The sequence below is a fragment of the Cyprinodon tularosa genome, unplaced genomic scaffold, assembly GCF_016077235.1.
Source record: "Cyprinodon tularosa strain WSP-4 unplaced genomic scaffold, ASM1607723v1 ctg425, whole genome shotgun sequence".
Lineage (NCBI taxonomy): Eukaryota > Metazoa > Chordata > Actinopteri > Cyprinodontiformes > Cyprinodontidae > Cyprinodon > Cyprinodon tularosa.
The window spans coordinates 86,371-230,549 of record NW_024039147.1 but is presented as its reverse complement, the minus strand read 5'-3'; the positions used below and the strand labels follow the sequence as shown (position 1 = coordinate 230,549).

At 37.1% G+C, this 144,179-nt stretch overlaps 1 protein-coding gene and 1 non-coding gene across 4 annotated transcripts; both read left to right on the top strand.

Annotated features, from left to right (window-relative positions):
- Positions 1 to 28,416: 28,416 nt before the first annotated feature.
- On the top strand, positions 28,417 to 103,135 carry LOC119792615 (splicing factor SWAP). 3 transcript variants are annotated; one of them, XM_038299337.1, is made up of 19 exons: positions 28,417 to 28,770; positions 30,839 to 31,002; positions 35,892 to 36,023; positions 42,902 to 42,978; positions 47,821 to 48,046; positions 48,760 to 48,860; positions 49,884 to 50,022; positions 54,229 to 54,490; positions 54,723 to 54,872; positions 55,010 to 55,103; positions 64,722 to 64,788; positions 67,742 to 67,845; positions 67,978 to 68,107; positions 72,115 to 72,311; positions 84,982 to 85,340; positions 88,979 to 89,104; positions 89,449 to 89,586; positions 93,148 to 93,220; positions 102,405 to 103,135. In XM_038299337.1, exons 1-19 carry the CDS (start codon positions 28,571 to 28,573, stop codon positions 102,468 to 102,470), a joined length of 2,805 nt encoding a protein of 934 aa, XP_038155265.1. In that variant the 5' UTR covers positions 28,417 to 28,570; the 3' UTR covers positions 102,471 to 103,135. The 3 variants fall into 3 exon arrangements, with proteins under 3 accessions (XP_038155265.1, XP_038155264.1, XP_038155266.1); XM_038299336.1 differs by having other exon boundaries at positions 54,720 to 54,872; XM_038299338.1 differs by lacking the exon at positions 89,449 to 89,586 and having other exon boundaries at positions 54,720 to 54,872.
- An 8,248-nt stretch (positions 103,136 to 111,383) lies between these two features.
- LOC119792625 lies at positions 111,384 to 111,496 on the top strand. The gene has a single exon (XR_005282014.1). It is a non-coding gene; the product is annotated as a U5 spliceosomal RNA (small nuclear RNA).
- Positions 111,497 to 144,179: the final 32,683 nt, after the last annotated feature.

Here is a 144,179-nt window from a genome sequence, read left to right as displayed (position 1 = left end):
AGCCACACTGTAGAAAAACTTTACTGTGTTTATCTAAGTCATATGCTCCATGGGGCTACCATGGATGAAGATGAATTAACGGATCAGACAGCCAACACCCTCTGAAGTGCTTTGGTAGCAAATTACATGACATGCGGTTCTTCCTGGTTTTCAGTTGTAACATTGGGTTCGGTTCTGTGCACACATGTTGAAAGGTTCCATATATAAGTATGCTTTTGCAAGCTTTTTTTTATATAAAGAAAAGTAATAGTAACATTAAAACCTTTTGATTAAATTGATGTTCAAATCATAAGCTATATTTGATTTCCACTTGATTGCTCATAACATGAGACTGTAAATGTACCAGGGTATCACATGAGAAGATAAGTTCCAACACTCTGTGAACTTTTTTTCAACATCATCCAAACTCACATTCAGATCTTAAAACTTTTTTCCTTTATTTCATCATAAATAAATTATTAATTAACCAACATATTATATATTCTGGTTCCCTTATTACTGAGTAACACAGCTGCTCCTCAGTAGTAAATTTTAGTCAAAGACACATTAACATTTTACCGCCTACAATTCATCACCGTATTACTAATTCAAAAACAGACTGTAATTGCCACTCTCTGAGGCAAACTTCTGACTGTCTAAGCAGTCTCACCAGAGGCTACTACAGGCCCAAAGCAGAGGAGGAACTCTACTTTAAAACATTGCTCTGTTAAATAAATGCTTTGTTTTTTGTCTTTAAGCCTCATGGGAAAATTAGCCTTGTGGTTACCTACTGCAACTCTGCCTCTAAGTTATAACATTCCTTCCTTGGGCATTGTGGGTAACTGTTTACATCTTAGCATTAAGTTTAGATTGGCAAGGCTTATGGGATTTAAAAGTTGCACAAAGGGAGTTAAGGGGTTTAAAAGTAGCACAAAATGTATTGCAGAGTTAGCAGTGCAGTATTATGTGAGCTAGCAAGTGACATGAATATTTAGGGATGTTTTCGTGAGCATCCATTTGTAAAAGGCATGGACGGGTGAGTCTGTATCCTAAAGGGGAGACTTTTGCTGTAAAACTATGCAAAATTCTGACACTTGAGTTTTTCTATTGTAAAAAAGAAAAGAGTGGTTCATTTCTTGAGCTGCTAGATCAGTTTAGATGCTTTTTATCCAGGAGAAGAGAAATTACTAATTATAGCTTTAAATTAAACCTTGAAATAAAAATACATTTCAAAAGACATTTAGTACTGACCATTCATTCATTCATTCATTTTTTCATACTTATCTTAAATAATTTTCAATAAACACTTTAACCATCAGAGATTTTCTATGATCTGTAGGTATTTTGGGTTTGTTTGTGCATTCTGGATCGCTGCCCTTACATATGTGTCAAACTCAAGATCCATGTCCTTAATCTGGCCTACCAGGGAAACTTTTCTGGCTTTCAAGGGCCAAATCATAGTGTCATAAAATAGAGACGCATGCTCTAGTTTATAAATGACTAAAACTGTTAAGTAAATGGCAGTAAATTTATAATTAAAAGCACTACACTCTTAAAGACCACATTTAAAGACTTTATAATGCTGAAATGGCCCGATATAAAAATTTGCTTGAGACTCTTGCTTACATGTTCCCAGCAGTTCCTTAATGTCTTCTGATCAGATCTACTGGTTGTCCTTCTTTAAGGACTAAAGGTGATGTAACCTAATCTCAGGTGGCTACCAGCTGTTTGTGAGGAAACCAATCTCAAAGTCGAAACCTTACCAGGCTTGATTACTACTTTCTCACTGGAATCTCAAATGAACAAGATGTGTGTATAATATGTTTTGCTTTATCAAAAGAGCACAGTACTCCTCATCTTCTGCTCCATGCGGGACCGGATCGCAGGGGGCAGCAGTCTCAGGAAAGATTCCCAGCCTTCCTTCTGTACACCTCCTTCAGCTCTGCTGGGGGAAGCCAGTGGTGCCCCCAGGCCAGCTGAGAGATATAGTCCCTCCAGCGTGTCCTGGGTTGTCTCCTGGTGGGACCGTGGGGATCCAAAAATGATGTTGGAGTTGCTCAACTGATTCGAGGTGGAGGAGAAGCGCCTCTACTCCGAGCCTCATCCTAATGACCGAGTTCCACACCCTATCTCTAAAGGAGAGCCCAGCCACTCTGTGGAGAAAGCTCACTTCAGCCACTTCTGTTGTTTCAGTCATGTTCCAGATTTCATGACCATATGTGAGGGTAGGAACGTAGACCAAGTAATTGTAATGATCTCAGAATGTAGGACCCAGAATTCGAGGCGAGACAGGCAGTGGGAAAGTTCAAAGCGTTTATTTAACCAAACAGGTGCGCGGGGCTGCTCGTCTGCTGCGGGGCGGCTCTCTGCAGAAATGGGAGAATACAGATCAGTGACTGGATATGGAGTTTAACACGACTTGGAGCAAAGTCACTGACCTGATTCAAAGTTCAGTCCGTTTGCTGAGGTTTGACCGCAGTAGCGGCGGGAGACGCCCCCAGAGTTCCTTGAGAGCGCGCAGCAAACGCCGAGCAGCAACAGAGTCCAGAGGGGAAATCCAAGGCCGAAGTCAGACGACAGTTCCAGGTTCAGAAGCCGGTAGGATCCAGGATCAGACAGGACAAACAGAGCAGACAGGGGCAAGGCAAAAAACTCGAAATCCTCAGGGCAGAAACTGGTCAATATCAGGGAAACAGGCAGACTACAGATTGCTGGGGAACGTATCTCAAAAACACAAGAATAACCCGGCGCTGATGGGAGGCAAACGCACAACTTAAATAGTAGGGGAACCAGGTGGAAATGATCGGCAATAATCAGCCGCAGAACCAATTAGACAGGAAAGCAAGGAGCAAAGGAAAAAACCAAACCATCAGCGCCGAGATCATGACAGAACCCCCCCTTCAAGGGCGGATTCCAGACGCCCCAACAGGCTGATCAGGGTGATCCCCGTAGTGGGGGTCCTGATCCCGGATCAACCGGGCCGGAATCCAGGACCTTTCCCTAGCTCCATAACCCTCCCAGTCAGGGCCGGCGATTGCTATAGGCGAGCTAGGCAATTGCCTAGGGCGACAAATGTGTTGGGGGCGCCCTCTATACTTAGCGTCGCCCTTAGGCTTACTTCCCATTAATCATAGAATTAGAAAAAAAAGCGAATTAAACCGGTTATGAAGCGTCCGTCAGTTTGACTTAAGCTTACGTATATATAAATATCAAAATATGAACAAATAAATATACCACCGTTTTTTTATTTATTTTTTCACATTTAAGAGAAAATCGGAAAAGATTCTGAGCTCTTTTCAAGCGCCCTCCAACCCGGAAGTCGTGACGTCAATCACTGCAGCATGTCCACCAATATTTTGGAATGAAATTGTAAGCAAACAGATATTAAAAGTAAAACAAGTGAATTCTGACACTTAACTTTGCTCGCGACTCGAGGATGGCTGAACGGAAAAGACTCCCCTCTCCTCCTCCAGCTGCTGCCGCAGTCGGCCCGTCTTAATCATCCACTCAGAGTACCACTGGTAAGCGCACACAGACTTTGTAGCTTGTCCGGTCAGTTAAAAATATTAATTGTGAAATCCGTCTTGTAATCGGAAGCATACAAGCTAGTTAGCTTGAAAAGTAAATAAAGTTTCAGACGTGCTGCGTGATGATGTGTTCAGATTGGCTCAGTAAAATGACAATTAGGTTATCATGATGCGTTCAAGTGTAACGTAAAGAAAACGGGAAATTTTGTTTTTGGCGAAAAACATGAGTAATACAGTTGTATATTGCTCTATATATAATTAAACTACTGATGCCAACATTTATTAAAAATTACATTTAATTTAAAATACAATTATTTATTTGTTAAATATTTTCCTAATCACTAAAAACATGATGAAAAGTGACAGTAGACAATACATTAACCAACAATTGTGAAAATATATTCTAGTTAGTTTTATGTCATTTCCAAGTGGCCTATTACATTAGCCATGTTTATTGAAGGCTAGAAACGTTTTTGTTATGCTCACTTGTTAAGCAATAGAAGCAATACCAGTTCTGTTAATAAAATTTTGTTGCATCGTCTTTCCACCAAATAACAGAAAAGTATCGATAGTGGTATCGATAAAGACTCGGATCGATAAGGAGTATCGATAAAGGTATCGATATCAATAAATATTAACGATCCCCATCCCTAATGTTGACATTTTTTTCTCAGAATTATGTGCTATATTATTAGCTTGAGAATGGGTAGAAGATACTAATATAAATAAAATATTTTGTAGTGATTATCTGCATTGAGTGTTCAAAAGGGATGTACAAATAATCATCAAAATATATGAAGTTATGGCTGTTCATCATAGAATATGTGAACAAAAAAAAAACAACAACTTCAAACTTTTAATTTTGTAATGGTATTCATAAAAGCACTTTTGTTTGTAGAGGGTTAATCCTTTCTTTAATCACTAATCAATGTCAGAAATCAGGGTAAATATACCTGATATATTTTATTTAGAGGAAAATTTTGTTTATCTCATTCCTATTTATGTTCAAATGATTTAATTGAACTGGAAAAGAAAATTTAATTTAATGTTTATCAATTACTTTTTTATGTAGTCCTTGGTTGAAGAATTTCTTAAATTTATTATTTTTTATTGTTATTTGGTAATTTCTGAAATTGATTTATTTAATATTTGTTTAATGTGTGTTAAATTTGTTAATTGTCTGAAATAAATTCATTCAATGATTCAATCCAGTTTTTTAGTTATACTTTACCTAAGTGTCCTTACAGATGGTTAAAAGTGTTTTTGCACAGTCCTAACTTTGAGTGTGTAATAAATTATTTAAAATAAGAGGTACTGAAACCTATTCTGGTATTTGTCTATGCATCACTCCATGCTAAGTTACAGTTTTTTCTGAATGCTTAAACACAACCTTGATTCTTATAGCACAATTTCTAAAACTATTAATACTTATAGCAAATCCACTCACTGAACTCAATGAAGCACTAAACAGATGCTGAAAACAGTATTCGTATTTAGCACGGCAAAAGTGAGCGGGGGGGGCGGGGGGGGGGGGGCGCAAAACTCAATCTCGCCTAGGGCAACCAAAGGGCTAGAACCGGCCCTGCTCCCAGTCAACCAAATACTGAAGCCCGCTGCCTAACCTCCTAGACCTGAGGAGGCGCCTGACAGTGAAGGCAGGGCCCCCCTCTCTGGATCTGGTGGGTGGAGGTGAACGGAAAGGATAAAGATCTTCTCTATCCCCATAATAAAAATCCACCAAACCAGACTCAGAAGAAGGGGGAGAAAAATAATCCGGACCAGGCTCCGGGGGTGCCGGGGCCGAGGCTACTGGAGGGTCTGGGGTTCTGAAAGAAACCAAACGAGTCTTAGGTAGCAGGAGAGCTGGGGAGGCAGCGAGTCTGGTGCGTCCCAGCCTAGTTTTTCCCCTGGAAGGACAGGAACTGAGGAAGTGTCCATCACTGCCACAGTACAGACAGAGGTGGCAGTTGATTCGACGTGCCCTCTCCTCCTTGGAGAGGCATGTGCGTCCCAGCTGCATCGGTTCGGGCTCCGGCATCCGAGCCGGACCAGGGGCTGATGCAGGAGCATAGGGTGCGGAGTGAACAACAGGTTGAGGGGAGGCCGTCGTCAGTGCTCTCCTCTCCCTGCGACGCCCAATGAGGCGAAGGTCGATCCGGTTGGCAAGGTCCTCCAGCTGCTTCAGAGTCCGGGGGTAGTCGCGGGTCGAAAGCTCATCCTTGATGCTTTCCCGCAGGCCAAAAAAAAACACATCCATGAGGGCATCCTCATTCCAGGAACAATCGGCAGACAGCAGATGGAAGTCAATGATGTACTCCATCACTGACCGATCTCCCTGTCTGAGAGTCAATAGTCCCCGGGAGGCTTCCCTACTTGGAAGAACTGGACAAAAAACTCGGATTAGTTCCAAAGAAAAATAATCATACGAGCTGCAGAGTTCAGGATTATTCAGCCACTCTGACGTTCCCCATAATTTGGCCTTTCCCGCTAAAAGAGATATTACATAGGCCACCTTGGCACGATCAGAAGGAAACGCAGAGGGCTGTAACTCAAAATGAATCTCGCACTGAGTCAGGAAAGCTCTGCATTGGTCAGGATCCCCTTTAAACACTTCAGGAGGGGACAGACGCGGTTCAAGAGAAGGTGGACTATCAGTAGAAGACGAGCGCGCGGCAGCTGTCAGGGGCGGGGCAGGTGGAGCCGCCGGGTTACGCAGGTAATTGAGGATCTCCTGCATGCCAGATTCTAGACGGGAAATGCTCTGATCAACGTCATTTCGCCACTGCCCGTCTGCCGATGGGTCCATGTTTTTGGCCGGGTTATTCTGTAATGATCTCAGAATGTAGGACCCAGAATTCGAGGCGAGACAGGCAGTGGGAAAGTTCAAAGCGTTTATTTAACCAAACAGGTGCGCGGGGCTGCTCGTCTGCTGCGGGGCGGCTCTCTGCAGAAATGGGAGAATACAGATCAGTGACTGGATATGGAGTTTAACACGACTTGGAGCAAAGTCACTGACCTGATTCAAAGTTCAGTCCGTTTGCTGAGGTTTGACCGCAGTAGCGGCGGGAGACGCCCCCAGAGTTCCTTGAGAGCGCGCAGCAAACGCCGAGCAGCAACAGAGTCCAGAGGGGAAATCCAAGGCCGAAGTCAGACGACAGTTCCAGGTTCAGAAGCCGGTAGGATCCAGGATCAGACAGGACAAACAGAGCAGACAGGGGCAAGGCAAAAAAACTCGAAATCCTCAGGGCAGAAACTGGTCAATATCAGGGAAACAGGCAGACTACAGATTGCTGGGGAACGTATCTCAAAAACACAAGAATAACCCGGCGCTGATGGGAGGCAAACGCACAACTTAAATAGTAGGGGAACCAGGTGGAAATGATCGGCAATAATCAGCCGCAGAACCAATTAGACAGGAAAGCAAGGAGCAAAGGAAAAAACCAAACCATCAGCGCCGAGATCATGACAGTAATTCAAGAGCGTTCCCTTTTTGCTCAGCCCTCTCCACACCAAAACAGTTCTACCAATCCATCTATCGATCTTATGATGTATTTTATTTTTCTACTTTTATTGAATTCAGTTTTTTTATTATTTTTAATCGCTGTGCAACCGAGAGCTCTGCTAAAACTTTAAAATGCCAGGAACATCAGACAAATATCTCTAAATTATACTTAATCAGATTCATCTTACATGATAAGAGCTTTACTATTTGATTAAATCCACTACAAAAACGCATTATATACAGTGTGTGCATATTGTTTTGGCAGGAATGTGATTGGAGCTTTTAGTTTATAATTATTATTCATTTGTTTTTGTGCTTTCACCTTGAGTTTAAGGCATAAATGTCACATTATAGACAGATATCATTTAAAATCATCAAAGTCTAATTTTAAAAAAATTACTAAACCTAGGTGTTTTCACAGTGATGTCTACAGTTGCTATTGTATGTGCTGTATGCTTTAATCTTTCACAATATGTTTGTTTGATATTACTTTTAATTGATCTTTTAGTTTTATACTTTTGATATGCCAGTATACTACTAACAAAGTGGATGTGAAAGAGTAATAAAACTAGAAAACAGCATTTCACTACATTTTAATATTAGAGTCAGCATTTGTTGCCTCGAGAGAAAAACAGACAACACTTTTCTCCTTATATTTTTTACAATCCCATTTTGTTTTTGTCTGGTGTCTCGACATAAAAATCAATCGCTCCTCTCAGCTGTTGTTCATTTTTAAGTTTGATTTTGCAGTTTGTTGACAAGCATCAAAAACGTGTCTGTTCAGTATGGCTACATGCTTCAGTTGTCAAGCCATTCCACATTCTCTTAAAATTGAGAAAATATGACTCCCTACTATCACCACCCAAATAAAAAGCTAAAGATTGTAATGGTCTGAAAGTAATGATGCAATGCAGGGAACTTTTTTCAAACTTGTCTTTTTAAAGACCTTCATTAAAAAAGATGTTTTGGAAGACGGGATGGGGCTATTTTTGACAGAGCTGGTTTTTGATGTCCTTTTGATGCCTCGCTGTTGGAGTGGTGCCGCTCTACCAGCAGGGTGCCAGGAGAGGCGTAAGTGTTTGAGTGGAAAGTACATGCAGGGCTCAGGAATGTGGCATGTATTCAGTGCAATCTGTGGGATGAGTACTTTCACTTTTACCTTCTGCCAACTCTTTGCTGATTTGTAGAAACCACTGAGTTATATATAAGCAGCCCTTCAAAAACCCAATGCTGGTAAAGTGAGATGTGGATCTCTAAAGTTCTTTGTTATTTTGTGTTCGTATGTGTTTTTGTTTTTCCATGTGAGTGTCATGTGTGTTTCTCAATTACTACTGTCCAGGGAAATGTTTTTGCCTTTGCACATAGACACAAAATTTAAGTCACAATGGAATACAATCTTATTAGCTTCATTTTCTATACAACTAAATATGTTCAAACGGATTTAATAAGTCCATCTTTGGTCTGTTTTCACCCTCAAGGCTATCCATAAGACAATGCTTTATTTGGTGTTATCATTTGTGGATGGTTGACCCATGAAAATCGCCACTGGCTTTGTTCTTTTCCCCATAATTTCCCTGCATATGCATAGACAAGCTAAAAACAAAGATATGCATTGTCTCTTCTCTGTGATTATTCATCTTTCAATCTCTCCTCTTAACAAACCCACCAAATAAGTTATTTCTCTTCATGAAAGTAGATTATTATTACTCTTAATATATCTCTCTGTCTTTTTTTGATGGAAATAGCTGTTACTGCCTTAACATTAGTTACAATTTACATTTTACTGGAGTATGTATACATCAGTAGTTGTAAAACTCAAAAAGTATGCTCAAAGTATGCACCATATTCCAGGCAATAGATTTCCCAAACTGCATTTCAGTTCTTTTGTTAGGAAATCCTTGTCTACACCAAAGCATATATGCATGATTGAGGATTGTCTTCAGCATTGCTATCATTCCAAAAAAAAAATGTACCTACACATTTAATACTTCCTGTAATCTAATAATCCCAGGGAAAATTCAGATCTTTCTTTAACTAAACCTTATTCTTTTATTTTCTAAACCCATATATTTCTTGCAGGATTGTATGAGTTGCCACCTATCCTTCATGAGCAGTAGATTAGTAGCAGGTTTCACATTAACATGTACCCAGAGCAAACACAAGATATAGTTTTTACTAATGAACTCAACAAAACCTAATACTACTATTGCAGTATTGTGTTTTAATCGTGTTTATTAATAGAAATAAATTAATCACCCTTCACAACTTAATCTATGCTTTTTGTTGATTCATATGCATTTAAAAGTATAGAAAACTGTATGTTATTTGCATTAAACTTTCCTATGATTTTATATTACTCAGCTGCTAAAATGTTCTAATTTTGGAGATTCAAGCTTCATGTAAAAACTAGTCGATGCATTTAATATGATTGCAAAAATAGTTTAATCATGACTTGAGATTAGGTAAAAGACTGCAGGATCTGTAGTAAAACTACAGCAGTGTAATGGATTCCTCAGATGTTACCGCAATGACCTGATAACTGCAGTATTTCATAATCTGCTTTGCTTTGCAGATGTTTGAGCTGCAAAACAACAACAGCAAAAAAGCTAGAAATTTGCTTTTGTTTTCAAGTGACTCAGGCTTATGGCAGCCAGACATACTCTCTAATTTTTGAACCCTTTGGAGGTACTTAGTATAGAGTTAACTTTCAAAACCAGATGGTGGTGTCCCTTAAATATAAAGGGGAAATATAAAAGTTGATGCATTACAATAAACGTAAAGATCCAAACTTTATTTACCTGCAGTGTCAAGGCTCAGAATTAAAGGCAGACAGATTTCTTAAAAAGTGTCTATTTAAAAAGAACAGATTGGCAGTGGGCAGTTGGGGAGTCTAATGCAGTGTTGTGCCAGCCTACCAGAAGATTATGAGTATACTAAATAACCAGAACTGGAAGTTATAGTTAATTAATAGGTCATTAAAATCAAAGGTAAAACTAATTAATTATTTTCAGTGGAATGATTATAACTGTAAAAGAATATGGGTTAAAATACAATGGTAGCTTTTTTAGCAACAATCACACAGTAGTATATCTAATATTTTGGTTCAGTGGATTGAAGGCCTTCGACTCGGTCCGGTTTCCTGCAAGCCCGTCTTCGGTCCAATTCTGTTCGTCCAACAGCAACTCAAAAGAGATTTGGATCTATTCGATGCAACAAGAGGCGATTTACAAGGGTGTTCATTTTATAACTCACGGTAGCACGGGACATCTTCCATTTAGCTAAGATGGTTAGCACATAGCACATAGTAATCCAGCCAGTCATTAGAGAACATGACAGGCAGTGCTTGTGATGTCAGCAAGAACTCCGACACTGGGTCCCCCCAGGTTTAGGCAGGCTGTACCAAAACAAAAATGTTGCCCTGTTCCAACAAATGAAGTAACCACTGATTAGCAAAAGTACTGGTGAATGCAGTATTTATCTCAGTAAAGATGCCCTTAAAAGTGGGGTGGGGGTGCATCAAAAGTGACACACATGTGACACAAATGTGTTCAATTATGTCATGGTAATTGAACTATTTTTTATTAATGGCAAGATAGGAAGAAATGTGATGATAATTCATGAGAGCTCCTATGTTTCTAAGTATTTGTGAGTGTTGTGTATGTAAAGGAAGAAAATATTCTAACATAGTTAACTTTGGAAAAAGATTGGCTTCTGATTCTTCCCTTCCCCAGGTCCACTCGGCGAGCTGCGTTTAGTAATAAAACCAACATTGCGTGTTGACGTCACAGAATTACAGAGTTTAATCCAATATAAGACAATGCATACACTTTAGAAATAAGACAATGCACAAACCTACACCAGAAACTGCAGAACAACAGAGACATACATTCCATTACCTGACATAGGAGGAAAGAAAGCAAAGAGTACAGAGACATCTTTGGAGAGTTGCAAGGGCAAATCTGATCTTTTTCTTCTATTTAGAAAGCTTTATCCTCTTGTATCTAATCCATTCAAAAAGGGGCTGGCCCTCGGTCCTCCAACCAAACGCCATCTCTGACACTGCTAGGGCTTCCCCTTATTTACTGCAAACATCTGGGGTCATTTGCTTCTTTGTTTTAACAAGAAAAGGCGGAAAGCTTGTCCTGGCATCTAGAATTCTTAGGGTCATAAAACACAAGATAAGCTTTCACAGACAGCTTGTGGAATGCGGGGGGCCTCACCATAAATTTTCAGGAACAAACTTAAATTTAGTAATCTGGTTCAAGGAAAGGTTATCTTCACAAACTTGTTCAAAATAAGAAATATGAGAAAAGGAGAGTATACAACATACCTTTTACACATGCCATAAGATTAACTGTATTAAAGTCTAAAAATAATCATTTTTCTTTAACAGTCCCCGTTTTGAGGTCTGAGACATACAGACCTCACAAATAAAATGATTAAGCCTTCTAATAGAGGAACCAAAAAATTATTTAGTATACTAAAAAACTAAAACATTAGCCCAATTTTATAACAGTCCCCTTTTTTAAACAGCACCTCCTAGGTCCCCTGCCAGGCCATGTGTCTAAAGCTGAACTCCATAATCTAAACTTATCAAATGTATCTTGCGCTATCCAACAATTTAATACTCACCTGATGAACCACAAAATTTTAACCAGTAAAAACTAAACTAAAAATACATTTCACTTATCAAATATGAAAAATCATAAAACTCAGTTATCTGAAAGAGAAGCAAACACACAATAGGAATATCAGCCCAGAATATGAAATAAAAAATAAAAAATAAAAGTAAGATATCTCAAAATTACTAAAAAATGCTCAGCAGACTTAAAAGACAATATTCACCACATAAACTACAATTTGTCAATAAAAAACAATAACAACATCAAGAAATACATCATAAACACATAAAAATTACAAAATAGCATAAACACATAAAAATTACAAAATAGTTTTTTTTTTTTTTTTTCACAATTCAATAATAAGAAGTTAGAGTTCGTCTCTATGCTCCTTCGATAGTCTTTCAAAAATGAATATGAATTCTTCGTCAGGAAACGATCCAAAAATACGCGCAAAAAGAAACGAATGTTCTTGAAGAGTTCGCAAAAACGAAAACACGCAATAAAAAGAAGATAAGTTAATGATGATCTTGTAGCTGGATCCTTCACGTGTTCCTCCTCGGTTGTAAACCTCAGGTTTTCCACCTGAGTGTCCGTTGCTCACTGAAAATTGGAGTATTATGCCAATTTAACAGTGAGTTTAAGGAGAGGGTGCAATCTCCTTTTCTCAATGGAAGGACACCAGAACAGGATTATTGTGCCTGTCTGGGCCTTTTAAGCCTTGTAATTCAGGAAAATGAAGTGGTTTTGGCAGACTTCTGCCCGGAAATGCAGATCCTCCTCCGCGCTGTGATGGCCCTCAGACACTCCTCGACCGCAGGTTGAGACTGTAGATTCTCCTGTATGCCCTGCAGCGTGCGCCGTGGCTCCTCAGCTGATGTGCACTGACTCCAATGGAACCACGTGTCTCCTTCTCTCTTGTAGACGGACAGCATGAGATGTACTCTCCACGACTCGGTATGGTCTGGCGAAGCGAGGTTCAGACCACTTTCTTTTGATGACCATCAGGCGCACCCAGTCGATTCCCCGAACTGATCCCGAGCCTGGACGTTCCTGTGACGTCTGGTATTTTGTAAATTCTGCTGCCAGGACCTGTAACTCATTGAAGAAATCTTTATGAGATAAATGTGCAAGCTTACCTTTCCATCCTGGAATGCGGGTAGCAGGTCCTGGAAACATCCGTCCTGTCTGGAGCTCATATGGAGAGAACCCTGTTGATTGGTTAATGATTGATCCTACACTTTATGACAGCTTCACTGTCTTCCTTTTGTATTATAAATCTGCTACTTTGGAGTTGTATTTTATCAATCCTTTGACCCTCTTTTTATATAAGGCCTACATGAGAAATGAAAGTTTCCTATCATGTTAAACCCAAAACTTAACTGTATTTTAGAAGCAGTTCCATAACTGTTAATTTGTAAATTTCCAATTTAGACCAATTTAATTTCAATCATCATATTTTCTATTTTTTAAAACCTTAAAGAATGATCAGCCTGCTTTACATGAGTCACTAAATATCAAAAATGACCTACTTTATTCCAATCTTATTTTAAATCCCAAAAATTTCAACCATTTTTACCTTTGATCCATTTATTCATTTGAAAACCTATTTATAAAATATCTAATTGAATAATGTATTACCCTTTTTATATTGTTTATCAATTATCAATGCCTTTTCAGTTTTGGAGAGAGGTTCAATACAGCTAAATTTATTAAATGATGTAAATCTTTAGTTTAGACCTTCCTGGATGTCTTAGTTAAACAACTTATTTTAAAACATATGAATAGAGATACAACAATCCAATGATCACCTTCCTTAGTTTAAGAACACTATTTTATGTAAATTATTTGATAGTCAATATTTTGTTTAGTATATTCAATTTATACATTTTACTTATTTCATATCCAAATAGTTAGCTCTTCTTTAATGCTGGTAATACACCGTAAAACATTTAATGTATTTTGATTTAACTTCAATAACCTCTTTTTCCGAAAAGTAAATGCAGAGATCCAAACTAAAAATTTGCCTATCAGATCAATTCCATTCATGTCCCCCTGTTTCTATAACAGAACAAATGTTCTGTCATATGTATTTTCTTATTAAATGTTTATCAAACTTTGTAAGTCAACATATAAACTTACACAATCTTTTAAGGGCAATAGAAAATAGGAAAAAGAACTGCTTTTCGTGCACTACTTAAAATAAATACTAACATTGATCTGCCAAATTGTAAATATCCATTCCTGGCAGACTGCTCTGTATGCTCGAGATGTTTCACAGCTTTAACAAAGCGGATTTCAATTGATGTCTGATAAACAGTGTTTACTGAACTGCAATCATTCAAATATGGTTTGTTCAAGCAGGGAAAACATCTAAGACGCAGGCTAGTGAGCCTGGAGAAGCAGGGATTAAAACCACTAATAACGGGCAGGGACAATATATACAATTATTGGCTGTTTTAATGAAGATTCAGTGGTATTGTTTACATTTAACTCAGTTATGAATAGCGGATCAATGGATTTACCTAGCATAATGTTGATTGGTGACCAGTGTTGATTTTAAAATTAATGACAAAATAACTCAGATAATTTAAAACCACCCAGCTGTATACATTTAGTTTGTTTGTCAAACAAGCAATTCAATGAAGACAAATTAGTCTATGGGCTCCTGTCAACCTTGGAAAGCAACCAATTAGGCATTACTATGTACAGCGATAGATGTTTACCAGACAAGATGGGTTAAAATGGCACTTTTTAAAATTTAGCAGACACAAAGCAATAATTTGCACTGCAAAAATAGAACAGAAGAAAGTGGAGGAAGTATGTGTTTGACACCGAGCAATTGCTTGTCTATTAACTTGCTCTAAACAGCAACCTCATTGCATCTCATATATAATCAATTTAGAGCCATTCAATACTTTTCTCCTAGAAGCTTTCATTTTGAGCTACAAAAGAGGCTCTTAGACCTGTCACAGGGAGCACAACCAGAGTGGTAAATTAGGCCTTCGGCTACATATTCCCTCTAGTAACAGCTTTGTAACGGCACCATATGCTCACTACATTATACAAACACCATAACAGATTGTGGGCGCAAGACAATAAATCATTTTTCACTCCCAACAGGTAGCTGCAGTGTCTAGAATTATTGGAGAGGGAGATTGCTATTCATTGTCTTTAGATTTCCTAATAAGAAATATCTGGCTGCTTTTGCAAGGTCTTACCACTTAACCTGTGTACATGGCTTTATCTCAGTTTTAGTACACCTTCATTATATAAGAAGGTCTGTCAAACACAGCAGGAAAAAACAATACATTTAAAGTGTAGATTTTAATCTGTGGCTCTGTGGGAAACACATTATCAAAGGAAAGCAGTGAATGTTGATAGGAATCGGCTGCTACACAGCTTGTGTTTTATCTCATAGACCAAATAGAAATGCTGGGCATGATCACTGTTTTTTTTTAACATAGTAAAAATAAAGCAGAGCCTCGGAAGTACCCCTGCAGTAGGACTGAAATGCAGAGAGACAGGTAACAGCATCTGAAAGGGTTGAAAAGTTGGATTAATGAAAAGGCAAAAACTTGCAGATGGGCATAAGGCAAAACAGACAGGCATGGACTTAGAAAAACATATAACTGCTCATAAATAAAGCAGTAAAATCCAACGAGGAGTAAAAAGAACTGAAGAAAATACAAAACTCTTTGAATAAGAGAAGGTGTGTCCAAACTTTTGGTCTGTACTGTATATAGATATTATATTTTTCGAAACCTGAATATCAGTTTTGATAAAGCTTGATAGGTGATGGAAAAAATATACTGAAACATATATAAATTTATGACACATGTGTGCAATACATTAGGTGTGTTGTAATATTGTATAATATATTATTTAACCAGAATACATCGGTATTATTTAATAATTACAAAAAAATATTATATGAATTAATAGAATTTGTTAGTGTACATCTTATATACATGAAAGAGTCCACACACTGTGATGTCAAGCTACTTACACATTTAATTAAGATGCATCCTCAATAAAATTGAGTTATTCTCTGCGATGTCCAGTTTTTGATATATGCCACCACTCAGCCCTGCAGTGCTCACTCTGTCAAAGGTTTTGTCACGTTGCCATACCATTAGACTCCACCCAGAGTAAACTGAAAAATTAGCTCTCTGCTATATTCTGACCACAGCCTGTTCTGAGCCACTGAAGGGTCCTATGTATAATTTCCTATGGCTAACAAAAAAGGCTTATAGCTCTATAGGATTTTTTTTTTTGAGAAATTTAAAAAGTGGATTTTAAACTATATGTATTAATAGACGTTCTAGTATTCACCCGAGTGATTATTATTAGCAGTTATGACTCTAAAGCACTTCTCTGTATTTTATATCTCAGACAATAAGGTAGTGGTTTTCATGCTGTACTGTATTTACAACTCACATTCAAATGAAAAAGAAAGTTTTGGTCAGAAAAGCAGAGAATTTTTCTACGTTTTTCTAAAGGCAAGGCTTGTTCTGTAACCTTGTGGACTTCAGGTAGATTATTGAAAATAATGATGAGGCGACTCTATTTGTAGATGTGTGGTAATAATTTTTGAGGTTTTTCACATTCAATTGCTTTTATTTTCTTTGATTATAACACATGAAAGCTGAACATAATGAATGAGAAGTTCAAAAGATGAAAATTCTTTAAAAAAATGAACAAAAACCTAAAAATGTTTGGGGTTATTCTCCCTACAAAGTTGAACATTTTTATAAAATGTCACTTTTAATATATTTAAATTATTATTTTCCAATTTTTCTAGGTTGTACTGTAATTTGTGATATACTTATTTTGTACTTTTATATTTCTGCCTTTGCTTGAGTCTGCATACTTTTTTAGAATTTCACATTGCTGTTCTCAGTCCTACTCACCCTCTGGTTTATCCCACTACCAGTGTCCAGGAAGATTTTTCTAATTCATTTCATAGGTTACTCATTTGATCGAATGTTGATTCACAGCAACAAAGTCTTCTGCCGGGGTCAGAGCACCAAAGAAAATATTGTATTTATTTCTTTATCTCCTTCTGTCTCCTCAAACCCCATTCGGCCTCGGCAGGTGTGCCACTCTCACTGAGCGTGGTTCTGGTGGAGGTTCTTCCTGTTAACAGGGAGTTTTCCTCTCCACTGTTGCTACATTCATGCTTGGAGTTAGGAATTGCAGAGAGTCGATGAGTCCATGGAATCATCCGGTTTTCCTTAGATAGAACATTTTTGACCAATCTGCCTATGTTACCTGTATGAATACATTTAATTGAATAAATATTTCTAATTGCAGCTTGTCTCTATGTGACTCTCTCAAGGTTAAATACTCTTTAAAATATTGAACTTTTCTGAATCACCACTGTGGCTCAGCATACCTCTATGTGTGAGAGCTGAATTAGTCATAGCAGATTATTTTATGCACACTGTAGCATAACCTCTATTTTTTCATTTAAAAATTAATTTCTATAGTAGAATTATGCCATCAAGTAAGTGAAAGGAAGACGGTGTTAATCTTAATGTTTATAAAATGTATATTTAAAGAAGAAGAAACTTTGTCTTCATTCATTAGGATACAAAATATCTTTTGTCAGCATCACTTTTTAGCAGCATCAGTGTCAGTGAGATAGATTACACATTCATCTAAGATTAACATTACTATCTGTTGAAGGATTTTCCACCATGTCTGATAATCACCTTTGTTCTCTAAATATTTCAAGTAACACCAGTTCAACCCTATGACCAAACCTACACTTAGTCTCTTGTCTTGTCACAGTATTTCTTGTGATCCAGATTAGGTATTTTTGTTCAGCAGCTGTTGGTGAGTCAAATGCCAAGTCTGAGCTTCATGAAAGCTGCTATATATTCAGAGACACTAGGCAGGATAAAATGCACTTTACTCCACAGTAATTTAATTCTGCTGAGAGCCCCTGTCACAGAGCATTTCAGTTCTACATTGAAAAAAGGGCAAAGGAGAAGGTCAATGCACTGGAAGCGAACTTCTATTGATTGAAATGATTCTGTGAAAAGGCAAATTGTTTAGACTAACTTGTAAACAAAGCTACAGAATATAGACCTATACTGCAAACTATTTGTTGTAAAGTTATTTGAAAAAAAAGACATAAATTATCTGGTAAGATTTACTATAAGCCAAAGTCAAAAGTTGTTTTAGTCAAACTACAGTCTATTTACTTTCTTGACTATGATATGTTATCCGATAAATATAAAATAAGATAAAGTTCAAAAAGCAAAATACAATACAGTACAGTGTCATTTTAGACTCTGAATTGGACATGAGAGACCAATGACACAATTATTTAAACTAATGGGAAATTAGAAGTCAGATTTCATTAAAAAAGAAAAAAAAAGGCCCATATTGTCCTTATTGTTCATGGATATGGCTTAATAAATAACAAAAAATAGTTTACATCAAATAAACGATTTTACTAAGAGAATAACTTTTTCATAACAGATAATTTATTGAATTGCTCTTCTATCTGTTGACTTAATAAAAAGTTTAAAATCTGTCATATAATTTGATATAAAGTATAGAACAAACAATGAAATTTTTGATATCATATCATCTTTCAATGTTTTTCATGTTGATTATCTATAGGCTGGAGGAGCACCCTCTTTTGTTTACTGTGTTTTTATACAGCCTGTGGTTTGAAGACCAATCATAAACACTTTGATGATAGACGGTGGTGGCTAATAGATGCAAAAAATCTGCCTGAGTAAAGATTTAATCGCATCATTAATCAGTTGGATAAGGTGAAGAAGCCAGGTAAACAGCCCAAGGTGCCAAAGTCAACCTATCTCATCTACATCATTTTCAGACAAAATCTTGATTAGAAAGGCCTCATTTGAGAGATCCATAAATAGTCTTAAATTAATTTCATACTTTGTTCAACCACACCTGGAAGTGTTGACGCTGCATAACATAATGATATGAGCTCAGGGGTTCTACTAAGCTTCTGATTCGTCCTAATAAATCCACTCACTGCTGCTGTAAAATCAAGCCTGGCTTATTTTGTTACACATGATGGCTGCAGCATTGAGATATTTGCCATTAATGGTTTATTTCCTGTCCAACTTGTCACTCATGAAGGTGATCAACTGAATTTACAGCATGAATTTAGGCATGAGCAGTGCATAAGACATGTCTGATCCATCTGACTATAGTACACATGAAGGGAATGATAAATAGAGTCAGAGGTTCATTTATAACAGCTGTCTGACAGATGCCATTCAAAGATGAAGAAAAGATGCCACTACTTTCTGCAGTACACCATGGTCATTGTATGCTTAGTTCAGAGTAATTGTCAATGCTATTTGCTGCAACAATGAATCCAATACCTTTTTTTTTTAGACATCGATGCAATTTTTTTTTTCTTCTTACTCTAGGGGATGATAACATGCTGTGGTAAGCATAACAAGAAAAAAAAGCAAAGTGTCTAACAGTGGGAAGATTTGCATTTTTCACTCATGCTGCCACACAGTGTCTTGTCACAAGAAGATAGGAATCTCACTGTGGGAAATTGGGAGATTTATGTTACTCTCCACGGAAACAAATCTATCTAACATGACAGTTTAATACTCTAAAGAAAAAAAAAATCCCTCAAGATCAAGAACAAGCATTTCAAAACTTTCTTTGTGTTTTTGCCTTTATGATTTGTTGGCACATAATAAAACAGAAATTCTGACAGCTGATTTAGAAAAGATACCTTCTTCAAGGTTATAGGATGTAAGCTGTTTTAGCATATTCTTTTTAAAAAAAAGTACCTTTCAAATCCTTCACCCATGGTTGCACAACAACTCAAATCATTAATTTAGAGGAAGACATTACCTACATACAATATAGATGTGTTTATTTATAATGTACAAAAATAAGGTTATCTTCTTTCAGTTGTTGCAACAATCGGCTTATTACCAGTTTAGGTCAGTAAGATTTACCAAAATCATTTCTTGTTGGTATATTTCTAAATAATAATAAGTCTTTTTTTAAGCTTTTTGTTGGTAAAAGTTTATATATCCTTACTAAGTGGAATTGTTAGCCTTTTATTTATACAGTAGCAGCCATTCAAAATCGCCCTTCCCAGTCAAACGCTTGCTTAATGGCAACATACTACCCTGTGACTTCCAGCCAAATCCCCTCCAACATCCAGCCACTGGCCTTCTCCTGGGCGTGCATTTTTTTTTTTTTTTACTTTGACTCCAACCTTTCACTGAATTACAGGGTCTGACCGGGAGATGACTTTTCTCTTTAAATCTTAATATCTATTTTTTTTATTATTATTTCTCTTGGGTCAAATCTTTTGGAAGTGATTCATTGAGGTTTCCAAAAATATTTGACAAACATGGAGGTGGCTTTGGTACTCAACACTGTGTCGTAGGTGGAAGTCTCTGTCTTTTAAGCTCCTTAGTTACATTTCCTAGCTGTCCTTTCACCTTCTGTAGAATTAACAGTAAGAACACTACCCAGGGTAGGAAATGAGCTCTTGATTACTACACTGTATCAAGAAAGCCTTCAAGCTTATGTACGTCATTGGTAGGCACATGAAAGGCGCTGGCCTTATTGGGAATGCAATCATGCAAAAAGGATTGTGGAAAACTGCAGACATCCCAAGTTCCAAAAACTTATTTCAGGGAGATGCTTAACCCCCCCTAACCTCTACCGTTTCACAGGATCCACAGCTTTGAGTGGTAACTAGGTGAGAGTAACCCGAAACTTATCGGACTGATCCAATTAGCTCTCTGACAATCAGTTGCCTGGAATGCTCGTTGAATAGAGCATCGCTTTGGACAGACACGCTGCACAGGCTTCACAAGTAACCTTCTCCCCAAACCCCACGCTCTCCTTTTGTATGTGCAATCTCAGTAGTTCTAATCCACACATGGTGCATGAATTATTGCCTGCCCGCTCTCACTCGCATTTAAAAAAAACACCACCTTGTGTAAAAGTGTAAAATCTGGGATAATTTATCTGACTCGTGGGCATCCGTGAACAACTATCTATATCAAGGAAAATCGTGGCACTTCCGGGAGACTTGGGATGTCTGTCAACTATAGACTTCCTAATGGCAGCTAGGGATATCGGGGGTCCCTATGCTAATTGAAATTGCGCTAGGAAAATACAGCTTCCTGGTCCTTTCTACTGTACTTCCTAACTGCCAGCACTATTCAGATAGTACTTATTATGGCGACCGCTGATGCCCTTACAGCGTGGCTTAAATTTGAAGTAGCTGGATCGAGCCCTTGCCTGCTGCTAGTGAGGTAGCTTAGCCATTTCAGGTGTGTAGGACAAGCGATGCAACTAAACGTTGCACAAAACAAGCCCTTGAGGATTTAAGCGCTAGACTCCTGTTATGGAGTAACTGCCTCTTCCTCCCTCATGTGGAATTTTAGCCTATGTTGATACAGAACTTTTAATAATGACACTTTCTTACCAGTCTAAGCTTCAATATTCACTGAGATATTTTCTTTGTTTTGGGGCTTACAAAAACAAAATTACATTTACCAATGTTGTGCAGAGACCGTCTTCATTCTAAACAGCATGCTGGTTGGACATTCCCATGATGCCTATAAATCCTTACAATTGTAGAAGAACAATTACAGATTTATAACAATTCCAAAAAGACCTTTAAAATCTTTTCATTCCAAGATCTCAGCAGGAACTCATATCAAAGCCTTATCGGCACAGTAATAGTAAGCAATCAGTTAGTCAGAAATATGGCTAGTATAAACCCTTGTGACCATTTAGCTATAGAGAATAGTTTGACCCAATGACTTTCTATTATATTTATATTTTTCTTTTTCTAATCTGGCAATACTTCAAAAGACCTATTACAACTGTTTATCTTGTCTTCTTTTTCATATAAAATGCCCACAAATAAAACAAGTATAGCTTTCCTCACTCATTTCATTCTATGATGGATAAAATTTTAGGGACTTGTGCTTAATTTGGATGTGCAAGCAAAGCAAATAATATAGCAGCTAACAAACTGATAGCACAGACTTTCAGTTTTCTCTCAGTCATCCTTGTTGTTTATGGTCACAGAGTTGTATTTTTGTAGCATTTTACGGAACTCGGCCTTTAATTCTTACAATTTAACTTTTGTCTGTGACAAGTGATGTTGGACTATTGAAGGTGTTCCCATAGTCAGTGCAAAAGAGCTACAGCACATCTGATTGCTGTTGATGGCTGACTGAGGCCATTGATGAACTGTCATTGTCTGACTCAGGGATGTGCCAAATGGAATTGTCCAAAACTTGCAGAAAACCAGTCCATGAGGACTTATTTTGGGCACCCCTTGACCAGATTCCATGAACAAAGCACACTTCAAGTAATTGTGTGTGAAATAAAATGCATTGAGATATAATTTAGGAACCACTTGTCTCTCTGACTACCCATGCAGCGGCCCACCTGCTCATATGATACCTGCTTGCTGCCTCAGGAGTCCCACAAGCCAGCCAGGCTCAATATGTCTCCTTCTTCAGCTTGACAGCATCCCTTACTGCCAGTGTCCACCACCGGGTTTGAGGATCTCCACTTTGACAGGCACTTCAGACCTTGCAGCTACAGCTAAGGGCAGTCCTGTTGACAATGGAGGGAGAGAAGATGATCCACTCTGACTCCATGTCCCCAGTCTCCCCAAAATCAGAGAGAAACTCTCCTTGAGGTGAGTTTGTCTCTGAATAAACACCTATGCTTGAACATGGTGTTTATTATGAGCAATCCATGACTTGCATATATCTCCAATCTTAAAACATCACTTAGGTTCAGAGATGGGGGTGTGTTCCTTCCGATCAGACGACCCCAGGTGTTACTCTTATTTACCGCATGGGTGTTGAGTTCCCCCAGCAGAATGATGCAATCCCCAGCAGAGGTGCTATCCAACACCCCTCTAGGAATGCTAAGAAGCTCTGATACCCCTTACTGCCACTCGGCCGAAATAGAGACACCCCTCACTACCCAACGGCAACGAGACGTGATCCTCTCTTCCACTGGAGATAACTCCAAAATCAAACAGCTAAGCTGTGGGGAGACTCCACCTCCCACAAAAGCTCAGGCTCCTTCCCCCTAGTAAGGTGAAATTCCAAGCCCTCAGAGTCAATTTAAGCATCCATGGATCAGGTTGTTGAGGCCTCTGCCTCTAGCTGCTGCACAATCTTCTTAGCACTGCTCTCTGATCGTTCCCCCTGCAGGTCGGGACCCACTATTTGATGGCCGTGTGTTACTCCTTCGGACTTGGCCTGCCCAAGGAATGAGTTTGTCATCATAAGGGCTTTTTGAACTGCTATTTGTCTGATCCTCCATCCAGAGCCTGTTAGCCTTGGGAGACCCTGCAAGGGGCATTCAAGCCCGTGGGATCATCTGGGCAAACCCCTGCACCATGTTAAGGCGGTGGTTCAACAATTTTCAGACTAAACGTTTTAAATTCAAAACGAATTCTATTTAGCCTCTAACTTGTATTACTTTCTCCATATTCAAAGTTTATAAACACAGTAACGCTACTTTTAAAGAATTCTGTGAAAGCTTAGATGAGGATGGCTTTGTAAGCTCCCAGCATATGAGTTAAATGAATACACACTTGTTGATGTGTTTAAAAAAGGAGTAATTGAAACCCAGTGGTACCTTGTCATATAACAGTGAAAAGTTTGTGGACCTTTACTTACTACTAAACTATCTCTCGGTGTAGTTGTCACACACCTGCCACCTTTATGTATTCAAATGATATACAACTATAACACAAAGTAAATGAGCAACCATGTATCATTTATTAAAATGATGGGGTTTATGTCCAAGAAGTGAACAGAAAGCTAGTTTTCAGATGCACAAAAAGAAAAAGACTTGTCCTTTGGTCAGATGAAACTAAGATGTATGACTTAATGACCACCGTGACATTTGGAGAAAAGAGAAAGTGGCTTGGAGATCTTAATAACTTCATCCTAACTGTGAAGTACAAAGGTATCAGCATCACTATGTGGGTGATTTGCAGTAGGAGGGACTTTTGCACTTTACAAAATAGATAATAGGGAAATGACATTATCTGGAAACATTAGAGCCAGATAGTTAGCAACAAATGGGTTTTCCAAATGGACAATGATGCTAACCATACTGCCAAATTAGTTTTAAATAATCAACATTTTTGAATCACATAGAAAATATGTAGGCAAAGCTTGAAGTTAGTCTTTCTGCAAATCTGACTCAATCACACCTGTCTGTTCAAAGGAATTGCCCCAAAAGATCCCCTAAACTACTCTGAAAACATATTTAAACCTAAGTTCATTCAAATATTTTATAATATTCCAAGAATAACAGATTAAATTTGGACCTATGAAGAACAGAAAAGATTTTTAAAAATCTATAAACATATGTTATCTCTCATCACTCCTGTATTTATGCTTTAGGTAAATTAAGATAATCTTGGAGTCCTACATTACAAAAAACAGGAAGATGGTGTTATTATTTTGGGATTATTTTCTCAGACCAAAATAAACAAATCCTTTTTTTGGCCTTTAAGATACTGTGTTTAAGCATTAGGCTCCAATTTTTGTAAATTAAAAATGGTGTCACCAGTCCTCTTTGCAAAAATTATATGCAGTGATTTTACATACTCTGTAATTGTAATGAGCACCAAATGGACCAAATTTAAAAAATTTTTTTGAATAATACACTATATTGCCAAAAGTATTTGCTCACCCATCCAAATTATTGGAATCAGGTGTTCCAATCACTTCCATGGCCACAGGTGTATAAATTCAAGCACCTAGGCATGCAGACTGTTTTTACAAACATTTGTGAAAGAATGGGTCGCTCTCAGGAGCTCAGTGAATTCCAGCGTGGAACTGTGATAGGATGCCACCTGTGCAACAAATCCAGTCGTGAAATTTCCTCGCTCCTAAATATTCCACAGTCAACTGTCAGCTGTATTATAAGAAAATGGAAGTGTTTGGGAACGACAGCAACTCAGCCACGAAGTGGTAGGCCACGTAAACTGACGGAGCGGGGTCAGCGGATGCTGACGCGCATAGTGCGAAGAGGTCGCCAACTTTCTGCAGAGTCAATCACTACAGACCTCCAAACTTCATGTGGCCTTCAGATTAGCTCAAGAACAGTGCGCAGAGAGCTTCATGGAATGGGTTTCCATGGTCGAGCAGCTGCATCCAAGCCATACATCACCAAGTGCAATGCAAAGCGTCGGATGCGGTGGTGTAAAGCACGCCGCCACTGGACTCTAGAGCAGTGGAGACGCGTTCTCTGGAGTGACGAATCGCGCTTCTCCATCTGGCAATCTGATGGACGGGTCTGGGTTTGGCGGTTGCCAGGAGAACGGTACTTGTCTGACTGCATTGTGCCAAGTGTAAAGTTTGGTGGAGGGGGGATTATGGTGTGAGGTTGTTTTTCAGGAGCTGGGCTTGGCCCCTTAGTTCCAGTGAAAGGAACTCTGAATGCTTCAGCATACCAAGACATTTTGGACAATTCCATGCTCCCAACTTTGTGGGAACAGTTTGGAGCTGGCCCCTTCCTCTTCCAACATGACTGTGCACCAGTGCACAAAGCAAGGTCCATAAAGACATGGATGACAGAGTCTGGTGTGGATGAACTTGACTGGCCTGCACAGAGTCCTGACCTCAACCCGATAGAACACCTTTGGGATGAATTAGAGCGGAGACTGAGAGCCAGGCCTTCTCGTCCAACATCAGTGTGCGACCTCACAAATGCGCTTCTGGAAGAATGGTCAAAAATTCCCATAAACACACTCCTAAACCTTGTGGACAGCCTTCCCAGAAGAGTTGAAGCTGTTCTAGCTGCAAAGGGTGGACCGACGTCATATTGAAACCTATGGATTAGGAACGGGATGTCACTTAAGCTCATATGTGAGTCAAGGCAGGTGAGCAAATACTTTTGGCAATATAGTGTATATATGGTCTACAAAATGCAGCAATGCACCTGAGTATATCAGCTGCATTGCAACAAAACATTGTCTAAACCCTTTAAGACTTTTCAGCCTTTTCATTTCAAACAACAAAGTTAAAGAGAACACAGCAAGAGGTTCTGAATAATAGAGTATAAGATGGAAACAAAGGAGCTACACTAGCACTATGATCTGTCTTCTTTATTTGGAATTACTCTCTGTAAACCTCTGTTGTGGACTTCATTAGTCTTTTCAGACTCCTTACAATTCCTGGGATTAATTATTCAGAGCTGCCTATGGGTAAGGACAAAGGGCTTATAACAATATAATAGTACAGTGCTTGTTACATATACATGGCCAATAAATCTCCTTAATGAAGGTTTCAATCTGATTATTTTAGCAGAGTGTTGCAACAAGTTGTGCTACATGGTCACTCGGACAAAGGGAAGGATTCTCAAACGTTGACCAATGTGGTTTATTAACATAAACAAGACCGCTGTTCTATCCTCCATCTATGAGATGTACAGGTCTAGAGGCAGAAAAAAAAACATCTTTGCTGACTCCACGCAATCTGGCCATACACTGTTTAGACTATTACTTTCAGGCTGGCTGTATAGAGCACTAACTTGTAAAGCAAGTTGATACAGAGACCATTTCTCTTCTCAGGCTATGAATTTGATAAACTCACAGCTCACAGCCAGGGTAGTCAGCTGCTTTGCTGGAAACAAATATTTTGTTTTACTATCGCAACCTCCCTTTTGTATTGTTATAAGAAAAAAGGCAAACAAACACACACGCTACCACACACACAACCCCATTTCCCTATCCCTGTGGGGAACCTCCATTGACTTCCACTCATTTCTAACCTATTTCTACAACCTTACTGTGACCCTTACCATTAAACCATTACAGGTTCATACCTGGCCCTAACCCCAGCCTTAACTCACTTCACACCATAATCCTGAATTTAACCCCTGCCCCTAAAACAGTAACTCACCTTGTGCGTTTCAGGCATAGGCCCCCACAAGGAGCAGTCGGTCATGACAACGTACTATATTCTTATTTCATCCTTCTAAAGTATTTTAAATGCATTATTTGTTGTTGTTTTTTTTTTTGTAATTCAGGAAGCCAAATTCCTTGCTTGTGCACACAAGGGTGACCAATAAAATGGTTAAAATAAGATATTAGAATTACATCTGTTTAACAAAATATTATCTGCAGTTATCACTGTCATTATTTTTTCTCTGGTTTAATGCTTCAAAGAAAATAATATTTACCAGGTTATGTTTAGCTGCAAAGACATCCAGCAGAGCTGAGCTATTGCTGCTTACTGTTACCTTCATGTTTTCCCTCTACAGATTATGTGTTTTACCCTTTGCTTCTGTGTTTGGTTATTGTCCAGAAATTACAGTTACTTGGCTGAATGAGCAATTTCTTACAGTGTTATGTACTCTGATTTTTCTTGCTATAGACTTTATGAATGGTTTGGAGCTGTTATCCATGTTTCTCTCTTTAGGATAAAACATAGTCCTACTGCTCCTGTGAGTATGTGTTTTATATGTTTTTTTTTTTTTTATTGAGCCAGGTTAACAATTGAATGCATAGTGTTGGTTTGGACTTGTTCGAGAGAAGGGATTGCATCCAGGTTAGTGCCTCAATGACTTCGACCGGCTTTGCATAAATATAATATGCATAATTTATCCATCTTGAAAAATTAAGTTAACTAAACTGTTGAGCAACTAGAATTTCATTGTAATTGACTTCATAGCTTTCTAAATGGTTGGCCAGAATTGACTCATATTATTATGCCATAATAAAAACTGTAAGCCAAAATTTAAAAAGGTATATGCTTAACTGTCTAAAACAGGTCCAAAATATTTTGTATATTTATGGAAATAAAAATCTTTTAATTTGAATTCTAATATGTTGAGATTGCCATGTACATAGGGATAAGAAATACCTGTGTCTATATAGGCTTAGTTATCAAAGCAGAGGGAAGAAGTTTTTTTTTTAGAATAGCTGAATCAAATTTCGTGGACCTGTTGTTTTCTGAGATTCAAGAAAGACATATGGATATATGTCCTAAATGGCATATGGAACCCATGCCATTTAGGACAGGTTCAACAACCAATAACAGAGAAAGCAAAAAATATTTCTGCTTACAACAAAGGACATTATAGAGGGTTTTCTAAGAAAGGAAAGCTAAGATAAAGATGTCATATTTTACCTACCAAACCTCAGTTCAACTTCTACTCTTCCTGGAAAAAATAAACTTGTATAAAATTGTATACTGATCTTAGCAAGGAGCTTGAAAGATATACCACCTCAATTAAAGGCATAAACAAATCTGAAGGCACCTGGGTCCTTGACAAACCCAATGTGAATTTTTGTATGAAATAAATATTTTATTTTTAAACTATCTATCAATGCTCCCTTTATGTATGTTAACTATAACACTGATTATAGAACGTAAAATTCTGCATATTTGATTTTGTGAGGTTTTTGACTTTTCTTCCTTATAATGTAAACATTCATCAAATTACTAATAATTGAACAAAGTATTTAAAAACGATAATAATAAAAATAAAAACAACATAAAACTACAAATTAAGCATCCTGTTTAGTAAAGCTGACGCTATGAACACAGTTTTAAAAAGCAGATTCGACATAGTATGGAAATTTAACATACAAAACAACATGAAATAATTCGAAATCAACATCTTTGGCGAAAAGGGCAATGAAAAATAGTAATAATAATTTTTCAACTGTTACTTTCAATCGGAGAATAAACAAATATTTTGTGGGAAGTTTTAACCGAAAGTGCTGACGAATTTAGTGACGCTTCAAAACTCAATTTCCAATATGGCGACACGCTGAGTAGAATTTGTGCAAAGCGTTGCTAGTTGCTAAATCATTTCGGCTATATTGAAGCTATTTTGTTTGCTTGGTGTTATTACTGTAAGACAGTTGTTCAGGTATACATATTTTCTTAAATAACTTCAAGATGTATCGTCGCGGAGCCGCAAAGAAGGACCCTAACAACAAACCTGTGAAGAAGGACGTGAGCGACAGCGATAAATACGCCGATATCTTGGTTTTCGGTTATGCCTGCAAACTGTTCCGAGACGACGAAAAGGCTCTTTACCACGAACATGGAAAACACCTAATCCCATGGATGGGAGACAAGAGCATCATGATTGATAGGTCGGTTGAAAAAACGTAGACTGAAACATTATGCTAACTGTTTCTGCTATTCGTTAGCCTGTTTCGAATTTCAAGGGACTACTCCAGAGTTTATGTTGCAGAAGCTCGTCAAGACCAGAAATAAACTACGAATACTTAACTTCCTCCTGCTAACTTGCTTTCAGATGTGTTAAACTAAAAAATGACATATAAAGTTGATATAGTAACATGCTAACATGCAAATGCCTGCGGTTATTGCTAACGTTAGCCACAACAGTCTGGGACCATCGCTCATTTCTATATGTCAAATATGGATGGGGAACTTTTAGCTGTTATTTTTGTTTGCTAGTTTAAGCTACAATCAACATTAGTTATGAATGAATACTTAGTATGCGATTTCATTATTTTTGTATTTAATTAGCTTATGTATTTTGGATTTTTGCTTTCTGGATTTAAGACAACACATGTCATGTTATTGATATCTCTGGTTAGAATAGAGATGCACCTTTCAGAGATTTTGTGGCTGTTAGCTAGTCGTCAATTTTTGTTTTCAGTCAGACTTTCTTTTAACAATCTTAATAATAACAAATTGCGTTTCCCTACTCTCTAGCTAAGTTGAAAAACTGGTCTATCTATCTATCTATCTATCTATCTATCTATCTATCTATCTATCTATCTATCTATCTATCTATCTATCTATCTATCTATCTATCTATCTATCTATCTATCTATCTATCTTAAAGTATAATAATGATTTTAACACACCCTAATATAACAAAACTTTGTCTTTTCCAATTTGAGAGAAATTTCGAGTGTACCAATTACTTTTTTGTTGAAGTGTAGAACAAATAATATCACAGGATGTCATTTTTCGTAAAAAGAAAAATCTGCTAAAAATTTGTATTTTTTCTAATTCAATATTTTCACTGTAGAAGTTCAAATTACCCAACAGCTTTGATGTAATAAAGTCATCAGCTTTTTATATGCTGATTTTGGAAGCATTAAAATATATAATAGATTATAAAAAAAAAAATTTCTCTTTCTTTTATTTTAATTCCCTCACAGACACCCAAAATGGCTAACTCAGAATTTTAAGTATATTTTTAATATCTAAGTGGCTGATTGGTGAAAAGATCAGGTCCAGCGTGTATTTTTTTTTTACAATCCCTGTTGCCAGAAGATCTGTTGGTGCATCTCTATCTCGAAAAATTTAAACTATTCCGTTCAGCTTTGCATATTGGCACGTTATTGGCATGTTATCAGATTGCTAAATAAATATATTAACTCTGTCAAACTGTTTCTCTCCTTTTCAAACTGTCTTTGATTTTAAATGATCAGTTTAAAATTTCTCTCTTTTTTGATTTGTTGATGGTCATCATCCCAGGGAAAATTCTAACCCTGACTACAGTCCCTGTGGCTAAGCTGATTCAAAAAATCCTGGTTTTAAAGAAGCACAAAAAAACATTGCTTTTTTGTGTGAATATATTGCTATCAAAATGTATTTGTTTGAAACATCTTGGTCCACAGTGGTCAAGCCTATACTTCATTTGTACAAAATTTGTATGTGTGTCTTTATCACATAACTCAGTTTTTCCACAGCAAGTTAGGCTTCGGGGTCCTTTCAAACCCTGAATGTCAACAACAGCACCCCATTTCTCTGTCTTCATGAAGAAACTACAGCAGAGAGATGCCCTAGAGGGACAAACCCTGGAATATATCGTCCATTTGGGTTCTTGCGGATAGGTATTTATGTGCTCGGGTTTGTGTGAATGTAACTTTCTTTGCAGATTTAGAAGTAATGATGAGTGTTACAGGGGGGAATTGAACCCTGTAAGGTAAGAGGCGAGTTGCTTTGTTTGTCTTCTTTCTCTTATTTGTTCTTCTTTAATTTTCCATTTAGGTTTGCTTGTAAAACAAAAAAAGAAATGTAAGCATTGTTATAATACTAGGTATTTTATGACAAAAGAATTAATCTAGTTGTTTTTTTTAACCACCATCACATTATCTTGGTAAGTAGGTCTAGGCTTTTGTAATAAATGTTCATTTATGTTTGGACTTCTTTTCTCTAATTCTGTTTCTCATCCAACAGATACGATGGGCGGGGTCACTTACATGACCTTTCAGACTATGACAGCGGGTCATGGAATACATCCTACCAGCTGTCAGAGGAAGAGGCGAGGATTGAGGCGCTGTGTGATGAAGAGCGGTACCTGGCTCTACACACCGACCTGCTGGAAGAAGAGGCAAGACAAGGTAAAAAGATGAATTTCATGGCATATTTCAATAATTTTCAATATGCATATTGAAAAAAAATGTATGTCTTTTTGGTAATTATTTTAAATGTTTTATCCTCTTTAATAAGCACTAATATGACACTAATATTTTTATTTTTATTTACAATAGTATTTCATTTTTTGTCATGGCTCAGTGTTTAAAAAGCTCTTTTATTAATGTAAAATTTGTACAGGTAAAGCACACATAATGATATATAAAAGCTGTTTCATGAATCTAAAGAAAATAAGCAAAATAGAGCTAAGGACTTTACACAATAGCACTGAACAACAGTAGACAGGGTCTGCCTTATTGGTGTCTTTATAATTAGCATGTTTCACAAAGGAGGCACATTTTATGGTCTTCCTTGTTAAACTATTGTGCTGTGCTTGGATTTCTCCCCCATAGTTATTGGAAAGCTATAACCCATGTTCAGCAGATCACATTTCAAAGACGGACAATAAGCTGAAGGGTCTAATACTTTCTCTCTTTTATTGCACAAATCACTGTAAAGGTTTAAAAACCCTCAGATTCTCCATGAAACAGATCTGTTAGGTCACAATTGCAAGTAGTAATGGAGATTAAATTAAAAGTTTTACATTTGTTTCTGTTTTATTTTTCTGTTCCATCTGCAATACAGAAAAATTAAATACAATGCTTAAAGCGTGTTTCTTATTTAGGGGGAAGAGGGAACGTGTTTTTCGAAGTGACAAGATCAAAGTTTGTCCTCTATTGATCAAGTCACTCTAACGTCAACACAACACCACCGCAATGACGGATGGGACATTTTTCGGATTGAAAGAGGAGACGAATGACAGGAATTTATGAGTTAGAAGACGTGTTATTCATATTTTAATCTTTCTCTCAGCCATAATGTCACACTTGCCATATTTTACTGTAAATAATTTTGCACCCTAAAAAAGGGAGAATTTATAATCTGCAAACAGAAGGGGAAAGTCATGTCTGCTTTTCATACTTAACAAGCATGACTCCCATTGATTGTAAAGCGCGTTCTGATAGAAATCACTCCAAAAATACAATGGCTATTTGGATCCCTTTAGGCTCCAACAGGGGCCCAACAAGTTTTGTTGTACTTGGCCCCTCCCTCAACAGAACTAACATAGACTTAAATTGATTGTAAATCTTGTTTAGTCCAAAATCAAACCAAAGTACAAAGGTTTGTTGAATCATGTGTGGTTATTCTAAGGGAGGAATATATGATTGAGGCACACTGCAGAACAGAAAGACCACAGGTAAAGAAGTGCTACACTAGCCTTTCATCCATGCATGATATTCAGAAAAAAAAAATAACCCGCAAAATGATTTAATAATCTGGTAAGGGATCAGCAGTGAAAAATGTTGGGTTCCACCTATTGCTCTTAATGTTGGACCGCTCTACTGAGGCATAAATATTTCAAGTTCAAACAGACACTGGATGCTCACAGTGAATGTCTCCTTAAAGCTGCAGGATGTATCTTACAAAAAATAGGTTTTAATTTATGTATTAAAATGTTTCCTGTGTCCTTACATGATGCAGATAATATGTGGAAAATATCAAGCTCCTTTGCTTCTTCCTTGTGTCATGGAAAAAGGGATCCAAGCTAGGAGGAAGGTTTTAGCGCCTCACTCACTCTTTGACATGGATTTGCTAACAGCAGAGTTAGCAAATCCATAAAATAATCACCCAGGTTTTCAGACAGATTTGATTTAGTAACTTATGGTTTTTTATTTAAATGCAACCTGCCTTTGACACCGATCTGTTGCACTAATTTTACATATCCTGCTGTAGTGTGCAAGTTTTTTTATTTTTTATTTTTTTTATTTTGTTTTAATAAGCTGATTTTGTGATTCAACATTGGCAGATTGCTGCCATTTGTAACATTTATACCTAAATCAAAAAACGTATCTGTGAAATCGTCTGTGATCAGTATCGGCCTTTTCCGGCCCTCTTGGTGATCAGTGGTAAAAATCTTGACCTAGTTAGGAAAGGACAGGGTGATGTCAAACAAGGTTATTTAAAATAAATCCTAGATTTTTGCATTTATTGTAATTATACTTCTTTAATAGTATAGGTAGCTAATTTTTTCATGGAAGATAAAATATAGGTGCATAAATTGGTTCTAGCAGACAGATTGTTTTTCCTCAGTAAAGAGGTACAGTAGTGTTGGAATTAAAAAAGCATTTCCTTTCCTGTTGTACCATAATGACTTTTCATTTTAAAATCTGTATTTATAGTACAATACTAGAATAACCACCATGGATTCATCTTTTTTCATCTTCATTAAAATACATTTATTTATTTCTATCTCTATTTCTCTGGAATTTGAAGGCTCATGCCATATTCTCTCACTGCACAATATAAATAAATAACTTCTATCAATAGTATGCTTTACTGACTGCATATCAGGCTGAATATATCAGCCTATTAGTTTCAGCAACCCTTTTCTAGGCATGTTCATTCTGCTGTTGATAAAATTGCACCAGCTCTGCCCGCACCTTAATAACTAATGTCTAAATCAGTTTTGACTTTAGGATGTCTAGGACACTCGCATCTTAGATGCTGTACATCATAGTTACACAGGTTCTTTGGGTGACAAAGTACTTTTGTGAATGGCTGACTTAATGGCTGCCATTGAATTAATATATGGGTGTTTTAGGTGAAAAATGGTGTCTTGTGCCCAAACTGACAGCAAGAAATGTGTCACTTAATGGTTTGAGTTACACACACGCCTTGTAGAAGGTTCATCCTGCAGAATGTTCTGCCCTTGAGTTTGGAGCCTTGACCCCATTCTATTACCCAGCTGACCACTGAAAGGACCGCAGGACACTAATAGATAGATTGCCATTAATTTTAATAGAAGAACTTTTTTTTCTGAAGTTTCAAAGAGCCTCATCTATAAATTTATATTAAAAGATAGCATAGAATATAGATAGCCTTTTCTTCCTACAGTGGGGAAATCCATGTCCTTACAGGAAAGTGAAACATAGACGCATATACAAGATGTTAATACACTTGTTATTGCTGTTAGTTTTATTCTAAACTACCATATGGTGGTACAATGGCAAAATAAGTTTTTTTGAAAATGAAGAGTTATTGAAAGTAATATCAGACCTTGTTCTAAAGCTTCAGTGAAATACAGTGGGAAAAAAAAAAGATACAAAGGTGGTCTAATCATTGCTATTTTTTTTATTTTATTTTCAAAAGACTGTTTTTCTTGGTCATATGTATCAGGGTTTGCCGGGTCATTAAAAATCATTAAGATTCATTAAACTATTTTTTTTTAAATTGATGCCTTAATTGGCATTGTGATTAACAATTTGGTCAGAAATTTTAGATTTAACCGGTTTCGTGTGTTTGCGTGAAACTGCTTCCGGTTGATCGTAAAGCTGTATGTTCGGAAGGCGGAAGAAAAGCTAGAGAATGGGAAAATGCAAATTCCAACTAAAGTGGCTGGAAAACAAGGAACTTGGGACATTGCTGCAGCCTGTCAACAGTAAAGATGACAAAGGCTTTTGCCATGTTTTATATATGTATATATGAGAGTCATGGGTACTTGTTTATGGCATTAAAATTATTTCTAAGAGCCTTACAAGACCATTAAATTAGAGTTACTCATTCCTGTATAAACCCTGTGTACATATCATAGCAATTAGAATATCCCTCTTGAAGAAAGAATTTTAACATAATTAAACACTATAAAGAACAGGAATATCTAAAGGATGACCAAGGAGCTGTTTTTATTCCGGCCATAAAAAAATAAAAATAAAAAAAACAGAAAAAAAACAACAGTTTTGTTTGTGTTGGTAACGCAATCTAACCCACCAGCAGGTTGCACTCTGCAAGACTAAACTAAATGGCTACAGCTGCAGGGTACAATTTTTACACTGAGATGTGAAGTAAATCAATATTTGCTTGCAGCTTGCTGGGCTGGTCAGGCTTCGGCTGCTAACATAGTATATTGTCAGCTTTATTTTCACACAGACTGCATATTTTCTCGTGTCTCCTTTGTGCTTGTCTAAAATATTTCTTTGCAATGAATAGCCTTCTTGGCCTTTTAGCAGTACAGTCAGATCCTGTTTTTTTTTTTTTTCTATGACTTGACAAATTGAATCGGGGGGAAAAAAGTGGTCAAACAGCTACAAAATATTTGTTTCAGCTAAAAAGAAAATGTTAAAAGTACTTTCCTTGTATTTTTTGATGTCACAAATAAGGTAGAGTATGCTTTGTTTGTGTAGCTTTTACCCTGTTAGTTCAGACCTATGTCTTTAATGGCTTCACTGCGCAACAGTTGATTTAGCAAATCTTCCATGTTTTTGCTTTATTTTATTATTCTTTTTTAGACAAGCCTGTCGGAGATATTAGAGACAAAATCCTCCTGTCATCCAAGGGCTTTATTCCACTTTAAAAAAAAGAAAATATTAAATACTTGATTTCTTCCTGTTCATCTTGCTGAAATTTAACACATCAAAACAAGGTGGAAAAGGTCAAAAATGATTTCAAAATATTTGGTCATTTGCTTCGATAGAAACCCTGCAGCTATTTGTCTTATTTTTATTTTTTTAATTGAATATTTCCTCTGCCTTTTATCAAACTGTGGAAAAAAGTCAAGGCCTTGCATTAAGGAAAGACTGGAGAGGAAGCATCTGAAAATGTCTTGTTTTTTTTTATTAATTAACAAAGCAAAGGTATAGAGTCGCCACATTTAACCTGTCTTAAACAGGCAGCTGCTTGTCCTTGGGTTACTGTGAATGTGTTCCAACATCTGAATTAAGTTTCATTTATGTCATAAATGTTCAGGAAAAACAAAAGCCTTTGTAAATAATAAAAAAAAAAGCTTATTTCTCTGTGCGTATGTCCTTCTTTTTCACAGAGGAAGAATACAAACGTTTAAGTGAGGCTCTGGCTGACGAAGGCACTTACAACGCAGTGGCTTTCAAATACAGCGCTGACTACTATGATCCCTCACAGCCCACAGAGGAAGAGGACGCCAAAAGGGAACATGGTAAGAACTTGTCACAAGTCTATGATTATGAGGAGAGAGACTCTCTGCTCTGGTTTCTACCTGGGGTTACAGAGTACTTTCAGATCGAGGTGATGTCCAAAGGCTGCTGGTCCTTTGATGTCATTGTTTTAGGTCCAACAGAATTGACTACAAGATACTTATTTATGCATTATTGCATACGGCCTTAAGGGCTGTAGCAAACAATTATTTTAATCATTTATTATTATATCGATTATTCTGATGTTTACTCCCGTAATCAGATAAAAAAGAAGTTTCATTCTGCAGATAGTTCACATGATTACTATAGTCTTTTTTTCTGAGCAGCAGAAATGGATGAAAAAATGAAAAGAATTACATTTCTCTTTTGATTAAAAAAACAAAAAGGATTATTCTGCAGTAAAAAAAAAAAAAGAAATTCCACCGTTAGTATATCAAAAGCTTGGCCCTTTTAGGTTGACTTTCAAGGGTCCACAATTGTTTGTAGCGATAGACTGAAGTTTTTTTTTTCAGACGAAATACAAAAGAGTAAAATTGCTTGTTTAAATAAAATATAGTGTCTCAAACGTCATCATGTTGGTTACGTTGCAATGCTTTCTGGGTAACTGACATATGCTAGGTCCTGTAGTGTTAGCTCCATCCTACCAATAAAGTAGTGAGTAATGTTAAACCTTTTCAGTTTAAATCACAGTGCGATGAAATTGATAAGTGTAGAAATCACAGGAGGTAAAGAAGTTTTGGAGGACCAAATGGAGAATGAGGGGAGAGTCTGTCAAAGAATCTGGTGTTTGTGCGGCTGCTACTAGGAGACGCCAACCCTGGTGGAGAGTTATGATACAAAGAGCTCCGGTTTCTTAACTAAAGTGTGAACTTTTGATGTCGATCATCAGGATTAAAACATTTTACCAGATTTATAAGAATGATGTGTTTCAACTGATAGATGTGTCTCTGTTACTTAAACAGTTCTTCTTCTTCTGATTAGATTGTGATTCCATGTAAGCTTCTACTAATGATGTTAGCTCTTGCTAATATAGTAAATAGTAGATGACAAGCCATGAACATTTGTTTATTTTAACAGTTCTCTCATGTGTAGTGGCTCATGAAAACCTTGAGGCAGTGAAACAGTGTTTCAAAGTCAAAATGTACACCAGTTAAATGCAGTAAGATTTTAAAAAACAGTTCTGGTAATGTTAGCCTCCCTGTTTTTACTCTGTAGGTTCTGGTCCAGTGAGACCTAACCGCTTCATCAAGCCAGCATGTATTGTGCAGTAGGTCAGCATGGAGCAGAGCTCAGAGCTAAACTGTTGCAACCGAAGCTCAGTCGATGCTAGCCGACTCACTGATACACTTTGGCTACGTTTACACTGCAGCCTGAAAAATCCGATTTTTTTTTTTGGCCCATTATCTGATCTTTCATGGCTGTCTGATCAACTCAGATCCGATTTTTTTCCAATGAGACCCAGGCCACTTGGCTCTGTGGTCCTGAATCCGATACAAATCTGATCTTTTCAAATGCAACATGTGTCTGGACGGCCAGGTCGCATTCATCCGACCTGAACGTCAATAATATCCGACATAGGTCACTATTCTGGTTCTTGCTATGAAGAAGTGGCAAGAAAAACAACAACTATGACAACGATGTGGAGAGCAGTATTTATGTTTTTTAACCATCTTAAAACGATTGTGTTTTTATGGTTGGGAAAGATTGTTAGATGCGCTCGGGCACTACCATCCATGTTTACTTCCGTAAACACAGAGTATGCTGGCCTCTGACGTCATTGCGTCCTCTACTGCGCATGCGGGACATTTGGATATTTGGAAATGTGAACGGCAACGCAAAGAAATCGGATTTCACAAAAGAATTGGAATTCAGCATCAAGGCCTTCAGTGTGAACGTAGCCTTTCTTTTCACAAAATTTTATCATGAACTTACACTTTTAAATCTTAATGTTTCTCTGCACTTCTTTTGCTCATTGCTGTCTTCCTCCATTGCTGATAACCGCACTTGATAGCCATGTATCAGTAGGGTAGGCTATCATTAGAGGTAGCCACCGTGCCGAAACATGAAAAGGATAAATATAAGATAAACAGGATTAAATGAAGCGTCAAGGCAAATGATTGGTCTCAAAATATGTTATTAGGTCTTTGAATAATTCGTTGAATCTTTACAGCCCTAATGGCTTTCATCTTTATCTGGATTTACTGTGCAAACTGTGAATAAATAACAAAAAACATTGTTCGTTGAAGAAATCATGTAATGATAGCACAAATACTAATTTGCTAAATCCATCACTTTCTTTATGTTCTTTTTCTGGGTTTTCAAACTTAACTCTTTATTTCTTTTTTTACACATTCAATCTACTTTCTCTAGTAGTTCCAAGAAGAACAACCAGAAAAAGGCCCATGGGATGTTCAGTTCCTGGAATGAATTCACAATATATACAGGACATACTGTGATATTATATAATTATTGATGAGTCATGGGAAGACCATTTTCCAGGCTCCCTATAATGCTTCATTTAGGAGCAGGAAAGAGTAAGTCATTTTGCTGTAATAGTCAAGTATGTTTAATGGTAGTAATAAAGAGACCAGGAGCAGGGAAGCTTTTTAAAGCCAGTGTTTAATAATGGCTTTCTCAGTTGCTGCCAGCATAACATTTAAAAGGTATTCATCATCTTTACTTAAATCTTAAGAGATCTGCAGATTCTATGGGATATATAAGCATATTGGCATATTTAACTAAATCTTCAAATTTTTAAAATTACTGAGGCAACATCCTTTCTGAAGTACTCTGTTTTAGGGGAAAGCCCAGTAAATGTGATCAATTGTTTCTGTTCCCTTGTGAAAAAGTGACAAAAGGCTTTTCAGGTTTAAAATTACCTTCTGAGCTTTCCCATTAATTTATAGTTGGTGATGCTTGGTAGCCTGATTTAAATTTTGCCTGAAAAGCATAAATGGATGACTTTGTATTCAGCAAACATTGCGCTGCAACCTGATTTTAGGAGATGACTTCCCTCTACTCCAGCCGGCTTTAGGTCCCCGACCACAATCTGATTTATTACTCTACTTATCTCTGTATAAAATATTCAAGGCCTGGTGCGAACTTTGAATGAACTTCTCAAGGTGTCTGAATATTTCTACAAACCTAAAGCTAAATTGTTTTACATGATCAAGCTTATTTGATATAAAAAAATTAAAAGGAAATAAAAAGAACATAACCATAGGTGTATATTAAGAAATTAGAAAATTGTTTAAGTTTAACATTCTTTTTTTCCCCTTTTCAGAAAATGGAACTTTTATATTGAAAAAATTCATTGAAGATAAAGTAAAATATTTCAGGCCTTTATTTCTTGTGATTTTTTTTACGGAGTCCCTAAAGGGACATGGAGGGGAAAAAAAGAACTTTTATGAGATCCCGCAATACTTTTGCGAGATCCCGCAATAGTTTTGCGGGATCTCGCAAAACTTTATTTTTTCCCTCCATGTCCCTTAAGGGGCAAAATAAACTTTAGCGAGATCCCGCAATACTTTTGCGAAAGTTGATTTAATGCGAGATCTCGCAAAACTTTTGCGGATCTCGCAAAACTTTATTTTTTCCCTCCATGTCCCTTTAGGGCAGTGGTTCTCAAACTTTTTCTGTCATTCCCCACTTTGGACAAGGGGGAATTTTCAAGCCCCGCCTGTCCCCATCGCCCCAACACAATGCTAATGAAATATGCAACAATCTTAAAATGTTCCAATTTTATTGAAGTAACAAGTAGTATCTAAATACAAACTATCTACATCAAATAACAGCAAGCTCAAAAATAAAGAAAATAAAAATGCAGCTGTGTCAAAATTTGTATCAAGCTCAAAGATAGAAAAAATTAAAGTGCCACTCTGCAATCTGTTAATAAAAGAAAAGAAGTGAAATCCATCTGGCAAGACAGGTCTATTTATCCCTGCATTAGTGGCTGCAATGAGCCTGTTTTGCATTGCACAGTTTCTCAAAACGGGGTTGCAGGCTTGATACTGCCACTCTCAAGTCATGCTCAATGTTCAGCTGAGATCTGTATTTTGTTTTCATTGAAGCAACAGCTGAAAAGCCCATCTCACAGAGACATGATGTGGCAAAGGGAAGAAGAATGCACACAGCTCTCTGCCCGATGAGTGGATACTCGCTCTCCACTCCTAACCAGAAACATGAACATGTGGCTGTGTGAATCAAACGCCGTTATTTATTTAAGATAAAATATTTCAAATTCAGTTATTTATGATCAACCTGCGCCGTCAATCCCGGCGCATGTGCGCTTTATTTGCAGTCTGGACGCTAAAGTTAAACATGCTGTGTGTCTGACTGCAGCGCTGAGAGGGACTCCTGCAATAGCGGGGGAGAATGGGGTTGGGACGGAGGAGGCGCCCCACGGCAGCATCTGCCGCTGGAGGACAAGAAAAGGAACGATACGTGCTTTCACGTAAGAGTCTCCAAAAGGCGCTAGATTTGTCGCTAGTCGCTTTTTTGAAAAAGAGTCGCTGAAGGGGTCTGAAATATAGCGACAAAGTCGCCGAGTTGGCAACACTGGGGCGCGAAAGTTTATTCTGTTACAAATAATATGCCGACGTCACGTCAATCATTATTTTGGCACTTCAGTTCCAGGTGAAATTTTTCTCATATCTAATGTTCTTTTAATTAGACTGCATGTAGGCTAGTAATGATTACTTTGTGGGTTTGATTGGTCTAAAAAGCGGCAACATACAGCTATAAGGACAGTTTGCTCTCACACGTTCTACATTTATAGTCACACAACACACACACACACACACACACACCGGAACTTGGCGCGCCCCACCTGTCACGTCTCAATTCCCCACCAGTGGGTCGCGCCACACACTTTGAGAACCGCGGCTTTAGGGGCTCCGTAATTTTTTACTTATGACTAAGAAATAATTAAAACCTCTAAGTAGTATTTTAGTATTTTATTTAATATTAAGATATTTAAAAAAAAGTTTAATCTTTTGAGTGGTGTTAAAGCATAATATGCTAATTAATGTTAAACACCTGCAAATGCTTGATAAGCCTGTAAATGGTCTGTTTGAATGAGTAAACCATACAATGGGGGATAATGTTTATTTGACGGATGTCCATAACTTTCATTAACACAAGGGTAAACAGGGTGAGAGTGCTTTATCCAAGCGCATTCAGAGAATGTTTTCTCAGAATGAAAAAGTGTTTTAAAAAAGTGCAGAGATAACCACAACCTTAGGTTCAACTAGTCCAGTCTGAGTTTACTGAGTCAGTAAACTCAGACTGGACTAGTTGAACCTAGAGTCACAATTTTTAGATGAAGACTGTATGTTGGCTTTAAGTGTTGGGTCTCACCTAAGAAGGAAAGATAACACTGGACTGTCCCTCAATAGTCCAAAATCTTGTTTTCAGATGAAAGTAAGGTTTGTATTTCGTATGAAACTGAAGCTCCCAGAGTCTGAAAGAAGAGTGGAAAGCAAAGAATCCACGTACCTTGAAATTCAGTGACTGAGTTGTACTTTTTGCTCCATTCAGTCAGGAAAAAAATCATTTCATTCTGGCGCTTCTTCCGACACCTAATCAAAACAATATTCATGTTGTAGAAACTGAGGGCTAGGGAAAATGTTCAAAGTTTCAACCCTTTGAAAACCTCAGATCACCCCCACACAACTTAAAAGAACTAAAATTAAATTTTGAACATCAAAAAGTTTTTAAAATTAGTATACATTGGAGCAACTCACCAACTTTACATATTTGATGTAGTAACTGCTAGAGGCGTTTCCAGTAGCCTGACAGGTAAGTGTTCATGGCTTGCATTCCCTTCAGGGGAGGTTTGTCGAACAGAGGTATTAAAAGGTCAGCTGAAAATTCTGATTTTAGATTTTCCTTTTGGGAAAAGATCTGTGCAGTTCAGGTGGCTGGTTAAAGAAATCTCTGACATTTATCAAAAACTCTGATGAATTCAAATAGGCTGAAAGGGAGGTGCCCTGGGCACCCTTGTTTGAGTTGACGGAAACGGATACAAATCAATGATGTTGTAAATCAGATCATTAGCTCTCTTTTTTCTCCCTGAGTGAAAGCCAAACTCAGCAGAAGGCTAATATCAGCTAATTTACATGCTCTGTCAAAACATGACTAATGTGTTACTGCAGGCATCACTGAAAAGTCTTACTTTGTTGCTAGCCAGTCATTTCATAGCACACTTGATTTCATTTCCTTTTAAAATTAGGATCTTTATGGGGTGGATGTAAATCTGGTCACCTTTTCTTGCTCAGTTGAGGTGACTGCTATCATCAGCATAAGAACTGTAGCTTTTCTAATTATCAGAAACTATGCTTTTAATATTCTTTTAAATCTTACACGTAAAACATGAATTAATATTCTTTAGAGTCACTATTTGAAAGATTTTTGTACTCTGTTCACAAAATCTGATATGAGATGGAATGAATAGAACTCCACCTTGTTATAAGCTTATTAAAAGATCATACCCATAGGCCATTACACGTTTCCAGCCAAATAAAATCCTAAAGTCGGGCAGAAAGTTTGAGTTTTTACTGGCCATTGTGGTTTTGTATTAAATTAAAGAGTGCCCTTTATCTTTCTACAAACTCCCTACAGTACGACATAAAAAATTTAATCTCACTTCAGTCTGACCTCTGTGTTGTGATCCAGATGAACGTAAAGGCTCAGATGGTATTTCACTGTGATGTATTCGTGGAGTAAAGGGAATGATAGGAGAAAAGTGTCTTTTTTCATTTAAAAAAATTTTTAATTTCCCTGTTCTAACCTTGTTAAAATCCGAGACATGATTTTTTGACTTTGTTTCGAAGGATAAATAGGACTCATTGTTTCTGTTCCATTTTCTTTTCACACACAGAGGAGGCAGAGCCTGAGGAAAGTGAAGAACCATTTGTTGCCCCCCCAGGACTTGCTATCCCACCAGATGTAGAGCTGGTGAGTGCAAAATATTGGCTGGCCCGTGGCTGTTGACAACCTATTGTGGTCCTATATAGTATTTATGAAGGCTCCATGTTTCTTTTGTATGGGTTGCTATAGGTAATAAAAGTTGTTCTTTGTCAGCTTTGCAATCGTGGTTACATGTTTAGTAAGAGTATAGGCAGTTAAACCTTTTTTTGTATATCTTTAATTTATGAGGAAAATGAATATTTCCAGTTAAAAGGAATTTAATTAGCTTAATGCAGCTTGGGATTGTTTAATTAGAGAGACATTTGTCTGTGCATCAAGCTGGGAAATTGTACGAACTGTCAGCAGGAAGGCCTTTTGTTAAAGCTAAGCATGCTAGAAAAGTCTAGACCAATGGTGTTTTCCTTTCTTTCTGTGAGTCAGGCTAGGTGCATTCAGAAAATCCACTTTACCCGAACATTTATACACAGTTTGGAGACTTTTGGAGTATAAACACTATCAAACAGTCTGAGATCTATGCTGCAAGAAATTAATTTCACTTTTTTTATTCAGTTAGAGCCTCTGCTATTGTCCTGCCACTCTGCCCAGAGGAGGACCTGCTTAGCATTAGAGGAATGTATTCCACAGTAGCAGCCTGGGTTTTAAGACCCCCACAGGAACGCATACAAAAAGCAGCCTGTTATATTTAAGGTCCTGGGGAAAACGTTCAGGAAGTAATAATGAGCTTTTAGTGATTTAGCTACTAGATTTGATGCAAAGACATACCTGGACTTCCTCCATGTTGTTTTGTCTTTTAATACGGATAAATGCCCCTCATTAATGAAGATTGGATGGGCCATACTGAAGTGTGTTGTTGGAGAGTAAACTGCTAGACTTAAGTTAAGTTTGGTCTCTACATCAGGAGTTAAATAAACAGAGGGCGCAGATCGATGATTAGTGGCAGAAAATAGAAAATAAAGTGTATTTTAATGCTCATCCCCCTCAAATGTGTTTAACCTGACTAAAGGGGAAAGCTAGAATCCATTTTTTTAAACTAGTAGGTCCACCTCATGCCTCTGGTTCCATGGATCAAGCTCATTTCATGAAAGCTTGCGTATGTAAACCACAAATGCTCCTCAGCTGGTGATTTATGAACAGCCAGAGGTTTTCTAAGGAGGTGTTCATCTTTGTGGCTGTGGGACAGAACCATTTTGTAAAGGAGATCATAAACATGATGAACATTGTTATGAGCTGGTAACATTAGCCACATTTCTAGCCGTCAGTGAAGAAATATGAGGGACTTGAATCCATCATTTATAATCTGGAGTCCAACACCGTTTTACCAAAAAGAAAAGTCAAACTGTGTGTTGTGCCTTGGATTTTATTCACTTCTAATAACCATTCACTGTGTTATACCCAAGCATTTATTTACATCAGAAGTTTATATTAGAGATGCGGTGATGTCAGGGTGTGTGTAACCAAGTTTTGATATTAGTTTTTCCTATAGATTTGCATAAAATAAAATAAAACGATTTTGGATATTTACACTTTTTCTTTAAGCCTCATTGAAATAACAAAGATTGCTTTAAACCCACATTTTAATGCTTTTTCTGCCTTTAGTGCTCAATAATCTTTCATATTTAGGGCAGAGGCAAAGTCGCACCTTGTGTGTCAGAGAGCAGTCACTAAAAATATGTTTTTTCTCTCTGTTATTTTCAAATAAAACATAGTTACTAAGGACATGACATTTGTAACAGGGTGCAGGACCTTTTATTATTGTTAACTTTGCTACCATTTCTAAAATAGTTGTTTCTATGTATTCCCTAGAAAACATAAATCCTTACAACCAGCAGGAAACCTCGTTGATTCTGGGGTTTACTGCTGGCTGTCAAGATTTTCAAATCCAGGATTTTCCAGAGCAGAATGTGGTTAAGAGCTCCAGCAAAAGAAGAAAAAAGGAGCAACTTTAGTGTAATACAGTCCGCCTTTTGAAAATCTATGTTGTTTTTTAAAATAGCATATTGTCAATGTTGTTCAATCAGCAATTTAATCCGCAGCAAGTGGGTTGTTGTCAACAAGAACTGGGGACACCAATTACTGTGTGATCACTGATGGGGAAGTCATTTGGTTTTAGACCTACCCATCATAAGTTGAAGTCATCTCTTATTTATTCATTACATTTATGTGAGATTCAATTCAGTTAGCTTAAATAGCGCCAATTCACAACACGTGTCATCTCAAGGCATTTTACAACTCAACAGGATCATACAGTCAAATCGATTTAAAGTTTTATATCTAAGGAAAACCATTTGATAGCATCAGTTAATTGAGTGGAAGGCAATCCTTCACAGTAAGAGACGGCAAAGAATGCATTTAAACTGACAGTAAAGATAAGAGACAAAGTTAGTTCCCAGACATCTAGTATTTGTTAGTTTTGTACAAACTGTACACAAACTTTAGTAATTAAATGTATTACAAATTTGGAGCCTAAATGTTGCTTTTTCTATTTGCTTTCACCGCTGAGGTTTATTTTTTTGTATTCAAATTAATTTAGATAAAAGTCAAATCAGTGGTTTTATCATTATTGATTAACTTATAACAGGAAAATAATTGTCTGTTTTTATGCTAAGTGAAAAGATTACTCTCATAATCCACTATATTACTTGTAGTGCACCTCACCACACTGACGTTTGTATTTCAGTGTTTGCTGCTCACAGCAGAACATGGCTTTATGCCCAAATAACATGTAAAGGGAAGTAGTACTACACAAGTGTTAAATATTTAAATGGATGTTTCTCTGTTGTATCTACAGATGAAACACAGTGACTCCTACTTTCTTATGCTTGATAGGAACGAACAAAACAGCAAATGTTTGTCATGGGGTGTGTTCATACCAAAGAGCCAAACTTTATGCAGCAACATACAAAAAAGTTCAGGGCAAAAGGGTATCAATGGAAGTAAATCACTAAAAGTAATCTTTTTTTTTTTTACTTAGCCTTTCCAGTGTCTTTACTGATGCTCATTTCTGATGTGCAATATTTTCTATCGTTGCATGCAGCTACAGCTCAAACTGTACGACGAAACCGCAGAGTTTAAAAGTTTACAGCTCACGATGCATGTTCTCACACTGTGCGGCCTGATGCGATTTTACAAAGGCCGACTGAATTTCAAACATTTTTGATTTTCTCCCGACCTTATGATATCTAATTGGTAGGTGGTCATGAGAGGCTGATCGCCCCTCGTTACCCCTGAACAATACACGACGCACAACTCACGATCAGGCTGAAAGTCGGCCCAAATGAAAAATCATACAGTGTATGCTGTAACTTTAAGCAATATTTACCTTAAACTAGTTAGTTTTAGTACCTTAATTGAAAGTTCATATAACACTAGATCTAAATGCCTAACAAATTCATGTTCTGATTGAGATAATATGATCTTCATTAGGTTTTTAGGTTCATTTTTTTTTAAAGCTAAGCAAATTAGCATTAGCCATTTCTGTTATTGTGATTTTCAGCTATAAAGATCTAATTTTATTTAGATCAGGTGAGTGGCAGCAGGGAAGGGGAGGGATGGGCTGATAGCATCTGTTTATGCAGCACATTTTCAGGGAAAAGTGTGACAATTTAGGTGAATATGAATTGGTCAGTTTTTATTGATTTAGCACAAACTTCATCTTTATATTCTCAAAATACCCTGATTACCCTAAAAAAATGATTATTCATAATTTATCTTTTTATTATCGATTATCAGTTACTTTGAAAACTCTGACAAATTTTTAATAATGATGATCGTAATGTTCGATAAATTGTTAAAGAACAAACTGAATATGATTATACTTTTACTTTTTTTCTACTGTTTGCTGCAAGAAAGAAGTAGCAAATATTATTAAAGCTCCATATTTTATGTTTTTGCAGCTTTATATATGACTTGCAATGAAAGCTTTAGAAAAAATAACAGAAACGAGACTGCAACATTTTAAAATATTTAATATCAACTATTCAACTGCAGGGTATTATTTTATTGGATATAACATATAAGCAGCAGGACTTTCTACACCCTTTCCGTGTATATATGTTGCATCCGAATCAGGTTCAGCAGATTTCATAACAGTTTCTTCCCCACTGCCATTAGACTTCAGAATGTTGCATAAAGTGGGTTATTTTATTTATATAAAAAAAAAAAGATGTAATGTTAGAACAGTAAATATGTAGTCATATATTAATATGACATTTTTTTTTATGTATTTAATTCATGTTTTTCCAGGCTGCACTTCAAAACATGGAATTGTCTAGATCTGTTTTAAAGGAAATTTCTTTTTGTGTACATTTGTGTATACAAAATAAATCTGTCTAAGTCTAAATGTAATTGCACAGTTTTATAAAAATAGGAAGGGTTCCCATTTATTTTTGGGGGACACTGGCACCTTTAACTTAATGCCCTAGTTAAAATTTATTGTGACTTTTATGCTTATAAGATATGTTTTCTTCTGAAAATATCTGCCCTTTTATCTCCTTTCTTGCTAATTACTATAATGAATCACTTATGTTGCAAAGTGTTACATGAATAGAAAATCGTTACTCTGTTCATAGATTTTCACCCTTTATCTACTTTCAGAAATAATATCTAAATTGACTTTGAGTTTTTGGCATGATAACGTTTCAAACCTCAAATGACTTTTGTCCTTGGGATGGATGAGTGTTTGTTACTGTATGCTGCATCGTAATGCTTGCCAATTCTCAACTGTAGTACTGATGGCCAAGTTTTACACTAGCTTACTTTTAGTTCAAATTTGTGCTTTTGCCAAATCAAAAATTTGGATTCCTACTTTGCAAGCAGATTGGTTTCATTTATTTTACTGCATTTATGCTAATTGATTTCTCCCCTCTGCAGCCAGCAACTATCAAGACTCACAACATCATCGAAAGGACGGCCAACTTTGTGTGTCAGCAGGGTGCTCAGTTTGAGATAGTGCTAAAAGCAAAGCAGGCTGGGAACTCCCAGTTTGACTTTCTCCGCTTTGACCACTATCTGAACCCATATTATAAACACATTCTGCGGGCCATGAAGGAAGGTCGATACAACCTTGTCTCTTCTAACAAGCCGGATCAGTCGCAGGGTGAGTTTTAGGAATCCTTCACTACGCTGTGAGGCCCCAAAAAAGCAGACAAAAAACCCTCCCAGAATAAATAAGTAAAAATTCATTTTTTTTTTACCCTGTTCTTTTTTTCTAGGAGAAAAGCTGATTCATCTTAGCAATGGATCTAAAATTATTCATATGCCCTTACATTTATTTATAAATACTTATTACACATCCATTACCAAGTTTCCCTTTAAAATGAACATAAGCTTTTGTAGGATTCTAGTGGCATATATGACCACTTGTGTGTACAACTTATTGGGTTTCTTTTAAATTAGCTGGTTTCCACATTCAGACCCTGGTTTTGAAAGTAATACACATTTTTTAAAGAAAATGGCTTTAGATATTCAAGAGGGAACCCAGGACTTCAGCCTACCACAAACAAGAAATTGCATTGTCAGAGTCAACAGTAAAGCCTCTATTATATGGGCTAATAGGATGTTGACTCTAAGCTCAAAGGAAATCTGCTGCTACCCACAATGTCAATCCCAACTCCTACTGTTATATGATTTGGGATCATAGAACATTTCGAATGCATTATTAAAAGGTCGAAAGTTCAAGATGCATGCCAGTGAAATATGTGTTTGGGATACGTCAGTAAATCCATTCCCAAAGCAATATGCATCAATATTTGATATCCATCACGCACTCAAAAAACAAAATGAGTTCAATGTTTTCTTTCTTAACAACAGAGTCAAGTTCAGAAGATTCTGATGATGATGGAGATGGCAACTACCTTCACCCTAGTCTTTTTGCTCCAAAGAAATGTTCTCGTCTAGAGGAGCTTACAAAGGTAAGCTCAACAAAGCAAGCTTTCAATGTCTGACTCATTGTATTCTGCAATTTTCCTTTTATCTACACACTAAGCATATTTGCATTTTAAAAAAACATTTTGTTATAAGCTCTGAAACTTTTAGATTATTTGAAAAAAATTTAAATATTTTTTCTTTGCCTAGTTTCATTTATTTCTCAGAGTGTATATAAAAGGGATATGGAGCTTTAGGCTACAATTTTAGTGTTCATTGACTCTAAGCTACTTTGTAAACATAAAATCTATGTTCTGTGTACTTTTATTTATATATATATATATATGTATATGTAAATGTGTATGCTCTAGTCTAGATTTATAGATTTATAGACGGATTCCAGCCCCGATTTTTTCAATGTTCTTCTTAAATCTGGGCTTAGTGAGCATTGACAATGGTAGCTTTTGAACCAAACCTTTATCTTGGCAAGAGTCGGCTTTGGAAAAACAAAAGAATTTAAATTCACACATCCTAAAATGTCAGAGAAAGCCTGTCTGACGGTGGTGACAAGCTTGCGCTCTCCCCTTATTTAAAGGCAGAGCTCAAAACTCTTCCACTCTGACTGCAACTTAAAGCTACGGGACCACCTTTTTACACAATGTGCCCCCCATCTTTTCCCTATTCGTCAGTCCCTAAACTCTCCCTTTTCTGGGACAGGTCATGCAAAACAGGCATGTTTGGTCACGTTGTCATTGACGTTCATTTTGTAGCATAAATTGACTGTATTGGAACTTAGCCGCTGAGAAGCACTGCCTACATGCAGTGCAGGTTTTCTGTCTGTGGTGAACGTCATAGCTCACATAGCCAATGAGCTTTGGCTCTTTCTGTTCAGTTTAAATCGAGAGCAACCGGAAACTTCGGTCAGTGACAAATACTGTAACCACAGACTAGTGTATGTAGATATATGTAGATGTATGTGTCTAATTGTTTGATCACTTATTGAATAAAATTATATTGAGAGTGATATTGAATAATTATCCAGCCTTAATAATGGTCTGGTTTGTCTACAGCCTCTTAAGGTCATGGACCCGGATCATCCCCTCGCAGCGATTGTACTAAAGGCTCAACAGGAAAGAAATGGAACAGCACCTGCAGTCGCCCCTCCTGAGGAACCAGCACCCGCTCCCCCAGTCCAGTACTCTGCTGACCGTAAGTCTGCGGACAGAAAAAACACAGTCCAACTGGCATGTATTTTTTTTTTTTTTTCTTTTGTTTTTTTTTTGTAATCTCTATTTTACTTAGCACTTTTAAATTTGGAAAGATTTAAGGACATCTGTGTCAGTTTTGTTTTACTTCTCTGTTCAAGTCTGGGTGAAACATATATGAAGCATTGTTTTTGTAAAAAAAATCTATTTGATCTCACAATATAGTTTTATAACCGTTGGACACACAAGCTACAATACATTTTTGGAGATCCACGTTTATTTCTTTGCCTGTGCAGTTTTGCATTACCAACTGGTAAACAGAACCCTTGAAAGTCTCCTATACTCTTAAGTTGATAAACACTACAAATTAAGATAAATAACACATGTAGATTCAAAGACCCTTAAAATGTAATTAGATGTTCCTCAGTGCATCAATTCTAAGGAAACAAACAATCACTGGACAAAATTGTCCACTGTATAAAACGTAAGAATAGGAAGCTTTTAAAAGTTCTTTGATTTAGTCCAATATTTTAACAGTAACTATATATTGTTTAAACAGTGTAAGAATATTTGTTGCATTTTTGGTTTCAAGTTAAGCAAATCATGTAACCCGTTTTGTACCTTTTTGTCTAAATATTTATCTAAAGGGTTTCCATACCATAAGAATCTCATACTTATACTTTTATAACCCTTTCCCAATCAATTAGCATATTTATATACATGATTTAAGTCTAGTTTCATATTAAAAATAAATTAAGATAAAGTATACAAGCTTCTGCATTTGAAGAAATGAAAGTTATAAATTATTTTACAGTTTAGTTAATGGAAATAATTTTGGTAATTTTAATTGTCCTAAGAAAAAATAAATGTCTTTTTTGTTTTTTGTTTTTTTCCCTAAGTAGCTGGTTTTCACCGTATAAACATATACCGTTTTAAGCTGGTCGGTTTGTTTTCATCTTCTTAACTTGAATCACCTTAGAGCTGTGAAAAGCCTTGCCTTGCCTTCCATTTTAACTTCCCTTGAAAAGGTAATAAGAACACAGCGACTAAGCCAACAATTATGGCATTTGTGTTATTTATAGTGCATTTCTCTTTCTATATCCACTAGTGGATGGATTTTCCCTGACTGGTTTATGCTCTTTAACAAGGTTAAGATGAAAAGCCTGCATAATGCAAGAGGCTGACATGATTCACTACGTTGTCAAATTATTGTCATAGACTCTTCTTGCATCCATTATTATGACTTGAACATCTGACAAACAAACAAAACACCACACAATCACAGCCTAAAGCAAATTTTTGAGTCATCGATGCCCATCTTGACAAAAACTGATAATTATTTTCCACTTAAAGCTATTATTTGGTTGTTTGGACAAGAAAATTAGGTGTATGATTTTTCCATTTAAAAGCATTCAAGCTATTTCTGTATTCAGTAGAGCAAATCTATTGAATGAGCTGACCCGTTTGTCCTTTAATGGGAGTATTTTGGGTTTTTCTAAGATCTATCTATTGAGAACTTAAAAATTATTTAACTGTTTTTTGAACTGTTTTTTTTTTTTGCATTCAATTCCATTCAAAAGTTGTTGGGTTTTTTTTATCCCCAAGGAAAAAATGTTGCAGTGACTTTTCTTTTTACCAATCTATAGATTTTGATATCTATAGACAGTAAGGATTTTTTGTAGTGGTCTGTCTTGCACTAGATCTGGTGAAACCTGTAACTGAAGACATTCTCTTGGTGTTTAATAGTCTACAGAAGAGGATGCTTACTGTTGTGCATAATATTCTTCACATTGTTAAAAACTGTTCTCTTTGAAATCATCTCCAGAGGTTCTAGAGGAGTTCCTTACAAAAACATATTTTCTTTAATCCAACTGTTTTTAATATTCCTTTTTTGTTTCTGCATTTTTTATTTTATTTTATTTATTTTTTATTTATTTTTTTATTTTATTTATTTTTTTCCTACTTGCTTTGATTCTGTTTTATCTTCCTGTATTTTAATCATGTAAAGCACTTTGCATTGTCTTTGTACTGAATTGTGCTATACAAATAAATTTGCCTTGCCTTGCCTTGCCTTAAGACAGAGCAGACATTCTTAATTAGCTTGTGGAGCTTTTTTAAGTCATTAGCTCTAGTACTGTTACCCCAGCAGAGGATAGAAGAAGAGATCGTACTCTCCACAACAGACTTGTAGATGATATGTAGCATCTTGCTGCAAACACTGAAGGACCTAAGCTTCCTTAAGAAGTACAGTCAGCTGAACCCCTTTTTGTATACAGCTGGCAGGTCCGTCTCAAGTCGAGTTTGTTGTCCACACTAACTTTAAGGTATTTATTCTCCACCATCACCTCCACTTCTTCTCCAATTATATTATTAGCATTGTACTTGTTCCTGTTTCTTCTGAAATCTACAGTTACCTCCCTCGCTTTGTTCACATTCAGGTTTAGATGATTGTCTCCACACCATGCTGCAAAGTGGTTCACCAGCTCCCTTTACTCAGCTTCTTGTCTATATCTGATACACTCACTGACTGCAGGGTAATTTTAGTATTTCTGCAGATGAATGGACTTGTGTCTGTGTACAGTTATAAAAATAGTAAGAGTACCGTCCCCTATGGTGCTCCTGTGCTGCTAGCTACTGGATTAGACAATTGACCCTTCAGCCTCACTAACAGTGGTCTGTTTGTCAGGTATTCTTTGATCCAGGCAATTGTCTAAGCCTCCAACTGAGTTTTCGGTAGTTTTTGACAAAGCAAATAAGACTGAATTGTCTCAAATGCACTGAAGAAATCGAAGAACATGATCATCACAATGCATCTTCAACTCCCAACTCTTCAACTACAGTGAAATAAGAATTACATTTGGTGCTTATAGCTGCTTGTTTAGTTGTTCAAATGGACCAACAGGAGTCTTTCTGGACTTTCATGATATAGGATATCAGGCAACATGTATATAGTTATGTAGTTAGCTTTGGTACTGGAACAAGCAGGTTTTCTTTCATACATTTGAACTGTCTCTTGGGTCCCTTTAAGGTTGGAGAGGTGCTGTAGAATCCCACAGAGCTGCTCTACATATGCCATCAGGACTCTGGGGCTAATATCATCTAGACCTTGTGCCTTATCGGGATTCGGTCTCTCCAGTTGCCTCCTCATTTGACTTTTAGAGACATTCACATAAAAGTTGAAGAGAGCAGCACCATCTTCTGATTTGGTTTAGAACAAATGAGGGTATATGGCAGAGGTGGAAGATAAAACGTTCAGGTCTGAGAGGGAAGCTTTGGGTCAAATGAGGTTGGGCTGTCCATTTGTCTCTGGCCATGAGAAAAGGGTGCAGAGCTTATTTCTGAACTGAACCTATTTAAGAATGTATTCAGTATATTTGCTTTGTCATCCATACTTCCATCAGTTTGACCATCCTTCTGCTGAAGGCTCTGATCTTCTTTACTCCCAACTACACACGTCTGACTATGTTTTGCTAGGGCTTCATGTTAATAATTCCCTGTCTACTTCCCTGAAGGTTCTTTTCTCTTGTTTAGCAGTTACTTAATATCACTTGTGATCCAGTGCTTATTAATGGGAAAGCTTCTCATTGTTCTGGTGGGTATAGCGTTATCTACACAGAAGTTTGTATAGTCAGTCCCACACTCAGACATTGCATTGATGTCCTCTCCATGTGGCTGACATAGTGCATCCCCGTCTGCAGCCTCTAAACAATCCCCCCAGACTTCTTCAGGCTCCTGTGACCATCTTTTTAAAAAGCTTTTTAATGCAGGTTTCCTGTTATAAAGGGGCTTATACTCTGAGCAGAGAAAAACAAGATTGCGGTCTCCCAATAGGAGGTCTTACTTTAGAGATTTACAAGTCCTTGACATTTGCATAAAGCAAGTCCTACTTTTTTTTTTTTTTGGTACAGCAGCTGACAAACTGTTGGAATATTAGCAGTTTAGCAGAGTGAGGCCTGATAAAAATCACCAGTTATTACCATAAATGCGTATAATTAACAGAACAATGTAATTGTTAAATGTTTGAAATAATTTTCTTAAAAGGGCATCAAAAAGTAGTGCATAATTATGAATTAAAATAATAAGGATTCATGGTTTTTAGTATTTTACACAAAAAGATTTCACAAAATATCATAGCCCTTTTTACTATAATACCTTTACTTTAATAGTAATGACTTGTCATATTCATAGCAGTTTTTCCTTTTCCATGCAGCTGTCTACTACGGGTATTACATGCTTCCAGATGGCTCATACTGCTTAGCTGCACCTCCACCAGGTGTAGAGGCCTCTTCATACTACAACAATATGACTTCAGCTGTCGCTTCTGCTCCTGCTTCTTCTGAGGCTTCGTCCCAGAGTGAGAGCACCTCAACACCTGCTGTAACTGTCACAGTGGCGCCGCAGGCGACGGCTCCCTCACAGGTTTTTACTCCAGCTGAAACTCCTGCTGTTGCCACTAACGTTCCAGAAATCAGGTAGAGGCGGAGTTTATAGACATCAGCTTTTTTTACTATAATGTTATTTGGCATAGGAATAAACCTGTGTTAGAAATCAGAAGAAAACGTTTTTTTTCAGCTTAAGATGTACTATTGAATAACCCGTTACAACCATACTGACATGGATATACTAAATTTGCTGTACCAGAAATTGTCTGTTGCGTTCGCTATAACTTTTCTGTTTATATATCTAAATTTTCATCCATAGTAACTCTAAAGTTGAAGCTCCAGTTTCAACACCCGCACCAGCCATCATTCCTCCACCACCAGACATCCAGCCAGTCATAGACAAGCTGGCTGAGTATGTGGCGAGGAACGGCCTGAAGTTTGAAGCCAGTGTCCGTGCTAAGAAAGATCCAAGGTAACTGCTTTTATGAGGTAGAAATGTGTCAAACTGATTGTTAATTTAAGGATTACATATTTTTTTGATTATATGGAATAAAAAACATCTTTATTATCCTTTAGTGTAATCTGTGCTTTTGTTTCTGTCTGCTATAGGTTTGATTTTCTTCAGTCTTGGCATCAGTATAACGCCTATTACGAGTTCAAGAAGAATTACTTCTTGCAAAAGGAAGGAAAAGCCTTACCAGAGGTATTATTTGAAAATGCATCTTTATATATTAATCTAATATCTAGAGAATGGGATGGAAAAGAGACCATATTGAAGGTCTCAATCTAAACTTGACAGATTTTTTTATGCAGCTACACTTACATTTCCAGGTTTATTTTTCAAACAAACCCACAAGAACTTGCATGTTTTTTTGCCTCTCTTTTTGGGGTTGTAACAGATTTTGCATGATCATGAAGAGGCATGTTTCTACAGTACAACCTGAACAGTTTTACAGGTTGAACAAATCGATATTATCTTTATCTGCTGCTACAAAGAGGATCACTTTCTCCTCTGGAAGAGGGATTACAGCTTAATCAGAATAAGAATGAAAAAAAGAAATGTAAGTTGATCAAATCAAAATTAATTCCAATTTATGTCTGACTAGTTAAAGTTTAAAACCAGTATCTATAAATAAGTGTGTGTATGTACTGTAGCCATGTTTTTGTTACCCTGTTGAGACAATTTTCCAGTAATATGCTACATCTTCGGGACATATATTTACTTGTGGAGAATAATGACTGGTCCTTCTCTTATTGGAGTGGTGGTTAGGTTAAGGACTAAGGTGTGAATTGAGTTTAGGTTAGGTTTAGGGTTAGGTATGTGTTGTATTGGTTAGGCTTAGGGTAAGGGTCTGGGTTAGACCATAAAAATGAGAGGGAAATGAATGGAAGTTAAAGGAAAGTCCCCACAAGGATAGTGTGACACAAAGTATGTGTGTGCATGTATGATTTTATATGAATTTCATAGTGGATTCTGGTTCCTTTGTAAGATTGAAAAAATAGTTGTCCAAATTAGGTCTGCAACTAATGTTTATTTATCAAATTGATTAATCTGTCGATTTTTTTCCGATTAATTGATTATTAATTGGACGTCTAAAGGTTCTTTAAAGAATTATTTTTACAAAAGTAAACCAGGTGAAACTAAAAGGTTTCCACTCGAGGAGTTCTGGATAGAGCATATTGACAGACAAAAACATTGTTTTAATCTTAAATGCAAAATGTCTATATATATTTTTTACAATTTCGATATAATTACTGCTCTAAGTGGGTTAATCTGTCAGCTAAAGGCATGTTTTACAGTCTGTATTCTCCAGTCAGCGATTAATGGATTACTAAATTAGTTGATTATTTCCATAATTAAGTAATTATTGAAATTAATCGATTTCAATAAATCGATTAATTGATTGTTTTACTGATTTCAACACTTCCATGCTGAAATCTCTTATTTCAGCATGTTATAACCCAAATTATTTGGGTACAGAAAGGAAAGATCCCACACTGTTTACATTAGATAACCGCTACACTTAAGCAGTAGAAATGTTATGAAAGCTGTACAAAATGAAATTTTGTTTTGTATACACTCTGTGTATACAAAATGATAATAAAAGTAGTCCAAGTAAAAATGGTGAGACAATGTATGAGATTATCTCTCAAGGATATATACAGATGACACTTTTAATTGAGATCAATAATCATCTTCCAGTCATATTTTCATCAAGATAATTGTGACAGTAAAATCTGATATTGTTTTTGAGATCTAGCTAAATTGAGTCTTAGACACACTTCCACACATTTTTGGACTGGCACTGTTGGAGCTTATTAAGCAGCCACTTCACCTTTGGTATTTCATACACTGACAGGGCTTTAAAAATATAATTTTAGTTTTGCAGAATCAGCTGTGTTGATGTGTGATGTTGTGTTTTGCTTTGCCAGCGCTCTTTTTGTTACTGCAAAACTGTCCCTGAGACACATCTGCGATTCTGCAGTTCACATATGCTGATGCCGCTGTGCAAAAGAAACAAAACAAATTCTATGCAGTTAAAAAAAAAGAAGGTAGCCTTCGGGGGCTTAACAGTGAGGAAAATTGTTTTAAGTGCAGTTTGTCTATTCTGACCAATAGATCCAGCGTTTGGATTTAGTGGTGATAAAAAAAAATTGGATCTAGTAGTTCTCATAAACATATTATTGTGAACAATGCGAACAGAGTATTCTTATTAAAAAGTTAGTATTTTCACATGAAGAAGTTATTTTGTAAACAAAAAGCCAGAAATGCAAAGAATTTGAACTAAAGTGCTGTACAGGTAGAAATGAATATAAATATTTTTGTTAAAAGATGGAACATAATTATAGAAAAAAAGCTGGAACAGCTGCGTTATACAGGGAGAATGAATGCCAGTGAGCAAATCAGATAATGTGCAAATGATCAAATCAGCTAAAAGGAAAGGCAGAAAGCTTGTTTAACTGATTTTTTATTTTTTTATTTTTTTTAGATTCTTTATATTGTTTGTTAGGTAGATATCAAATAAAAACTATAGGTCGCTCCAGAGCATTGCTATAGCGACATAAAAGGCTATTTCCCTTTGTTTGTAAATCTAGACCTAAGAATGTAAAAAAAAAAAACAAAAAAAATAAAACAGCTTGTTTGACAATCTCAAGGTTTTGGTAAAAGTGTATTTTTTGAAAAGATTTGATATGTGGTGCAGCTTTAGTGAAAAAGATTAAAACTAAGTGACATTTTAAAATTTGTGTAAAAAAAACATTGGAAAATAATCGAAACTAGAGTAATCTGGGCATGTTTTTGTTTTTTTCTTCAGCCCAGCACTAGCAGTTCTAAAATCCTCAGAGTACATTATTATAAAGCAGACATAATTTAGTAAATACCTAAGAATGATACATGTTGCTTCTGCACCTCCAAGTCTGAATGACTGGGCTGCTCGTTGACGTGCTTGCCCAGTTTCAGGTAGGACTTAAACTAATAATTTTTTTTTTTCTGAAAGACCCATTCTAGCTGATGTTTTAGTGGGTTTACAGGATGATAGATAATTTTACAGCAGTAAAAGATGTTCCTGCTAGGTCGGCAATGCAAGTGAATCATACGCTCCTCAACCTCTTCACTGAACAGAGCAATGACAGCCGCACAATGTCCCATTTTTTCCTGCAGCTGCAAACACTCCAAATCTAACCCCTTGACTTCAAGTACTCCTTTATTAAGGTGGATATAATGAATAAGGTGTATAAGGAACGAATTTGGCATGCAGCATCTGAAGTGACATTTTCTGCAAATGGCCAGGTAGAATTATGATGAACCAGGGATACACCTCTTCCATCTTTTCCACAGACGGGGAAAAGATGCTTGCAGACAGAATCTCAAATGTCTCACAAAGCCCAATGTTCATAAAATTACTAATCACACAGATATTTTTTCATCACACACACATCAGTCCATCAAAGTGTCTAGTGGCTTACCTATACATCCATTGCTTTATTCTTTATCTGACCTTCCAATTGTTCATTGGTTTACCAATAGCTCTATCTCCCCATTGATTTATCAATGTGTTTTTCAATCCCTACATCCTCCCAGTATTGATTTATCCATCAATCTTTTTAGTTTATCAATCTGTTCCTCACACTATCCGTTTACTGTTCAACATTTCATCCAGTGACTCTCAATCTTTCAATATCGTTGCTAGTCGTTCTGTCTATCAATTTTATAATTAATTCATCAGTTTATCCAATACGTATTGTTCATCTGTACAGTAGTACATTTAATGAGTTTTTAAAAGAACCCCCTCAAATGGTCTCTCTCTCTCCCTGTCCCTGGAAAGATGAAACTGGTTTGTGTTCAAACTTATTTCTAAAGGCCAAACTTAACTTTTATGAAAGTTTGCAAAGAAATGAATATTTAAGCAAAAGGAAGGCCTCTTTCATCAAACATGTTCTCATACTCTACCATTTGCCTCTGGTCTCGCTTCCCCTCTTAGTGAAATTCCCTGTGTTCCTTGACCTATGGCTCTGAATGTCCCATTCCTTAGCTTAATGGAGAGAGATTATATCTGCATATTTGTTTGAACTGGTCTCTGTGTCTCTGCCCGGTGACAAAAACATGACAGACATTTTAAAATTAAGGATTTATAAGTTGTTGAATAAAACAGCAACATTAAATTATTAAAAGAATGTTAATAAATCTGATATCCTTCAAAACCTTAGGCTAACTTTTCAAAAAGTTATAAAATCCATTACATGCTGGATAGGAACACTACTCTTGATATTCTTATGTCAGGTAAAAATGTTACTTTCTGTATTTGTATAGATTTTTTTAAGGGTTAATCCTTCGAGTTCTTACATCCTCTGATTAGTGAAGATTTGGAGGTTTTACCCTTAACTTGAAAAAAAAAAATCTAATTTTATCAAATACATTTAAGTTCTATTAATCAGTTTTAACATTGTTTTGAAAAAAAGTTCATATTTTTTGCTTGTTGGACAATACAATTCTTAGTTCAAGTTAATGTGACCTAAATATTTTTAGGGTCAGAATAAACTTCCACATATGAATTTGTCTGTGTAAAGCTTTTCGTGTATCTCAATGCTACTCTGCAGTAAACTAATGATTATATTTTTATTTATAAATAAAAAATATATATATTTTTTTATTTACATCTTATCAAGAAAAGTTGGAATTGTTTGATGTGTAAAAAACCTTGAATTCAACCATTTCTGTTTTTTGGTTTAGATTTGTACAATATTTCTACATTTTATTGCAGATACCGCTGCTTTTAGTCAGTGCTGGTATTTTTTATTTTATTATTTTCCCAAAGGTGAAGACCACCCAGCTAAGGAAAGCTAACCTTCTGGTCTGAGAGTTTACCCTCTGACCTGTTTGAGACAATCTTCAATTTTTGAATCAAGTCTCCCTAGAATGTTTCTGTTTCCTCCCACTCGTTTACCTCTGAGCTTTGAATTTACAGCTCTCTGAAAAGGTCATTTTCCAGGTCAAACTGATTTTATTCACTAACCATTGACAGCATAGATCACAAGCAACCAGTACTGCTTTCAAATGTGACTTAAACTTTCTGAAATGTATCTGAAGAGGCAGTGTCTTTTGGCCTTTATCATCTTTCTTTTCCTATCTCACCCCATTTACCACTAATAATGGCCAGATATTTAAGCTCATCATATTTAGTTGTATAGTGTGGCATGAAAAATGTTTCGACACATACAGTGCCTCACAGAAGCGGGTACACTCCTCACATTTATAAAATTTGATGTTACACCTTTTCATGAGACAACATCTAAATATTACACTTCAGTAAAATATAAAAAAGCCAATGCACAGCTTAAGTAGGAGTGTAAATCACATCTAAACTGTGCAGATGATAGTAGAACCTTAATATGGAATGTCTGAATTCTGTTAAACTAGCCTTTAGGATGTTATTTGACTAATCATTTTTTACTTTTGTGAATGAGAAACAGTTTTGTTGAATATGGTCTATGGCTTTAAAACAGTCACCTAAATTTAAAGAAGACCCCAGGAAAAAAGACGACCTAGGGTAAAAGAAATTTGCCAAAGCCCTGAAACTGAGCTTGGCGCAGTAGCCAATAGGAAAGTTTCCACTCAGAGTGGAGGAGGAATGCAAGGTCTTAAAGATCCACCATTTAGAAGGGTTCTCATTTTTGTTACTGATTTCTCTTATTTGACCTGACAGTTAAGTTTGACCTTGATACAAGCTGTACACTGACTGCTTCACACTATGTCAAATTGTCATAGCTCTAGTTTTCTCCCAAGAAAAAACCTTTTAGGAAACAAATTTTCAGAAAAATGCAATGGGTGTACCTAGGGCTGGGCGATATAGAAAAAAAGCTTATCGATAAAAAAAAATGCATATTGATCGATATCGATAATTATTGAAAAGATTTGAAACCATATTTTATGTGCAGCTCTGCCTGGACTTTTTATAATATTGCTAAATGATTTAATTTTAATAAAAAACACAAACACAGACTTCGAATTAAATCTTTATTTAACCAACTTTTTTAACCATAACAGAATTGTTTTAAAGAAAAATAACTTAAGAGACCTGAGTTATGTTATTAAATACTGACAAAGAATAAACTAAAGTGACCAAAATAAATATAACAAATAAATAAATGCCCCCCCACCGCCGCTGCCGCCCCCATTTCCTGCTTTAACCTGAGTTATTACTTTGAAGTTTCTGGCCCCTCAGCATTTTTATCTCAATTGTTAGAACTACGTGGGAAACTGCCCAGAACTGAAAATATATATATATTTTCAGAAGATTCCTCGGAGGAGACCCGCGTCGGGGCCTACACAGCTCGTACTCCTGCAGGTGTGAGCGGCTGAGATGATAAAAAAAAAAAAAAGTTGGTTGTGTTATCAGACTTCGTTTTCACTGGTTCCCGACACATTTTCCAGATGACTTTGGTTTGTTTTTGGTCCGACTTGCCATGACCGAAATATTGCCAGACTGCCGAACTACAAAAACCTTTCTTTGAAACAATTTCCTCCGCCTCTCCTTGCTGCGACATCTTCATGTGCTCTGTGTTGTGGTTTCAGAGGGCGGCGCTTGGTGACGGCGTGCCTGGGTCCGCGATTGTGATTGATTGGGAGGAAGCAGTGGCTAGCATAAACCTACATGCTAGGCTACAATGAGAAGGAAGGAAAACTGCGTTTCTTTTTTATCGAACTTTTATCGACCCTCTTTTTTTCTATTGCGCCACACGTCTATCGATCGATATATATCGTTATTGAATTATCGCCCAGCCCTAGGTGTACCTACGGTTCCTAGATGTTAGGTTAAGACATTAGGTATGATTATTGTTATGTTGACTGGTTGTTAAAATACCACTTCCTTGTTATATTACATTATATTGAATATAATTATACGCTTTAGGTAAAAAGATTACTGTGCTACAACATCCTCATTGTTAACTTAAAGTATTTTTTGTTAGATGGGCTGGTCATGTGTCTGTTGTGGGGAATGTGGGAAAAAATGGATTTGGCGATATGTTGTGATTTTCAGCTGCTCATTAAACTCGATCTTTCAGTACCTAATATAGATTTAAATCTTTTTTATTTTTTATTTAAAACAATGAGGAAAAAGGGCTGCCTCTGCACCCCCACTCTGATAGACGGCACCACGAGTCCCTTTTGCTGTGCGGCGCAGTACCATTACTGTAAGTTGAGGCAGTCACAGTGGAAGACGTGGATCAAACCCCAAATTACATGGCTTCTGATGAACATCTACAGAACTTGTCTTCTTACCTAAACATTTCTTTGTTGCTGGGTAAAATATTGCAATATATAGTGATATTGCAATATCGTGATAATACTGTATCGTGATCATATGATATCGCAACACACATGCAAAAAACTCACCCTTTGTCAGTTGACATGGTAAAGGCCCAGAAAATGCAGCCTCATCAACCATTGAGTAGCTAAAAAAGAACATTAGAGTTATACATTAGGCAAGCAAGACAGTAACCTTATTCCTATTGAACATGTCCATTGGGAGCTAGATCTTTAGTTTGCCAAATAGCAGCAAAGAAAATCATTGAAAGTGTGTAATTGGATAAGTGGGTCATAAACCTATCTGAGATGTTAGAACTCTTGATGAACTACAAGAAAAAGACTGCACCTTTCCTAACAGAAGTTTCCCTGTCCATTACTCTAAGTCATATTTGGCAAAATGATTAAATGCTTTTTTTATTCAGTTACATGCATTTAAATCGTAACTTGATTACAATTTGGAAATAGAGTTTTCAGAGATGCCTGACCAATTACTTCATCTTCAATTAAAATTTAATTACCTGAATAATGGGGATTTTTATTTCTTTAAATGTATGTACTCCTGACAGTTATTTTTTTTAGTTATTTTATAATAGTCAAGAAAAAAAGAAATACACTATATTGCCAAAAGTATTTGCTCACCTGCCTTGACTCACATATGAGCTTAAGTGACATCCCGTTCCTAATCCATAGGGTTCAATATGACGTCGGTCCACCCTTTGCAGCTAGAACAGCTTCAACTCTTCTGGGAAGGCTGTCCACAAGGTTTAGGAGTGTGTTTATGGGAATTTTTGACCATTCTTCCAGAAGCGCATTTGTGAGGTCGCACACTGATGTTGGACGAGAAGGCCTGGCTCTCAGTCTCCGCTCTAATTCATCCCAAAGGTGTTCTATCGGGTTGAGGTCAGGACTCTGTGCAGGCCAGTCAAGTTCATCCACACCAGACTCTGTCATCCATGTCTTTATGGACCTTGCTTTGTGCACTGGTGCACAGTCATGTTGGAAGAGGAAGGGGCCAGCTCCAAACTGTTCCCACAAAGTTGGGAGCATGGAATTGTCCAAAATGTCTTGGTATGCTGAAGCATTCAGAGTTCCTTTCACTGGAACTAAGGGGCCAAGCCCAGCTCCTGAAAAACAACCCCACACCATAATCCCCCCTCCACCAAACTTTACACTTGGCACAATGCAGTCAGACAAGTACCGTTCTCCTGGCAACCGCCAAACCCAGACCCGTCCATCAGATTGCCAGATGGAGAAGCGCGATTCGTCACTCCAGAGAACGCGTCTCCACTGCTCTAGAGTCCAGTGGCGGCGTGCTTTACACCACCGCATCCGACGCTTTGCATTGCACTTGGTGATGTATGGCTTGGATGCAGCTGCTCGACCATGGAAACCCATTCCATGAAGCTCTCTGCGCACTGTTCTATAGCTAATCTGAAGGCCACATGAAGTTTGGAGGTCTGTAGTGATTGACTCTGCAGAAAGTTGGCGACCTCTTCGCACTATGCGCGTCAGCATCCGCTGACCCCGCTCCGTCAGTTTACGTGGCCTACCACTTCGTGGCTGAGTTGCTGTCGTTCCCAAACACTTCCATTTTCTTATAATACAGCTGACAGTTGACTGTGGAATATTTAGGAGCGAGGAAATTTCACGACTGGATTTGTTGCACAGGTGGCATCCTATCACAGTTCCACGCTGGAATTCACTGAGCTCCTGAGAGCGACCCGTTCTTTCACAAATGTTTGTAAAAACAGTCTGCATGCCTAGGTGCTTGAATTTATACACCTGTGGCCATGGAAGTGATTGGAACACCTGATTCCAATAATTTGGATGGGTGAGCAAATACTTTTGGCAATATAGTGTATGTATGAATAAATAATTCTACCTCAAACTGTCAGATATTAGAATAGCATTCAACTTTTTGTTAATGATGCCCAGACTCTATTACAGAAATATCGCAGCACTGAGAATTCACTCAGAACTCTCCTTTTATGCTTTCCACATTGCCTCTTTCTTTTCCGGCAGACTTTTTAACCCTACATTTAAATGGAACCCTGCATATACATAATTATAATGATTAAATATAATGGCTGTAATTTTAGGGTACCAATGAAACGAAATTACCCATTTTAATATTTCATTGCCATCCATTTGTGATACTGCATAAGAGGGGAAGCATTGATGCATCCAAACCGTTGCAGGTGTCATTCTTAACTTTATACCAGTTGGTGATTGGCAGATTTTTTTGTTACAGATTCAGGGGTTTTAAAACCTTTTCCACTGAACATTTCTTCATACTACTGGTGCACGTCAAACAATGCATCACGTGAGAAATGAATGCAGGTTTTGTTGAAAGCCTCTTTTCCAAAGCTATCTGCCACTTGTTGGATCCATCATAAAAAAAGTGCATTAGGTTTTGATGGAGGTGTTTTGGCCTCTGCTGCATTTCACCAATCTGCATTTGAACAATTTAAACTGATGTAATTTTAATTCTGCTTTCACTTTCAATTCATCTAGTTTGAGTCTACAAATGAAGATGGGCTCCAATCAGACAGCTCGGCCAACGATGCCCAGCTCAATAAAGGTAATTTACTGTCACAAAACATACAAATGTATTGTTCTGCAGTGTCTTTTGGGTACATTTTGGCCTGTTACAGCCACCACTATATTTAATTCAAAACAAAGTTGTGCTGGAAGTAAAAACTATTTGGTGTATTCTAGGGCTGCAACAACGAATCGATAAAATCGATAAATATCGACTTTTAAAAGCGTTGGCAACGAATTTCATCATCGATTAGTTGTGTCGCGCGATTAATGCGTCATCTGCCGCCGTCGTCATTGCCGTGGGGCGCCTCCCCCATCCCAGCCCCGCTCCCGCAGGAGTCCCTCTCGCCGCTGCAGTCAGAGGATGTTTACCCTCAGCGTCCAGACTGCAAATGAAGCGCGCATGCGCCGGGATTGACAGCGCAAATTGATCACAATAATTAAAATAGCCTGCGCTTTGTAAAGGGAAAAAAGTCGTAACATGCAACTTTTGTAAAAACAAATTAACAAGGCGCGGAACCACCACTGTTATGATGCAGCACCTGAAAAGGAAACACGTTGGAGCCTTCAATGGCAGTGAAGAGAGCTGATCAGCAGGCTGAGAGACCATGTTTGTTTCGTTTTAAAGTGGGGAAACGTAACGTTAGTTTCTTAGGTAGCTCATTTGATGCTTTCCTTACCTTGTAAGTAGGTTACAGACAGTGATAAGGTTGGCTACTTATTTTACTTTTAATTTCATTTGAATTAGCTTAAGCAGCGTTTACATTTTATTTATAAATAAATTAACTTGCAAATTATGAGGGCAAGGCTTTTAAAGTTTAAATCTTCTGGCCAAGATAAAGTAAAGAAGATCCTGCAATTTATGGAAGTAAAGCAGAATAAAATCCAGCAAGATCAGTAATATGTCAATTAATTATATGCCACATTCCCATGTAAATATCTGTCTTTGGAGGATGTGTTTTTTAGCACCCCTAGTTCTCTCATTTTTATTCCAAATACAATTTATAATTTAAATCACAGGGCTATTTTTATCTCTATGGTTCAGTATTTTCTCAAGTAGCAACTTTAACTGCTATACTTTCCTGTCTTAAAAGGCAGAACTCTTCTAGTCTAAAAAAAACTCATTTGTTGAAATGGGGGGGCTATTGTTTGAACCCCTTAGGTGCTTTTAAAAACAAAAATGTCTTTTTTTGCGCTTTATGAAACAAAGTACCCTATATTTTGTGGATGTACTGCTACATTTCTCATGTAAGTTTGCGTAGTTTTAACACAAACATTTATTTTTCATATTGCACCAGTACAGTTAATGAGCAACCTGTACTTGTGTGCTAGTTTGTTCTGTCTAAAATGTTTGTTTTGGAAAAAAGAGGTTAATATAAAAAATATTTTTTGTCCGATTCATCGATTAATCGAAAAAATAATCGTCCGATTCATCGATTTTTAAAATAATCGTTAGTTGCAGCCCTAGTGTATTCATAAGCTTGGTGTCCGTATGTGTTATGCATCCATCAGAATAGTGGCAAACACAAAGAGAATAGACAAACTAAGATAATACTTTAGTTCTGCTAACTACATGAGTTTATAATGCTTCTCAATTAGTTTCAAGATCCCGGAGATTAAGTTTCAAATATCTGTCCAGTGCCTCATTCATCTCCAGTAGTTTTAAATCAGGAACCAATGAGAATTGTGGGTTTGGCAAGGGGATAAACTTGGTTAAAAAAAAACCCAAAAAAACAGCTCTTCAGTCTTAAGAAGTTTACACACACAAGTTTACAATCAGCATAATGTCATCTTTGACTATCTGATTAAACGACAAATAATACTAATAAAATGATCAACAGAAACTCATACAGGCAACAATATACTAAAGACGGCAAATAACTTTTTACTGAATATATTTGGATTGTTGAGTTTGGCATTTCCCTAACATAAAATTCCCACAGGTTTTGTTCTCCAACTTTAGCTCTATAATGTGAAACAACAGTGCTTTTACATTGCATTTTAATTTGGAAAATATGATCTAAACATTGGGATCCTCTCTTCTGCTGAATGTCTACAGAAGGCTGAATACAAACGCATTGCTTAGATTTTTATTGTTAAGAAATGTAAAAAAAAAAAACTATAATTTTCTTATGATCTACTTTGAGTTGGACTCTCAGAAAGTCCCAATAAAACCGATAGAGATTTGTGGCTGTAATGAAGCAAAATGGAAAACAGCTGTGAATATGTCTGCCATGCACTGTATACGTTATACACTTCGATAAAGCTTTTATTGTTTTAATAGTGTGCTTTTGCAAAACTAGATGCAAGGCCCTATAGCCTCTGTATATAACCGTGCTTATTTACTTTAATGTCTATAAGCTGACATTTATGCACAAGCACCTATGAATGTGGTTTTTTACATTGACAATTTTATTTGATGACGTTTGGGAAACAAATGTCTATGCAAGAGCAGCCTGCTTAGTTCTGTGTTGGCAGGAGCCATAAACATGCACAGGCGCTGTATGGAAATGAGGTATCCATGTAGACTGATTATTGGGATGCGACTGATCATGAAGCAGGCGAGAGGAAACTAATATCAAGGCAGAAAAAAAACACAAAGAAGTAAACTATCCAGCTCTCTACAATAAGGATCTGGGTCCTATATTAAGGATATTGCCTCAGGGAACAAGGCGCACAGTCTTCTTTCATCTTTGCTAGAGAAAACTTACTTGGTAATGAAATAGAAATACATCTCATCCTTCTGATTCAACGGCCTGATTTTTCTTTTTCTCTCTATGATTGGCTATTTATGTTTGTCTAATAAAGGCCAGAGTTCCTTTTTCTCATTCTCTCATTTTGAGTGCTCTCGGGATCTTTTATCCTTCACCTGATCTTTTACTTTACTTCTCTTAGATCTGCTTCACTGAATCATAGGCTTGGATCCTGAAATCTGCACCCTTTTGGGTCTTTCAAAATCACTGTTTAACCTTTGTTTTTTTTTGCCCGCACAGCCTCTTTTGCCCCCATCTCTTTTGCGATAAAACCAAAGGACACTGACATGCTTCCCTTCGAGAAGAACAGAGTACGGCTGGACGATGATTCAGACGAGGACAAGGTCTGATTTTTATTTACTTTTATATCCCATCCATAATTCAAATTAAGTGTATTTTAATATTAAATGAAACTAATCCTCTAAATTACAATTTAAACACATTTTGAATTGATTAATGTATTTTTTTTCTGGAAGTTGTTGGAAGAGCAGGGGCTGGATGCTTTGATGGTTGGAGCTGTAACGGTGGAAAAAGAACCTTCTCCTGCCATTGCACCTGAAGAAAAGAAACCTGCTCTTACTTTAGAAGAGCTGGAAGCAAAACAAGGTACCTGAAAAGCAAGCTGAAACTATTATACCATGCTTTACTATATTTCATCATTACTTCCAACATAGAAAGAATATGACTCATGTCCTGGATCTGCATGTCAGTTGTCTGTAGTTATCTATGTCACTTGTGCACATTTTTCCTAGTTTCCAAATTTTCCCCTTGATTCTGCATGGATACGACACTTCATTTGCTTGTAGTTGATTTATTTACCATCCTAAGTCACCTGAGGACTGTTGCATCCTTAATTTAATATACTAAATATATATAAACATTCCAGGTTTTTATTAGTTGGCCAGTTTTGATCACTGCATCTAATAAAACCAGAAGAGATGCATAGTCGGCTGTTCTTAAACTCATCACCTCAGGTATTATACAAATGTACAAAGAATGAAAAGGCAAGCTATCAACAAAGACATAAACTTCACCAATTTCCTGTGACTTGAATTCATGTCGTCCTTTTTTTGGTGCTGTAAATTGAAATGAAACTACATTTTTGTCTCCATGTATATCTGATTTTTCTGATTAAAATCTTGTAAGTACTTTCCCCAAATGCCCTTGTGTCTCTAAAGACACGAATATTTAGCATATTATTGTAGTTTAAGATTAGACTTAAACCATCATAATCTCTATTTGACTGGAAAGACAGATGTTAAAGTGAACCTTAAAAGACAGATGGACAGTCAAAGACAAATGTGCTACGTTTCAGCATCAATGAGGTTGTCAGGTTCCTTTAGGTTCACTGGAATCGTTTAAGAATCTAATGGCTTTTTTTGAAGCTGTCAGGCGGCCAGAGAAAGAGACTAGAGCAGCCTAATAAAAAGCTGACTGAATTGCTTTAGCTGTGCAGCAAAGTGGCTGTCAGTCAGTGGGCCTAACTTGATCAGATAGAATAGAGATCAGTAGCAGACAACAGACACTTATCTGTGGTGATGGCTTGAAAAAAGGCCACCCGCATTAAATGCGGTTTGTGATAAACAAACTAGAACGGCAAGCATTTCCCAGTAGATCTTGCTGTTTCGATTTTGTTAACAAATATTATCATGTATTGATTTCTGAGTTGAAGCAGGAATACAGCCTCATAGAATTTTAATTAAGTCGGCATTTTGGGGTTATTTTAAGTAGTTAACAGCTGACAATTTTGGATCTACTCGAAGTATCATCAAAATAGATGTTACAGTGACTTCAAGGGGCCTAATGTGGAGAGATTATTTTTTGCTACCTTTTATGTTTCCTTAAGTTGATGTTCCCATCTTGCAGAATGCTATTTGTTTAATATAAAATAAATACATACACACGTACCTGACAGATTAAAATCTGAAGTAATATTTCTATTTTACCCAAACACTTTTTTTTTAGTTTGTTTCAAATATTTTTTTTCCTTCCTAAAACATTGAACTTGATCAATGCAGCTATTTAGTAAACTCACGTGTTATTCTTGTTGATTATATTTAATGCACAGTAGTAAACTATGGTGCTAGGCTAATGCTAACTCTAGGGTTCATTGACAGTTTCATGCATTTATAGTAAATCATGCGGACAAAACATGCAGAGAGTTTTGCTCTCCTTCTTTATAAATACAGTGCTTTGATTAAAAAATATTGTATATGTATTAGGGCCAGGTTCTTGATTTTGACTAAATAAATTAGAAGGATTTAAAACCTTTAAAACTTAGACAAATCCCCTATCCAGTCCACATCAGACCAGATTTTGAGCTTTCCTACTTAAGGCTAATGAACTCATTAAACTTTTTTTTTTTAAGTCTTTTTTTAAACAGGTTTAATAAACAGACTTGAATTATTCTAACTTTTACCCAATCTGATGGTTAAGTAACCTAAAAACTTAGACTGAAGCTCTGATAACTATTTGTGTTGAGATTAAAACTGACCCTGCATTTAAAAGTTCTAAGCAAGTTGCACCTCTAATATTTAAAAAGAAGTGCTACAACTGTTCTCTACACATCTTTTCTACACCAATTGCTGTCTGGGGTTATCTGAGCACAGGTGATGGAACAGATCACATGACAAATACAGAGGAAACGGCAGCAACCATTGCAGTTTTTCTGGGACCCAAAAGATTTTCTAAATGCTTTAATGCAGCCTCTGTTCTTTCCCAAAGGCAAAAAAATGCAATCATAAAACAAGAAAACACCTCATTATCCACGAATTTCATCCACATCTCATGGAGGTCTGTTTCCATTGGATTCGTTTTTCAAAAACCGTTTATGGTCCCTTGGTAAAACTGATAGCTTTGTGGTGTGTGCTTATGTATTTTTTATTTATTTTTTATGAGTCGTGTTATAGCTCTATGCTTTGGGCTACGTTCACACTGCAGGCCTTAATGCTCAATTCCGATTTTTTTGCGAAATCCGATTTTTTTAAGTTGCCGTTCATATTTCCAAATATATGCGACTTGTAAGTGATCTCTTGTGTGAACTGCAGTCATACAATGCAAGTGTCCCGCAATGACGTCACAGGCCAGCGTGCTCTTTTTTTCCGGAAGTAAACATGGAAGGTAGCGCCGGCGCGCATCTAGCAGTCTTTTCCAACCATAAAAACACATTCTTTTCAATATGGTTGAACGTTAATACTGCTATCCGCATCATCATCTGCCATGGTTGTTGTTTTTCTTGCCGCTTCTGCGTAGCAAGACGCATAATGGTGACCTTTGTCGCGTATTAATGATGTTCAGGTCGGATGAATCCGACCTTGCTGTTCAGACACAGGTCACATTTGAAAAGATCAGATTCGGATCTGATTCAGGACCACATAGCCAAGTGGCCTGGGTCGCATTGGAAAAAATTGTATCTGTGTTGTTCAGACTGCCATGAAAATATCAGATCCAGGTCGCATATGGGCCACCAAGCTACAGCAGTTTCCAAGCCGCTTGGCACTAAGCAACAAGATTGTCAGACAGCTCAGCCTTTGATGCTCCTCGCTTGTCTACCAATTAGCCACCATGCTAAATAAAAAAAACTAGAAACATGGACTCTTAGGGGTCGACTTGATCAGTTAAAGCTATGTTCCCTATATTACTGCATCCATTGCACTAATATGGGATTGTTAAGAGTTGACCTGATAATTTACTGGGAATAATATGCATGTGAAAAGGGTGCAAAATCTTGTTAGACCTGTGAATGTGGTCGCAGTATATTACTGGGACGTGTGTGTGTGGAAGGGGCTTTAGATACTGAATTCTTCTCTCATTTTTCAACAGTCCATATATTATTATGCATGTATGTGGTAAAAATTCTGAAAATACAGTAGTGAGACAAATGTGGGCCAGCATTGTGTTGTCATTGTCTGTGGTGCAGATGGGTTTTGCTTGTCTTGGCTGTTGTTCGCGTGTGATTTGCTCAGCAGCTGGCTTATTTTTAGCTCTTAAGAGATTCCTGTATCCCCAGTGGTTGCATAACCTAAAAAAGCTACATTACGGTTAGCTTTTACTTCATATATTATTATTCTACATCAAGCGTTCTTCATTTTCATCTGCTTTCAGCTCCTTATTTTTTTGTTTTTGTTTTACTCTCTAATTCAAGCTTGCTACTTTCTGTTTTTCTCTTTCTCCCATCTACAAAAAAGTAGATATTTTTCCTTACATTCTGCCCAACATATCATGTCTCTTACGCCAACGCTTCCCTAACTTAAAATACCTTCTGTATAAATCCTGAACTGCAGAAAATGATGTATCACCCAAGATACAATTGAGTGTTGCAGTTTTTGTAGGAAGTGTGTCAATCTTTAGCTGTTGTAAACTTAGAAAATTGCCTGAAATTACTTGGCTTGTAGGTTTTACTAAAGGTGCTTTTGCTGCCTTTCTTTCCTCTTTCTTGTTTGCTTTGTCTAAATATTTTTCCTCCCCGCTTTCTTTCTCTTTCTTGACAAATGTATACTTTTTAAATAACCAAATGTATCTTTCACCCAATTTTAGAATATATCTGTGGTCGACACAAAATGGGGGAATGACCACAGTCTAAACATTTCTCCTGTTCATCTCATTGCCTTCAGCCAAGCAGAAACTGGAGGATCGTCTCGCAGCTGCAGCTAGGGAGAAGCTGGCCCAGGCATCCAAGGAGTCCAAGGAGAAACAGCTGCAGGCGGAGAGGAAGAGGAAAGCAGCGCTCTTCCTGCAGACGCTTCGCGGCCCAATCGCTGGGGAGCCTGAGGCCAAGAGAGCAGAGTTAGAGTCATATACACAACAAGAGGTAATAACACGTGTCTTCATGGTGTTTTTCATCTTAAAATCAGAATGGAAACCATCAACACTCACTTAGAGTTTATCTAAATTCAAGAAATAGTTAAATTGTAATTTTTTTGAATTTGACACCATACAGGAAATGTTTTCCCTTTTTTAACCTTGTTCCTTCCCACCTCTACCTTTTGTATCCTCAGAGAATATAATGCTCTTTTCCCACAAGATTAGTTCCATTACATCCATTTTTTACTATAATATCTGTATACATATCTCTACACAAACTTTGGGAAACCATTTTATAGTTATCCCACTCATTTACTATTTTGAAAGCCCACTGGATCCTCATCCAGCAGTTTCTTCATTATTTCTTCTTCTGTGTTTCAAACACCTGATTAATATTTATCTTAGACTCACAAAGATTGTGCCTAAAATTTTAATCATTTGCCAGCTGTGTACGGACAGTGTTCAATGAAGATTTCCTTTATTTTGAATAATGTTTGGTGCAAATTATTCCTTTGAACTCTTTTAGGCTTTTTTTTATGTTTAGTAAAGCAATTCTGCAATGTGAGAGTTTTTTGCACTTCCTGCACTGTGGGGTTTTTGCAGTCTTATTGCATGACACTGTGTGACATGGATTTGATCATCTTTGTCATGAGATCATATTCAGGTGTGCAAATTTAACTGTCACAGTTTACTAATAAGACTCTTATGACTTGATTGTCATCACTTACCTGGTGTCAGGAAGTGTTTGCCGTTCAGTAGAGCCCAGCTTATAGGCGGTGAAATTAAAAACACTCGGAGCAGCTTCAGGTTGTAGCCGGCTGTCCGTTGGACTGCTTGCTTGCCAAACTTAAGTCTTTTACTTTACATAGTTTCCAGAACGGTTGTTCTGTGAGGTAGAAGGGATGGTCAGAACCCCGGCTCTAAAACCACCTCTTCTCTCCTTCCTACGGCTCAAATCAGACGGGGAAAGGGCTCAAAGGCATTAGCAAAGTGATTTAGATTCTTAAGTGTTATTTCAGCTTCCTCTTACCAAATATATACCAAATATTTTAAATGTTTTTTAAACGTGATCTATCACCAGTATATCCAATGTAATCAATTGCTAGAGCTAGCATTAATCAACCCTGTGACATCACCGTTCGAAGGTACGGCAACATGGCCGCGCCCCTTACCAAAAAATTATAAAACAAAGCTTTGTTTTTTTCTTTTATGTTTATATTTTTAATATAGTTATTGAAAATAGTAAGACACAATGTTTAATTAAGTTAGCTTGGTAGAACGTTTCATTTCCCCTTTAAAGGTATTGTGGAGGATTTTTCGACTCGCCCTCTCCACTTTAAATAAAATGCACAACCCTGTACCCATTCTCGAGAGCGAACACCTATTAAACGCATGCAAGAGCAGCACAAGTCCATTTCTCCTCATGCACGTTCTTTAAAAGTTGCTGTGCCCACCTCCTCAACTGCGCGGTGCCTGAGCCATCTTTGTTATTAGTTGCCGCTGTCAGGTAGCAACAGAGGGTCGCTGGGACAGAGAATCCCATAATGCTTTGCAACGAGAGCGCTCTGCGCGAAGCATTCCCAGATGTATCTGCCTCTTGTGAGGTCTTTCTTTTCATCTCATACACTTAGTAGACAGTTTTTCTCTTATGACCCTCGGCCATTTTCAAAAAAAAAAAGTGAGAAAGGCGAGCCTCAATGACTGTAGCTTAACCCATATATGCCTGAAAGTGCGCATGCGCAGGAAAAGACATACTCATATCACCAGAATGATTGACAACTAGGAGGACCAATTATTTAGATGATTCACCTGTAAAAACAACATCCTCACCTAAACCTTTAAGTGCTATTCTGAAACAAGTCACATCCACACTATGAGACACAGTTTAGAGTTGTGTGGCAGGTGGTCAGTCTGCTGTTAAATTAAAAGCAGTCAAAGAAAACTTGAGCTCGATGTGATCAGCTTCAATGTAAAACAAATTCAGATTTCTGAAATTAGAACTAATTGAAAACCAATGACCTTTCATAAAATAAAGCTCTGTTCTGTTTCTGAAGCACTAATATTTTATACTTGACAGCAGGTAAAGCCAGAAGGCTAATGAGAAAATCTTAATCTAATTTGTTTTTAGGTAGTGGCCATGGATGCTTAAATCTAGGGGTAGTTTCTTAAGAAAGGCATTAATATTTCTCTTTCAAGTATACCGAATAAGACACTTTATACTTTTTTTCAACAAAATGCCTGAATATTCAGTTTAGGTTATATGTGCAGTAATATTATGGAAAACGTCTAATTTAATGATTCCCAACTAACAGAAAAACCTGTGCAGAATAAACTTTAATTATTATGGCTCAATACTGTGGAAACACTTTTTGGCAATCTGTAGGCAGTTTGGAGTTTTTACATTTGTAGGAGTATACGTATCTTTTGTCGTGTTTTTGATTTCCATTTATTAGAACTCATATTTTATTTCGTTAGTTGTTTATTACATTCCTTTTTGCTGTTCATATTTTTTCCTAAGGTTTGAAATTTTATATTTTTCTTTTATTTTCTGTTTTTCCCCCTATATTAACAGTTTTTTTCATAGTTTTCTTGTTTATTTTTTACACAGTAGTCCATCCTATTTTTAACCCGATCACAGAATAAAGGTATTGTGGAGGATATCCTACAATTTTTTAAAAGACCCTCCCTCTCCACTTTAAAAAGTGCATGCTTTCTCCTTGTGCAGGCTGTGTTTAAAAGTTGCCATTCTCATAGCTCATACAAGCTTACTGTGTCCAAACATTCACCCTAAATCCCTTAATCGCTATATAGAGCGGGAACTAAATAGTGGACTTTATAGCTAACTCAGTTAACTGACCATTTAGACAGATGATCACTGCTTCTTGCGGTGATCATTGCAAAAAGCAGTTGGTCTTGTAACTCCTCCTCAACTGCGCGGTGCCTGTGCCATCTTTGTTATTCGTCGTCGCTGTAGGGTAGCGGCAGCCTATGGCGATAGCGGGCCGTTGTGACGGCAAATCCCATAATGCTTTGTGACGAGAGCTTTCAGGGCAAAGCATTCCAGGATATATCTGCCTCTTGTGAGTCCTTTCTTTTCATCTCATACACTCCGTAGACACTTTTTCTCTTATGTTCCTCGGACAGTTTCAAAAAACCACAGTGACAAAGGTGAGCTTCAATGACTCTCTGAAAATGTAGCTCATCACACATGTGCCTGAAAGTGCACATATGCGGAAAAAGATAGCTAACTGGGGACGAGCATGTTGGACGGCCTTACGTAAACATCACCAATATGATTGATAATAAGGAGATCCACTTAGTTAAATGATCCACTCTGAAATACAAGATCGTACTCTATACCTTTAAAATAGCTTCAACTTTATGATTTATTTCTTTCCTTATTGTTGAGTTAACTAACCTTTAGTTCAGTGTTTTTATATATTGATATTGTTCACTTATTCCAAAGGTAAAGTCAGAAAAGCATTTCCTTTGTGGGCATAGCCATTTGAAAATCTGTGGGAGTGTATATGTGTCTGCATGCATGTGGGTGATTGATTAGGGAACATGAATATTATTTTATTATTTTATTGTCCTCGCTTTGTTTTTTATATATATATTTCTTGAGGTTTTATACCTCGAGACATAAAGAAGGCAAAAAAAGTGAAATAACAAAAAAAAGTAACAGATTATCCAAATCTCAGTCTGACAGAAAAGCTCATCCTTCTAAACAATCCATACTGACATTTCCTATGCCACATTTACTTAGCATACTATGTCTGAAACTAGGCAGTTTTATTTCTTCCTTTTGTGGAAAAATATGGTTTGTGACAGAGCCTTCTTTTCCCTTGGATATAAACAATATAACTGATTGGGGTGAAATTGAGGGGTTTGTGACATGAGGCTGGCAGCAAAAAGGAAAACTAAAAGCATCCATTGCTTCAGGAGTGCTATGACAGAGCAGTGACAAATTCTATCAGAGCAGAAGAAACATCTATCTAGTCACATTTTATAATCTGAACACTATTCTTATGAAAACCCTATCTATAGTTTTTGACTAATCCATCTTTATGAAAGATAGCGTGTTGTGAATTGATTTGATTTGATTATTCAGCTGACATACGTCTTAAGGGCAATGAGTTTATCCAAAGGTTTTATTTAGTATTTATCTATTTAAATTACATTGGATGAAAAATATCTGGATAAAAATGAGCAGATTGCTCAGGAATGACATCCAGTATAAAAGCTTTGCCAAGTCTGACTCTTAAATAAGCGAGCAGCTGAAAGGACCCAAGCAAACGGTGAGTTTCTGAATTGATTTGGTTAGTTGTTTTTAAAGCTTAGTCTTTAATCATAGCCCCAATCATTTTGATTTCAGTCTAAATTCAAACAATTCCTGAGGGTTAAGTTTTTTCATCTTTAGTCATTTCAAAAGTTGAGTTGATGTTTTGAGATTGTTGACCTAATTCGAGTTTGTTTAAGGGCTGCTACTAACATTTACTTTGCAAATGAATTAATCTTTTCATTTTTTATTTTTCCGTTAATATTTGGATAGCCAAAGGTTCCTTAAAGATTTTTTACGAAATTAAACCAGGTATAACTAAAACTTTTCCACTTGAGGAGTTCTAGATAGAGAATATCTGTAATATAATATTGATATAATATAATATCTTAAATGCAAAATGTTTATAATTTTATTTTATGCTTACAATTTTGATATAATTACTGCTCAAAGTGAGTTGCTCTGTGAGCTAAAGGCACGTTTTAGAGTCTATACTCTGATTAATCAATTAATTAATGATTAATCAATTAATAAATTAGTTGATGATTATTTCAATAATATGTTAATCACAATTAATATGATTCATTGTTTAAGCACAAGTTTGTTTTTAATAATAATAATAATAATAATACATTTTATTTAACAGCGCCTTTCTTGACACTCAAGGTCACTTTACAAATGATACAAAAAATAAATAAATAAATAGAGACGAAAATACAAAATACAGATACAGGAACATAAAAAAAACAAAAAACGTTTGTGATTTTTTGACTCACTGATCCAAACTTTTACCCTCAGATAAAAAGGATATTATCTGGTATGTTTAAACTTCCTATAAAATGCTTTTTTAAGCCTTCCAAAGTAAACTGTAGTTATCTGGTGCCATTTTTCAATCTGGAAGGAGAAACGTGAGCTTTGCATTGTGACCCCATGTCTCTCCTTGTGGGTTCCTCCGCTTTCATAAAGTTGTCCTAGAGGGGCTACAGCATGGAGTCATGCTATGTTCACACGAAAAGCAGCAAAGGCAGCAGAAGGAGCTGGTTTACATGCAAAGTCAATGGTTGCCGCGCATCAAAAGGTCCTGCAGCGCGTTTTGAGCAACAGGCGCAGCGCGTCTGAGCAGCGAAGCAGTCGTGAGCGTTTGAGCGCGCAACGCAGTGCAAACGCAGCTGCTGCTGATTGAACTTTTGCTGCTCGACGCGTCACATCAACCAATCAGAGAAGCTGATCTGGGAGCTGTCAGGGAGACAGACACAGCATTGCTGATGCAGATTACTATGATCGCTCCTCTGAAAAAGTTTATTATTTATTTTATTTAACCTTTATTTTAAATAAAATAAATAATAAAAATTTTCAGTGCTATTAACGCCTAAATTAACTTAAAATGCCCAAATCTGCCGGCAAAATGTCTTTTATTATCCTGGTGCTTGCAGTTTGGATTACGTGCATGAAAATTGCCTTCCAGCCGTGGCGGCAAACCACTAAGAGGCGACCGAGCCATAGGTTGCTGTTGAATGGGATTCCTACTGACAGCGCACCGCCAGTATGTGGGGGTCTGAGCGGCTCCGACAGCGAAATAATATTTGAATGCAGGATACACAGATGCACAGATGAAGTTTTCATGTGGACTTTCTCACTTAAAAACATATTAAAATTACTTTATTCCCACTGATCACAGCATATATAGCTGCCATTGTTGCAGACAAAGAAAGGATAGAGTAGCTCCGCCCAACGAGCATTGGACCCACATTTCCACCCAGCGTCATAACTAAACTTTTATACTAGCATCAAAAATGAAGCATCATGTGCGTTTTTGCTGCTTTAGGTGTGAACATAGCATTAAGCCACTTTTACCAATTAGGCTCCTCATAAAGAAGGTTGAAAAAAGTCTGAGACCTCTCGCAGCAGAGAAACACATTTCAGCCTTTACATGGTAAAGAATAGATGGAAGTGTGCAGATTTGGTGTGAAAGAGCCTCTTCATCTCAACATTGATCAGAAATGATAAAGCTTTGCCTCACTTCCCCACTTTAAATGGAGAAAGTAGCATTTTCTTTCCTGGAAAGGACTGTTTAAATTGACTAAAACTGCAAAGATAGATGGCTTGTATTGAATGAAACTTCTACCAACATCTATTTAGATTTTATTTCCCATTTTATTTATTTTTCAGTTATTTCTCCTTCATGCACCTGACAATCATTTGAAAACTTGTGATGGGTAGTTTTATATCTACATCCAAGAAACATTGTGGCAATTATTCTTGCCTTTATCTTTTTTTTTTTTTTTTTACTAGAAATGTTCTTTAAAATGTGCCACTCTTATGCAGTGGCAATCAGTAACATTCAACCCCTCTTTACTGTACAACATTTTCCAATACTTTCACATAGAAGACACAATTGACATCCACTGCACATTTAAAGTTTTTCTTTTTGTTGTTTTTTTTATTCTGCAGGATGAAGTGTAGCGCACATAATGATTAGCTGGCAGGCGCGGCTGAGACACTTTTCATGTGTGCAGCTTTATTCCAGGGGTTTCATTCAGTCATTAAAAAGAAAAGAGGCTGCATTTGTATGCTGAATAAGTCAATCATTCTGCAGCTGCTGGCACTGATAATGAATCCTTGCATCTTTTACTTGAAAAGGCACACTTTTTTCAAAAGGGAAGAAATGTAGCCAACAGAGTGGGGGTTGAAATAGTCTTAAGATTTTTGATTGATCTAGATAATACATGTTTTGTTGTATTCTTCTTTTTATTTATTTCCTGAGAGGTTTTGGGTCTTAGTTCTTCTTTTTATTCACTCATGAAAAGGTTTGCATATTATTCTTATTTTTCTTCTAATGGCAGCTGTTTACATTTTTTTCGTTTAGACAGGTTTACTAAACGTCATTAAATGCTCAGGGCACACTATATGGAGGTGGTGAGCCAATCAGCTAGTGTGAGTCACAATAACAGAAACTAAAGCTTAAATGTTAACCCTTTCTGTTCAGCTAACATAGCTCTTTTTAAAAATAAGATACATTTTCTGTTTTATTTTAACACTCATAAAGGTCGTCTGACAAAGGCAGATCCTACAGGCTTTTCAAGCTTTTCCTTTGTCATATCAAATGTGCAAAAAGACAGGAGTTCTTTATAGTGTAAATAAGACAGAACAGCCATTTGATGTGTAGATTGAACCTTTATATGATGGATGTTACATGTCGACTCCTCTTGTTATCACATCAAGTGCATGCAGAGCTGGCCTGCTGCCTAAAAGGCCAGGTGGCAGAAGGTTGGCTCTTGTCACTGCAGCAGCGCTTTCATTCTTTTCTGTGGTCCCTGCAGTGGCCCTCAGGGCATATTCATCCTCCGCCTAGCTTTACAGTTTATAGTTAGGGCTCACTGATACATAGATAGATAGATACAGTACTTACATACACTACTAACATAGATACAGATACAACTTCTGTGCATTTTTATCACTTAGCAGCCACAGTTTTTTCTGTATTATATTAAGTTATAGTTTGGTAACACAAAGTTTTCCTTTTTTTTTCATTCAGCTCCCTTGAAGAACAATCTTGCAAAAAACAAATTTCTTTGTGGACACAACTGCATGTCTTTTGAGTTATGTCATTACATAGTAACTTAAGCATAGTAAATTCAGTGGGAATTGTCTTTGAATACCAATTTTTAAGTCGTGTCAGGCCGGTTTTAGGTCTCTTCTTTGGCTGGGCTGTATTTTTTTACGTGCCGTTTTCCATGCAGTTTTATTCTAGCTGTTGTTGTGTGTTTGGTTTCATTGTCCTGCTTCAGGTCAAACCTACAGCTGAGTCCCCAGTTTCTTGGCTTCCAACAGGTTTTTTATCCAGGACTGTTCTGTATTTGGTGTCAGCAATCTCTATGAACTCTGAACAGCTTTTAATCTGTCTTGCATGTAAAGGCTTAAGTATATTAATCTTTACAGTATTGTTAAAAAAGACATTGAACCTGAATATTGGGAAATCATTTTAACTCTGCGTATGTTTCTGCAGGTGCATTAAAATTTACAAGACCCCCCTAATTAGAAGACCTGTTCAAAATCGAAGGTGAACTCAAATGGATAAAACCGCAGTGCCTGGAATTGATTTGTTCATTTGTGAAGTGCTTTTCCGAGCAGGTCCTGGCTGAACTCAGATGTTTAAAGCGGACCAAAGCTTCTCCTTTCAGGCATAGAAATCAAAATCTAAATGGTAATGCTGTCTTTGGAAGGCATGGATTGTGCAGTGGTTTAACATGAAGAGGATTCTGAGTCTAAGGGACAGATGCTTTTGCCATGTGTTTGCAGAGTCTGTTGAATTAGCTGTCTTGGATCCGCTGATGTATGCTCTGCATGTTTCCTACATTGTTTATTGTTGAATATGCAGCATTATTGTAGTAGCTAGTGTAAGCTGTCATGAGGAAACCAAACCCTCTGGATAGGCTTTGCTGCTACAAGCAGTTTTTTTTCCCTTTTTTTTTTAAAGGATACTTTTAATGCTGCTTTGAGCAATCTGACTGTCAGATATAGTAATTAAAAGCGTGAAAATCTTGTCATATTCTTGAACTTTTCTTTCTTAAGTTTATTTGATAAGAAATGGTTAGAGGATCTTCAGTTGTGTAATTGGCGGTCTGTGGAAGATTTTACATTTTTTCTGCTATTGTGATCCTAAGTATTATTTATTGTGCTGTAGGAGCTCAACTTATTAGGAGTAAATCCTTTTAATAGCATCTTGTTTATTAGTAAGCTGTCCACTGCCTACTACTTAGGTAATTAGTGTTCATGACGCTGTCTTTATTATTGGAAGAAAATAAGTGTGCGAATCGTCTTATTCCGTCTGCAGAGGCTGTTCCTTTGTTTTGTTTCTCTTATATCTTATCTTTTGTATCTAGTGAAGGCAGCTTTTAAAGGGCAAAAGCTTTCTTAGCCTTGTGTTTCAATACAACTACAAGATGCAAGTCATTATTCAGACCAGATCTCAGTTTTTACCATTCAGTAATTGTGGTATAATAAGTTACACACCCAAATAATGTTTCAATTGAGTAGTGAAGTAAATGTTCCTCCTTTTCCCACTCAGATATATATTGTCTTATAAGCTCTTCAGCCAGCTCTCTTACAGCATTTTCTTCCTTTCAGTGTCTTTCATCATCAGCATCCCTCCAATTTTCCTCTATATGCTCTGTTCACTTCTTAGGAATTGAAGTAGTTGGGTAAAAGGTTGCTGAATTGGAGACCTATCCACTCTATTTTAATTTTTTTAAACATGGCTGCATTTTCTAATGCTTCTCTGCACTCCTGGTAAAGATGTGTGAAACACTTAAGAGTACATTCATCTTTTTTTAAGTTCTATAATCTCAGACCAAGTAAAGTTATTGAGATAGCCAGAAGAAGATGTGTTATTTATTCAGTTGGGTTAATGCTACAACAACAGCTCATGTATTCAAAAATGGTCATTTTTGCCTAAATTCCTCAATTTTTTGATGTATTATTTCGATTCCTTGGCTTCCCATTAGTTTAATTAGTTTTCCTGGAATATATAACATCACAAATATTACTATAGCCATTCCTTTAAGTTGATAAATGTATAACTTGGTTAGTTTTACATTGGTCAGTTGTTTTCATACCTTTTACTTTCCAGTTTAGTCATATTTAGGTATGATTCGTCCTAATATCGTATCAGGTTAATATTGGTATCGGCCATTTCTCAAAGCAGTAATATCAGTATCGTATCAGAAAAGCAAAAAATTGCGTCGGGACACCTCTTAAGCTTACTGTTAGAAATTGGAAATATATCAACCATGTGACAGTATCTTCATGCCAGTTGGTTATTTGTAGCTGAGGTATTCCAGTGGTTTCTGGTTTCTGTAAAGGGAGACTAAAGGGAATGGCTTTCTCCAATCAAAAATACTATATCAATCCCAAAGGGAAATTTATTGTTTTAACTCATCTTCGTTTTTTTAAGCTGCACTTAATCTCTTTAATTTTAAAGTTTTGCAACAGTAGTATCTTTTGTATGACGGTCAAAATAAGTTTACAGAACAAAAAAGTAAGATCAAATCTTCATCTAGACTATTTGGCTGTAAAAACAAATAGACTATTTCATTATTTCACTTTACTCAACAAGCAAAAACTTAGGAAATTATAGGATGCTTTTTTATTATAGAAACATTGTAACAAGATAAAAATAATAAAAACTCCTGCAGATGTACCATTTTATTTATTTGATCTGATATAAATCTACAAATGGGTAATAAATACTTCATACTTAAGTCAGACGATACATCAATATACTTAATGTATGTAGGAACTAGGGTTGGAACAGTTCACAAAATCCACGGTTCGGTTCGATTCACGGTTTCTGGTCACGGTTTTCGGTGCGATTCGATACATGTTGATTGTTACACCGAAATTCCATAAAAAATTATGAAATTAATGAAAAAATCCCCCCAAAAATAATGGATTGTAATTATTTTAAATGATCCGCGAAAACCATTTCCGTATGTTTTGCTGCTTTGAATTTAATCATCTGGCGCATGCTCTCTAACCTGACAACAGCCAGATGCATGTCTCGCTCCGCATGCATCTGGCTGTTGTCAGGTTACATGCTCTCTACCATCTCCAAGGAACTCAGAGGGGAGCAGGCGAAGCCACAGTGGGGGCTGTAGGCTTTGCTTTGAGCAGCCGATCTGGAGCGCAGCGGGGGTTGCTGACGGAGTATGAGGGATTTCGGGGTTAGCATGACATGTTGCTGTTAGCATAAACAAAACTTGTTGCACAATGCTTGCACACTGTTGCACTTTTATCCACAACTTTGTTACTCTAAATGCAAAGCGCTCCCATACAGCAGACCTATAAAGTGCTGCTGGCGCGTCTTCCAACTCTAGTTCTTTCCCACTCGCCAGTCCGACACAATTCTCCACAACAACTGATTTTTTTCCCTGCTACACCCGGCTAAGCTGCTTCGCTTCTTCTTCTTCTTATTTACTACTGGCGGTTGGCTTTGGTCGCAGTACCGCCACCTTCTGCTCTGGAGTGTAATCGCTTCCTCTATGAGAAAAAGGAGCAGCGCATGAACCGAACGAAACACACGCGAACCGAACCGAGACAGTCGAACCGAACGATTCTGACGGTTTTCATAAATCGTCCCATCCCTAGTAGGAACATGATTAGATCTAAGGTGTGGTATTTTGAAACGACTATATACATTGTACTATTTTTAATACTATTTACTTGTGTATTTATTTTCTATAAGTTATATGTTGTGAATTATGTACGTTTTAAATGTGTATTATTTTCTACATTTTTCTTAGCCATCCTTCTTTAAACGACTAATATCAAAAGTTAAGGCTTTTATAGATTACAGATTATCTATATAACATTTTAAACCCATCTGCCAATCAATGTGGACTGTGCTGTTTATTATTTTCACATAAAAATCTCTATAGTGTTTCTATCATCATTATTATATATAATTGTATTCTGATGCGTTTGTCAGTATCCCCTGGAATGGTAATGCACACACATTAAAAACTCAGCCCCTGAAGCAATCTGCTACTTAAAGCGACATATATATTTCAATGATGATTTTCAAGCAGTTCCCCTAAACTTAATCCAAGGCAGAAGACTCTGAAATTTGCAGACAGACTCACATTTGTGTAAATAGTTGCAATTTGTAGCTGACAGTTGTAACTCTGGGTATTCCCAGAGGGCCTTTGCTGTGTTGTGTAACCCAAACAGTCTTTTCAACAGCTGAGTAATGCTTCATTCTTTAAAGGAGAGAGCCTGAATAATAACTCCCTGAAAGTGTCTGCTTTTCTCCGATCCAGCATTTAGGAACCTTTGTCCCTTTCAGTTCATTATTTACAGTAGTTAACTCTAAAGAATATTAGACTCTTCACCTCACTTTGCATTTATATCATTTGAAAGGAAATTATGCAGAAAAATAATTGTTCATATATGTTTCTAAGTAATTAGAGACTTCAGTTTTTAAAATATTTACTGTACCATCATCTTAATGACAGAATTCGATTCTTAGAAAATGTAGCTCCTCCTTTTTTCTCTGCAGAGGCAATAAATAAATAAATTCAAAGTTCCAACCCCCCTCCCCATTTAAAATTCTGTATTCAGCATGTATTGCATTAGCATGTAACAATGACAAGGCTACACATGGAGGTATTGAATAAATAAATCCTCAATCTCCACACACTGGTCTGCATTTCCTGAAGAGACAGGCCTCATTGGCTTTTCATGGATGTTTTGGAAATTCAGTGCTGCTGGCGTCAATATAGATGACTGAGTCTTTAATCCAATCAATAACCTACGGTATAATTTCTCCTTAAGTTTGTAATTGTTAAATTGTAAAATATGCTTTTGATTAAATTATTTTGGTTTTCTGCTTTCTCTTTAGCTGCAGGAAGCCTACTCTGTCCTGTCTGGTTCTTCATCTCCTCAAGTGTACAATACACCACCTGTGATAGCTAAGGATCAAAGAGCACCTCTGGAGATCCAGGGAGGGAACAAAATAAGGGAGCTCCAAACAAGCTCATCATCATCATCATTATACTCTTCGGGCAAAAGCACAGAGAGACACAGAAACCGAGATCGGGACAGAGATCGAGAAAGAGAACGAGCAAGAGACAAGGATCGGGAAAAAGGGAGGGACAAAGAGAAAAAGAAGAAAAAGCACAGAAGAAGGTCACGATCAAGCTCAAGGTCAAAGAGCGGACACTCACTTCCTAGTTCCTACAAAAGGGGCCGCAGGTCTCGGTAAGAAACTGGAGATGCAGCAATGCACATGTTCAGTGCTGTTTTTTTCTTTAAAGTACATCAAAATATCTCAGTGCCAGTTACCGCCATTGTAACAGAATATTAGTTCTAGTAGTTTTTTCTTTACAGTGTTGGTGTTTTTTGGGGTGTTTTTGAAGCATGTTTTAGTGTAACAAAGGATAAGCAAACAGACAAAATCATATTTATCCCAGTATTACCGTATTTTCACGACTATAAGGCGCACTTAAACGTCTTTTTTTTCCCTCAAAATGTGCGGTGCGCCCTATGGTGCGGTGCGCCCTATGTGTGTTGTAACTGCGACTTTTGAGACCACCTCATTGAGGAGATGATGAAAGAGTGGCTGAATGTAAGGAGACCAGGTGTTTTTTTTCCACTCATCACCATCGCTGTTAATATGTAACTCCATGCGTGCCCATCTCACAGCTGATGTGAAAAACATGGGGAAACAAATTAACGCTGTGCTCGCTGTTCAACCGCTCGACATCGGTGTGAACCGGACCCAGCAGGTGCAGCGAGTTTACATGCAAAGTCAATTGTTGATGCGTGTATAGGTGCAGCAAAAGGTCCCGCAGCGCGTTTTGAGCAGCAGGCGCAGCGCCTCGGGGGCGTTTAAGTATCTGACGCACCGCCAACGCGCTGCTGCTCGAGATGGAAAAATTGAAGTTTTGCTGCTGGACGCGCCGCATCAACCAATCAGAGAAGCTGATCTGGGAGCTGACAGCGAGACAGACACAGCGCTCTGATGACATTAACGCAAATGAAAAAGGCTGGATGGATGAGGAGATGATGAAAGGCAGGTGTATGTGAGGAGACCAGGTGCTTTTTTCCACGCATCACCATCGCTGCGTGCCCATCTCACAGCCGATGTGAAAAAAAAAGGTGAATCAAATGAACGCTGTGCTCGCCGTTATCCCGGGGGTATGACAAAGGAATTTCCACCGCTCGACATCAGTGTGAAGACAGACGGAGACCACAGTTTCAGGATAAGTGGAAGGCAGCGCCGGGCAAGTTACGCCACCGTTTGCGGATGGATTGTAGATGCTTGGACTAACGTGTCTGCTTGCTCTGTTGTTCAAGCTTTCGCAAAAGCCGGCATTATTTCTGAGGAGCCGCGCTGCACGGAAAGTGACTCTGACAGCAAAGAAGGGGAAATTGGCATGTCTGATTTAGCGCAGCTGTTTAATTCAGAAACAGAGGATGATGACTTTGATGGGTTTGATTAATACTTTGTAATAACTACATGAATAAAGCACAAACATACTCAGTTTTGCTCCCGCTCTATTTTTCTACCTGAAAACTTAATTCAACAGCAGCCTCTGGGCGGGTCTCCTCCTCTTCACCGCGGTGGCTGGCAGGTGTTTTTTCATCTAAATAATCTAAATCTTGCAGCTATATTTGCTGTGATCAGTGGGAATAAAGTAGTTTTAATATGTTTTTAAGTGAGAAAGGCCACCTGAAATCTTAATTGCAGTCAGTTCATCCAGATTATCTATTTCTGTCGGAGGCGCTCAGACTCCCACATACCAGCGGTGCACCGACAGTAAATCCCTTCAACAGCAGCCTCTAGGCTGGGCAGCCTCCAGGTTCACCGCGGCTGCTGGCAGGTGTTTTTCATCTAAATAATTTAAACTGCAGGCACCAGGATACCGGCAATAAAAGCGAACATATTCCGTCGGCAGGTTTCAGGATTTTAAGTTAATTTAGGAGTAATCACAGCGCTGTGTCATCTGCGATGTGTCTGTCTCACGGCCAGCTCGCAGGTTTGATTAATACTTTGTAATAAATACATGAATAAAGCACAGTCATACTCAGTTTTGCCCCCGCTGTATTTTTAAATATGCAGTAGAGCTATTTAAAGGTAGTAGAGGACATGTACCTGTATATAAAAAACGCGCCCTATAGTCCGGTGCGCCTTATGTGTGTGTTAAATACAGAAATGGCACACATAACTGAGACTGCGCCTTTTAGTACGGTGCGCCTTATGGTCGTGAAAATACGGTACTTTATTTTCTTCATCTCTTAAAGCAAAATAAAATTGTTAGGTAGTAGCTTTTAAATTGTGGAGCGTATGACATCACATTGTCGCAGCCACACGGATGAAGGGGCATCTGGTGTTTTATGCCCTCTTGGCAAACATGAAGGGTTTAACCTTTTACTCTCACTCTGGTTAACTAGGTTGATTAATATAATTGTCATTGATTTTGATTAAGCAGTTAGAAATAATCTTTAATGACCATTGAAGTGGTCATTGAGGGGCTTTAGATCGTTTGTTGTTTTGTAAGATTAATATTGCATTTATAACAGCTGTTACGACTACTTCCTTTACCTTTTGCAGCTCTTACTCACCGACTATTCTTCTACATTATAAGCCTGCTTTCCAAAGAATTAAAACTGCACAGATACCCCTCTTAAGAGTTTTAGTTTTTATATGCTTTGGTTTGCATATTTACAATACACATTTAGAGATCCATACTATCCTCTCCTTTTATGAAGCAACAAATATGAAGATTTTTTTTCCTAGATGGTTTGGAGCTCGTTTTCCAAGTAAAACTTAGCTCTTCCCACATAAACATCTATAAGAGGACACATTTCTATGCATGGTTTTTTGGTAGTACAGAAGGCAAATCCACATTTTCTAGTGAGCTGCAAAAAGTTAAGAGGAGTGTTGCCTGGAGATGTAGGTGTGCAATTATTCCGTGCCATTTTCCCCCCAATGTTCACTTGTAGTATTTATCATACACACAGTTTTTTTTTTTTTATGAGATTAGATTGTTATATCCATTTTAATATTTGGACTCTCTCCTATGCCATGACTTTGATTCTGCAAAAAAATGCAATGCTATCCATTAAAATGAAAAATATATGGCTGATTCTCAGCAAAACTGTCTATTAAGAAGGATTTTAGTCCAATCATTTAGTTTGGTACGGCTTTTGATGTTTTTAATTTCTCATTTCACTGTAAATTATTTATAAAAAACCCTGACCTAAACAGGATCTGAAGTCTTTTCATGTCTTGTATCACAGGACCATATTCTCCTTGTTTGTGTCGCGTTCTGGTTGTTTGTTTTCGGCTCTGCTGTTTGAAGGATTACAATTTCCTTCCTTGTTTCTTTTACTGATTAATGCTTGCAAAACAGATGAGAAGAAATGGCATGCAAAAGCTTTACATTGTAGCCAGCGGACAAAATGAAATTAGCTCTGCCCTTTGTGCAAAAACAAAAAACAACAGCAACAAAAAAAAAAAAACAAGGAACCCACCAAAAGAAAAGGGTAATTCATCTTTAAGACTATCTATTAGTTTTTTCACAATTGCTTGTAGTATGTTTCATCTACATGTCAATATTTCATTCACCAGATATTTTTATTAAAGCACTTAAAATAAATTCTAATCCTCAGTTTAAACAGTGGGCTGTTTCAAAATATTCCCTGTTAAAAAGTAGATTTTTTTACCCTTTAAAAGTCATGAGCTAATTAATTTTTTTCTGTTCTTGCCATTTAAACTGTGGCTGTTTTTATTTATCCTTTTCTTCAGTGTAAATGGATCAGTGCCTCTTTTCTCTTTTAATGTGTCGGCTCCTACCCGCTTTTATATTTCCTTTGTCCCTTCGTGTGGCCAGATCCCGCTCGCGTTCCCCTGGGAGGAGAGACAGGAGGGCAGCATCGCCTGAAAAGAGACGTGAGGAGAGAGATCGTTATCATCACAGCAGCCAGTCGAGCTTGCCCAGGGGCCATTCAAGATCCAGGTAGATTTAACAGCAGGTGTTACCATTTTGTCCTGAGAGCAAGCGTCACAGAGCGGGAGATTTCTGGAGCGTTTCTCATTTCAGCTGTCAAAGTAGACAAGCACACTGTAGCTGCCGTGTGTGTTCTGAAATCTGTAATGATTGACGTATTTCAGCTTTCACTCTAATTAATGTCTTGATTTATTTTGTTGGTCCTTTCACAAACATTCAATTGTTCACTTAATATCTTAACCTTAGGGTTGCTAAAGCTCTTTATTTTAAAATGTTCAATCATGAGAGCTGGAATAAGAAGGATCCCACATTTGATACAATTGAGTTCATGTCTTCCCAATGTTTTCTTGCAGGTCCCCTTCAGAGCCAAAAAGAAAAGCGTTTTCTTTGTCGGGACAGATACAAACTGCAGGAACCTCCGTCTCTCCGTATTCCTCACCCAGAGTTTTCTCTCACTCAGTGAGCCCTGCGTCCAGCCTTGGCCATTCAAGGTTATACTCTCCAAAATTTCCACTCTATTTGTCATATTCTTTACCATAGTATGCGTATTTCTTCCCCAAAAGATTTATTTGTTGATTGATTGACTTTATTGATCTCACAGCGGAGAAATTTACTCGTTACATCAGCTCAAATAGTGAAAGAAAAAGAATGTGCCAAAGGAAGAAAAATGGATTTTAAAAACACTTTATTTACACAATTCAAACAATAGAATCAAATATTGATGTAAAACAAATTAAGGTAAAAACAAGTATTTGCTAAAAATCATTAAATGAGGAGCTTGTTAAATTGTAGTGTCCTTCATCTGACACAGTACATGAAATTTTGTTAGAACCCCACAACTGAATAAAATCTTCGATGTTCTGTGTGGCTCGGAAGTGAAACTCCAGCCTTATTCTGGCTTTAACTTTGCACTCCACAGAGCCACAGCATCAAGGTGAGGTCCCTCCTGCAGTCTGTCTCTGCGGGACAAGTAAATGGCCATCTTTGCTTCACTTATTAAAAAATTCAAAAGTCAAGTCTTTGGCTTATTTTTTCTATTATGGCAAACTCCTATGAAAAGACTGTTTGTAAAAACCATCCCAAAAAGACCAAAATCAATAATTAAAAGGCAAAAAATTTTCTTTAGTGTTTTGCATTCCATATAACAAGAAAAAGGTACAAGTTATTAGTGTTGTAGTGTCATATTGTAGAGTCTGGTTGCAGCAGGGTTGAACGACCTGCAGTAGCGCTCCTTTTTACAAACAGCGTGTAAAAGTCTTTCACTAAAGGAGCTGCTCAGCTCCTCTTCACTCTGGTGCAGAGGTTGGAAAATGTTATCCATGATGGATGTAAGCTTGGACAGTAATACCCCTTACATTTGTTTTTAAATGCTAAAACCATAATTTCCAGTATAATTTAGTGATATTTTATGTGATTCATTGAGACTGGGTAACAAGCGTTTGTAATTTGGAATAAATGTGTGATTTAAGAGTAGTTTTCAAATAGGGGAAGTGTTTTTTTCTGCTTTTGTATTTAGACAGCTTTTCCTTTGTAGAACAACCCTTTGTGATAGATTCAAATGCTCATTACGTCTTCCTCCTCTGCACACCTAGACAGTGATACTTTTTTGCCCATTCTTCAGAACTTCTGTGCAAATCAGTTTTTAAGTCTTCTGAATTGAATTTAGGAATGGTTGCATTTGTTTCAAAGTGAGTCATTCCACTATTTGTCTGGAATGGTTATGTTGCATCAAGCAGGGGCACAGACTAATGAAGACATTAGATTGCCACTACACTTTGTGTTTTTAACTCTGGACAGAAAGTTCTGTTCTGGTATTGGGGTCAGGAAACATTCCACGGCATGTCAGCTGTCCCAGATGTGGCTTCTGGCAGAAATGGGACTTCTAATGGCTTTCTTTTTGCCACTCTCCCATAGAAGTTGGATTTTTTTCACTTTATTACTAATAATCAACCTGTCAACAGGTTCCCACACCTGAGCTGTGGGTCTATTTAGGTCATACAGACTTATAGCTGACATTAAGATACTTTTCTGAGAAATATTTTCCTGGACTGTCATTTTAGACTGATTTCTTTGTCTTCTTAGATTTGTAGTTCTTTTCATTTTTTCAGATTGAAGATTGGTTTGTGAAATGTGAGCTGTTTTATAACCACAACAGTGCACTTAACTTATATCAAACTTTATACCTGCTCTGCCCGAGTTATTCTCTTGTCTTCCGGATGACGTTTCATCACCAAGGTTTTCCATTTAACCCCTAAAACCTTCACTAAACAGCTGGATTTCAACTAAGAATAGACTGCTGACAGGTTGCTATCTGATCTATTTGGGATTACATGTAAGGGTATTTATGGGCTTCTCTTTCACACTTTTTACAAATCCTTTGTATAAATGGGCTAAATGTAGGCACCGCTTTCTTCCCAATTTCACACGCATGCACTTATTTATGGTAGTTTATTCCATCAAATCCCAATGAAATAGATTGGAGACTGTGTTTAGAACCTTAGGAAATGTTTAAAAGTTCAAAGGATGTGAAGAAAGACCGTGTGTTTTGCTAATTTTTATTTTTCTGTGCTTAAGAGTCATGAAGCTGACAAATGTAAAGAGGCGTGTAAATAGAATGTGCCATCGCAGGTAAAGATTAATGACATGCATTGAAAATACTTCAATAAAAGGAGAACAATGACAAAAGGTCAAGATGGACACATAGGCAAAGCAGTAAGGCAGGAAAATGAAATACTTTCTGAAGATTTGTGAGTATTTCTGTCCTTACAATATAAATCCACACCCACATTGTGAGAGCTAATGAAGGTGATGCTTAGATATAAGATGAGCAAAGGGATAAAAACAGTAGTCCCCATAAAAAGAGAAGAGGGAACAGAAAGGTTTGCTGAAAGATATCTAACATATACCAACATATAAGGCCCAACCTCAGAGTAGGAGCCAGTATATAATTAAGGATTTTTTTCCACCTAACCATCCAAACTGTTTGGGTAGTAACATGAGAATACCATCTTTGGACTAGGATAAATAATCCGGGAGTCAACTGCCGCATTCTGTCCAAACAAGAATCTGTTTAGATCACGGTGGCAGATATCCAAGAGAGAATCTCAAGTATGAATAACTGCGCTGCACCAGGCCCTGACATGATTAACACCTACTGACTAAATAACTGATTGCACTCCATGAACTGCTGCCAGCACAAATGAACAGTTGCTAATGGATGGGACCTTAGGCCAAAGGCAATCCCATGCAAGTTCTAATCATTGATCAACCTCTGCTGAACTTTTTTTCCTGTTAATTGTGATAAAATAAAGACTCTTGTTTATGCTAATGCAAAGTGTTCCCTCAAATCTGGCACTTAGGCTTCTATAAAATTCTTTTTTTAAATGATTTAATCTCTAGTCTATGTTAATCTATCAGAACAAATATTAAATCAAACCATCTTTTTTAGTTTTTATCTAAAACTGTTTCATTTCCATTTTTTTTATGTGCATGATTCTGCATGATTTAGTTTAGGACTTTTTACCTGTTTCAGTATTTATTACTTAGTCATCTTTTTACTGGGTCTTAGCAGGCAAATCTGTAAATAAATGAGTAGATGGGACAGGCTTTTGGACCCAACTCTAAGACCCCAGTAGCCGTCTGCACTGCAGCTTCACCTACTCTGTTCAATCTGCTTGATGTGAACAATTCTCTGCCGATTTTTTTTTTCTTCTTTTTTTTTTTATAGCTTGTTAAATTATGAAGTGTTTTCCTTGTTAAAAAGAGATAAAGCTAAAGACAGAACCATGATGGTAAAGTTGAAGACTACAGTGTTTCTGCTGTTTATGTGATTTTCCATTCGGCCGTTTGAAGCTGGATGGTTTGGCCTCTGGATGGATGTTTGTATTTTTACAGGTCAAAAGCATTTTTCTTCTACTTTTCTATTCTTTTGCTCTTCCTTCCTCCTCTTTCTGTGCTTGAAGCCTGTCCAAGTTGAGCATTTTAGAAAATATCATGAATATTACATGTGTGCTCCTGTTAACACAATTGATTTTTTTTTTTCTTCTGTTCAGGGGTGGTTCTCAGGAGAAAGACAAGGCAGTGTCTTCGTCCATAGTTTCCTCTGTGCAGTCAAAAATAACTCAGGTATTGTTCTTTGCTTTTATCTCAAATGTATCGTATACCAAACTTCACCGCCTGCCCAATAAATGTACTGAGTGGGTCTTTTTGGTTTCTATCGGAGGAAAAGAAAGGATGCAAAGTGCTTTGCACTTTTATATTCCATTTTCATAGCTTTTGTTTTGTGGAGCGCTTTATTAGGTCCCTTTTTCTGTTGTATTAATATGTCCTTCGGACCTTTCAGGTTAGTTCTGGGAAGACATCAGTGTTATTCTTGTATTCAAGGCGATTAGATGTCCCTCTCACTCTCATGAGTAACATGAAATACTTTGGGGGGGGATGGCGATGGGGTTATATAGATGCTATCCAACAATATAAAAATAATCTTTTGAATTTCTTTCAAACTATTGTAGGGCTTCAACTGACGATTATTTCACTGTTGGTTATTTTTCGATTCGATTAATAATCGGATAGGCAATGGTTCCTTGAAGATTTTTTTACAAAATAAAACCAGGTGAAACTAAAACTTTTACACTCGAGGAGTTCTGGATAGAGTATATTGACAGACAAAGAATTTTCTTTATATTAAATGCAAAATGTTTATATATTTCTTTACAGTTTTGATATAATTACTGCTCTAAGTGGTTTGCTCTGTCAGCTAAAGGCATGTTTTACAGTATCTGCCCCAGTTAATGATTAATCAATTACTAAATTAGTTGACCATTATTTCAATAAGCGATTAATTCAATTAACTTTTTCAGCTCTAAACTATTGTTTCCTCTTTGATTTTGTTTAGTGTAAGAAGATGGAAGTTGCCGTCTCTTTGAATTGGCAACTATTTTTTTTTGTGTGAACAATGCAACTTAAGAGAATATAACATCCTTTTTGGTGCCACTGCTATGAAATTAACATAAGTGCTGCGTTCCTATTTCCAACTGAACCAATGATTATTAAATGTCATGTTATTCTTTACATGCTTTCTGTCTGGACTGATTAAGATTGATTCATCTAAGTTTTCTGAAAGCTTGGATGGGTTTGAATTGCAGGAAAGTTTTGCCCAATTTTAATAAGTTTACATAATAATTAGATCACTTATGGACAGGATTCCTATGCATTCTGGAAAGGTTTTAAATTCTAATTGGTCATATTTAGGTTTCTATTTAACTATTCTTCCTTTCAGTGTCTTTGGCAAGCAGGTTTGTTTCTACATAATCCCACTTATTCTTCCTGTGAAGGGTTGTATTAGTATTTTCAAACAATCCACAGGATTTTATTCTGCAGTTAAAGAGAAAATAGAAGTGAATTTCCGACGTCGTCAATGATCCACAACAGGAGTTGGAATATTTATTCATGTCTGAAGGTTTGTCAGGTATTCTCTGAAAGGCTTTTCACTGAGAAGCCAGGGCTCAGAGTCTCGTTTCTCACCACCTCTTCAGTTTGCAATCATTTGTTGAGGATCGTTGCGAGCAGATTGAGGGACTAAAAAATCAGAACTAGTCTGTTGACCTGTTTTGATGGGAAACTGTGTTCCAGGGTCGAGTACTTTTTTTATTGGTTGGTTTTTAAAACTTTTTCTGTAGTGGTCTTGGATATTTAGTTTCAGTTGCCATGAATGTACTTTCTATACGAAGACATCGTCCTTCTATATTAGTAAGCACTGAACTTAGCCAGGCTTTTACATTCACTGAATTAATTAAATCAAACCAAGTTCAATAAGAAAGAATAGCTGATATTTTTATTGAACTGATCCAAAAACAGTGAATCATTTAAGATACTCCTTTACATCAAACTAGATAAACTGACCCATTGATGTCTGCCCAAACTGTTACCCTTCTTCCAGCAGTTGGCTGAATAATCTAAACTGATTTTTCAGAGCTACTTAAAAAAGTTGCTGTTGCTCCTCAATGTGCAACAGTGAAGAAATAAACCTCCCTAATGACATCAGCTAACACATTTCCTATTATTTCTTATTATTCATGTAAAAAAGTTAAAGGGATGTTGGTGTTTATCAGCGCAAACAAACCTTCACATGACCTATTACAATTTTTAGCTAAAATTTTTAATCAATGCTGTTTTTAAAGCACCATCCCCAAAATTTTCATGCACACCTATAAAATTGCAAACTGATCAGAATGTCTAATCAGAACAATAACTTGTGTTTAGCTTTTTATTCTTGTTAAATATCTTATCTTAAGGCCTATATACAGTGAGGAAAATAAGTATTTTTGCAAGTTCTCCCACTTAGAAATCACGGAGGGGTCTGAAAATGTCATTGTAGGTGCATGTCAACTTTGAGAGACATAACCTAAAAAAAAACAATCCAGAAATCTTAATGCATGATTTTTCAACTATTTGTTTGTATGATACAACCACAAATAAGTACTTGAACACCTGAGAAAATCAATGTTAACATTTGGTACAGTAGCCTTTGTTTGCAATTACAGAGGTCAAACGTTTCCTGTAGTTCTTTACCTGGTTTGCACACACTGCAGGAGGCATTTTGGCCCACTCCTCCACACAGATCCTCTCTAGATCAGTCAGGTTTCTGGTCTGTCGCTGAGAAACACGGAGTCTGAGCTTCCTCCAAAGATTCTCTAATGGGTTTAGGTCTGGAGACTGGCTAGGCCATGCCCCAACATTGATGTGCTTCTTCTAGAGCAGGGGTGCCCAAGTCCAGTCCTCAACAGCTACCATCCTGTAACTTTTATATGCATCTCTTCTCTAGCACACCTGAATCTAAAGCCTCAATCCCCCATTAGCTCATCAGAGGCATGGCAACGAGCCACTCATTTGATTCAGGTGTGTTAAAAATGGTTGCATGAAATACTTGCAGGATAGTAGCTCTTGAGGACTGGACTTGAGCACCCCTGTTCTAGAGCCACTCCTAGGTTATCCTGACTGTGTGCTTCAGGTCACTGTCATGTTGGCAGACCCAGCCTCCACCGATCTTCTATGCTCTAACTGAGAAAAGGAGGTTGTTCCCTAAAATCTCAAAATACATGGCCCCACTCATCCTCTCCTAAATGCAGTGCAGTCATCCTGTCCCACGTGCAGAAAAACACCCCCAAAGCATTACGCTACCACCCCCATGATACACAGCAGGGATGGTGTTCTTGGTATGGAACTAATCATTCTTCTTCCTCCAAACACAGTTAGTAGAATTATGACCAAAAAGTTCTATTTTGGTCTCATCTGACTTTCTCCCATGACTTCTCTGGTTCATCTAAATGGTCATTGACAAACTTAAGACAGGGCTTGACATCTGCTGGTTTAAGCAGGGGAACCTTCCATGCCATGCACGTTTCAAACCATGACGTCTTAGTGTATTACCAACAGTAACCTTGGAAACGGTCCCAGCTCTTTCAGGTCATTGACCAGCTCCTCCCGTTTAGTTCTGGGCTGATTTATCACCTTTCCTAGGGTCATTGAGATCCCACGAGGTGAGATCTTCCATGGAGCTTCAGTCTGAGGGAGATTGACAGTTATGTTTAGCTTCTTCCATTTTCTATTGATTGCTCCAACAGTGGACCTTTTTCACCAAACTGCTTGGCAATTTTTCCGTAGCCATTTCCGGCCTTATGGAGGTGTACAATTTGTTTGTTTTTTTCTAGTGTCTTTGGACAGCTTTTTGGTCTTGGTCATGTTAGTAGTTGGATCCTTACTGATTGAATGGGGTGGACAGGTGTCTTTATGCAGCTAACGACCTCAAACAGGTGCATCTAATTTAGGATAATAAATGGAGTGGAGGTGGACATATTGAAGGCAGACTGACAGAATTCTAGCTGATAGACAGGTTTTCAAATACTTATTTACAGATCATATGTAAACATATTTGTATGATACATGTATGGTACATAAATAGTTAAAAAAAATAATCTATTGCTATTTTATTTTATTATTTTATTTATTTATTTTTTTTGTTATGTCTCTATCAGAAGACATGCACCCACAATGACGATTTCAGACTCCCCCATGGTTTCTAAGTGGGAGAACTTGCAAAATAGCAGGGTGTTCAAATACTTATTTTCCTCACGGTATATGTTTATATATTTGCATTTAAAACTGCGGCTTAAGGATTAGTAGGTTATTTGATTTAAAAATGTACTTGACAAAAGATTAGTGCAAGTACAAATATTAAGATATATTAATTCCCCTCTGTTTGTTGAAGAGGAAAACAAGTATTCCTCTAAAAACAAATTGAGAAGCTCCAGTGTACCAAAATTAAAAAGCATTTGCTGTTGATATAATGGAGGTCAACAGTGTTATTCAGTACACCTGGGTGCTTCTTAAACTCTTTTTAACACTCAGAGAGAATCTACCGCCTCTTACAGTCTCTCTCCTGTTTTTTAACGTTTCCTTCTCATCAAAACAAAAACATGATCTTATTTCTTCTTTGTATTCACTAGCTCTCCTGACCTCTGTTCTTGCCTTCATTACCACATACTAACACCAAAAAATCTTGTTGAGGAACGTTTTGCAAACATGCTTAGGTACTAAACGGCTTACATCTTCTTATCCAGTCTGTGAGGTTTTACAAGCATTTCTTGAATAATTCAGCCTTGTTTATCTTCGTAATGACCTCTGCTTTCCTGCCTGCTTGCTTTTTGATGCATCACAGCCTTCCTAGTCTACTTCGGTTTTCTTAAACTTTTTCTTCTAATATTGGAAGATAATAAGCCCACCTTTAAACCTGTTTACCATTGCTTTGTTGTTGTTTTTTATCAGATCACTCCTTACTACTCTACCCCTTAGTTTGTTCTGATTTGTTTTTGTTGATGTTTCATAAACCCTCCATCCATGCAGTCAGACCCATGGGGTTATATTTTTTATTTTCTGAAAAGCAGTTGGACCATCACTCACAATATATGAAAATATCACGCTTTTAGTAAAAAATGAATAAATAAATAAACAGTCATCAACTACAAATTTGCAGCTGTGACTGAGAAGAAAAGTGTTAACTGAGAAGCAAGGTGCTGTTTCTTTTGATTTTGAAGAAATTGCACAATAAGTCTAAACATGATACCTTGAAAGCACTTCAGTCTAGACATAGTAAAGTGGTGAAAAGTGCTGGGGGTATATGAACCGTAACAGTTTTCAGTATTCAGGGATATTTTAGGCTATAATAATAGAATATATATTTTCTGGTTTTATATTTTAAACACAGATATCAATGAAATAAAGCCAGTTGAAATCATACTGTCATACTTTAGGTTATAATTATCACAATTTTATCATAATCTTTATTTTCCTCCCAAATAACATTGAAACTACACAGTAATTACCCAGCTTTACTGACATCCTTGATTGCGACAATGCATTCAGCCCACAACACTAGCTTATAGTAATGATATATGATTAGACTGTGTTCATTTAAAAATAGCTTTTCTTGTGCCAGATATTATTATTCTAGATCTTCCTGAGTAACAAGTAACTAATTCTTCTCCTCAAACAGATCCTATTCTTACAGTAAGCGGCAACTTCATTGCTTTTAAATTCATTTTTTGGTTGTTTGTGCTTTTTAACATGCCACACATTCAACTCTCGCTCTATCACTTCAAATTTATCCATCCTTTTTTTAATTTTTTTTTTACATTGAGGCATTTTGTCTGTGGAAACGAAAGATGCTTTGCTCAGCTCTTGATTTCATCTGGTTGTCTTTACTTTTGAACAGTAAAGACAACCAGATGGTCTGGTTTAAGGCAGCAGGTAAAAAGATCAGTTTTAGCTCTGCTTCCAGGCTGACTGTTCTGATATGGTTCCTCATGTCGATTTAGTTTTTCTTGGCTTTTGTCCAAGTCATTTTCCCTGTTTTCCCTCCACAGAGTGAAGGATGTGATGCATGTAACCTTATGTGTTCACCTTTAGATTGTTTGGGTGCCATACTTGATGTTCCGCCTCACGCTTTCCTCACAATTAGGTCTAAATTAACATAATCGAGTCTTGATGTTTGTTAAGCGATTCATAATTGCCTATGTTGACATCGCTTTACATCAAAATTAGATTTTTTTTCACCCATCACTAACCAAAGTCACTTTAAATCCCCTTTCTTTCTAATTCTGATGCTCAGTGTGTTCAGCTTGAGTGGCTTATTTGCTATCAGTGTTCAAAAGCATTTGACACGTATGTCTAATAAATTGGCTAAAAATTTGATTGAAAAAAAAAAAGACTGCAAAGCTTTAACGTGTAAAAACCCAAACTGGATTTATAAAAAAAGATAAAAAGTTGAATAAATTCTTAACAATCCATCAGGATAGGTTTTTCTCAGGTTTATTAAACTTTATAAGTTTATTTCTTTAGCTACATCTAATTGAAATGTATTAGAAACATTTAGATCAACATGTGAAATATTCATTAAAAGTTTCTCTCTCATTCGAATCATGTTCTGTTCCAAGTTACAGGAATTTAATATTACATTTGATCCTAAATTATTTAGCCGTGTCGTTTCTTGATACATTTGTTGTTGAGAAGAGGCGATTCCCATTTGGAGCCTGGTTTCCTCGATTCGGTGAAGCTGGTGTGTCGTTGGCCTTTGTTTGCTCAGACACATCAAGAAAAAAAAATGACCTTTTGAGTAATTTGATGTGACGGCTCCTTCCCCCGTGTGATTACAGCTGTTAATTTGTCTAGTCTGTCAGGTGGGTTCAGGGGTGGAATTCTTTCCATGCGTGTATGAATCACTCATGGGATGCAATGCAAATTAACACTTTCTTTTCTGCAGAGCAAGCATTTGGCTGCCAGTCAGCAGGATTCAAAAAAGTCTACCTGAAACCGAAGGGGAATGGAAAGCAACTTTCTGCAGCTTTTCTGCTCCTGTTTTTAATTCTTCTGCTTACAACGGCAACTTTGCTGCAAATGAACATTTTATTTTCTATTTAAAAACATATTTTTTTGACATCCCCCCCTGAGTTTGCACAGAAGTTTTACATTACCAGTCTGTTGGCTTAGTGGGAGTTCTGACCTTTACCAGCAGATTTGAGATGGACTCCACTGCGCCGCAACAAAAGACATACATGGTTGTTCTTTTATATTGTCCATTTTACCAAGTCTATGGCATTGGGCCAGAACCTCCTGCGTCGCTCTGCTCTGACAAACATGTTTCTCACAATTTGATGGCTACATTTATCCATTCAATGTTGGAACAAAAACAAAACTGTGAGCTTAGGCCACTGCAAGCTGCTTAGTTGATTCCCAGTGGAAGCAGTGTTACTACCAGCTTTTTCACGCCTCAGGGAGTTCTTTGATTAATTATACATGAATAACTATTCATTGAGGAGCTGTAATGCACTGCAAAGACAACGGAAAAAACATTACAACATCAGCCTAATCCCTGTGGTCAGTTATTTTAAGTGATGGTAATTAGTTTACGTATCACTCTAGAGTGTTGCACTGGTTCAGGCTCTGATTGCAGATCAATTGGGCTTGTGGAGAAAATTATAGAGGATCCGCAAAAGTAAATCCAAAACACCCTGATGAGGAAAATTCGCTGGAAATGTTTGTTGGTGCAGCGTAGGTATGGCTTCATCTTATAACAAACAAGTCAAAACAGATCAATCTAAGAAAAACTTTTAAACAAATCAAAGACTTTATCATTTCTGTTTTAAGGCACAAATAACATGGTGAATTTAAAATAATGAGTCATTTTCAGTTTCCTCCTAATCTCAGAGATTAATGTATTTTCAATCAGAAATACATTTCTTGACAGAATCAGAAGCAATTTGTTATTCATATAAATAATTTTGACTTTTTTGTAATTCAAAAATAGAATTTTGTAGGTATTTGAGCTAGATAGTATTGCTTATTCCTACAATATATAGAATGTGATACTGCAAGATATACTTATGCTATTGTGTGATGGATTAGGATATTGATAGTTCTATTTTTACAAGAAAGTGTTGTTTTTTCATGTTGCTTGCACAAACTAAGCAGCATCTCCTGATCTACTCTACTTTTGTTGTCAATTTTGTTTCAGCCCAAAGGGTTGTAAGAAAATCTATGTAACACTGATTTGCACGATTCTAACAAACTTAAATCCATCCTGTTAACCTCCTAAGGATCATTAAATAGAATGAGATGAAATCCGACTCAGAGCCGCTCTGGCAGGACAATGCTGTCCTGTGTCTATTCTGTGCTTTAAGCTATATCTTGCTAAAAGCTATGCTATCCTCTAGATTTAGTCCATTTAACTAATCGTATTATTTCATTAAGAAAAGCTATGATCAATATTTACTCCGAACTCATTCTTATTTGATTTGTATTCATAATTAGCAGAGTGCAGCAGAGAGCGCCATAAATGCTGCCGCGGTGGCCGCTTCTCTTGCAGACCCCACGTTGTTAGTTTGCATAAACATGCATCAGTAAATGTAAATGATTAGTCCCAATTACAGTCACGTCCCTAAATCCACCACAGAGAAGAAATGTCTTTATTCCTCTCCTCTAAATTGACTGTCATCTGGATGAAGCAATATCAATCTCTGTTGCAACAGTTGTAGCAGCGTATTTCTGCTGCTCTGCAGGCAGATGGTTCAGGCTCTGTGTCATGGCACTTCCTTATGCTTCATGTATTCTGAAAACGGTGTTGAGATGCTCGTCTTTGCTGCCTGTTGTCATATAAATCCTCATGATGTCCTGAAATCCTGCAGCTATGCATCTTCACAACATAACAGATATATAGTTCTCTGTTTACCTCTGGGCTGTGTTCAGCTCACTCCAATGTCATCTCTCTATAACCCAACACCAGTGTTTTGCCATTCCTCTATTATGGTTATAAGATTTGTTTGTTGTTGTTTTTAATTTTACTTACTTAGTAATGATTGTCTTTATCTTTTTGTTCTGGTTAGAAAAACATAAAACATTCAAAATAAATGAAAAGTGGGCGAGAAAGACTTCAGGGGCCACATAAACTGTTCTTAGAGTTTTAAAGCTGCCTTACTTTTTTTTTGAACAATAACTGTTGATGCTTTTAGCTTTAATACCAGACAGAGCATTTTTCTTTTTCTGACGAAAAATATATTTAAAAAAGAAAAGCACTCCGAGCCTTCCTTCATTCTGCTATGCTTCATTAAACAGGTATAAACAAACTTTAGCCAGTCCTGCAGCTTCCCTGGTATATTAGAGTAACTTAAAACACTAGAAAATGACAGGATGTTTGCAGTTGCTTTAAAGAACTTCTAGAATAACATTTGAAAATTCACCTTTTGCTTCTGTCTTTCAGGATCTAATGGCCAAAGTGCGAGCCATGCTTGCTACATCAAAGACCCTCCAGCCTCCCACTTCCTAAAAACGATATATCTGCATTCTGAACCCGCTGCAGCCTCCCGTCGGTCAGAGGGCGCCGTTCTCCAATTTCCTGGAGATTCATCTTGCTCTCGTCGGTGTTTATCAGCAACATCTTTATCTATGATTTATTATTTCATTTATGTTTCAGCTCCAGCAGACACTGTTTGGCTACAGAATGTCCTCTGTGGTGTCGTAGGAGTGAAGTAAGCTGGAGCTGTAAGCGTCTCCTTTCACACCTGAGTGGAGAAAGCGGCTCATTTACTGGGAGATTAAGACACAGTTGTTATGTTTCGACGCAGCGAGAATCAATTGGGGAAATAATCCATGTTATTTTTCATTGTGTTTTATGATAAACCCGTAAAGGATGTCAGTCATTTCTGCAGCGTTATGCAAAGCTGTGGCAAGTGTAATTATCTCCTTCTGTGAAGGTTTGTGTTTGATAATTTCATTTTCCTCACATATCTGCTTTCCTCTGCTTCCGTTTCTTCCCAAAGCCTCTCCTCTCTCGCTCCATTATTTCACCATTCAACCGAAGAAGTGGTTTTAATTTTTTATTCGGCTGTACTGCGTGGCCTTCTATTTCTGTTCCTGGTTTGTTCTGTAATGAATTTGATGCAGGACACTTTGTAAACTGAAAACCTAAATAAAGTTTCTGTTATGACTCAAGTTTGGTCTTGAATCATTTTCTTCTTTTAGAAAAACTGCTACTAGCCAACCTCCTTTACACAGGAAGGCAGTAAATAAAATATGTTATTTACATAAAATATAAATGAAAAGTCATTTTCAAACCATTTTGAGACTAAAGCACACTACGAACAATAAGTTGACACTTATAGCTTTCAAATCGCTTTAAATTGGAAGAGATTTCTCTCAGCTGACACCCTTCTTGAACCAAATGATGTTGAAGCTCCAAGTGATTTAACCATACTTTAGTGTTAAAATTAGTTTTTTGTTGAAGATATTCAATATGCAACTGAAAACTCCATGTGCACATAAATTTGGGATTGTGTAATTATCTGTGTCTAATCACAGCATTTAGTTTTGTGATCTGTTACATTTCCCTGTTAGATACTTGGTTATGAGCTACTAGCCACAATTAAGATAATTACAGAAGGAATATTTTAGTGCTTAGCCAATAATCAGTAAATAGAATAATTAGTTATGCTGTGGTGATTTGGATTCTTTTGCAAACTGGCTCAAGCATCAAATAAACACATCGGCTTCATCTGTTCATGACTTCTGACACAATCTCAATGTGGATTCTGTTCATTTAGTTTCATCTGTTTCAGCAGCATATACACCAGCGACAGTATTTCTCTATTTGCACTTACTCTAGCTTTTATTGGAATGTGCTGTGAATCACATAACTAATTAGTTTTCTCTTTGGGTAACTACTTCTTTAAATGTCAGAACAAATTGTGTTTTTGTGGTAAAATAAGAATATGAAGATACAGAGTTTTGAAAAGAATTTCCACCTCTACAGATCTCTTCTGTTTTTACTTTTTTGTCACTCTTAAATGTTTCAGATCATCAAATTGATTTTTCACCTGGATCAAGTTAAAGTACAAAAAGCCTTTTCCAAATAACTAATTTTTTTGAGGGGGAAAATGGATCTTTGGCAGATGGAGACTTTATTTTTTATCAGGTTAAAAAAAACAAAAACACCCAACATAAACTGTTTTTTGCCCTTGCAGTTTTTCCATCATAACAGCCTGGAAAGTCCTGATGCTCTCTAAAGATGGATCAGCAGATATGTGTTCCAGATCCTGCTGCGATGGCCCCTCTAGTAACTAGCTGATTTACCTCACACTGTGCCAGCACATAAAGGATTAGCTGATCGGACTGATAGCAGTATATATATATATATTATATAAAAACAATTAGGAAAATTGATTTAAAATGTTTACAAAAACAAAAGTTTGTGTTTCATAGTTTTTAGACCTTTTCTGACCAATTATTCTCTTCATACCTGTGATACAATAAATTGTAAAATACATCCACTGTGATGTTTTTTTTTTTCTTTTCTTAAACTATGTTCCAAAAACAAAAGCTAAAATCTCATATTTAAACTTAATGATCTGAAACCTTTATACTATATTAAGATTTGATGACTTTCTTGGCCTGCAGGCTGCTTTAAATATGCCACTGTATGGAACTGGAACCAAGCAAAATATCTAAATGAACTGAAAAACTTTGCTACAAAACAACCACAACCGGGATGGTGATGGAATAAAATAAGGAGCACTTGTTTTGGTCTGAGTTTGGATGTGGCAGATCTCTGCAGCAATGATGCAACATTGAAGAGTGCCGACTCCTATGTCTGCCCACAACCTGCTATGAGAAAGGCAGTGTTGTTGCAGTACCTTAAAGATTTATTCAACTCTTTGGCTTTTTTTTTTTTTTTTTTTTTACATTACAACCCCAAAGTTCAATGATTTCATTGGAAATTTCTGGGACCAACTCATAAATTAGAATAGCAGTTCAGTCCAACCCTTCAGGTTTCAGGTCTGTTCCTGTTTCTAGCACATCTCAGTCCAAGAATTAGAATGTTTCTTGGTTCTTTTTGGCAGAATTTGGTCAACGATCTAATCATTGAAAACAGGTTCTTGAAAACTGTTAAAAACCTGAAACATGCAGAAAAACGGGTCATAAAGACAAGGATAGGGGCGCCCTGTCTTATCATGAGAGCTCTTAAAAAAATACAGAATAATGAAGACCAAGGAAGATGAAACACTAACTGCTGATGATGCATGTGAGTTATAGCAATCACAGTAACACTATAGGAGCTAGTTATGGTGTCCGGCATGATGTTTTGATATCATGTACACCATTACCAACTATTATAGTGTTAATGGGGTTTCTACATCTGAGGAGGATCAGAAGCTAAATTTTCCATCTTATTTAGCAGACCAATACACTGTGCAGAATTATTAGGCAAATGAGTATTTCGACCACATCATCCTTTGGCTTGAAAGCAAACTACCAATTAAGTAAATCGGGTGGTGTGCATCTCTGTAATGAGAAGGGGTGTGGCCTAATGACATCAACACCCTGTATAAGGTGTGCTTAATTATTAGGCAACTTCCTTTCCTTTGGCAAAATGGCTCAGAAAAGAGATTTGACAGACTCTGAAAAGTCAAAAATTGTCAGATGTCTTTCATAGGGGTGCAGCAGTTTGGAAATTGGCAAGCTTTAGAAGTGGGATCATGGCACAATCAGGCGGTTCATGGCAAGACGCAAGAACCTTGTTGAAAAAAGAACACGCAAAATAACTTCCTATGAATTGAGACGGATCAAGCGTGAAGCTACCAGGAAGCCATTAACCACCAGTTGTGCCATATTTCAGAGCTGCAACATGTCTGGAGTGCCGAGAAGCACAAGGTGCTCAATGCTCAAGGACCTGGCCAAGTTTGAATTATGTCCTATTTGTCAGCTTGGGGAGGGTTTACCTCAATGACCAAGTATGTTTTTTGAAATATATAGACAATTTAGTTTGAAATATAGTTATGTATAAATACCTAATTACAATTGTGCTAAGTATCATTCAAAAATGTAAGGTACACAAAAAAAAGAAAAGATATGGAAGGAAGTATTCGGGTAGGTTAGGTGAGACAGATGCTAAATTATTTGGCCAACACGCAAATTGTTTACGTATGTTCAGAGATTAACCCAGAAAATATCTACTCCAACATAAAATTTAGGATTCTTATTTTTTACCTACTGGCTCACAAATGTTCCCCAGCTTCGCTTTTCAGGCTGGGAGGACGTATTTCAGTGATCTTTCATCAAGGTCTTGAAATAGCTCTTACTGTGTCCATTTGTGGATTTAATCCTCTGGTTGGTTGGATGAGTTCAGATTTAGAGATAGTGGGAGAAGCTTTATCATCTGCGGATAGCTGCTCCGCCACAAAAAAGTAATCAACTTAGATGGTTCAGTCATCTGATTAGGATGCCTGCTGGGCTTTCCACATTCCCTCCCATCGAAAGGGGACTCTGAAGAAGAACCAGAACTTCCTAAAAGACCAAAAATCCCAATGAATGTTTTAGTTGATGTTAGATCTCTGTCAGTCAATCTGTTTTCACAGTTTACTTATTATAGACAGTCTATGTACTTATTTAAAAAAAATAATTAATTGCTTTCAAAGCTTCCAGACTGACTGGCCAGTTGATCTCATTACAGCCTAACAATACCATTGGCAGGGTTTCTGTGTGTTCAGCCTGACTTTAGCTCTTTGTTGTCCAAAGTGTGGCTGACAGAGTGTAAAATTGGGCTGGATTTGTTTCTGCTTTAATGCCCTTAGTTATCAGCTCTGTTAATACTTCTTTGTCTTGTCTTTCATGTAGTTCCTAATGGAAACCAAGCAAACTTGGCAATTAACAGCTTTGTTTAAATTAGTTTACTAGAGTAAACACTGGCCTTTTGGCACTCCATGGAGGTTTAAAACTATGGGAAGTATGTCTCCAATTATGTCTCAAGAAAAAAATACTATATATTGAGTGTTTGGTTTTCTTATCCTTTATCTTACTTGGAAATGAAGCCAATCACTGCTTAAATACTTCACTAGATTGCCCACAAATTTCATCTAGTCAGATTCCCATCAAATGCAGCTAAGAAAGTTGTTTTTGTTCAGGCTCAGAAATTTGGTCTGAGGTAAAGAAAGAAAGCAAAGACAGGAAAGACTGCTGATGCTCTCCTGTTTGACTGATCACATCTAGCAGGGTCCTTCCCTAGTTTGACATCCTGAGGGCTATCTGACAGATAATAACCCATTTTAAGATTATATCTCAGCAAAGAAGGCATGAAAAAAACATAAGCTTCTCCCCCATCCTCCAGGTAGAAGTCACCTTCCTGCAGCAGATGACGGCATCATCAAACTGCGGATGGGACTGGTTGGGAAAGTTAACAGAGTAGCAAAATGGTCCAGAATCAGTCACACCACAGCTTAATAAGACATAAGGTTAGGTTGAACGGTCTGAGGATGTCGAGGGGATGTAGGTATTTCATATAAATTGTAAAAGACAGAAATCACCTTCAATAGCATAAAAAACAACTTCCATACAATAAAATAAATAATTTAGAAAAAAAGCATCAGAAAGGTCAAAGCCATTCTGCTATTGTTCTGCTATAGCAACATGAATATCTGATTTATCAACCATACAAAAACAGGAATCTGGTAAGAATGGGATCACAGAAAGCAAAAATAGAGATACATTTACAAACCAAAATGTAAAAATCAACGTACAGAAAAAGTTACACAAGAATCAACACATGTATTTAAAATGAGGAATGCCTTTCTGAATATTTATACCAATTTCAGCTTTTTATTCTACAGAAGACATACAGAAAGAGACAAAATAACAAGGATAACATTTTGGGAAAAATAAAGTGTTCAAACTCATCTTTTCAGCAAAGCCTTTTATTCAGGGCAGCTATAACAGCAAAGAATAAAGCAAGCTTTCATGCATCTAAGTGTTCTCTGTCTGTGTTTTGTGAAGAGTGGGGTGAGGATTTGAGAAATAATGTGCTTTAACTATTCAATTCTTTCCTTTTGTATCATATTTTGAAATGGTGGGTTCAGGTTTATGCCGCATTTTTTTTTTGCATGAAGTCGATAAACTAACAAAGAACTGTTTCATCTACTAACTGTTGACTTGCATATTACTTCATTAATTTCTAATATGTGGGATTCATGACCTAATAGATGTTGACAGATTCTTCTACCAGAGCTGTAGATCTTCATAGCTCTTCAAGACTTACCAGTGAACCCTTGATTGCATGTATAATCAGTTGAAGTTAATGGTCATGACTTGCTGGGGTTTCTGTTGGGCCATATTTTTCGCTCCTTTGATGGATTCTGTAATTCTCCTGGTGATGGACCTGCTTTAAACATCTTCATAACTTCATCTTCAAGCTCTTTGCTGTTTTTTTGATCTGCATAATTAACTTATACAATTGTGCGGCCTTTTCAGAATATCTTTATACTTTGATTGAATTGCAAATGTGTGGAGTCTTTAAAGGAAACAGTTTTCAGAAGGGAATTAGTTTATGTTTTTATTGATATCAGATTTGAGAGGTTTTGAAGAAAAATTAATGGCCATTTAAAAAAAATGTGTATTAAAAAAGGTCCCAAGAATAAACTTTGTATTTGTCTATCATGGAGAATCCCAATAAAATGCATTAAAGGTTGTATTTGTGTGCAAAATGTTAAGTTAAGGCAATTGAACGATTTTGCTTGACCCTCTTAAAAAACATTTCAGAAAATTTAACTTAGATCAAAAGAGCCATCTAACTTACCTTTCCTTTTTACCTACTTTAGCTCCTACAGTAAGTGGCTCCTGATACTTTACATCCAAGTCCAAATTGCAACTGCTTCTCTGCTGATCAAAACGTTAGCTTCATCCTGCCAATAAAGTTTTACAGGGGTCTCCTGACGCTCTGAGTTTTAATCACATTAGAATAAAGCAAGCTCTAAAACAACAGTTGCAATTTTCAAAATTACATGTGAAGATAAATAGGGCAGTTTTTTTTTTTAAAGAAGGTGAAAAGCTTGAACTTCACAAATATAGATGGTGAACACTCAGATAAATCGGATTAGAAGATCTACTTGAACCAACTTTTCATTCAGTTACTGAAAGGAACTGGGAAAAAAGGAGTCACGGCTTTTCTGCATGAAGTTTACATGTTCACCACTTCTACTCCAGCTTCTTTTACAATAAAAATGATATATATCATATAACATTTATATATACATTTATATATATACATATATATATATATATATATATATATATATATATATATATATATATATATATATATATATATATATATATATATATATATATATATATATATATATATATATATATATATAAATGTTAGGTTAGTTGGCTGTTTGTCTCTACGTTGCTCTTTGATGGATGAATCTGTCCAGCTTTTGTCTCTCATCACACTTGGTGTCCCAACAATACCTGCCCACTCTGCAAAGAAGATGCAGCAAGGATAGCAGATCTATGGAAATAATTTATTATTTAAGGCGGAAAAGATTTTCTGGTGTTGCTAATAAAGTGTCATTCATGAAAATCACTTTGTGCGCACTACAATTCTTTCACACGGTTACACTTAGACTGTCTACGCCATGTGGAGAAGATTGCTGGAGGCGGAAGTAGTGATTTGTTCTTCGCACTGGGAAATAATAAGCTTCAACCACTGAGTGCTGGGAGTAAAATAGAGAGGATAGACAAGGTACAATAGAGAGATTCTTCCTTGGGGAAAACAAAAAATAAATGGATCAGTTAAGCCCAAAACTTCCTCTTTCTTTAGAGATCACAATGGTTTTAAGAATATATAGAAATCTATAGGAAAGGTAGAAAGAAAGAACACTGTTGAAAACCAGCCCCAGTTTCTGTCCAAGACATGCTGTCTATTATTGGAGCTCTTTTGGAAATGTATTTTCTGATAGAGCTGTAAAGGAGCTATGTTATCCTTATGATATTCTGTTTTTTATATAGGCCTATCGAATCGTCTCACTACCAATTTAAAAAGTAGCAAAAAATGAAAAATTAAAGATGCTTAAAGTTTTTTTTTTTGCCTGATTATAACAACTGAAATGCTGCATTTTTTATTCTTTAAATGCATTTTAACCATTTTTCATACACTACCTTGCAACATATCTGTTTTTCTTGATTGTTAGAAAAATCATAATTTTAAGGCAGTTTTTGTCATAATATTAGACAGAGGTAGGTTAAAAATTTTTTTTTTTACATAGTTTTTATATTTTTTTGCAGGCAGGAGAGTAGATCAACTTGGGGTGAAGGCAGCTGGAAGAAACACAGACTGGAAATGTTCAGGGAGAGACATGCAGTTAGCAATGCAACAACAGGGGGAGTTTGGGGAGTTTGACAGAGCTGCACATTTCTTAGAGTTCACAGATGATGAAGCAGACCCTGGGGGAGCAGGAGAGTCCAATAGGAAGGGATCTGGTTGTGAGGAAGTGCGCAAGCTAGAAGTAACACTTTCCAGAGGGATTTGCAGAGGGTGGACGTGCAGGTGAGCACTTGAGGGTTGTTTCAGAGGAAGAGAGGAGGACGGATGAGGAAACAGCCAGACTGAAAGGAAAGGAGGACAGGGAAGGGCAGTTTCTACCTAGAATCAGAGTATGCTAGGGAGCTAGTAGGTAGGATACCAAAGCAGAGTTTAACTAAAGTGCAACCATCCCATGAAATCCACTCCTGTAAATATGGCCTCCTGACTGCAACCAAGTGAGATCAGCTGGGAACTTAAACTAGCATTCCCTGAGGACGAGAAAGATAAGAGAAGCAAACAACCAAGGATCCAACAGTATTGCTTTTAAATGCACTCTAAGCCTAATTTTCTCCAGGAGTTTCATATTAGATTATACATGAATTCACTAATATATTATAATTCTGAATTTAACAAGTAGATGTAACATTGTAAGAACCAAAGGAATAAGATGCCTAATTTTGTCACATATCTTAAAATTCAATCTGGGATAATTTTGTAAAAAGCAGCATAAATGTGGTAAAAAAAAAAAATAAATAAATAAAAATAATCCCTCCATTTATTAAATCTAAGAAAATCTAACCATCTCTTCAAATTTTTATTTGTTTTTAATATAAAGCTTAGACATACGTTAAAACAGAAATTGTGGTCTAATTCTATACATACAACCTTCACAAAAAGAACTGTGGCACGCTTAAAAGTATTTTTTTATTATTTCTGGGGAACAAGGTTCTGTTAGGAAGCCAACTCACCCTACTGCCCAGTCAATAGGATCAATAAAAATGGAACCAGCTGGTAATACCATATAGAAATATGAAATAATCATAGGCTCAAAGCTGACTGGGTGCAGTTCTTATTTTGTTATTAAATATGATAGTAAATACTACATGCATTCTTATTTCTCTTCAGATCGTATAAATATTTTGCCTTTTACTAAAGAATTTTCTGTGCAGGGGAACAACAAGAGTCAGCCTAATTTTTAATGCCCTGCTGAGAGGTAGGGTGACCCACAGCCTCCACTCTGGCTCTTTGAGAAAGACCCTTAACCCCACACTGCTCCCTGGCGCTGCACAATGGCAGCCCACTGCTTCCCAAGGGGATGGGTCAAATGCAGAGAGTGATGTTCCCCAATGTGGGACAATAAAGGGTTTACATGATATTATTCTTCTACTGATAATACCAGACAAAACCATTAAAAATATTAACAATGTGAGCAATTAAAAAAATGTAAAGTTTAGTCATATTCACTGTACAAACTTAAATCATATTCTGGTGATAAGACATGCTTCACATTTAAACTCAAATATTTAAAATAATTTATTTACCTTCAGTATAAAAAATCCACAAAAATGGAAACTATTTGAATTTATTTGAAAATAAATTCTTAGCTGTAAAGAGTCATATCTCTTCCAGGTAGAAAATGTAGTCAAGGGCAACTATTAGGCTTCCTCTTTACAGATCCAGGCTCTATGAAAAATAAAAATGGAGAGAAGAAATCTATTGTTAAAAAAAATCAGGAAACTCCAGCTCACCCTCTGCCAAAAGCCTTATAGAGGACATAGACATATGAAATTAGGAGCTCTGCTCAGGTAAGGCAATATATTAACAACAGAGGAAAGCTAACACTGCAACTTGAACCCACGTCTACATTATAATAAATAATGGTAGCCTCATGCTGTGGGGTTGCTCCTCATCAACAGGAATACACAAGTAGTGTGGAATACACACTACTGTTACAGAAATACAGTATTAATATGAGTTCGCCATCAACCAAGACGACACAGCATATCAGGAAAACTAAGAGCAGATTAATCCTGCAAAAACCCTGTTTGATGCTATAAAAGACTTGAGACTGCATCAGAGGGACTCCATCCATCCATCCATCCATCCATCCATCCATCCATCCATCCATCCATCCATCCATCCATCCATCCATCCATCCATCCATCCATCCATATTACCTATCCATCCATCCATCCATCCATCCATCCATCCATCCATCCATCCATCCATCCATCCATCCATCCATCCATCCATCCATCCATCCATCCATCCATTTTCTTTATACACCCTGGACAGGTGGCCAGTGCTTGGCAGGGACTCCTTCCTGTTAAAAGAAATTGTTGCTTTAAAAAGATAAATGTATTATGTGTCTGTTACTTTTTTAGACATACTTTTTAACTTTTTATACATTCTGAAATTAAAACAATCTTTTTTTTTTATAACAAAATGAAAAAATATTTAAGGGGTTTAAATATGTTTGTAAAGCATTTTACTCAATAATGAACATGTTGAATGTACTTCTTTTAAATTGCCATCTAGTGTGTGCACCTGTTTTCAGGAGTTCAGCTTTAAGCCACGGCCACACCTCACTCTGTCATTTCGGTCAGCTGGGCTGCTTCTCCACAGTCTCTGGCCTCATATCTGATACCCAGATGTCTGTTATCTTCCAAAAATCCTTGAAGCCTTTCCTTTTCCTCATCTTAATCTTTACAGTAGCTCTCCCCACAGAATCAACATTCAATCAGACATTCTCAGACAAGTTGGGACTCTGAGCAAATCCAACAAGTAAAAATATTGTATTTACTAAAAAAAAAAAAAAAAAAAGAAATTAAAAGATTAATTTGAACCCATACATTTCATAGCTATGAAAGATTTTAACCAACGCTGATGATCATAAAACGCTGTTTAAAAAAAAAAACTCCTTCTGAAAGATATTCTAGCAAGATTGATAGCTTTTGGAGTATAATTAATTATCATATTTGGAGGTTAATTTTAAATGCAACTGGTTATACTAGATTTATTCAGGGTTTACAGTTTAAAATGCATGTTTATGCAATATGTTTCAGATCTTTATCTCTAAACAAAATAACTAAAAGCTCTACATCTTTTTTCTTTCACTGATTGAGCCCATTTCTGTGTTAATCAGCCACCTAAAGTAAAATCTTAATGTAGTTGGTGGATGTTAGATAATTTAAAATTTCAACACTTAGCAGCATGTTTTCAAAGCACTGTTATAAGCTCTATAATAAAAACAAAAAAATTAAAATAATTTCAATAGAAAACCTTTAAAGCTGACAGAATAAACAAAAAAAAAAAAGGTAGCATTGGTGTTGTTCGTATTTCCCATTGCCTTTCTACTGTTCAACACATACGGTAGGTAAGAGATTTACCCAGAACTTCATCTGGCCAATACAGCCCATGTGAAAGGGACACTTTCTTTATGATTTTTGCCCTTTATGTGTCAGCACAGCTGCACTGGATTTGATAAGAAATAGAGGGAAGTGACGCCTTATGTGGCATTTTTCAGGTGGTAATTGTGCACCACCACTTTGGAATAGATAAGTGAGTCAAAAAGCTCCACAGAAGCAGATTTATGTGAAGGATGAGCCTTTTATTACCAAACCAGAAAGTTTAATAGTGCTTCTAAGCGTATTTGAAGTTTAACATTAAGCTCTTTTTATGTATTCCTGAAGTCCTTTGCAGAATAGGTATAAAAAATAAAAATGCTGATAATATGTTACTTGGTTTGTAACTACAGCATAATATTTAAAAACTAAGAAAATAGCTTTTGACGTGTTTTATTTTTGCATAAAAAAGTGTAGTTTTTCCTTATAAGCAATACCTACTATAGGCATTTAATCTCCATTTATTGTCTGTTAAACTTCTTTTATGTGGAGCTTTATCATGAAGTTCTTGTCATATTTAATACTCAAATTCATCCACTGCTGGTTTTTGTTCTCTATGCAACAGGGCATGGCTGTCTTTCAGCTGAGGCTGGATATGCAGATATTCATCATCTCCAGATTTTGATTGTATTTAAAACATAGAAGGGTATGTTATCTTCCTTTTTTAATGTTTTTAATTAAAGCTGTTCAAATCTTGCTGTTGTTGCTATTGTAGCATGCAGCAGTGATTTCTGTGCGTTGAAATTGAAGGTAACATTTCTGAAGTCCGTTCTGGAAACAACACCTGTTGATTATTTTGTCCCTTTGGGATGAGAGTGTTAATTTTGATATCAATGGAAATATATATATATATATATATATATATAAAATCTTTTGTATAGAGCAGTACTGTGTCATTGTAAAATTACTACTAAGACAAACATGGCTTTTGAGATTGCAATAAGTCCAGGTGTGACCACAAAAGCTTTACATTAGGCCCCTTTCTTATTGCTAACATTCATTTCAGGGGTAGTTTAGAAAGATCTAACTTTTAATTTATATATATTTAATCAGCTGAGAAATACAGTGTCAGGATTTTAATTCTATTTAAGCTTTCTTTTTGAGTTTCATTTTGATCCATGTATTCTTTGTTTTATAGTTTTATTGATTTAATTCCTATTTTGTGGTGTTTTCTGGATGTATTTGATTGCTAAGGTATTGTTTTATTTGCCCTCTGTTTCCTTCCTGTGTTGGTCTCCTTTTCCCTAGCTACTTTCTAGAATTCTCTGTTCACACCTGCTCCCAATCAGCTGATTAGCCTGTTTTTTTTCTCTCTCCCATAAATGCACCTCCTGCTCAGTCATTGTTGCTGGTTTGTTGTCATTTATTTGCCCCCTTGTTGAGAGTATACCTGGTTTTCGGTAGTTTGGGATTTTTGTGGATTTATGTTTTTGGATTTTGCTTCTGTTACCCGTTTTGTTATTAAATCTACAAGAAGCTACTTCAGCTTCAGTGTCTGCATTTGTGTCCTGCCAAACCTCCAGCCCACTTGACACACAGTAAGTCCCAATTTAAGATGAATTTATTTACCACAAACTATTACCATAACTATCATTTTAATATAAATGCAATAGCTTATTTTGTAAATTCTACTTTACTTCTTTAAATTTATTAGAGCTTCTATTAACTTCTAAGTACAGTAGTAATTCATGACTTTACCCCCAAGACTATAAATATAAAATGACACATTTACCAGTTTCTCTGCCACTGGTCATTAGGCCGGATGAAGACACAACTAATAGGGGAGCGAGGGGGAGTGGGGACTTAAAACTTACTGATAGTAAAAGCTACCAGAGAGTAATTCAATTCAGTTTATTTATATAGTGCCAATTCACAACACGTTATCGCAAGGCTCTTTACAATTCATCCAGATCTTACAGTCTGATTCAGATATTTCTATCTAAGAAAAACCAGTTGGGGCAATCCCTCACACTAAGCATGCTTGTAGCGACAGTGGAGAGGAAAAACTCCCTTAGCAGAAAGAAACCTCTAGCAGAACCAGGTTCGGTATGAGCGGCTATCTGCTGAGGCCCACTGGGGTTCAAGGAGACAGAAGCAGAGATAGAGAAAGTAGCAGAGATACAAAAGGCAACTGTAAACCAGCTCCACAGGCGGCCCCGTCCAGGAAACAAACAGCCAGGCAGATTAGCTCTGTGCCAGTTCCCATGTCAGAGGATGAAAGACAGCTTATACAATTATTCACAGTCAAAGAAACTGGACCACACTAAAAAAAGGCTGATCTCGAACATCTATAAACAAAGGTGTTGTTGGCAGCAGCACAGCTGATATTTCTCTCCAGGATGGAGTCACAGCCAAATAGGAACAGACCAGCTGAAGTCCCTATGGAAAAAGCAGTTCAACGTTAGAGATTGAACAAAAAAATTCTGCAGAGTGGAAGAGTAGAGAGAGAACGGTGAAAAAGGGGTCCCTATGACCTCCAGCAGTCTAAGCCTATAGAAGCATAACTTTAGAGATGCTCAGGATCTCAGGTGCCAGCGTTACCTTAGTGTTTCTGATTACCTGTTCTGCCTCTCAACCACTGAGTTCGCCTGTTCCCATCTGATCTGGTTTAACCTGCCAGCTTCCAGTCATTCAAGATTATTCTTGAGCCTTTAGTGAGAGTTCTCTAGCATACCTAATTGAGTTCTGATTGCCTGATCCTGACCTGTTCTGCCTTTGGACCACTGAGCCTGTCTGTTCCTGTTCTGATCTGTTTCCCTGACCTGTCTTTGGACTCCTGCTGGATTCTGCCTTTTGACTTAAATAAACACTTTTAGAGTAATCTTACTGATTGTCTTGCCTGAGCCTTGACATAGGGAGATGCCAATGATCCTTTTCCGAATAGAATCAATCTGCAAACAGAAGCTAACTAGAGGGAGTTGCCTCATTTACATTCACATAATCCTATTGCAGCAGCCAAGTTCCTGTAAGACGACATAAATCAATTTCATTATCAAAAATCATTATCTAACAGACATCATTAACTAACAGACTTTAGAAGAAAGAGATCATATGTTGAATGACCCACATTTAATTGCTTTTACTTTTTTCCTGATAGGAGATATTTTAATTTTAAAGTATTATGATTTACTCCTTTAGGATTCTTTTCTAATTTATTTGATTTCAGTTGTGTGGAAGACACTGTCTGGGTAGAGGTAGAGAAGCTGCACAATGACTGCTTCCTCGTCTGCACCCTGGGCTGTCAGGGTTTTGGAGGACTAATAAATGATATTCCTAAGCCACCATAACAACCTTTGCAATCAACCAGCCTGATTCCTGGGCATTTTAACTTCTAGAACATTGTGCTTTGGTCAGGAAAGGCTACAAATTTGCTTCTTGGTAAGAAATTCACCCACAAGTTTTGTTGTAAATTATAGAACTTTTTAGAAAAATACCTCTTTGTCCCCAACCGTGCTAGTATCTGGGGTTGTGGACCTCAGATTTTTTGTAATTTTGAAAATGCAGAAAAGAAATATCTGGGTTACAGAAAAAGGAAAAGGTTTAGATTTATCACTGTGATGATGGTTTAAAACATGTGGTATGGAAAGCAACCCTCTTCCATGTTCATCTTGACCCCAGACAATCTGTGAGGTAAATAGAAGAAAGCATTACACAGGAATACCCATTGTTACCAATGGGTATTCCTATTGATTTCACTGATAAAATTGTTCTTCCAGTGATTTTGGTAAAATGTTATTTTGCTTAAAACATTTGTATTCGGGGGAGACTTTTGATGTTTTGAAAAATATAAAGATGAGTTTAGCCATATGCAAAAAATATATATATCTTTAATAAATGTTACTAGCACAGTGAATAAAGCGGCTCATGCAAAAATTTTGCATAAGAGCATCTCCATTTAAATTGAAACACAGGCTTGTTTATAAAGATTTTATCTCACTTATTTAGCTGATATGATTTAAACAAACATATGATAAAACAAAATAAAAAGAAAAAAAAATTTTGGCTGGCATATATTAACTTAAAAGAGTAGAAATTTGTTCTTTTTTAGATGACCTTTTTCAGCCGGCTTTAAAAAATTTGAGACAGGAGTTTAGTGTGCAATACTTGTATAAAGAATGATATGAAAGTTGGCAGGAGAAATTAATTATTTACTGCTGTTAAGGTTTATTGTATCTCAGTTTAATCTGGAAAACATCACACAGAAAGAAAAGACAATTAGAAGATTTTTATTGACACAATTACTTTAGTCTTTGGCACTCAGTCCTGAGCAGGAAACATTAGCGCTGAATTTAGTTTGGTAGAACATGGGATCTTTTCCCCAGGCCTGAAACCGGTGGTGGAGTGGAGATAGATGAAGTTGATCAGTCCATGACTGCTGTATGATGAGATCCAGACGGCTTCATGAGCTGATACCAGTGCTTGACTAGGGGACCTATAGATGGAGGCCCAGCTCGGATAACACAGGTTGCATGAAACTGTCTATGATGAGCAAGAATGATGCAACAGTGGAGAGGAAAAACTCCCCTTTGGGAGAAAACCAGGCTCAACATGGTGGTCTTCTGCCTGACCAGTTTAGATGGAACAGGCAACGGAGTAAAAGTCAGGGAGGAATAAAACTCTGACGAAGCTTTAGTTACGATGGTGGAGAAGGGGATGGAAGTGGGTTGAATCAGGATCGTCAAAGTCTAACATAGCGCAACCACTGCCGGTGCTTGGGTAGCACACTGAGATGTGGATTTGGAGACCCTTTTAAGATGAACTCTGGATGCTGGTTCATAGCTGATTGGCCTGTGTTGGTGGTGGGTAAGGGTGAGTAATGAGTTTGTTAAATTGAGATATATGTGTCCTTTTCAGAGAAGCTTGAGAAATACCAAGGGCTGAAAGAGGAGCTAGAAAAGATGTGGAAAGTAAGAGCAGCAGTGGTGCCAGTGGTAATTGGAGCACTGGGGGCTGTGACCCCCAAACTGGGAGAGTGGCTACAGCAGATTCCAGGTAAAACATTAGAGGTCTCTGTCCAGAAGAGCGCAGTCCTAGGAACAGCTAAGATACTGCGCAGAACCCTCAAACTCCCAGGCCTCTGGTAGAGGACCTGAGCTTGTGGATGACACATACCACCCCACGAGGGGTGAGAAAACAGTTTTTTTTTTTTTTTTTTATAAATGCAATACTTTTGGTTCTGCTCCCATGCTTTATGAGACTCATAGATCAAAAAAAAAATTCTTTTTACACAATGTTAGATTTGTATTTGATAATGACCAGGCGTCTTGTATTGCTCAGACACTTTTATTAGTGATTGTATTTCATGGGTCTCATCAGCCAGGTTTCACACAGGTGTGTCACTCAGATAGGGCTGCAACTAACGATTATTTTGAAAATCGATGAATCGGCCGATTATTTTTTTCGATTAATTGATGAATCGGACACAAAATATTTTTTTTATATTAACTTCTTCATTCCAAAATAAACATTTTAGACAGAACAAACAAGCACACAAGTACAGGTTGCTCATTAACTGTACTGGTGCAATATGAAAAATAAATGTTTGTGTTAAAACTACGCAAACTTACATGAGAAATGTAGCTGTACATCCACAAAATATAGGGTATTTTGTTTCATAAAGCGCAAAAAGAGACAGGCATTTTTGTTTTTTAAAGCCCCTAAGGGGTTCAAACAATAGGCCCCCCCATTTCAACAAATGAGGTTTTTTTAGACTAGAAGAGTTCTGCCTTTTAAGACAGGAAAGTATAACAGTTAAAGTTGCTACTTGAGAAAATCCTGAACCCTAGAGATAAAAATAGCCCTGTGATTCAAATTATAAATTGTATTTGGAATAAAAATGAGAGAACTAGGGGTGCTAAAAAACACATCCTCCAAAGACAGATATTTACATGGGAATGTGGCATATAATTAATTGACATATTACTGATCTTGCTGGATTTTATTCTGCTTTACTTCCATAAATTGCAGGATCTTCTTTACTTTATCTTTGCCAGAAGATTTAAACTTTAAAAGCCTTGCCCTCATAATTTGCAAATTAATTAATTTATAAAGAAAATATAAACGCTGCTTAAGCTAATTCAAATGAAATTAAAAGTAAAATAAGAAGCCAACCTTATCACTGTCTGTAACCTACTAACAAGCTAAGGAAAGCATCAGATGAGCTACCTGAGAAACTAACTTACGTTTCCCCACTTTAAAATGAAAAAAACATGGTTACTCATCCTGCTGATCAGCTATCTTCACTGCCATTGAAGGCTCCAACGTGTTTTCTTTTCAGGTGCTGCGTCATAACAGTGGTGCTTCCGTGCCATGTTCATTTGTTTTTACAAAAGTTGCATGTTACGACTTTTTTCACTTTACAAAGCGCAGGCTATTTTAATTATTGTGATCAATTTGCGCCGTCAATCCCGGGGCATGCGCGCTTCATTTGCAGTCTGGACGCTGAGGGTAAACTCCTCACTAAAATCCTGCGGCTCTGACTGCAGCGCTGAGAGGGATTCCTGTGGGAGAGGGAGAAAGGAGTTGGGATGGGGGAGGCGCCCCACGGCAGCAGCTGCCGCTGTAGGAGAAGAGTAGGAACGATACATGCTTTCACGTAAGAGTCTCCAAAAGCCGCCAGTGACACCGTAAAAAGTTGCCAGATTTGTCGCTAGTAGCTTTTTAAAAAAATAGTCGCTGGAGGGGTCTGAAAAGTCGCTGAGTTGCCAACACTGCAACTGCGGCGCTGACTCGCTCCGCCATATTTTTTTTCTTCCCCGGGATGACGGCGGCGGCGGATGACGCATTAATCGCGCGACACAACTAATCGATGATTAAATTCGTTGCCAACGCTTTTAAAAGTCGATTTTTATCGATTTTATCGATTCGTTGTTGCAGCCCTACACTCAGACTCTCTTTTAGGCTGTCACATAAAGTCATGATCACCACCTAGTGGACCTAAACATAATTCAATCATCACATCCTCCTTTCTTTAAAGTAAGAATGTTACAAAAGAATCCCATCAAAGAATAGCCATAAATATTGTATGAGACCAATGGAGCACAATTAAAACATGAAACATGCATTTTCCCTTTTTATTTAGTTCAGTCTATCAGGTTTTTTCAACACTTTCGTAGGTCTTCGCAACACAGGTGGATTGTCCCCCATACTGTCCATGTCGCAATGTGCTTCAGTTGTAGAAATAATCCTAAACTCCTTAGAATATTCCCTCGACTCAACAGGCTCTAATGGAGTTTTGAAAAAACTGCACCGTTTTTGTCTCAGAAATTGTCCATCTTCAGTTTTCACTTCAAATGAACGTGGAGCTACTTCCTACAGAATATTTGCTTTAGTATTCCATCCCACTCCTGACACCATGTTATATTTGTGTTTGATAATGACCAGGCGTCTTGTATTGCTCAGACTTTTATTACTGACTATATTTCATGGGTCTCAACAGCCAGGTTTCACACAGGTGTGTCACTCAGACTCTCTTTTATGCTGTCACATTAAGTCATGATCACCACCTAGCGGACCTAAACATAAGTCAGTAATCACACACATAACCATTTCCCTCAAATATTGTTCACATAACAGTCTAAATCTGTGATAGTACGCTCTTCTCCTTTGCTGAGATAGTCCATCCCACCTCACAGGTTTGCCACATCAAGATGATTATTAAACACAATGATTGGTGCATAGGTGTGCCTTAGACTGCCCATAGTAAATATTGCCCACATGGAATAAAATAATATTGGGGTCATACCGTAAATTTCCGTCTTTTTGTCTCTGAGACATTTCATAAATATTCAGTGTTTTTTAAAAACAGCTTTTACTGTAAATTTTGGAGGCCTAATGGAAACAATAACATACTTACTCAACATGATTTGAGTCAATGAATCCATTCCTACCTTTATCTAAAGATCTGTATTTGATATATCCACAAAAATGATTAATATAAAAATCAAAATAAAAAGCCGATACTTTGTTCACAATCAAACCTTCCATTTGAATCTTATAACTGTACATCAATGGCTGGAAATATTTACTCAACTGTTGAACCTTAACAGATGAAATGGGAAGCCCACTTATAATTGCAATGGCACATTAGTGCCAAATGCTCATCAAAACAACCAATAATTCAAGAAATCACAAGAGCAGTGAGTCCATCCAGCCTGTTCAACGTCCTGTTCAGTAGTGACCAGAATAACCACAAGGCTGCAGCCAAGCATTAAATCAGAATTTTATATGTAATCAAGTCAAACCCATCACATCTGCACTGATTGATTCCAGACCAAATTGCGGCCTGGCATTTGCAATTTCATTAACTCAAACTGGCAGAGAGCGACTAAGCGTGTGGGGAACAAGACAGTGAAGCAGAAAGAAAGAATGCGCCAGGCAAAGTGACTCGGGTGAGCAGTTAGAGAGAAACACGAGGGCAGGGGAGTGATTTGTTTGTTCTGCAGGACGGGAATGCATCGTAATTCAGGAAGACGTGAAGAAATAAATGTAGGGGAGGGGGGGAAAAAAAAGGACTGCTGAAAAATAATGGTTCCATCCCCAAAAGCAATTCATGTCTTATTCATAGTTTTACAGGCAGACATTTTGGTGAGTCAGGTTTTCTGATTAACCCTGATAGGATTCGACATTATGTTGATCCACCATATGATTTTTCAGCTCCCATGCTGTTCGATGTTTAATTTCAAGAAAATACTGTCACATTTTAGCATAATCTTAGTTCACAGCTTTAGTGTGATTCAAGAATGCATGGTGGACTTGGCTTTGATAGATGAAGCTGCAAGAGCTGACAGATGGCTGCCAGTTCCAGCAGCTACACACAAAGACACAGTGCTCTAATTAGGAGGTGATTGGAGAAGAAAGAGCAGAACAGAGAGCATGGAGAAGACCAATGTAGACATCTATCTATGAATCTCTCTATCTATCTAATCTATCTAAAATGAAACTGGGACTTCTTTTGGATTCCTCCCTGTGTTGCAACAGTTGCCACTTGTTTTAATTGGAACAATTTGTCTTTGTCTGGGATAAAAGTGCCCTCAGTCCTTCAGTCATCTAACTTCAGTATATGGTTGCTTAGACCGTCTCCCACTCACTCTGGACTGAGACAATCCACTTAGTGTGATTACTGTCCTTAATACTCTTCCTACATTCAGCAAGGTACAATGGCTTTTCCTTTATAGTAGTTGTAGCTTAAAAGGAACAATTTTGTCCTATTATACTCAGACATTTTATATATACTATCAGAGGTCAAATCTATCAAATACTATCAAATCTTTTGTATTTGTTTTATCTTTTCAAAGCTATCTCAAGTATGGCTTGTTTCACAGATGAAGAACATGAACAAAAGAAATTAACCAGATGATGGATGTGAGCAAAAAGAACCCACCAAGCTGAAAAAACAGAACAAACCCCTCTATGCTCCTGCCCTTTACACATTGAACAGTATGTACTCCCTGTGGAGTGAGGCTCCAAGCTGGACCTCCCAGACATCTGTTTGCACCTTTAAACTGTGCATGTTAGCAAGCTGCTGGAGGGACCAAGGAACCATGGGAGTTTGTACTGCATTTCAGATGCAAAATGTATTTGTCATGCTATAAAACAGAGTACTTGCATTGCATGTATTGATTAGTAGAAGGAGGAAAGTGCAAGCAACAGCTCGTAGGATTATAATAAAGTACTTTTAAAAAAATTGACAGAGTGACTCATAAAAACACCTTCAGGCTTTAGAGGCTCAGTGCAATCATTGAAAAAAAAAAAAAAAAAAAGAAAAGTAGAAGACTTTGAACATTGACTATCGTACTATGTTAACTTAGATCAAAATGAAACATTCAGCTTCTGCAAAAGACTGGCGATCTGTGGAGAGTGTACCCTGCCTTATGCCCATAGAGTGCTTAACAACTGCCCCCCCATGACCCTAACTGATGGATGGATGGATGGAAGACTGGATAGATAAATGGCACATTGAAATTTTCACCCTTACCTACATAAACTCATGCAGCTAATGAGAAGTTCAAAATACTATTGTGGTTTGTTTTTCATTACCAGCAAAGCTTAAATGGATGGTGTGTTGGCAGCATGGGCGTAGGTTTGCATAGGGACCATAGGGACATGTCCCTACCAAAATTTTGAACCGACTTAATTGTCCCTACCAATAATTGGATGTGAGCAACATGTTTATAATTTACAGCAGTAGTTGTTGCAGCAGTGGCTTCTTTTCCTCATGCAGCTCCTCTGCCTGGTCTCTCCTGTCCCTTTCACATAGCAGCGCATGGAACTGTGCTGCGCTGTTTAACTCAACTCTCATTGGTTGTTCTGCCTTAAGTTCCGCCTTCTCTCTCTCTGATTGGCTGTTTTCTAGTCCGCGTGTGCTTGGAGCACAACAGTGAAAATTTATTCACACTAGAATGCAGCGGTTACTACAATTAATATTAGGCTACAAAACTAGTCCCAATAAAAAAAAAATGAATATCATGTACACTAAAAGACTAAAACCTTTTTTTTTCTTTTATAAAAGGAAATATTCTGAGTCAGCCAGGAGTTCTGAAGACTGCTGGAAAAATGGGCAAATAAAGGCTGTAAGCCATCAACATTTCTGATTCTTAGCCACAGCCAACTAAAAAAGAAAATGTGAGGGTTTCCTTTTTACCGATATTAAGTTGATATTACTGTTTTCATTTTTTTGTTTTTATTTTTACAATTTTGATATAATAACTGATCTAAGTGGGTTGCTCTGTGGGGAAAGGCACATTTTACATTTATATTACTGTATGTTTTAAAGTCTCTATACTCCAGTTAATGATGAATCACTTACTAAATTAGTTGACGATTATTGAAATAATCAATTAATATGATTCCTTTTTTTCAGCCCCAGATGAAATACATGAAATTGGCAACACAGAGTAACTAAAGCCCAGATGTTCAACTTTTATAGTGAAGTTAATATTTTAATGAATGTATTATTTTGCTTGATACAGAGAGAGCATAGTAGGTAAAAATATAAGAGTGGGGTTTAACGCTGCACAATTCTATATCTTCAAAAGAAAATACTGTATTTACCTTCTCTCTTAGTCGTTCAAATGAAACCGTTTTCAAAGTGGAAAACAGTCTTAATTCCACATTCATCAGAGCCGGTGATACTTCAAACATTGATAAACAGCATCTAATGAGTGTAGAGCTTATAACATTTTTATTAATAGAGCAAAATGTTGCTTTTCTCTTTTAACAATGAATTCCTCTTATCAGTACAGATTCTCACATTGAGCATAGAAAAGGGCATGCATATTGCATAGCACCAATGACACCAGACCAATAGTGTCCCTACCAAAGTTCAAATCAAACCTACGCCCTTGGTTGGCAGGAACCTACACCGTGGGCCGGATCTATCAAAGGTTTGCGTGTATTAAAACGTGAGCTATTTCACTGCGCACGCTAAAAAATGTGCAAACTGATCTATCAACAGCGTGCTAAAAGGATTTGGTCTTTAAAACGTGCTAAATAGCGCCTCTTATCCATTTAGTACTTTTTCTGCAATGAATATTCAATATTGGCCGTTTACACGCAAAAGTGCGTCTTGTGGGAGGAGAACATGTAAATATATTAATTTAGCACTCGCAAAGTGATTTATCAAACCTGAAAGCAATTTTGCTGACGGTATCTGACTCTATATTTAACACGTTTCAAAAGAAGGTGCAAATGGTCTGTATGCGTAATTGCGCACACATGGCAGCGGTTATTGTCACAAGAAGGAGACATCGAAATGAAGCAAGGAGACGCAGAGAACGCATTTTTTCACTCCGTGTGAATATTTGTGGAATGAAATGCCTATTTGCACTGAACCACTGCAACTTGCACACTGTCTCTTATCCTCTGCACTGTTCACACTTTGACCACTGCTGCACTTTTTGTATTTTTCTATAACTTGTGCCATTTGAAATATCAATGCAACGTTCATAAGCTGTATGTAACGCAATTTCGTTCTGTATGCACCCTGTGCATACAAAATGACAAATAAAGAAGTCTAAGTCTAAGTCTAAGAATGAACGAGGAAACGATCATCAAAACATATCGTTTATCCAGCATTGTCATTTTGGAACTGTTGGGGGAACTCCGAATGGATTTGGAGCCAGCCACAAGGAGGATCCACGCAATACCAGATATCACAAAACTCCTTGCAACGTTGCACTTTTTTGCATCTGGGTCATTCCAGCGTACGGTTGCAGCGAGAGCTGGGATCTCCCAATCTAGTTTTTCAAAAGTGCTGTCCGACGTTCTAAATGCCATGTCGCCCTGACGCCCTACCGGAGAACCCCGACCTCCCGCCTTGCGCCTGTGGAGCAACATGCCAATGGCTCTTGTGAGCCATTTGGTATGTGCATTTTTCTACAGGCCGATACAAAACACCTGGGTTTTTTTTTTTTTTTTTTTTTTTTTTTTTTTTTTTTACTGCGGTGAAGTAGAAATTCAGCCACATACCACCTTAGGGAATAAAGGTTGCCAAAGTTTATTTATATATATATATATATATATATATATATATATATATATAATTTCTTTTTTTGGAGGGGGTGGGAGGGTCACTGTAAGATTAAAATTTCTTAATGCACTAGTTTGCACAAACTACTTTGCCGCAAACCACAAAACGCGCAAAACCATCATTTAAATAAGGCGTCTCCAACAGTTTTGCACCTGCCACTAGTTACGCAATCGCTCTTGTTAAATCACCCACAAATCATGGTTCAGCCCCTCGCGCAAAATTCCAGTTTGCGAGCGCAAATTACTGCACGCAAAATTGGATCTTGATAAATCCGGCCCTGTATGTATAAAGGAATTGAGTAGGTTGTGAGTAAAACAAATGTTTAATACTTATGGCTATTGCACTCTTATAGGGTGACTATGGTAACTGCAGTGAAGTACTTATGTAAACATACAGTAGTACTTCACTGCAGTTGCAAATACCAAGAGGACAGAAGGATTTTGCTCAACTTCCCACTAAAATAAGATTTTTCAAATTTGGACAGATGCTATAATGCTCAAAGTCAAACAAGTTGCCTGGTTTTTTTTCTTTTTTTTTAAAGGAATGAAAGAGAAGTGGGAGTCATGCATGAGGAATAACAGAATTTAGCGTATTGTATCTGTTGGGCAAAAATCTTGGATCTAATTTCTTTTTTTTTTTTTTTTTACTATAAAAAAAAACTAAATCTGTTAATCAGCCTTCTCATCTCCCTGTGTTATTTTTGATTAATACATATAAAAAAAGTATTAAAATTGCTTGTTAATTTGACAAAACCTGCAAAAAAAAAAAAATTATTTTTTTTTAATAAAAGGTTTTCAAATAAAGTAAAGCTACTATATTAAATGAATGTTGCAGTATTAAGATATCTAGCTCTAATACATGATCTTTCATGGAATACATGATCTTTTTAAAAGTCTCTCTTTTCAGAATATTTCTGATATATGTAGCTTACTGAGTAAATCACATTTTTCTTAGCTAAACCATAACTACTGTAATCCCTTTTGACAGGCAGTATGTCAGCTTTTTAATTATATTCCCCATTTTTCTTTACTCCCTTTCTTGTCTGCAAGCGTTCCTAAATGCTTCCTCTGTGTTTGCCTTTGACAAAGTACTTTATAATGTCTTTTTGGGGCAACCCCTGGCATTAGCCTAATCAGCCATTACTCATCTCCTCATCAACCCCAGGCAAACTTTTAATACGAGCACTTCATGTCTTCATGTATCGTCATTTTGTTGATTTCTGTAGTGTACATGGTCACGTTGACAGAAATGTGGATGGAAAAACAAATAACTTGTTCATCTGAAAACCAGACCCAAAACAACTTCATTTGTAAAGCAAATTCTTGAAAAGGTTTTTTTTTTTTCAGACTGAAGGGAAAAAATCTTTTATTAGATAATCTTTTTGATGATGTCCCACAGACATTAGGAATCGTTTTGTGTTTGTATGTTGCTAGTGTGTTAGTGTCTAACTTTTCTAAAGAAACCTTTTACATTCCTTCCCGGCAAATAGTTTTATATTCCCAAAATATGACTTCATCTTTACTTAACCTGTTGGGATATTCAGCTGTGTATTCACCTGACATGGAAACCCCTTATATCAGGGATTATGATATTACCGTAGCTTTATTCGGCTGGTCATTTTTATATGTCTTACCTTTAACCCTAAACAAGATGGAATTTTAAATATTGTATTCTAATTGGGGCAGGCATATAGGGTTATATTCAGTGTTCCAGATGTAGTTGGGATAATCTTACATTTTCAGCTGTCCCTGAGGTTTTGATAAGCCTGGAGCCAGAATTTCTGTTTGTCAGCCACATAGGCTGCTTTTTTTTTTTTTTTTTTTTTTTTTTGAATAACGGCAATTATTTTGGGGGACTTTCATTTTCATGATTGTCTCACATTTTAAATCTATTCAGGGACACCCTGGGCAGGTTCCCAGTCCATCACAGGACAACACAGACACCAGACAGAAAACCAAACACACCTAATTGTAATTTAGACTGTCCAGCTCACCTAACACTCATGTTTTGGGACCAAAAACAAAAAGGAGGCCCCTGGAGAGAACCTATTCAAGCTTGAGGAGAACAAGAAAGCCATATGCAGACAGAAATCAGGCTGGAATCCCCAAAACCTTCCTTCTCTGAAGGAAACAGTCACAGCAGATCCACCAGACAAACCTACTTTAAAATCCCTATGAGTTTATCTAAATATGAGAAACTGCTTCTTTAATCTTTACTGTAATGGTTGTTTTCATGTTATAATGTATTTTCAAATGCTGGGTTTTTGGTTAAATTATCTTTTAGGATGTTCTGAGAACTTGCATGAAAAACCTCTCCTCCTTTAAAAGGTTGTTTGAGGGATTTTCACTTAAAATGTTATACAGGTGCTGGTCATAAAATTAGAATATCATGAAAAAGTAGATTGATTTCAGTAATTCCATTTAAAAAGTGAAACTTGTATATTATATTCATACATTACATACAAACTCATATATTTCAGATGTTTATTTTGTTTAATTTTGATGATTACAAATGACAACAAATGAAAATCTCAAATTCATCATATCAGAAAATTAGAATATTGTGAAAAGGTTCAAAATTGATGGCCCCTGGTGCCACACTCTAATCAGCTAATTAACTCAAACCACCTGCAAAAGCCTTTAAATGGTCTTTCAGTCTAGTTCTATAGGCTACACAATCATGGGGAAGACTGCTGACTTGACAGTTGTCCAAAAGACGACCATCGACACCTTGCACAAGGAGGGCAAGACACAAAAGGTCATCGCTAAAGAGGCTGGCTGTTCACAGAGCTCAGTGTCCAAGCACATTAATAGAGAGGCGAAGGGAAGGAAAAGATGTGGTCGAAAAAAGTGTACAAGCAAGAGAGATAACCGCACCCTGGAGAGGATTGTGAAACAAAACCCATTCAAAAATGTGGGGGAGATTCACAAAGAGTGGACTGCAGCTGGAGTGAGTGCTTCAAGAACCACCACACACAGACGTATGAAAGACATGGGTTTCTGCTGTCGCATTCCTTGTGTCAAGCCACTCTTGAACCACAGACAGCGTCAGAAGCGTCTTGCCTGGGCTAAAGAGAAACAGGACTGGACTGCTGGTGAGTGGTCCAAAGTCATGTTCTCTGATGAAAGTAAATTTTGCATTTCCTTTGGAAATCAAGGTCCCAGAGTCTGGAGGAAAAGAAGAGAGGCACTTCATCCACGTTGCTTGAAGTCCAGTGTAAAGTTTCCACAGTCAGTGATGGTTTGGGGTGCCATGTCATCTGCTGGTGTTGGTCCATTGTGTTTTCTGAGGTCCAGGGTCAACGCAGCCACATACCAGGAAGTTTTAGAGCACTTCATGCTTCCTGCAGCTGACCAACTTTTTGGAGATGCAGATTTCATTTTCCAACAGGACTTGGCACCTGCACACAGTGCCAAAGCTACCAGTACCTGGTTGAAGGACCATGGTATCCCTGTTCTTAATTGGCCAGCAAACTCTCCTGACCTTAACCCCATAGAAAATCTATGGGGTATTGTGAAGAAGAAGATGCAATACACCAGACCCAACAATTCAGAAGAGCTAAAAGCCACTATTAGAGCAACCTGGGCTATCATAACACCTGAGCAGTGCCACAGACTGATCGACTCCATGCCACGCCGCATTGCTGCAGTAATACAGGCCAAAGGAGGCCCAACTAAATACTGAGTGCTGTACATGCTCATACTTTTCATGTTCATACTTTTCAGTTGGCCAACATTTCTATAAATCCTTTGTTTTTATTGGTCTTCAGTAATATTCTAATTTTCTGATATGATGAATTTGAGATTTTCATTTGTTGTCATTTGTAATCATCAAAATTAAACAAAATAAACATCTGAAATATATGAGTTTGTATGTAATGTATGAATATAATATACAAGTTTCACTTTTTAAATGGAATTACTGAAATCAATCTACTTTTTCATGATATTCTAATTTTATGACCAGCACCTGTATAAAGCCTCCCATCATATCCTGAATTATGACCTGATATTAGAGACCCACAACCTTCCAAAGTTCTGGAGGAGACCTTTTGCTGTGTTTTCATTAATATTGCCCGCCTCACTGCCTTCAAATTTCACAAAAATCAGATGTTATTTTCCTGCTCTCTGCAAAGAGTCTCTTTTGTGTTCGAGGACACTGACAACTGATCAAGAGTGATCTGGATACCCCTGGATAGACTGATGCCTGCATTAAGAGTGAGCCAGCAGGGAAATCCCATTGTACTGCCTGCTGTGAAAGTAGATGTAAACAGGTGTGAGAGGATTAGGCTCTAAGCTCTTACCTCCGCGTCACTTCAGTGAAGATCTTCTGAGAAACAATTAGGGCTTAATTAGTTGAGTCATAGGACTGCTGTATGATTATTTGGTAAAGTAGCAGTCTGTTATTCATTTGTAGAACCTTATATTCATCCCACTATTTGTTTTTTTTAGTTATATTCATTCTATCCAAATATGTGTTAATAAATGTTAGTTTGGATATTAAAAGATTAACATTCTGCTTTTAAAGTCAGAATGATTTTCTCCCATTTGGATTTATTCAGATTTATGGCTCTGAGAAATACTAAAAAAACAGACTCCTCCCTTCTCCAGTTAAGCTCGTTGTCACGGTCACTTTAATGAAATTCCACCCAGGCTACTTTACCATGTCATTAAAAAGGAGGGGCGTCTCCGCGCTTAGCAGTGGTGCACCATATACAGTGACCCATGGGTCAGAATATATGATAGGGCACAGCTTAAGGTGTAACACCAGTTCCTTCTGTTTGCTTAACTCACCATGGCTGTAATTGAGTCACGCTGTATGTGGCATGGAAAGCCAAACAGTGCCATCAGCGCCACCAGATCAGCTCCCAGTTCGACCAGTAAAACCAGCTGCTCAAGGAGCTATGACTGGAAAATCACTTAGAGCAGCACTTCCGTTTTTTGCAGGATCAAGTATCAGGAACTGCTCCACCACTGCAGGTGACTGATTGACCGGGTTCTGGTGAGATTTTAACAAGAAAAACTGAAACTTTGTTTCAACTACACCATCTAACCTAATTTCAAAGCCCCATCTAGTCACTGTCTGCTTAATGTGAAAGAAATTAATTAAGAAATGTAGTTTTTCAATTTTTCTGAATCTTGGCTTCACTCTCTGTGTGCAATCACTGCGTCTGCTAACATTGGACATTTAGAAAACATCTACTGAACGTCGACAGAACTTTGAATGGGGGTGCTGCTTTGGTCTTATTACCATAGATGCACTCTAAACATTGTCCTTAGCATCACTGACCATTTATTTGCTCCTGAACATGCAAAAACCTAAGAAATATATGTAAGTTATTTAAGTTTAGAGTAGGCCACTTTTAGTCCTGTTCATACTCTCTTACTTAAAGCTAAAGTGTGTAATTTTCAGCGACATCTAACGTCCAGACTGCAGACCGCAGCAACATGAACATCTCCCACCCACCGCTTCTCCCCCCCAACAGTACGGCGAGCGTTACGGGACAAAATGTCTTCCACGACGTCCGCATCACCTACCTTCTCAAGTGATGAGGTTTGTTTACATAGATAATTTTACAAATAGTATTTCATTAGTCTGTGTGTTCAGTACCGTCTCAGTTCATCTCTCTCAACTTGCCGTAGTTACTTTCGAGCGTAATGGGCGATCTCGCAATCGCTAGTTTGTTGGCTCTGCGCTGCCGTAGCGCAAAGATGTCTGCCTCCATGGCTGCGAGACCTGCTCCTATGTAATTATAAATAACGAATTCTAAGGCAACGCAAATATTAAGGTTAAGAGGCTGAGCTTGTAGATGATGATAAATAACATAGTTATGTATAATATATTACATTTCTGACTGTATATCCCTGTAATTATTACACACTGTAGCTTTAAGTTACATATTAATTGTGTTTCTTTGTGCTCTGTTTTATTTATCTAGTTCTTCCTTGGTAATCATTATTTGTTTACTATTCGTACTTGTCCTAGACTAGCTTCACAGTGACTGTGGTGCATTCAGAGTTTGGTGGATTCAGACCAAACTTGGTGTCCGTGGTGATTTTCACAAGCCCCTCAGGTAGTTCACTGCTCTGCATTTCTGATGCACAGTGTTCACATCCCGGACTGTGTCATCAAATTGGAGGAGCTTAAGCTGTGTGAAGCTGACACCCCAATGAAGTGAAAAAAAACTCAGCATATAGACTGAATGGAAATTGCTTATTTAGTGCAGTTTTTTTTTTTTAGTAAAAATGATAATTGGTAAATATTAAAAAATATATACATAGATAAAAGATGATCAGAGATATTAGAGATATTTTTTAGGTCATGCAGAGGTAAACAATCCCCTCATTAAGCTGCTTCACCACCCTTCCCTGCATGGTTTGCTGATTTGACACACCTGTATCCTGTTTCACTGATCCCCTCCTAGGAGGTTAAAACTTCTTAAAAGCCAACAGTGAGCCGGCACCCAGTTGTGCCATTGTCCAAGTAACTCAGCAATGCTCACACAAATAATGATTCAACTTTTGCCAATATAGACATTTTTGGACATGGTTAGAAACTTTATATTCTCCACAATTCAACCACTAAGGGTGTTTTATGGACCCTATGAGCCTCAAAGCATAATTAATAAAGATATAGCAGCATGGTAAAATGTAAACATGAAAAATCATTTATGGCTCCATACCTTTGAAGGGGTCCTGAAGCCATATTATAAATCCAATCATAAATTGCCTATATTTCATTTGACCATGTAATCAAGCATATTCATAATAACGTTATTCCATTATAAGAAAATGGCTACATAAAGTTTTCTGGGGGTTTTTTGCCATCAGAAAAGTTTGCTTATTAAAGATAAAGCTACACATCTTGCTGGGAAGGTTTGATTCCTTTAACATTTTACTTAATATTTGGTATGTTTGTTTTCTTCTATTTCATGACAACAAAAATCGATGGGGACACATTTGTTTTGTAAAGATTTGACCTCCAATAAGCGCTTCCAGTCAGTAAGCCAGTCCTACTGCTATTAGGACTGCTGCTATAAGACCATGGCTTGTTTCACCATCCAGCAAATTAAATTAACTTTCTAACAAGGGAAATCATGGGTAATTTGAATAAGAAATGCGTATCTGAGCACAGCCACAGCAAAGAGAAGATCATTGCTTTCTTAAGAGCAGAACGGATACTTTGTATATATTTTGTTACTTGGTTGAAATGCCTAAGGCATAGATTCCTTCTTCATCTGAAGATGACAGTACCGACACAGCATATGACTCGGGCAAGTAAGTTTTTTGTGTCAGGTTTGAATGACATTTTAGATAGGGGTGTAATGTTAGGAAAATGGAAAAAATATGCTTAAATATTTTTTGTGGTCATTAAAATGGTTCAGTGCGATTTTTTAGGTCAGTTGTTGAGTAAAAGCATTTGGCAGAATTTGGCACATTTGGAGAGGTTTGGAGATGATGGTGACAGCAAAAGTTAAAAGTTCCTAAAATCTGTGGCTATGTTTTGTCCAAAGGTCTGAAACTTCTTGCAATTATGTCAGGTCATGACAGGTTGACAGGTCTTTCTGCATGAAGTTTGCATTTTCTCCCTAAGCATGCTTGGCTTCTCTCTGGGTACTCCGGCTTCCTCCCACAGTCCAAAAACTTGACTGTTAGGTTAATTGGCTTCTCTAAATTCTCCTTAGGCTTTAGAGTGAGCGTAAATGGTGGTTTGCTTTGTTGGTCTCTATGTTGCCCTGTGATGGACTGGCAACGTGCCCAGGGTGTATCCCGCCTCTTGCGACCCCAGCAGGGATAAACGTGACAGAAGATGGACGGATGGATGACCAATGTTTGAACTGAGGCAGTCACACTGTTATACTTATATTTTCAGAAACACAATCAGAAGTTGTTCTGAAGGTTTCAGCTTACAAGTGATGTCTCACACAAGTAATTAGGCCTTACAGTTCCACTGTTATTTGCTTTTCTATTTGGTTATGGAAAATAGAGAAGGACTAATTAAAATATTAGTGTTAAAAGGTTAAAAAGCTGTTGGTGTACTTCACCCAAGTGTTTCCATTTTGTCCTAAGCAGCCCGATATTCATTGTTTAACTGTAACAACCATACCATGCTTATTGCTTTAGGTTGATAGCCTATATTAATTATGCTATGTATGTTTCCAAAAGAAAAAAATTCCACCATCCCCCTTCTTTTTTTTTTTACAACTAGACTACTGGATACACTGTGCATTATTTTCAATTATTCCTTGCAGACCCAACTCAAATTGCATGAAGTAATTGCTGAATTCAAAAGCTCACAGTTTGCAATGTTTGTCCTGACCCTGTACGAACCAATGTTTAGGATGTGATTTAACTACTCCCACTGTACAGTATGTCCTCAAAGACAGGTCAGGGTCTTCAACAATACTGCATGCAATGCAATAAATAGAGGTAGCTGGTAATGGAAGAAGAAGAATGTTCCATGCATGTGTAATGTGAACTTTCTGAGGAAAGGAAAGAGTTCTCAGTCTAGTCGTGTCACCACTTTAACTTCGATAATAAATTAACTTTATTATGCAAGGGAGCAATCAGTGGTTAATGATCTGGCTCAGGGACCCAGAGTGGGGGCACTGGGATTCAAACCATTCAAACTTACAACATTCTCAGAGCACAAGAACTAACCCACTAGGCCAACACTCCCCCCTCATAAGGTGCAATTTGCCTCTTTTCAGGGTCCTGTATAATACACGACACACTATTTGGACAAGAGTCGGCCCAAAAGTCAAACTTGTCGCAGGACTGAAAAATCATCTCTACATGATCAAAAGCCGCTTTAGCCCACTCTGTTTTCATTTTGTATGGACTCAATCCTTTGAAATGTGGAAAAACTACAGTAGACTACATCAGTCTTTACAGAGGGTAAAAAGACTGTTTACAGTAGTAGCTGAAAAACCTGAGATCATACACTTACCTGCTCCAGCTCAGGAAAAAAATGATTCTTAGGATTTTAAAATCAGAGAAACCCAAGCTGAGCTATTAAACTGTTGTGGAAAGTCTTGCAAGTGCGACTGCCCATCATGTTTAAGATGTCTCTCGTTTGATCTCCTCAATCGCCAGCAAGTGTTGCGTTGTCAATCACTCACTTATACAGTATAGGTATGTCAGGTGTGTGGGAAACACTTAACGCATACAGCATAAAGGTATCTAAGGAACAAGGTTGAGAAACACCTGGATATGATTTATAATGTTTAAACAATGTTTAAAATTAATTTTGTCCTACAACTTAAAACTTAAATAAAAAATGTGTATGAATGTGCTTTATATTGTTATAATCGTGTTGGGTCTTTGTTCCACCAACAATATTTCACCGGCTGCTGGCAAAACAAGATCGTCTTTGGGTTTAATAATCAGTTCACAAAAAATAAAACATTTATTAAAACATGTTTGAATGTGATTGAGGTCGAGTCTGACCTGTTCCCTTCATATCCTGGAGGACTCCATTCGTCACCTCCACTCACACTGACAGATTTTTGTGCCAATTTCCCTTGACAATCCACAACTAAGGTCGTGAGCGAGTGAAAATTAAGTCAAGTTCCTGAAATCTGTGCACACGGTCTTATCCAATAAAGATTTTTTTTTTTTCTATTGCAGGCTGATATAGGGTTCCTATTAGGGAATTTGGAGTTAAATAGTGGTTGAAAAAGTAAGATAGCATCTTTCCAGCTTAAACTGTAGACTGATAACCACATGGACTGGAAAATGAAATTGGAGGTGGGGCTGTGTAGCTGTCCCTCCTTCATTTAAAAAAAAAAAGGAAAAAAAAAAAGAAAAAGTGCCTTTGATAACTACAGTGGTATTGTAGTTCTTTTTAGCATTTTTTTCCATTGTTTTTGGGATCTGGAGGTTTGTCCACTTTCTCCACCAGAGGGCGCACGAGATCTCCTGGAGCATGAGTTGTCTACAACACCTGTCTATCTGCTCATCAGGAGGCTCCCTACTTAAGGAGGCGGAGACCTACACTCCAGTGCCAGAGTGTTTGCCAGTAATGGTTAGCAAAGCCTGAGCCAACCTGCCTGTCTGAGCCTTCGACTTTTTGTGAACTAAGCCTGATCCTGTTACCTTTCTGTCTCACAGATCGATCCTGTCTGACCAACTGAAATCCTGGAGAGTTGTCTCTGCTGGTTATCTGCCTGCCCGCTTTCAGTTGAACTCTGGAGGGCTGCATCTGTCTGTAAACTGCCTGCCCGCCCTCAGAGATAACTTGGAGAGAAAAGACTCAGTCAGAGACCCGCCTGCCTCCACTCAGTAAGCTCTGCCTCTGCCCACAGCCCTCTGCCTGCCGACAGCCTCTGGACCCTCAAGGTTCCCCCCCTCTGCAGCTTCACTCCACTCCAGAACAGGTATAACCCTGAACATCAAACAACCTGCAACATACCTGGACCGACACTAACTCCTCTGTCCTCCTTAGCGGTGAACCCACTCAGGACCAGTCAACCCCCCCCCTTGGACCTGTTAACATTTCTGTAAATAAACCTCTGAACTTTTTCTCTGCCTCCGAGTGTTTCTGCATGTGGGTTAGACATCTTAATCCCAACATGACAATAGTGCTTGTCTTTACATTAAATGACTGAAAAACAAAAGATGATTCCATATTTTTATCAAGTGGTGCATTATGACCTGGATGTCTGCTCTCCTGTTGTTTTAATATGATGTGAAATCCTCTTTCTATATGTATACTTCTGTCATATTTTTAATACTTTAGTTCTTTCATTGCAAAACTCACTGCTTAGATGAACATGCGAGGGGAAAAAAGCCCCACGTATAAGATCCATAACAATGGCAAGGCTGCATTAAAAAACACAAATTTCACAAATAGCACAGCGGGATAATCACCTAATCAGACCCTTGAAGGCATCCAAGCCAAGCTAGAAAGATCAATATTCTGAAATCCTCCCAGAGATGGCATAAATCCTACTCCTTTGTTGATTCTATCCACACAGAAAGATAATACTGGATGCTTGGAATAGATAGTGATTCTTCTCTTCCCAGTCGGATTTCTGAACGCACCACTTCTGCCAGTGTTTACCTTTGCTTTGGAAAGCATCTGTAGTCTGAACCACAGATTTGTTTTACTGATGTGCATTCCTTTTGCTACCAGTGCCAATAGGGAAGAACAATTCAAAACCCTATAAAATTAAAGTATTAATAACGGCCCTCTCAAATATGTTTATTATTCTAGCAGGTGTGTTTAAAATGCATAATTAATAACTACACTTGTATTCAGTTTGTATTCAAGCTGCCCGTCAACAAAAGCAATATAATAGCCCCTGGGATCTAAAAGGCTACGGATCTGAAGAATTACTGAACAGACCATAAACCACACAGTGAAAAAAGATGAACTCATGCAAATAATTTCTTATCTATGAAAAGCTGATATACAGGAGCATAATTGCTTACAGAGTTCTTTCTGAATGTGGTGCATTTACATATCCTGAACTTTATCCTCAACGGGTGATCTAATCTAAGCTCTGTTTGTGTTGAACAATTGTCAGCTATTGTTCACAGTAAGAGCTATGATCATTACACCTCAATTATGCATATGCACAGTGGGCTCAATGCAAACTACAGGCTTTTCAAAACATTTAGGGTTATGTGTTTATGCATAGACTATGTATATCCAGGACGTACTGATGTAAAAGGAAGAATCTTCACCAGCATATTGCAGTCCAATGATGTGAAATTGGAAAAAAAAAAAAAAAAAAACTCATCCAAAAATTCTTGTAAATGCCCCTAAAATATAAATGTATTTTTAGGTCATCTGTATTTAAGTATGTATTTTTTAATGTTCCCAGATTATGAGGAAAACTAAAACTATTGCTTATGTGTGCTTTCTCACTTTACACACATTCAAGTTTTGTGGTGCTTATTAAATTGCTTGTCATTGGCCAATCCTAAGCATTTTTAAGATGCAATAATTCAGTCCTTTCCTTTAACACATAAATAAATAAACTTCTCACTGATTTTGCTTTTATTAGTATATCTCTAATTTTCACATTAAAAGTTAAAACTAACTAATAGAGCTGTGCTGACTCAGTTAAAAGTGTAAAAAAAAAACAAAAACATGCAACCGCTGTGAACTGAATGGCAAGGTAGGCCTTATCGGTCAGTTTATGTGTTTTGAACCGAATATACATTTGAGTTAATTTGGCCTAAGTCCACGTTCCAGAAAGGTAATTCAGCGTCCAGTCAATAAATAAATAGAACAGTGGAGCACAGGCTGCCTCTATTCTTTAAGCCCATTTTATTGACGAAAAACCAGAAACCTGGAAGAATTAATTTTGTTCAATCTGAGTTTGACCTTTTCTCTCAATTTAAGCCTAGAAAGAAGTTTTCTTTTCACACAAACTTCCCCAATGAACCACTCAGAATTCTATAGGTGCAATATTTTCCGGATGCAAGGCCAGACAATTCATCTCCGTCGACCAACAGACTGTCTGCCACAGAAATTGAAACTGGTGGTAAGATATCAAAGAGAATTTCCCAACCAGTCACAGCTGCAAGGTACTGACACACCATACAGAAATCCAGTGTTTACCAAGACATGAAAGAGGGAGAAAAAAGTTAAATTGTTGTGTACTTTAGTTTTAGATGATTTAATTAACCTGTTTTCAACCAGTTTTTAGAAACAAAACAATACACATGAGTAAAGCTCTATTTGTTTTTATTATAGATTGTCATTGAACATTTTCACTATCTGGTGGAACCTCATTTGGTTCTGACTGCAAATTATTTTCTTAATTTGGTTTAAAAAAGGGGGGATTGTAATCTTAAAAAAGCTAGTTGCAGAAGAATCTTAAACCTGGCACATTTGGATGGAAAAAATATATATACACTGCTCAAAAAATAAAGGGAACACTTAAATAACACATTCTAGATCTTAATGAATGAAATATTCTCATTGAATGCTTTGTTCTGTACAAAATTGAATGTGCCAACAACAAAATCACACAAAAAATCATCAATGCAAATCAAATATATTAACCAAGGTCTGTATTAGGAGTCACACACAAAATAAAAGTGGAAACAACACTACAGGTTGATCCAAATGTTATGTAATGTCCTTAAAACCAGTCAAAATGAGGCTCAATATATTGCATGGCCTCTACCTGCCTGTATGACATCCCTACAATGCCTGGGCATCCTCCTGATGGTCTCCTGTGGAATCTCCTCCCAGAGCTAACTTTAAGCATCCGCCAACTCCTCGACAGTCTGTGGTGCAATGTGACGTTGGTGGATGGATCTAGACATGATGTTCCAGATGTGCTCAATCAGGTTCTGCTCTGGGGAACAGGTGGGCCAGTCCACAGCTTCAATGCTGTCATCTTGCAGCAACTGCTGACACATTCCAGCTACATGTGGTCTAACAATTGTCCTGCATAAGGAGAAACCCTGGGCAAACCACACCAGCATATGGTGTCACAAGAGATCTTAGGAACTTATCTTGGTACGTAATAGCAATCATGCTACCTGGTGAGCACATGGAGGGCTGTGCAACCCTCCAAATAAATACCCCCCACACCACTACTGACCTACTGCCAAACAGATCATGCTGAAAGAGGTTGCAGGCAGCAGACTGCTCTCCAGGTTTCTCCAGGTGTCTCAAGACTCTTTCACATTTGTCACATTTGCTTAATGTGAGCCTGGTTTCATCTGGAAAGAGCACAGGGTACCAGTGGAGAATTTTCTAATCCTGGTGTTCTCTACCAAATGCAAATAATCTTGCATGTTGTTGGTCTGTGAGAACATTGCCCATCTTTAGACGTCGGGACCTCATACCACCCTCATGGAGTCCTTTTTGTTAGGTAAATTTTTTATTATTCATGTATGTTAAATCCTAATAATATCTCCCGGGTATGTGTTATGGTTCTTCTGTCAGGATATAACATCATTACCTTCAATATATACATAAGAAAGGAAATAAGAGCACAGACAAAATGGATAATTTGTTAACATCCAGCTCTTTGTCTGTGGAAAGAATTAGGTGGAAACACCATTTTGTAAAAGAAAGCTCCATGCTTAAATCTTTCTCTCCCCGATTCTTTGCTGAGAAGAGATCACATGGAACAAACACTTAAAATATAACTTCATAATGTATAAGTATTAAAAAATTATGAGAAATTATGTTTTCTTTCAGAAATTGTAGTCTTACTCTGACCAGACAATTGCCTCAAGTTACAAATGGTAACGCTTGCCACCAGAGGTGATAAAAAGTCGGTCCAAAATGACAGTTAAATAAGCATTTTATACATCTCCAGGGTCTCCTCCTGCAAGATCATCACATGTCACATCATTACGTCACACACTATTGTAAATAAGAAAACATCACTGGCTCCAGCCATATTAAGATATTACACTGTGTTCTAGATCAAAGCCATTCTGAATGCACAGTGACATACAGCTCGCTGTTAAGAATTATCCAATCTGTCTGTGCTCTCATTTCATTACCAAATCTTTATTATGTACATAATGAATACGATAATGTTTTTATCCTGAAGAACTTTCCTAATTAGGTTCTAACAAGCACATGCGTGAGTAATAGAAACCTTTTACCAACATTTTCTAACCCATTGTGCAGACACATGAACATTTGTGGCCTGTTGGACGTCATTTTGCAGGGCTATTGCAGTGCTCCTCCTGTAACTCCAATATTGCCAATAATTTCCACCTGTTTTCTGTTTCACTTGCACAACAGCATGTGAAATCAAATGTCATCAGTGTTGCTTAAGTGGCAGTTTGATTTCACACAAGTTTGATCAAATTTAAGTTATACTATGTTATTTACGTGTTCCATTTATTTTTTTGAGCAGCATTTTTCCTTTGGATAAAGATTATAGTGTCAATTCGGAGAGATCCAGCTGGAATCAAAACTTGGATCTAATAGAACATGTATAGGGGGAGCTAAAGATTCAGATCATGGCAACAAGTCCATCCACCTCAAAGACTAAGAAATCATCAAAAATATAGATTGTAAAAAAAATTGATGCACACATATTAAAAGCTGGTTGGCAATAAAAGGAAAAATGTATTTGCATTTAAGCAAATTAAGATTTTTTTTTTCGTTTTTTTTATACAAGAAGAATGGGTAATTGTATCCTTATTCAAATGTAATAAAAACAAGGAGATCATGTTTAAACTGATATTAATTTCACATTACACTACCATTTAAGGAGAACGCTCTGTCTGTTGTTGACAATCATTTTGCTACTTGCTACTTCTTTTACAAAATAGTCTTTGCTGAAGGTGTGAGTGGATAAATGCAATGAATGGAGCAATGAGATAATACATCTTTGCATTTGACAGTTGGTTTTATTTTGCAGCAGCAGCTGTAAGTGCCATAGTAATGTTGTCAAATCAAAGGCTTAAAAAAATGCATAACTGTTGAAAAAATAAAGACAACAAAAAAAAATTTTAAGTAATATAATTTCCTTGAATATCTTAGCAGGCCTGCAGACATTTGTATTAAGAATTTGCAGATATATGAGTCACACAGACTTGGTTTCAATGCACTATGATTTAATGCAGGCTAATGACTCTTACTCAAGGGCATAAAATTGAGAAAAACACCACAAAGACAAACAAACTATACCTCTTGCTACATTAAATCCTATACTCTGTGCATGTAGACATTTTCAGTGATGATGAAGAAATGTAGGAGTGAATAAACTACATACCAGAGCTCTCTTTGGTCCTGAAACTTTGGAAAGCTTGTTGATTACAGAGCAAAGTAGAAGCCAATTTCACCCAAGAATGCATCCCTGTGTACCTTGGCATTGACCTTCTTTACTTTACTCAGAGGTATGGACAGATATAATGACTAAAGAGGAAATGGGGATGGAGCAGAGTAAGGTGAGTGGTTTTTGTACAAGGATAAATTTCAAGACAATGATTGTCATTTGTATATATAGATGGATCGACATAAAGTAATGAAAGATCATAAAATAATAAGCTGGATGACATGGGAATTCTGTAACTGACTAGCTTCTTTGCTCTTGCTGATGAAAATTTACCACACCATCATGTTACCACCATAGAATAAAATATAATAGAATAGAGTAGAATAGATTAATATGAGTAATTAAACAAACCATTTGGTGGTTGTCTCCACCATGAAGAAACATCTATAGCATGTTATTTTTGAATCAATGTCTGTGAATAACCAAGGTTTAATTCTCGTAGGTTCAATGCCAGCAAGCTTATCTGTTCCTGCTAAAGAAAAGCAAAGTGATTTTTTTTTCTACCATGCTCTGAGTTTTATATCAAGCCTAAAGGTTTAAAACCAACCCTTTAAACGTATATTACCTTGCAATTGTGTACCATTTACGATGGTCTATAAAAATAAAATCACTATAAAACACTGAAATAGTAAAACGTCATTGGGAAATGTTGAAATAGTAAGAGTCATTTTCTATGGTATTGCCACTAGGTTTAACTTTGTGGTCTATCAGTTTATACATATAAGGGTCATAAACTTAAGCTCTAACACTGATTTAAAATGTTTGGGTAAGACCAGTTTAATAAAAAAGAGGTGATGGAGTCTTTTCTTGAACTATCTCACAGATTGTAATATTTTTAATTGGATAATGTCATGGTTTTCGGTTTTGTTCTAGTTTTATCTCTGTTTTCATTGGTCCTTTTTTTCATTCTTGTGTTCTATGTATTTTTGATTGTATTTGAGTTCTTAAATATTTCCTGTTTGCCCTCTTGTGTCAGCGTCCTCTTCCCTAACTCCCTTCTTGCCTCTGTTCACACCTGCTTCCAATCTGCTAATTAGCCTGGTCTTTGTTTTTCTCTTCCATTTATTCTCCTCCTGTTCAGTCATTATTTGCTGGTTTGTCGTCATTACTTTGTCCCCTTCTTGTTGTGAGTATTCTTGGTTTTCAGCATTTTTTTTTTTTTTGTGTGGATTTATGTTTTTTGGGATTTTTGCTTCTCTTACCCTTTTTATTATTAAACATTCAGGTACATTTACCTCAAACTTTTGTCTGCATTTGGGTCCTGTCAAACCACCCCCTCTACGACAGATAATTCCAGACATATATATTCAATTAATCAATCATTATGTTCAATAATTAGAACAGGAAGATTTACAAATACATTTTCTAATCAAGAGTTTACACAAATGAAACAGCTTTCTGTTTTTTTATGTTTGTAAAAATGTATCATGTTTAAGAATAAAAAAGCTGATTTTATTAGCTTAGATAAGGTTCTTCTGAGCAGATTTCACTAACGATAAAAAAATAAAAATAATAATCATTTTCGTCTAAAACTTTCCCTGAAAAAGCTTGAAAACTCATCTAGATTGTAGATTTTTATGCCCCGACTACAACACAACATTTGGTAAACAAGCTCTTTATTAAAGTCTGGAAAAAGAGACATAATTTCTCTCAAATGTTGCAAACAAGTGCTAAAACATAAACACAAGGCATATTTATAGATGATTTTGCTCCAGGTTGTCCACAACATTTAATTTGTGATGCTGAAACAAACCTGCTTTAGGCCTATCAAACCTCTATAGATAATTACAGGAGACATGTTATGATTTTCTTCTTTAAATGTGTTATCCTTCTTGAATTGTTAATTCAACCACATCTGGAATCAAGGTAAATTTATGTGTATCTCTCTCGAATGCTTTTGGCTGATGCTATTTTTTTCTTGGTATTAAATCAATATGAAGAAAGCACAATCCACTACAACAATCATACCGCTGAGATTTCATAAAACTCACATAGCAAAGACTCACACAGTCATCTGCACACCCTGATACATTTATTAGTATAAGTACAGCTGTAGACAATGCTGAGCTTTGTCTCACATATTCCCCCACCTTCTCTCTTCCCTACATTTATTTTACAGCCATCGCAAAACATTTGAGTGCCTTCGAGTGCATGCTTCAATTGTTTCACTCCTCTTAGTGTAGGAACGCAGCAGGGAC

Bases quoted from the DNA above. Each gene is read 5' to 3' on its own strand.
- LOC119792615 (XM_038299336.1), top strand. From the start codon at position 28,571: ATGTATCGTCGCGGAGCCGCAAAGAAGGACCCTAACAACAAACCTGTG. The intron at 48,047-48,759 runs GTGAGTTTTAGG...TCTTAACAACAG, and splicing joins CAAGCCGGATCAGTCGCAGG to AGTCAAGTTCAGAAGATTCT. The intron at 55,104-64,721 runs GTATTATTTGAA...CAATTCATCTAG, and splicing joins AAGGAAAAGCCTTACCAGAG to TTTGAGTCTACAAATGAAGA.